The 119,877-nt window shown below is 40.2% G+C and overlaps 4 protein-coding genes across 16 annotated transcripts in view; 1 reads left to right on the plus strand and 3 right to left on the minus strand.

The window, feature by feature from the left end:
* Nucleotides 1–484, minus strand: part of LOC127413746 (balbiani ring protein 3-like) — a 3,071-nt gene extending 2,587 nt beyond the window's left edge. For all 4 annotated transcript variants that reach the window (XR_007892697.1, XM_051651154.1, XM_051651153.1 and 1 more), the window contains exon 1: nt 1–484. This exon is cut by the window's left edge and continues 636 nt beyond it. The gene's annotated coding sequence lies outside the window, so the exon portion shown is untranslated.
* The window catches only part of LOC127413756 (polyribonucleotide nucleotidyltransferase 1, mitochondrial), a 17,680-nt gene extending 10,939 nt beyond the window's left edge, over nt 1–6,741 (minus strand). Inside the window, exons 1-18 of the mRNA XM_051651179.1 lie at nt 6,555–6,741; nt 6,123–6,183; nt 5,967–6,041; nt 5,781–5,886; nt 4,054–4,103; nt 3,913–3,976; nt 3,771–3,818; nt 3,497–3,610; nt 3,229–3,415; nt 2,801–2,852; nt 2,671–2,728; nt 1,716–1,812; nt 1,512–1,614; nt 1,352–1,422; nt 1,186–1,222; nt 1,033–1,099; nt 645–734; nt 508–561 (exon numbers count right to left, since the gene is read on the minus strand). Of these exons, the coding sequence (XP_051507139.1) occupies nt 508–561; nt 645–734; nt 1,033–1,099; nt 1,186–1,222; nt 1,352–1,422; nt 1,512–1,614; nt 1,716–1,812; nt 2,671–2,728; nt 2,801–2,852; nt 3,229–3,415; nt 3,497–3,610; nt 3,771–3,818; nt 3,913–3,976; nt 4,054–4,103; nt 5,781–5,886; nt 5,967–6,041; nt 6,123–6,183; nt 6,555–6,667 (1,447 nt within the window). The 5' untranslated portion in view covers nt 6,668–6,741. The remainder of the gene's footprint in view (nt 1–507; nt 562–644; nt 735–1,032; nt 1,100–1,185; nt 1,223–1,351; nt 1,423–1,511; nt 1,615–1,715; nt 1,813–2,670; nt 2,729–2,800; nt 2,853–3,228; nt 3,416–3,496; nt 3,611–3,770; nt 3,819–3,912; nt 3,977–4,053; nt 4,104–5,780; nt 5,887–5,966; nt 6,042–6,122; nt 6,184–6,554) is intronic.
* Nucleotides 6,742–17,439: 10,698 nt separating this feature from the next.
* On the plus strand, nt 17,440–18,816 carry LOC127413752 (uncharacterized). The gene is made up of 4 exons (XM_051651173.1): nt 17,440–17,571; nt 17,662–17,694; nt 17,839–18,062; nt 18,164–18,816. Exons 1-4 carry the CDS (start codon nt 17,478–17,480, stop codon nt 18,413–18,415), a joined length of 603 nt encoding a protein of 200 aa, XP_051507133.1. The 5' UTR covers nt 17,440–17,477; the 3' UTR covers nt 18,416–18,816.
* An 18,985-nt stretch (nt 18,817–37,801) lies between these two features.
* cfap36 (cilia and flagella associated protein 36) lies at nt 37,802–105,292 on the minus strand. 10 transcript variants are annotated; one of them, XM_051651158.1, is made up of 10 exons: nt 105,026–105,292; nt 102,288–102,352; nt 102,108–102,206; nt 67,259–67,373; nt 61,189–61,276; nt 50,170–50,323; nt 49,943–50,036; nt 39,366–39,475; nt 39,114–39,251; nt 37,802–38,420 (listed from the first exon to the last, which is right to left on the minus strand). In XM_051651158.1, exons 1-10 carry the CDS (start codon nt 105,126–105,128, stop codon nt 38,337–38,339), a joined length of 1,050 nt encoding a protein of 349 aa, XP_051507118.1. In that variant the 5' UTR covers nt 105,129–105,292; the 3' UTR covers nt 37,802–38,336. The 10 variants fall into 10 exon arrangements, with proteins under 10 accessions (XP_051507118.1, XP_051507125.1, XP_051507124.1 ...); XM_051651165.1 differs by lacking the exon at nt 105,026–105,292 and adding an exon at nt 104,545–104,607; XM_051651164.1 differs by lacking the exon at nt 105,026–105,292 and adding an exon at nt 104,465–104,527.
* Between the last annotated feature and the right edge of the window lie 14,585 nt (nt 105,293–119,877).

Below are 119,877 nucleotides of genomic sequence, written 5' to 3' on the forward strand. Positions count from 1 at the left end.
GTGCAGGATGACAGAAACGTTGGCCGGTGTTCAGCAGCTCAAGAGGGGAGATGCCCAACATACTAGATTATTGGATTCGATCAATCAATTCATTTTTCTAATAAAAACATTTGATTCTTAAGAGGTTTCTTCTTATGGTTTTGCATTGTTAATAGATAGCCGCATTGTTTTTTTTTCTCATCATATTTACGTCAACAGAATGTTTTAATAGAAATAGCTTAATTACCAAAAATATTTAACCACAGAATGCCACCATTGACTAATCACATTCAAGGATTAACTTTGGAAAGAGTTGGGACTGGCATACCACTCTTAATATCTCTGGCAGCATGCCATTCCAAACTCATCTGCCATGTATGTTGCCTTTAAAGGAAATAATGGTTTTCCTTTACACTACAAGCACTTTTTGAATAATAGTGAGATATGATTCATACCGGCCTGCATTTATGGATCCCCTTCACAATGTGAGACCTGATAATCATGTCCAATGGTTTTAAAGGTGAATACCTGAATCCATGAGAGCTAAACTGCCACCACACACTGAAGCCATCGATGATGAGCCTGTCACAACAGAACGACACATGTAGAAAACACATCATAGAGAACGAACATGTCAATGAATCACAGTTTCTCATGAGACGTACCGTTAGACTCCAGCACCTCTGATGTCACACGAATGGTGAAGGGGAACTCTTTGGGGATGACCGGTCTCAAAGCTTTCTCTGCCAGTGCTCCTGATATCACACACACACACACACACACACACACTCGTGAGACACACCAATGTGCCAAACATGATGAGCACTGAAGACGACGAGCGGTGGAGGGAGTGTGATGCTCTGGACAATGTTCAGCTGGGAAACTCTGGGTCTGGCCATTTATGCGGACCGCAATTTCACACACGCCAACAGCATATTAGGCAGGTAATCATACATGTCACACATGTTTTTACTCATCACTAATGATTCTAATGATGATTCTGGAATCCTTCGTCATGTTCCACAAACCATTCCTCGATGTATGCACGCTCACCGTGTCCGAGTTCTCGTCTGTTCACTCCTCCCATCTTGCCGATCTCATTGGTCGCATACGGAGGAAACTGATTCACGGAAATAATCATCAGTGAATCATCATCTACTGTTCAGTCTACAGAGTGACTTGTGTCCATGCAAGCCTTTTACTCACCTCATAATGCAGCATGAAGTTCTTGTCTTTGATTCCACTAGAAGAAAACAAACGAATGAATCGCACGTGACTGACGAGCAGCATCAGACAGTGAATGCAGCACAGATCAGAGATCCATTGACTTATTTGAATGATGTCATGACAGTTTAAAGGTTTAATATCTCACCTGAGTGCTGTGGTTATCACATCAGGTTTAATACTGGACTCTAGAGAGTCAAACGTCACCGTACACAGCACCTGCAAACACAACATTCGCTCAGCACATCACAGAAGCACCTCAGGTGTGGATTGAACTTCAAACGGTGTGTTATTTGATGTGTGCTGACCTGCGTCTGACCCCTCTGAAAGAGCGCAGAGCCGTGCAGCGGTTTAAACACGTCCACCTCACACGAGATATTCCTCAAAGACATCAGATCTCTGCCATCACACCTGACATCACAGCAGGAGTTATGAGCAGAACTTCTCTTTAGAATGATAAAGGAATACAATGTATGTGGCATTTCTGCTCTAGAATCACAGATGATTTTTACCGTCTGTATTCGTTAAGAACTAAATTCCTGAAGATGTCTTTAGAGACGCTGTTAAACGCTTCGATCACCTCAAACGACTCGGAGTGAGGAAACTTCTCTGAAAACCACAGACAGTATCAGCGTTACAGAAATTAAACACACATGACTCATAACATCTCAGTTATAACTAGGGATGTACCAATACCATTTTTGTCTCTCCCGATCTGATTCTGAACTCCAAACTCTCAGTATTGGCCGATACCCATCTGATACCAGTGTTGCTTTAGAATCACTTTAGAATATTTATATGAACTTTTCATTCACAGTTATCTACATTTTGGAAAACAATCAACTTAAATATTATTGTAATTTTTAATAAAACAATAATAAAAAAGAATTACATTACGGTATTATTATTAAATATTAGAGTTTTATTATAAAACAGTAAAATATTTCAGTTGTAATTTCTCAACTTTAAAATCCTCTGGCTTTTATTTTGGTGGAACACTCCAGGAAAACCTTTGTTTGTTCACAGGATTTGTAATATGACACATGTTATAAGTGAACCAAACTATCGAGCATCTACGTGTGAGATGTAGTTGGTGTGGAGCGTTCACATAATGCACTCCGCTCTGAGAGATGAAAACAGCAGCATGTCATCATGAGCCCCGTGCTTGCTTTGAACGTTTTGAACAGAGCGCCGCTCTTTCACTCTGAAGCATGCAGACTGTAGATTTGCTTATTAAACATAGCCTTTTTCAATTCACAAAGCTATCAATTCTCTTCAAGAGACTTTAAAAAAAAAGTGCATGAGTCATTTGGTCTACTTTAATGGTGCTTTTGTCATTTTTTTTAGCTTGACAGTATCGAGCATGACTACCAAACGATATTGGATTTGGATATGTCTCCTTAGACTGATACCTGATCCCGGTGTCAGATCAGAGCATCCCTAATTACAACCGTCTCTGTCACACACCTTTGATGAGTTCCTCTGTCTCCAGACGAATTTTATTAATCGCTTCATCTCTGGTAATCTGTAAAACACGTGCAGTTAATATCACTTTATTAGATAAGAAATAACACGACAGTGTGATGTTTACACTCACCTTATCATGTGTGAAGTCTGTAAACACAGCATAAATCTTCTCAGACGCCAATCTGTGCATAATCAATGTCACATGTATTATTTAAAGAACTGATGAGGAACTAATATTATATCTATGACGCTGCACCAGAAACACATTTAACTGGATTTGTAGGCATGAGTGGTGCTTGCCTATGCAAAATGTTCTTTTTTCACTCGTTTTATTGCCAGCCAGGTGAAAGTGGTAACTGTGATCCGTTAGGAGAGTAACAGCACACCTCTCCTCAACAACACGCATGATTCGAGGGATCATTCATGTCTGGAACAGAACCACTTTCACACTGAACACTGTTTGATAATCACTGTTAGAGGTTTAGAACGGACACCACTCAATACACACTAGCTTATTTGAACTCTTGTGAATACATATGAGTGTGATGTAAGTCTCACTCTCTGGTGTGTTCCACCATGTCCGCTGGAGGCGTGAAGAATTTGGCTGGAGTTCGTTTGGTCACTTTGAGCTCTCGGCTCATCTGCTGTATGGCCTGAATGATCTGCTGCGTGTGTTTCACACCTAACTTCACTGCATGACAGAAATCCTGCTGGAGAACGTTCTCCGCTGCAGCTTCCATCATCACTGCACAACAACACAGAAGACCATCGACACAGAAGATCATTCATTCATCATTACAGGTCAGTCTGAGGCGTTGAGACTCACCTACGTGACTGGAGGCGGCGCCTGCAACCACCAGATTGAGCGCGCTGATGTTCATCTGAGAGCGTGTGGGATTGACGATGAACTCTCCGTCTACGAGGCCGATGCGCACCGCACCTGACACACACACACACACAGCATGAGACACACACACACACACACAGCATGAGACACACACACACACACACAGCATGAGACACACACACACACACACACACACACACACACACACACACACACACACACTGATAAACAAACACACTGAAGCATGACTCACCGATGGGTCCGTTCCAGGGGATGTCAGACAGAGCCAGAGCTGCAGACGCTGAGACACATGAATCCACATCATCATCATCATCATCACATATCAAGTCAATCACACTGAGACATATGCAGAGAACACACAGAGCTCTTCATACCTCCATTAATGGCCACAACATCTGGATCATTGACTCCATCAGCGGCCAATATGTTACACAACACCTTCAACAAAAAGACACACCATCAGTCCATCAGCTGTCAATCGACTCAGAGCACTGAACATCATATGGCTGACTCACCTGTGTGTCGTAGAAATATCCGGCGGGGAACAGCGGTCTGATGGAGCGATCTACACAAACACAGACAGTCAGGGCACTGATCAGGGAGTCGGCCATTTCTAGGGCTGTCTCAATCGCAAAATCGCAATGCTCTCTTGCCAGAAACATCGTCATGTCTCTCAAGTCATTAGAGGACGAACACAAGTGTAAATTTATGAAGTCAAGGCACTATTTGCTCTTTAAAAGAGATGCTAATACACAGAGACAAATGTAAGCCAGTTGTACTTTAATTTTCTCTAAAACTGTAAACACTGTGTCTCTGTGGCGCTATAATAAACCCTCTGCTTGTTTGAGTGACCCATCCAGCTCGACACAACAACACTGACTCGACCAATGGCGTGAGTTTGAGGCGGAACTGTCTGTTAGGTTGACCAATGGCAGACGGGGGTGTACTCAGAAAATTTTTTATTTTTGCAATTCCATTCACTAGTGGTGCAAAGATTACACACTTTGGCTTTAATATGCGAGCTCATAATCATGACGCAGGTGATTGAGTCATGAGTGTCTTGATGTTCAGTGGATGAACACTTACTGCTTTTGGAAAAGGTCATGAGGCATCAGTGTATTACTCCTGTTAATTCAGAGTCTGGGGGATGGAGTTTTAACTTCTCTCAAGAGATTATGAGAGAAAGATTTAAACTTGGTATTGGAGGCGGGAGTGTGGGCTAGGATTCTAAAAAATGTCAAGTCTGCATCTAGAGATACAAGGGTGCATCTTTATTCAATTCAAGATTTTACATAGATTTCACTGGACCCCCTCTAGATTGTATAGGCTTGGTCTTAAAGACACACCCACCTGCTGGCAATGCCAATCAGAAGTTGGAGACACAACCCATGTCTTTTGGTGGTGTGTTAAGATCCAAGATTTTTGGTTGAAGGTTCAGAGTTGTTTGTGTGACGTTTTGGGCAATTTTACTTTGCCCCAGACTTTATATTTTGGGCAATGGGGCGGTCATAAATTTGGGGGACAAACATATAAAAATGTGGGTTCTGACCAGTATTATGATTGGCAGACAAATTATTTTAAGGGGTTGGAAATCGGACAGAGCGCCATCATTTCCAGAGTGGTGTGCAGAGATTGGGAGGGTGGCAGCTTTCGAGGATGTGGCAAGCTGGCTGAGGTGGCTGGGGTTTGGGGATTGTTTGTCAGAAAATGGGGTAATTATTTTGCTGTTTTGGGGGACTCTCGGGGAAGGGATGGGGAGAGAGAAGTCTAGTTTAATTATGTATGTTTATTATATATTTAAATGTTTATTTTTTTTGTGTGTGTTTTATTTTATGTGACCACAGGGGTGTTCTTTGGGGGTTAGGGTGGGGTTGGTGATTGGGGAGGGATATTAGTGGGGGTTAAATGTTAAATGTTGATTCAATGTGTATGTGCTGTGTTTTTCTCTGTTATGTATTTTTTAATCATTAAAAAATGTTAATTGAAAAACAATAAAAAATAAAATAAAAACATATTTCATCCCAAAATCAAAAAAGAAATATTATATTAAAGAAAATGAAGCCTATTTTAAGACCAAAGATATTTTTTAGTATTTTAAGATAAATTTTTTAGCAAATTTGACCCCAAAATTCTCATTACTGTAATGCTAAATACCTTATAATTCTAAAAAATGTGCTTTCTTTTGTTTCAGTAAAAGATTATTTCTTGTGCTTTAGATTCCCTCATGAGTGTGTATTCTGACCGATGAGTCTGCTGGTGAGGATCTCTGTGTCTGTGCTGCTCAGCTCTCGTCTCAGGTAGTTTGTGGGGATTCGTCCTGCGGCTGCAGCTTTCTGTCTGTAATCCACCTGATGACATCACAGGAGTCAAACGGAGACACTCACCATAACACATAAACACTGTGATCATCTGTGAAGTGCTCACTCACCACCAGTGGCATGAACTGAGAGGATGATGCTTTAGTTTTACTGACCGCTGTGACCATCACTGACGTGTCACCCAACTGAAAATCACACACAGGTGAACAGATCAGAACACACTCTACACACACTACAGCACAATTATATAGAGAAAGATTGAATACCTTCACCACAGAACAGCCATCAGCGAACCTGGCCAGCTTCCCTGTAGAAATCTCGAGCTTCCTGCGCGCGCGCACACACACACACACACACACACACACACACACACACACACACACACACACACAAAAGAGTAAACTGATGAATGACACACTGCTGACAAATTATTAACAAACATGAGAATATATAGAATTACTTTAGATATCAAGAGCAGAAGTGTTTACCAAACCAGTACTGTTTAATATGATGGAAGTACTGTAAGGAACTGATTTATGTATGGTAATCCCACAGTATGTTTAATAAGGGTCAACTGAAGTGATGAGCTGCTGTTATTCATGTGTTATAGATCATCAGTAGTGGTCTGATGAAGGACAGATAGAGCTGAATGATTAATAATGATTGTTATTGATCATGTGATTGAATGTTAATCTTACCGGTCCCCCAAACTGACAGTCACAGTCCGAATACCGTCACCACTGTGATGAAAGCCTCTGACACCGAACCGAAACCACCGGAACCCGGCTCGCATCCTCATGACGCTAAACATGACACACAAACGCACTTTTATAACACACACACGCAACTCAGTGAGCGGCCATGACAGTGTGTGAACATTACCACAATGATCAACACTCACAGGAAGAGACGCCACCGCTTCATTTCAAAATAAAAGCCGCTACAAACATAATCGAGGGCAAAAGTGCCCGACCGTCCCCTTTTGCAGCCGTTCTGGAAGTGTTTTTCCCATTTATTTCTTCCATGGAGATTTATGGATAAATGGCCCATGAGGGGGCACACTAAGGTCAGTCACTGCAACCCCCGTTACACTCCCTCCCTCCCCACATTATAAATCACTGGAAACAGTATCATTTTTAAATATAACATAATTGGCACCTGTTTGTCAATAAATGTGTATTACTAATAGTTGCATTTATGAGGTAGTGTTCTTGTCTGACATCTTAAGACTCTTTTTTTGCCATCTTGCTTTTGTGCAGGCTCCGGTTGTGGTGCAAGAGGTGCTAGCACAAACACAAACCTGCCCACAACTGCTTCAGCTGAGTTCATTAAAGAGTGAAAACATGTAGCCTATCCTATCTCTAAATGAGGAAATTACTAATAATATTATATTCTGTGTTTAGTGTAAGTGATAGCTAATAAAAAAATAAATAAAATTGTTTGTTTCCTCTAAGAGTGAGTATATTTTTCCATTTGTTAGTTTAAACACAAATAGAACTCAGCAAAAATGTGAAATTGCTCACTTGCTTGAGAAAGCCAACATACTGATATTCTGTTTAAGCTTATTATTATTATTATTATTATTATTATTATTATTATTAGACTCAATTTCTGACTGTATCTCCTTCTGGACCTAGAGCTTTCAAGCTACATCCACCAAACACGGCACAGACTTTCTACCTGTTCTGACTCAGGTTGAATTCCCGTAGCGGACTTCCAAAACAGGCCCAACTTCCCATTGACTTCCATTCAAGATTGAAAACTTTTTCCTGTAATAACTCCTTTAGAGGATTCAAGCTACATCCAAAAAGTTCATCACACACCTTCGGACTGACTTATCATGCTGTGAGATCTATAATCAATATATTGATAAATGTTTTCTTATTACTTTGCTATCATTCCATGCATTGACCTTCTCATGACATTTTCTGTGTATGTTTGCCTGAGATAAGTGAGGTGTGAAAACTTGTGTTTCTGCAAGAGGGGACGAAGTGTGACAAATCGCTGACCTTTGAGTGTGTGTGTGTGTGTGTGTGTGTATGCAAACAGACATATCTCATGACTTGTGTGGTTACACCGTTATGCATTTAGAGGGTATAAAATACAAGAACAGCTATTTTTTTGCAGATCTCTCCTCTTTTGTATATCAACCGGTGCTTGCTTGAGCTCTAGTAAAAGCCACTCTTTGGAGCCCTTCATCCTCTGCCTCTTGTGTCTTCTTCTGGTTTAAGAGAAACATCACTCTGCTCCAACATTCTTGGCATAGTCGGCAGGATAGAAGACGGTGAACTGAGGGAATCTGGGAAAAATTCACACTGAAAGACTACGAAGGTTCTGGAAGCCACAAAGACCCAGGGGTGCTGAGGAACTGGAGTCGCTGAATGGTTTACGACATCTACGGAGCATGCAGTGTGAGAGTTGCTGATAGTGCCATGAGTTTAAAGAAAACAAGCAAAAGATGTTAGTTGATATAACATCTTCCCAGCAAACAGGGGACGTCCCCCAGATGTTGCGAACGTCCACTTAGGTCCGCATTTGGTCTGCTTTGTAACGTTCGCTGGTGGACATTCCGAGGACGTCCGCATTTGGTCCGCTTTGTAACGTTCGCTGGCGGACGTTCCGAGGACGTCCGCATTTGGTCCGTTTGTAACGTTCGCTGGCGGACATTCCGAGGACATCCGCATTTGTTCCGATTTGTAACCTTCGCTGGCGGACATTCCAAGGACGTCCGCATTTGGTTCGCTTTGATACGTTTGCTGGCGGATGTTCCGAGGACGTCTGCATTTGGTCCGCTTTGTAATGTTTGCTGGCGGACGTTCCGAGGAAGTCCGCATTTGGTCCAATTTGTAACCTTCGCTGGCGGACATTCTGAGGATGTCCACATTTGGTCCGCTTTGTTACATTTGCTGGCGTACGTTCTGAGAACGTCTGCATTTGGTCCGCTTTGTAACGTTTGCTAGCGGACGTTTCCAAGGACGTCCGCATTTGGTCCGCTTTGTAACGTTCGCTGGCGGACGTTCCGAGGACATTCCGAACGTTCGCTACAAGTCCAATTTTCATCCGGGCCAGAGTTTGCGACCGTCCCTCATCTGACATTTCCATAACAACACTTGCAAAATCCATTCGCCCATGCGTTCCCTTTTATCATCAGACCTGACACCTTACAACTAAAATATAAACCCATATTAGATTTAACCATAAGGAATGTGGATATTCCTTAAAAACATCCCTTAAATTAACTGTGATAATGGATTTTATGCAGAAACCATGTTTTGTTTTGCAGATTGACATTACTATGGTTTTGGTCTTGTGGTTACTATGGTTTTATTAATAAAAGTAATAGTTACTATGGAACAAATATTATTTTCCTTAATATTGGTTTAGAAACTACTCAATATTCTGTAAACCATGGCCTTTATATTGATCCTTTACATATTATATTACAAAGATCCCACTTAACCTGCTTATATTTGTACTATAATAATTCTATTGTATTTAAAATAAATAAAAGATCTGACACAATGTAATTTTTTCATTAAATAATTTTTCCCACCATTACTATATATGACTTTTAAATATTGTCAATTAAATGTGTGCTTCATAATCTAAATCACAGTGCACATATTCATGCAATAGTGAAAGAATCCACTATTGTGAAGTTATATTTTAACTGATTAAATATAAAGTGCCAATACTGATACATTTATTTAGATTAATATGACATAGTGTGTATAAGTGGTTCTTTTTCATGCAGAGTCTTTGCATGCTCCCATTTATGAAGTAACGTGAAATAAATAATTATCGTCATAGCAAATATCCACACAAGCACATTAAATCAAGGCAAAACAAACTTGAATGTACGACTACAGCCCAAATGGAAAACTCCTAAGACTTTTATTATTGCTAAGGGTTCAAAATGCAAGTAAACAGAAATGCAGAATGACAGTTGCTGAATCAGATGCAAGCAATGACAGCAAATGCAGGAGAGGCCAAACAGGATGGAAACGAGTCCAATGCTGAAATTGCTGGAAAAGAAAATGAAAACGATACAGGTAAGACATACATCCTCATGTAAACTTGGACTGTATCACATTCTACACCCATCATTTATCAGGCTGCAACATAAGGTGATTTTTATATATATATATATATAATAAATATAATTTTCCCCTAAAAATATTTTCAGAATTTTCTGTAAGCCTAAATATTTCTTATTTTCTCAAATAGGATTCTCACCTGTAAAAGGATACAAGCTTGACAAAATGTATACAAATGAGACTATAGATATGGACAAACTACAAACATGTAACCAAATTATGTCACTACAGACACAAACTGTTTGGCATACTTCACAGAAAAGGGTTGAAATGTTTATGACCCGGTTACACACCAAAAATACTGGTGTGAAAGCACCCTTAAAGAACGGGCCGTATGTATAAAGTGTGTCAAAATTCTAAGAATGACATAATTTTACTCTTATTCCTAGACTTAAGAATAAGTGTGATTCATAAAGGTTCCTATGTGTTAAGACTAGGTTTCAGCTCCTAAATTATTTAAGAGAGCTGGAGAGGATCCTAACCTAGTTGGGAGTAACAAGACGGCAGCAGAGAGGTGGAGACCACACACTTTTCAACAAAGAAATAATGTGTTGGAATTATATGATGACAGGGAGTTGATCATTTTTTAACACTAACAATTTTCTTTAAGATAAGCAGCTTTGGTATTTCCTTTATATACAGGTGTGAGTACAATTTATAATGATGTGATTCATCAACTTAATTACTTTTATAGCATCACAGTTTTCATTTGTTTAAACTAGGTCAGCCATATTCTGGTTTTCTAAAGACACCCTTTTTTGGGGGTGTGAGGGGGGGATAATAGCGTTCAAAACAGTGTTACTATGAATGCAAACTTTAATACAGTGAAAAAGACACACTATCAGCATCACATAAATATATATATATATAATAAAATTGGTTTCACCCTTCCCACAAGTTACATGTCTCCTACATTCTTTTGAATGTTCAGTGAATAAAATAAAATATTAGATGCCATGAGTGTACCTTCTACCATCATTTTCACATTTGAATGGCCATGGAATATGAAGCAATATGATAACATGAAATTAAAAATTACATTATATGGCCATGGCATATAATGTGCATTGTTTGTGTATTGTTTCAGGCCAGGACAGCTGACATATTGTCAAGTAACTGTTTGATGCCATACACAACAGCGCTTTGCGTGTCTGGGAGTTGGCTAATGGCTGTCTAATAGTTGCTGCAAGCGTTTTATAAATCAACCAATTGGTGTGGGAGAAGGCAGGAGTTACAGAGAGTGGTTAAAGCAATGCCAGTATGTGCACACATAATAAAGTATTAGACCATAAGCACATCATAATGAAACTAAAGCCAAATCCAACACATTTTTGCAAATTTAGAAATCCCGGCTGGCTGAAAAAGAGGACATGTCCAGGCAAAACTGTGTAAAATAAATGCATGTACTTATTTGTAATATTTTTGCAAATAATGCAAAGCAAATTTTAAAAATACATTTAAATATTAAAATAATTGTTTCAATGTCTTAAGTAAATCATGAATCAGATTCAGAATGAGCTTTATTGCCAAGTATGCTTACACATACAAGGAATTTGTCTTGGTGACAGGAGCTTCCAGTACACAACAATACAAAAACAATACAAAAACAGCAGCAAGACATAGATAATAATAAAAAATAAAAAATTATTATACACATACGTACAGATACACACATACACATGGGTAGTGCAAATCTGTCATGGTGTCATGATAGTGCAAATGGTGTCATGATGCTGTGACTACCCTTGCAGGGTCACTATTGGCTGATTCAAAGGTTGTGGCTGTATGTCATAATGCCTCAAAGCGGCCATATGCGACTTAATGGTACTGAGGTGCGTACTCAGTGCACTACTGGTATCATGTCACACACTGTGCACCTGTGCCTCCAGTTCCATATGGCTTATAAACCTCAGCTCAAGCCTTCCCCAAATATCGATCAAGTTGCCTATTCTTTATTACAATTATTCAAACATTGTAACCAGGAAAATTGACACTGAATGTCCCTACACTGAAAAAGTTATATGTGGTTGAAAAATTATATATTTTGACTCACATGTCAGCATGGTGGCCTGCAATTCTCCATTGTTATGATGGGATTCAGCAACTGTGTCTTCACAAACAGGACATTTCATAGTCAGCCTTAGAGTCTGGAGTAAACAGCAACAAGCCTCCCTTTAATAGGGAACCCATCTATAGAAAACATGCATTTGTTACACTTTGATGAATCGTCAAGCTATACAACACAACTATTTCATAGTTATGTACCCATGTTATCAAATTCTGTCTGTCTAGTATGTAGAAAGGAAACAAGTTGTGTTGTAACAGGACAGATGAAAGCACATCTCGTTGTAATCATGTGTATTATATTATCATTATAGGTCCTGACTGAGAGCAGGAATAAAACACATTTGAATGCAATGGAATGACGTCTCGCGCTTGATACTTCAGCTGACACAATGGCCTTAACGTCTGTTTGTTGAAAACAAACTCCTATTGATTTCGTCTTTTTTCATATAAATTGCGTGTATTTTGTAGTTAATTGTTAGATAAGTTAGTTATTTACTTTATAGGTTAAGTTATAGTTACCAAATATAGTATTTATAATAGTTATAGTGTAGTTTGATAAGTTATATTTACTATAGGTTAAGGTTTGTAGTTTATTCAGTGTACAGTTAGACTGTGTGTGTATATATAAGCTATTTTAAAGTGTTTGTTTATAAGATTAGTTAGTTTATACAAGGTTTGTAGCTATATTTGTGTGTTTGCGTAGTGTAGTTCATTAGGTATCGTAGGTTTAGGTTTGTAGTTCTCGTATTTTAGTGATTTTTAGTTTTTAGTACGTCGCAGGTCCATTACACCACTGTCTCCGTGACAACTGGGCATATTTGTGGCGAGTAAAAGTATGAATATATTAACCTTTCGATATATATATATATATATATATATATATATATATATATATATATATATATATATACACTATATGCATGTCACCACCTATTGTACTGGAGTTTAATCAAAATGGAGTATAGGATTGAATACTGTGGCAAACACACAGAAAAGTAGTAATTTAAGCGGATCATAAATGCAAATAACTTTTGGGCCAAATCACAATAATAATTCACCTCCTGTGTTTGTAGAAATATGTAGTTCATGAACTTATTCTTAAGGTCACAGTTGGGTGTAGCCTGTGCTGCCCGTTGATTCAGCCTGAATTTATGTATAAATACATATCTTTTTGGAATTATCTTTTAACCTTTGTACATTACTACATTCAAATTTAAATTTATTAAATGTATATTTATATTTAAATGAAAAATTCTAACTAGGAAAATTTTACAAATTGTTTACTTAAAAACAAAACCATGTGTTACAAGTCCAGTTTTATATGTTTATGTCACAAAAAATGTCATTTATTACGTTTAATATAAACACAATATTCAAGTAAACATCCAACTTAATCTTTAATAAAAGCAAAAGCACTTGTAACAGTATGGTGGGGGATTGGGAGGTACATCTGAGTAACAGCAATTAAGCAGCTTCTTAATTTATCCTGTTTTAAATAGTATGATGTATATATATTAACTTATGTTTATTTCTGTTTTCTCAGCCTTTATGCTTCTGGCAAATATGTCTCCCAAAAAGGTAAGTTCAGTACCAAATCTAATTATGTTATATGGTTGATACTGGTAGTTTGAGAAAAACAGATTAAATCTGGAAATGTATTGAAAAACTTAATTTATTGAATTATTGGCAGAGACACCAGTACAGTAGCTTGATGACATCCAAAGAGAGTAAGAGGCAGTACAACAAAATCTGGGCTAGAGTGTCAAGGGCACAAAAGAAAGCAGCCAACAAAGAAATGATCAGTTCAGTTGAGATGGCCAGCATTGCTGAAAGTGACAGCCTTAGTCGCAACCAGCACTTTGAGGTGGATAATCTTAACATGTTTTCAGATCCAGCCTTGTCAAGTTCTGAGAGTGAACAAGATATGACACCCACGCTCAGGAAAGAACTTTCAGAATGGGCATTATGTTTCAAGTTAAACATAATGCTTTGGATGCACTCTTAAACATCCTTAAAAGACATGGGCATGCAGAACTCCCCCATACTGCAAGGACACTCTTTGAAAACGAGAACCATTATGAACTTACTACCAAAGATGGTGTTGAGAGAGTACAGTTTAATGTGGCAGATCAGCTCTCAAAACATCTGAGCAAATATCCTGCAGCTGTGACAGACCATCTGCAGTCACTTGACCTCTCCATAAACGTTGATGGGCTGCCATTATTCAAAAGCTCAAACCTATCCCTCTGGCCAGTTCTCTGTTCCATAAACATGTCACCAGAATGCATTTTCCCCCTGTGCATATCCACTGCTGCATCCAAACCCAAAACTCTAAACTTTGTCAATGACACTGTTCAGGAATTGGCAGAACTAATCCAGGATGGTCTGACCTGGGGAGGTAAACACTTAAACATCCAACTAAGATGTGTTACCTGTGTTGCTCCAGCAAAAGCTATGGTCGGATGATATATCCTGAAACAAATAACCTGACCATGAGGACAGATGAATCATTCAGGGAGTGCTGGCAACCTGAACACCATTAAAAGAAGAGCAGATCTCACCCTTCTCTGTCCACCCAATTGACATGATCAAATCATTCCCCATAGATTATATGCACCAGAGCTGTCTTGGGATAATGAAAAAGTTGCTGCTGTTGTGGACAAGAGGTAGAAGAGATTTCCAGATGTCATCAGAAGATGTGACCCGTGTAAGCAAGAGGCTGGTGACACTAAAGAAATCTATTCCTGACTGCTTTGCCAGGAAGCCAAGGGGCTTGCAGGAAATTGAACGTTGGAAAGCAACAGAGTTCAGACAGTTTGCTCTGTACACAGGGAAGATCGTTCTGAAGGGAGTTCTTCAAGATCAGCTGTATGAACACTTCTTGTGTTTCAGCACAGCTCTTTGCATTTTAGTGAGCCCAGATCTTACAAAGGCACAAGGGCCTTATGCAAACCAGCTGCTGAAATATTTTGTGGAGAGAGGACGGGAGCTATATGGGGAGACATTTTTAGTTTACAATGTCCATTCCTTGCTGCACCTTGCAGAAAATGCCCAAAATTTTGGCAGACTTGACAACTGCAGTGCATTCAAGTTTGAAAGCTATCTTCATCAGATGAAGAAACTGGTCCACTCTGGGAAAAATGTTTTAGCACAAGTTGCAAATCATCTGGAGGAAACATCAAAGTCGAAGATAGAAAACAAGGAAAAGTTGATGTCATTCAAGTGCCCAAACAATGTGCTTGTGTTAAGCCCTGAACAATGTTGCGAGGTGGTGTCAGAAGGAGTGGACAGCACAGTGTTATGCAGGGTGTACACAAATTTACAGCCATATCTGACGACACCATGTGATTCCCGTCTGTATGGAACATACAGTACATGACTAACATTAGGCATTCTCAAATGCTTTGTCTAGACAGAAAGTCACCTCAGAGGAGGGCATTCATCGTGGAGAAAAACCATGGGATCAAAATTGTGGTGTCCATACTTCATATTTTCTAGGGTGTGACAAAATGTACATAAATGGAGTAGTTCACCTTAAACTATTCCTTGAAGTATTCCTTTCGCTCCCTGAGTCTCTACCTCCTGAAGCTTTACCTCATGAATCTCTGCCTCATACAGCTTCCTCCCTTCTTCTAGTTACTTGCTCTTCAGCGCCATATGCCCTTTTGAAAACTGGACCATGCATGTAGAAAACAAGGCCAAAAACAACCTAGATGTATCCAGTACAAAAAAAATTTTTTTTTTTTTTGGGAAAACACAGTTTAAGCATGAGGTTAGAGAAAGTAGCCAATGGTTGTCTATTAATAGGTAATTTTGTACAATTCATGTGTGTATTACAAGCTGAACTTACAGATTTATCTGAACTTTGTTGTGCTCCATTTCACTGAGCAAAATGAGGTTGAGGTGGCACCATCCTTGTGGTTAGAGTGGAATGATGGGGTAGGATTTAGTCCATATGTTTTTTATAAAACATAAATGATAAACATTAAACAAGGTCAACTACATACATATAAAAAATTAAACAAACATTATTGTTTCTGTCTGAAAGATATTGTTTTGCTATTGGCCTAATTCAAATGCTGGGAACATGGTCAACAAATGTGCCATTCCAGACAAACAGCTATGGGCAAAATATGCAGTCAGAGTATTTTCTGACACAGGTAAAGTACGCAAAATAATACCAAGGTTCTTTTTAATCTCAACAAATACCGGCAACCATTCCTAAAATATAAATTGTTTATATAATGTATATTAAGCAAAAGTTGTGCTATTTTGAGAACAGACAGTTACAACATGGCAAGATATCAGGCCCAAAAAGCACTGGAAACCTCTCAGGTTGAGGACTCTGATGGAAACTGTGTACGAAAGATCATCCCACCAAGACGATTTAGAGGTATCAGATCTGTGCTGACACTGTAAATAAGGTAAGGTTCTTCACATTGAAAGATGATTGCAGTTTTAACTTTTTTTTCTTGCAGAAGAAGAATTCCAGCCCAGCAAGCCCAGAAGGGCAGAACAGACACAACATTGTAAGCATACATATAAAACAATTGAAGTTAGAATAATCAAGGAAAGCCAAAATGCATGTTGTCTATACATATTTTCCTTAAATGCTCATTTTGTTTTACAGTTCAAGAGGACAGTGAATCAACTCAAGGTGAAATCATTATTATGTCACTGTCATTGCATTCATTGTTAAATATGAGGTTAAACAGTGGGTATAAATGATTCAGAACAGGACCATTTTGCATCTGTTTCTAATGGCTATCAAATATTTATTTCTTGCCCTATTTCTTTTGGCCCTGAAGATGAGATTTCCAGTTTGAGAGCGAAGAAAATAAATAAACGGTCAAGATCAACAGCAATTGCACCTGAGTGTAAGTAGAAAGTTAAAAACTGTTCAACTGTTGAATATTTTATTATAACAAAATGTAAGATGATAATCTAAAAAACACAGAGAAGCCCCTTTCTATGTTGTGCAAAAATGACCTAATTTAGGAAGACCTATACATTTAGAAATGTCAAAAACATTCAAGGTCTCTGTTAATGTGTTTTTTTTTTTTTTTTTTCAGCTGAGGAGCCTGATGTAAGGTCACTATGATTTACTTTCATATGTTTATTCTACTCTGATTTTTCTACTCACTGTTTTTTTCAAAGTTAGACGAGGAGCAATCAAGAAAAAAAGCAAAAAGATCTACTGTGATGTTGCCTGAGGCACCTTACTCTGAGTACATTTAAATGTTTTCAATCATTTAAATAGTTATACTTCCATGGAATTAAAGAAATATTCCAGGTTAAACTCAGTCTACAATATTTGTGGTATAATGGTGATTACTACAAAATGTTATTTCAATTCAGTTCTCCTTTTCTGTAAAAAAAAAAAAAAAACTGAGCAGCTCAAGCATGCACAACTGTTGGACTAATAATGGGTCTTACAGTCTTCAATTTTTGAATCTAATGATTGTTTTTCTTGTTTGTGATGTGTTTACATCTCCTTCAACATCACAACTGCAGCCACATCTGTCAGTTTTTGCCAACAGGCAGAATCAAGGTACACTAAAAAAAATGTTTTAATCTTTTTGATAACTACACACATGGATACAGATATTGATCTAAATAATGTTTTTGTGACTTGTTTTAGGAAGTGTGATTGATCCACAATCTCTTCGAGATGGTAAGTATTTAATTTCATCATAATTATCTTACAGTCAGTTTTATTACTTGTCTCCCAAACAGACTTGTTGACTTATGGCAGTGTTCATTTTTTCATTGCTGTAGTTAGTAATGTCATTAATGTTTCAAAACAAATTCTGGACAGAAATATACAAGTTATTTGAGAGTTTGGAGAGGAGAATCATGCTGAAACTAGACCAAATCCAGGACAACATCACAGCAGCGGTCGGAACAATGCAGCAGTCAATGAGCCAGCCAAGCACCTCTGTCTCTGATCTTACAGAGCTGCTAGAGGAGCCTTGTAAGACTGTGGAGGAATTAGAAGAGCTGTGTAATAAGCTGAAAGATCCTGACTTTCAAAAGAAGATGGTATGTGCCATAACACAAGCAACATTACTAGTCATTGTTAACCTGTAATAATTTAAAAACCATTTACTCTGTGTTTAATTACTGATTGTTTTTGTTTGTAGATTCGTTACCTGTGTCTTCAGAGTGGAGGCAGCTTAGGTGGAATTAGGAGCATGCTGAAAAAAATTGGAGATAGCTCCTTATGGGGATGGTACAGTTACAAAGGGAGAAAGGGAAAACTTAAATTTCAGCACCTCCTAATCAATGATGTCATCATACACAAGTTTAAAAACTTGCCACTAATGACTAATAATGTGTCTGTGTCAATCCCCAAGATCTCAAATTATTTGAAATGTAAAGAGGTTGTAAATTAGAACGTACATTGTAAAAGTTGTTAGTTCTCAGTACATAAATATTCATAGCAGTTAATGGTCTATTTTGAAAACAAGATTAATGTTTGATGCTTTTGGAATAGAACTTTCTACATCTGAGTTCTAGTTTTAATAACTTTGATCTCTGTATTGAATCAAGGTGCCTGCAGTAAGGCATACCCTCACCAAAAATCCCATTTTTTTTTTTTGCAAGACAACATTTTAGACATATCAAATCATAACACTACTGAATGTGTTAATTTCGTTGTTTTAGGTTAGAAGCCAACGGGAAGAATTGCCATCGTAATAACCCCAAAGCTGACAACCAGAGACACACACACACACAACTGCTATAAGCGTGTTTGCCTGACACACACACACACACACACACACACACACACACACACACACACACACACAGAAAGAGCACAGCACCTTTACAATTGTTCAAAATAAAATAAACGTACTTTGTTCCTTACAATTTCTCACGTGTCTTTTTTCTTTGGTTAGCCGAGAAGTAAAATAAAATGATGTTCAAAGGACTTTAAGTGAAAGCCCCAGCTAACAAAAAAGGTCCTCAGAACGTCCCCTAAATGGCCTCTGTGAACGTCATCTAAACGTCCTGAATGGAGGTCCTGTGAACGCCCCCTTGAACGTCCGGAGGACGGCAAGAGGACCCTACACATGGATGTTCGTGGGACGTTCGTAGAGGCTATTTAGGGGACTTTATGAGGACCTTTTTTTGTTAGCTGGGTTGTAAAAATGTAGGTGAAAGGTGGACAGCTCCAGAAATTAAACAAGCATTCAAGAAAAGTCCAAAAGTGATGTAGTCGCATGGCGCCATGCGGGGGTCGGACGTGTAAACAGCGAGCTCTACGCACTTTCCTAAATTTTGTATTATTTTCATGTTATAATCTGGTGAAATTTGATACACCCAGTTACACATTTGCTCTTTGAGGCAAAACATGGCAAAGAAGTCAAAATCCTCGGGCTCTGGAGACATTAAAAGACACTTACGTGATCAGGATGAAAGCCCCGACAGACCTACAGACCGGGGACTCGATTTGGATGGTGCGGCGGGAGAGGTGATCCAGCATCAGTTGCCCAAAATGTCGGTGATGACGACGAAGGTTCTTGCTGACTTGGAGGATCTCTCTGTAATACGTCAATCGATTACGGCGATGGAAATAAAATTCTCTGAGTTAGTTACAAGAGTGACTCATGCTGAGAGACGAATCGATTGTCTGGAATCTTCAGAGAGGGAATTAACCGCTAATCCGCCCGTGACCAATGTTGATTTGGAACATCTCCTTGAAAAGTTTGAAGATCTTGAGAATAGAAGCCACAGGAATAATGTTCGAATTGTTGGAATTCCTGAGCATGAGGAGGGCAGAGATATGGTGAAATTCCTGGATGAGCTCTTCCCGAGTCTGCTCGACATAACAGGCCACAAGCTGGAAATCGAGCGAGCTCACAGAGTCCCAGCTCACAGATTTGCTGAGGGAGACAGGCCCCGATCGATTCTGGCCAGATTTCTGAGATCATCCGATAAAGATCTTGTGTTGAGCCAGGCGAGGAGCAAAGGGAAGCTTTCTTGGAAGAACTATAATATTTTCTTGTTCCCGGACTTTGCGAGTTCGACAAGAGAGAAGCGCGATCGGTTCAAGGAATGTAAGAAACTCTTACATCAGTGAAAGATCACTTTTGCTCTGATGTTTCCAGCCAAACTAAGAATAGAAACGAAGGACGGTCGCAAAGTATTTACATGTCCCAATCAGACAATGTCTTTTATTGAATCAATGGGCGAGTAAACCATTGGGTGTTTCTCATGTGAGTGGGTTGACTCGCTGTACTTACTGTACTCTGGCTTTTGAGGAAGCTGGGCGTCATTTTGGTTTCTTTTTTCTTTTTGCGTTGGCTCCACCGAGCGGCTGGAGTTTGTTTTGTGAATAACACTTTTCCTTAAAGAAACTTTTGTATTGATGAAAGATTACTTTTGCATTAAGTTCCCGGCCAGTTTGAGAGTGGACACTACAGATGACCGCAAAATACCTACATGCTCACACAAAGGATGTCTTTTATAAAGTTCACGGATTGTGCAAGTCATGGTATATACTTTTATGCGGCATCCGAGTGAATTGACTCGACCATCCGGAGAACCGGGATGCCGGTTTTGTTTCTTTTTGTGTTGGTTCCGCCTAGTGGCTGGAGCTTGTTCTATTGAATAACACTCCTTTGGAACAGCTGTGGATTAATCTGTTCGTTCTTCATGTTCATTCTTCCTATTGGCTGGGGTTTATTTTACAAAGTATTTTCTGTTATGTAATTTTGCCTCACAATTTTTGAGGCAAAATTTAGCAATCCAATGGCAAAGTTGTCATGGGGGCTTGTGGGCGTTCATGGACCTTTTGAGATTAGAGGGATTGTCGCCGGTTGGCGCTTTCGTGCGTGGGGTTAATGCGTTTTTCTTTTTTCTGTTTGTTTTGTTCGGGGGGAAGTTCGGGGTTTGATTGTTTCACTAATGGGGAATGTGGTCTGTATAATTTTGTTTTCGACACACAATTTATTTTTTCTACTATATCAAAATGTCAAATGTTAATATGAGTGTACTATCTCTCTCCACATGAAATGTGAATGGGTTGGGGCACCCCATAAAAAGAAGGAAGGTTATTTCTTTTCTTAAACATAAGAAATATGATATAGTGTTTCTTCAATTAATGCATCTTTCCCAGCAGAAAGCTGAAACATTTGGGAAGATATGGGGTGGACATGTTTTTTTTTAGTGCTGGCTCAAGTAAGAGCAAGGGAGTCATTATATTGATTAATAAACATCTACAATTCAAATGTCTCAAACAGACTAAATATAAATTAGGGAGAGTCATTATTGTTTTAGCTGAAATTCAAGGGTAAAGGTTGATTTTGGCTAATATTTATGCACCTAACGCTGATGATCAGGGCTTTTTATAGATCTTGAAGGGATGCTGCAAACCGCTGGCACCCCTCATGATATAATATTGAGAGGAGACTTTAATCTTTTGATTGACTCAGTCCTTGATCACAGTGAAGCAAAAGTGTGTAAACCCCCTAGAGCAACACTGATGCTTCACAGGATGTGTAAAAATCTTGGTCTTACAGATATTTGGAGACTTTTGAACCCATCTGGTAGGGACTATACATTTTTTCATCAGTCTTTAAGATTTATTCTAGAATAGTTTTTTTTTTTTTTTTGATATCCAAATCCCTCATTTCATCTGTTGTTGATTGCTCAATTGGAAATATCTTAGTCTCAGATCATGCCCTGGTGAGTTTAGAGGTGTTGCCATATACAGAGAAAAAAAAATCATATAGTTGGCACCTTAATGTGTCCCTTTTGCAAAATCCTGATTTCCAACAAATGTTAAAGACTGAAATCAATGTTTATATGGAGACCAACTGGTCCTAAGTATCCTCTGTGGGTGTGGCTTGGGAGGCACTTAAGGCGGTTCTGAAGTTACTTTATAGACACCCTGTAGTAGCAGTACAAACGAATGGATTAATTTCAGATTATTTTACTCTGGATAGAGGCACTCAGCAAGGTTGCCCTCTTTCCCCTTTATTGTTCTGTCTTACCCTGGAAACATTAGCAGCCGTGATAAGAAAAGAGGATAATTTTCCAGGGGTGGTTGCGGGAGGTGTGGTGCATACGCTTCTGCTTTACGCAGATTATATTTTATTATTTGTCTCTGAATCTACTAGATCTATGCCTTGCCTCCACAGAATTATTAATTCCTTTTCCAAGTTCTCAGGATACAAAGTCAATTGGTCTAAATCCGAAGCTTTGTCTCTGACAGCCTACTGTCCAGTAACGGCTTTCCAGCCAAGCGCCTTCCAGTGGCCCAAACAGGGCATTAAGTATTTGGGGATTTTATTCCCAGCAAATTTGTCTGATTTATTTAGTGTTAATTTTGACCCTTTAATAAAAAGGTTTTCGAGTGATGTGGGCAGGTGGGCTTCATTACATTTATCGATGATTGGGAAGGTTAATGTTATTAAAATGAATTGTATTCCAAAATTGAACTACCTGCTATAGTCTCTCCCTGTAGATGTCCCCATCTCTTATTTCAAGCAATTTGATAGCATAGCTAAGTCCTTCATTTGGAATGGTAAATGTCCCAGATTGCATTTTAATAAGTTACATAGGCTGATAGACAAAGGTGGGCTAGGCCTACCCAAGATTTTGTTTTATTATTATGCATTTGGTCTAAGGCATTTGGCTCATTGGTCGCTTCCACCTGAAAGAGCCCCTCCCTGGTTTTCTATTGAACAGGAAGTCCTTGCCCCTATTTTGCCACTGCAAAGCCTTTCTATCAAAGTAACCGGAGAAGTTAAATCACACCCCATTATTTCACATTTGCATGTGATTTGGACAAGAGTGGCCAGAGTATTTAATTCGGACATTTATTTAAATGTTGCCTCAAGCATATGGCTGAACCCCAAATTATGTATCATCAAGTCCCCTTTCTGCTGGTCAGAGTGGATTGTGAGGGGGGTTACTACACTCGGTGACCTGTATGAGAGTGGAGTGTTGAGATCTTTTGAGAATTTGGTTCATCATTTTGGGATTCCCAGATCTCAGTTCTATAAGTATTTACAGCTGCGCCACATGCTCTGTACTGTTTTTGGGTGTAGCACACACCCCCCTAAATCGGCAGGTGCTTTGGGAGAGGTGATTGCTGCTTTTGGAAAAGGTCATGAGGCATCAGTGTATTACTCCCTGCTAATTCAGAGTCTGGGGGATGGAGCTTCAACTTCTCTCAAGAGATTATAGGAGAAAGATTTGAATTTGGTATTGGAGGATGGAGTGTGGACTAAGATTCTGAAAAATGTCAAGTCTGTATCTAGAGATGCAAGGGTTTGCCTTATGCAATTAAGATTTTACATAGATTTTATTGGACTCCCTCTAGATTAGATAGGCTTGGTCTTAAAGACACACCCACCTGCTGGCAATGCCATTCAGATGTTGGAGACACTACCCATGTCTTTTGGGGGTGTGTTAAGATCCAGGAGTTTTGGGTGAGGGTTTGGAGTTATTTGTATTATGTTTTGAACATTCAGGTTTTGCTTTGTCGCAGACTCTGTATTTTGAGTGATGGGGCGGTAATGAATATAGGGGATAATCACATTAAAAATTGGGTTCTGACCAGTCTCATGATCAACAGGTAAGTAATTTTAAGGGGTTGGAAGTCAAGTGGAGCACCCTCTTTTTGGAGTGGTGTGTGGAAATGGGGAGGGTAGCTGCATTTGAGGAAGCGGTAAGTAGAAGGCTGGGGTTTAGGGACATATTTGTTAAAAAAATGGGTCAAATATATAGTTGTTTGGGGGGACTCTTGGGGAGGGGATGTGGAGAGTGTAGTTTAGTTTAATCATGTATGCTTATAATTATTTTATTTATTTATTTATTTATTATATATATATATATATATATATATATATATATATATATATATATATATATATATATATTTTTGGGATTGTGTGTGTGTGTTATGTGGGACCACAGGGGTGTTCGTTAGGGGTCAGGGTGGGATTGTATTAGTGGGGTTTAAATGTAAAATGTTGATTCTTTATATATGTGTTGAGTTTTTCACTGTCATGTGCATATGAATCAATAAAAATGTTAATTACAAAAAAAAGACAATTTCATGCTCAAGCTGAAACCTCTGACGAGACTGCAGACCAGGAACTTGGTTTGGACGGTGCGGCGGGAAAAATCCATCGTCAACTGTCCAACATGTCTGTAATGCTGACGAAAGTTGTTGCCAACTTAGAGGATCTTGCTGTAATAAATCGATCGATTACTGTGATGGAAACGAAATTCTCCGAGTTGGTTACAGGATTCTAGGACGTCGTCAAGAGACAGATTAATTATCTGGAGTGATCAGAGAGGGAATTATCTGCTAATCCACTAGCGACCAAGATAGGTTTGGAATGAGTTTTTGGATTTGGAGAACCACAACAGGCGAAATAACGTCCGTATTGTTGGAATTCCTGAGCATGAGGAAGTCAGAGATATGGTAAAATTCCTAGATGAGCTCTTCCCGAGTCTATTCGACATAACAGGCCACAAGCTGGAAATCGAGTGAGCTCACAGAATCCCGGCTCGCAGATCCACTGAGGGAGACAGGCCCCAATCAATTCTGGCCAAATTTCTGAGATCATCCGATAAAGATCTTGTGTTACTTGAGGCAAGGAGCAAAGGAAAGCTTTCTTGGAAGAATCACAACATTTTCTTGTTCCCAGACTTTGCGAATTCAACAAGAGAGAAACGTGATTCATTCAAGGAATGCAAGAAACTCTTACATCAACAGAAGATTGCTTTTGCACTGATGTTCCCGGCCAAGTTGAGAATAGATACTAAGGATGGCTGCAAAATATTTACATGCCCACAACAAGCAATGTCCTTCATAGAGGCAATGGACTGAGTAAGCCATTTGATGCTTCTTATGTGGCCTCCGAGTGAGCTCGTCTCACCGTACATACACTTGGTTGTCCAAGGAAGCTTAGCGCCTTCTTTGTTTCTTTTTGTGCTGGTTCCGCCTAGCGGCTGGAGTTTGTTTTGTGGATTAACACACCTTCGAGACAGTTCTGTGAATGAATCTACATATTCTTTGTGTTTATTCTGCCTATTGGCTGGAATTTGTTTTACAGAGTATTTTCTGTTATGTAATTTTGTCTCACAAAATGTGTATAGAAACACCGGACTTGAACAATCCGACGGCAAAGTTGTCGCGGGGACTCTCGTAGGCGTACATGGACTGTTTGAGTTTAGAGGGATGGACGCCGGTTGGCGCTGTCGTATGTTGGGAGGAGACTTTAATCTTTTGATGGACTCAGTCCTTGATCATAGTGAAGCAAAAGTGTGCAAGCCCCCTAGAGCAACATTGACACTTCTCAGGATGTGTAAAAATCTTGGGCTTGCAGATATTTGGAGACTTCTGAACCCATCTGGTAGGGACTATAATTTTTTTTCATCAATCCATAAGATTTATTCTAGAATAGATTTCATCTGTTGTTGACTGCTCAGTTGGAAACATCTTAGTTTCAGGTCACACCCTGGTGAGTTTAGAGGTGCTGCCACATATGGAGAAAAAGAAATTGGCCCTAGTTGGCACTTTAATGTATCACTTTTGCAAAATCCTGATTTTCAACAAATGTTAAAGGCTGAAATCAGTGTTTATATGGAGACCAAATGGTCCTCAGTATCTTCTGTGGGCGTGGCTTGGGAGGCACTTAAGGCAGTTCTTAGGGGTCGGATCATACAGTATGCCTCATTCATCAAAATATCCAAAGCACGAGAACTCGTGGAGTTGGAAGGGAATATTAAAAGTGCTGAGGCAGAGCTGAAGCGCAGAATGTCGTCTGATGGCCTCAGAGAATTTACCCAATTGAAATACAGATATAATACTATTTTGTCACAGAGGGTGGAGTTTTGGCTATTCAGGGCAAGACAGTCATACTTTGAGTTGGGGGACAAAGCAGGTAAGATTTTGGCTATATATATAAAGCAGAGAGAGTCTCTTTCTATCATTCCCTCAGTGAAATCTGCTGGTGGTGAAATATTTACCTCAGCCATTGATATTAATAATGCTTTTAAAGAATTCTATCTTGATCTTTATAGTTACACGTCTTCATCTACTGATGAAGATATTAGAAACTTTGTGGAACATCTAGATCTCCCTAAACTGATGACTGAGCAAAAAAATTTTCTTGATTCTGAGATAACCTTGGAGGAGCTTGACGAGGTAATTAAGGCATTGCCTTCAGGCAAAGCTCCGGGGCCAGATGGCTTTGCCGCTGAATTTTTTAGATCTTAAGCTAAAGAACTGGCTCCACTTTTGTTAGAAGTTTATACGGAATCATTAAAGAATAGCAAGTTTTCACCAACCATGACACAAGCCTGGATCAGTCTGATTCTTAAAAAGGACAAAGATCCAAGCGAGTGTAAGAGTTACCGTCCAATTTCCCTGATCCAGTTAGACATTAAAATTGTCGGTCGCTGCCATCTCACTTGATGCCGAAAAGGCGTATGATATGGTAGAATGAGATTGTTTTTAAGATTTTGGAAATGTACAGGTTCGGGGGTATGTTTATTGGATGGATTAGGTTACTTTATAGACACCCGGTACGGTATTATTCGTCTCCGACCCTACTAGGTCTATGCCTTGCCTCCACAGATTTATTCATTCCTTTTCTAAGTTAATTTTCTGAGTCAACTGGTCTAAATCCGAAGCTTTGGCTCTGACAGCGTACTGCCCAGTAACGGCTTTTCAGCAGGGCGCTTTCCAGTGGCCCAAACACTATTTGGGCATTCTATTCCCAGCAAATTTTTGTGATTTAGTTAGTTAATTTTGACCCTTAATAAAAATGTTTTCGAGCAATGTGGACAGGTGGGCTTCATTACATTTATCTATGATTGGGAAGGTTAATGCTATTAAAATGAACTGTATTCCAAAATTCAACTACCTGCTACAATCTCTCCCTGTAGATGTCCCCCTCTATTACTTAAAGCAATTTGATAGCATAGCGAAGTCCTTCATCTGGAATGGTAAGCGTCCCAATAAGTTACATAGGCCAGTTGACAAAGGTGGACTAGGCCTACCCAAGATTTTGTTTTATTACTATGGTCTTTGACATTTGGCTCATTGGCCACTTCCACCTGAGAGAGCCCCTCCCTGGTTTTGTATTGAACGGAAAGTTCTTGCCCCTATTTTGCCACTGCAAAGCCTTTCTATCAAACTAACTGGAGAAGTTATGTCACACCCTGTTATCTCGCATGCGGTATGGACAAAAGTGTCCAGAGTGTTTAATTCAGACATTTATTTAAATGTTGCCTCGAGCACATGGCTGAACCCAAAATTACATATTTATAAGTCCCCTTTCTGCTGGTCAGAGTGGATTGTGAGGGGGTTACTACACTTGGTGACCTATATGAGAGTGGAGTGTTGAGATCTTTTGAAAATATGGTTCAACATTTTAGGATTCCCAGATCTCAGTTCTTTAGGTATCTACAGCTGTGCCACCTGCTCTGTACTATTTTTGGGAGTAGCATACACCCCCCTAATTCGGCAGATACTCTGGAAGTGGTGATTAATGCTTTTGGAAATGGTCATGAGGCATCAGTGTATTACTCCCTGTTAATACAGAGTCTGGGGACGGAACTTCAACTTCTCTCAGGAGATTGTGGGAGAAAGATGCAAGGGGTGCGTCTGATGCAATTTAAGATTTTGCATCGATTATATTGGACCCCCTCTAGATTGTATAGGCTTGGTTTAAAAGACACACCCACCTGTTGGCGATACCAGTTGGAGGATGACTTCAAAAATAATGCCATAAATAATTTTTATTTATCAATTAATGTCATACAAAGTCCAGTAAACATAAAAAATCTAAATCAATATTTGGTGTGACCACCTTTGCCTTCAAAACAGCACCAATTCTCCTAGGTATACCTGGATACAGTTTTTCTTGGTTGTTGGCAGATAGGATGTTCCAAGCTTCTTGGAGAATTTGCCACAGTTCTTCTACCTATTTAGGCTGTCTCAATTGCTTCTGTCTCTTCTTGTAATCCCAGACTGACTCAATATTCAGTGGGGGGCTCTGTGGGGACCAGGGGCATTTTTAAGAGTTTGAAGAGACTAGGGGCTTAGCCCAGACACAGACCCACCACACCCCAAGTGCAAAATACAGCTAAATGCATTACTGACAAATTGCATGTTTTGGAAGAACACTTTATTCCGTTTCAGTAACAACTCCTGTATCTACCCTTTTCTGTTAATGCACACCATACTCTTTGTCTTTCATGGTGTCTACATCATATTTTATTAATTGTTGTCTGTCTCTGTGTCTTTCCTTGTGTCTCCATCATATTGTACTATTTGTTGTCTTTCTGGGTCTTTCCTGGTGTCTCCATCATATTGTACTATTTGTTGTCTGTCTGTCTTTCCTGATGTCTCCCTCATATTGTACTCTTTGTTGTCTGTCTCTCTCTTTCCTTGTGTCTCCATCATATTGTACTATTTGTTGTCTGTCTCTGTGTCTTTCCTGGTCTCTTCATCATATTGTACTCTTTCCTGGTGTCTCCATTATATTTCACTCTTGCTGTTTGTCTCTGTCTTGTGTCTGGGTTGCCTCTTTTGGAGGGGGGAGCATCAGACTGTATCTCCTTGATTTGAGTTTGGCAAATCTGTCAATAACCACACCATGCTCTAAGTCAACTACAGCATCTTTTTCAATGGACAGAACTGCCAGGTGATTAAGTCTATGCTGGTCCATAGTGCTCCTTAGCCATGTATGTAGACGTCGGAGGGCACTGAAGGATTGCTCACAGCAGCAACTGCTCACAGGAATGCTTAGTGGCACCTGAAAAACAGGTTTTAAGGTGGGAAACATGTCAGAGTCAAGCAGCCTGTATACACTGAGCATGTCAAGGGTCGCACCTGCCTTCTTTTTCCTAGCTAAGTACTGTTTGGCTACAAGTATTTCCTCTGATCTTAGCTGTAATTTGTAGTGTGTGGCTACATTTGCTATAAACTCTTCAGAGAGGAATGTGGCTGAGCCTGGGTGGCAGGCCTGGATACCTTTCATGAGATTAGCTCCCACACCAGAGAACCGCTGGTCAAGCTCTTTAAACATTCTATCAAGGCAAGGAAAAAACAATTTCCTTTTCAGATTTTCTGCACTACTGAGCTCAGTGCTTTGGCCGCAAGAGGATTCTAAAATATTGTCATCCATCCTCTTCTGTCTGTGTCTTGGACCATCAGATGGCTCCTGGATGTGATTGGCCTCACATATGGTTTTTGCTTTGTTGTACAGGTCTCCAGCCATATTGTCAGTGCCCTTTGCTGCAGGTGTATCATAAACGGCTTCTTTGAACTCAACTGCTTGTGCCAAGTCCACAGTCTCACCTTGAAGATATTTGTGCAATCCAGATGTGGTGGAAAGCATGCTCTGGAACATTAGCAACATATAGACTGCAGGAAACCTGCACAGCTTTGCCCTGAGCCCTATTGCCATTGGTGTTGAAATATTCTCGAGGCACTCTTTGACAGCTGAGAAATTATTCAGCATGGCATCAACAGAACGCAGCTGACATGACCATCGGGTCTTAGAAAGTTGAATGAGCTCACTTTTCTGCAAACCAAGTTGTTTTTGTACATGAATGAACTTACCATGGTTGGCAAGAGACATGCTGAAAAAAAGAGTACACACACTCTAATGTGTCAAAGAAGTCACTGGCTTCTGTGACTGCTTTGCAGGTGTAACATAAAACCAGGTTAAGTGCATAGCAGTGGACATATATTGCTTCTGGGTGATTGGACTCAAGATGGCGCCGAGTATGGCTGCTGCGTTGCGAGCTCCGACACAACATGGCAGTGTTTTGTTTGTTTTGTTCACAATTCTTATGTTTTTTGTCTTGGATGTTGTCTGCATTATTGTCTATGACAAACAAACACTTTTGGACATTGGTTCAGCAATTTCACACCATAAACCGGACTTCAAATTCCTCAATGCCGACCCGCTGTTTACAAACACGCAAGCGGAGCCCTTTGTCTGGGCTGCACGGCCGCGGAAACCCAGGAGGAAAAGGGGAAACAGAGCTGGCGTTCTCATCAGAGTAAGACGCCGCGCAAATCGACCCCCGCTACCCAGTATTCTACTGGCAAATGTCCAGTCTCTGGATAATAAGCTCTGCGAGCTGAAAGCGTGAATCTCTTTCCATTGAGAGACGAGGGACTGCTGCATTATCTGCCTTACAGAAACTTGGATGTCTGTGGAGATTCCAGACTCAGCCATTGAACCCGCGGGGTTCTCCATGCACCGAGCGGACAGAGTGAAAGACCTCTCAGGTAAAAGCAGAGGTGGTGGTGTATGTTTTATGATCAACAAATCCTGGTGTGATCAGAGGAACGTACATTCTATCAAGTCTTTCTACTCTCCTGATCTGGAATTTCTCATGCTTCTGTGTCGACCATTCTGGCTACCGAGGGAATTCACAGTGGTCATTATCACTGCTGTGTACATCCCGCCACAAGCCGACACAGACCGGGCACTCAAGGAACTGTATGGGAGTATAAGTGAGCAAGAAACTTTATTACTTTAATAAAGCCAGTTTCAAATCAGTCGCACCAAAATACCACCAGCACATTAGTTTCAACACACGAGGGGACCGGGTTTTGGACCACTGCTACTCTCCCTTCAGGGATGGCTACAAATCCCTCCCCCGCCCACCATTTGGCAAATCAGACCACTCTTCCATTCTGCTTCTGCCCGCTTACAGGCAGAAACTGAAACAGGAAGCACCCGCCCTCAGAACGATCCAGTGCTGGTCGGACCAATCAGACTCTATGCTACAAGACTGTTTTGATCACACGGACTGGGAGATGTTCCGTTCCGCCTCTGATGACGACATCGAGGTTTACGCTGATAGTGTAATGTGTTTCATCAAAAAGTGCGTGGAGGACGTCGTTCCGACCAGAACAACACGGATCTATCCGAACCAGAAACCATGGATAAATAGCGATGTTCGTGTGGCACTTAATGTGCGGACCTCCGCTTTTAATTCCGGGAATGCGGAGGAGCATAAACAAGCCAGTTATGCCCAGCAAAACTCCAGTACAGGAACAAGATTGAAGGACAGTTTAACACCACCAACTCTAGAAGCATGTGGCAGGGAATTAACATCATCACGGACTTTAAAGGGAATAAAAACTCCGCTATGAACACCGCTGCCTCTCCCGGATGAGCTAAATATTTTTATGCTCATTTTGAGGGAAATAACACCGCCCTCACGGAGAGAGCTCTCATGGCTGAAGCAACAGAGATTTGTTCACTCTCCGTCTCTGTAGCGGATGTAACCCGATCCTTCCAACGGGTGAATATCCGCAAAGCCGCGGGCCCAGACGGCATTCCAGGCCGCGTCATCAGAGCGTGCGCGAACCAGCTGGTTGGTGTTTTCACGGACATTTTCAACCCCCACATGCTTTAAAACGTCCACCATTGTGCCTGTTCCAAAGCAATCAAAAATAACTTGCTTAAATGACTGGCATCCTGTTGCTCTGACCCCCATCATCAGCAAATGCTTTGAGAGACTAATCAGAGATTACATCTGCTCTGTGCTGCCTCTATCTTTTGACCCATTGCAGTTTGCTTACCGCAACAACCGCTCCACTGATGATGCCATTGCATCTACACTACACACTGCTCTCTCCCACCTGGAAAAATGAACACTTATGTGAGAATGCTGTTTGTAGACTACAGCTCAGCATTCAACACCATAGTGCCCTCCAAGCTAGATGAGAAACTCCGGGCTCTGGGCTTCAACAGCTCGCTGTGCAGCTGGATCCTGGACTTCCTGTCAAGCAGACACCAGGTGGTTAGAATAGGCAGCAACATCTCCTCATCACTGACCCTCAACACTGGAGCCCCACAGGGCTGTGTTCTCAGCCCACTCCTGTATTCCCTGTACACACATGACTGTGTGGCAACACATAGCTCCAATGCCATCATTAAGTTTGCTGATGACACGACGGTGGTAGGTCTGATCACTGACAATGATGAAACAGCCTACAGAGAGGAGGTGCACACTCTGACACACTGGTGTCAGGAGCACAACCTCTCCCTCAATGTCAGTAAGACAAAGGAGCTTGTGGTGAACTTCAGAAGAAAAGACAGAGAACACAGTCCCATCACCATCAATGGAGCACCAGTGGAGAGAGTCAGCAGCTTCAAGTTCCTGGGTGTCCACATCACTGAGGAACTCACATGGTCCATCCACACTGAAGTCGTTGTGAAGAAGGCTCATCAGCGCCTCTTCTTCCTGAGATGGCTGAGGAAGTTTGGAATGAACCGCCACATCCTCACACGGTTCTACACCTGCACTGTAGAGAGCAACCTGACTGGCTGCACTCCGCCTGGTATGGCAATAGCACAGCCCACAACCGCAAAGCACTGCAAAGGGTAGTGCGAACTGCCAGACACATCATCGGAGGTGAGCTTCCCTCCCTCCAGGAAATATATACAAGGCGGTGTGTGAAAAAAGCTCGGAGGATCATCAGAGACTCCAGCTACCCGAGCCATGGGCTGTTCTCACTGCTACCATCAGGCAGGCGATATCGCAGCATCAGGATCCGCACCAGCCGACTCCATGATAACTTCTTCCCCCAAGCAATCAGACTTTTGAACTCTTGATCTCCCACGATCAAAATACATCAGCACTGCACTTTATTACTCTCACTCTTATATCTCACACCGGACTGTCATAAATTATATTATATTATATATATTCTCTCTTAACAACTTACTATCAACCGACAGCCTGAATGTCAATACAGTACAATACAGCCTACTGTACATTCTATATATACTACTATATATACTTTATTATTTTTATTGAATAATGTGTATTCTATATTGTGCGTATTGTATACTGTACAGTGTATGTTATTATTTGTATATTGTTGTGTGTAATTATGTGTATATTAGACTTTAAATTGTGTTGTGTTAATTTGATGTTATTGTAAATTGGTATATGTCTCATCACTGTCACGACTGCTATATTGATCGGAACTGCACCCAAGAATTTCACACCATTGCACTTGTGTATATGGCTGTGTGACAATAAATGTGATTTGATTTGATTTGATTTGATTTGGCACAGAAGCGAGCCTGTACGCCACCAACTACACCGCTCATAACTGACGCACCATCATAAGCTTGAGCCACACACTGCAGGTTCTCAAGGCCATTTGACACCAGCATTTGCTCTATTGCTTCAGTAATGGACTCTGCATCAAACCCTCTCAACATGTTGAGTCCTAGAAAACGTTCCTTTAATGTGCCATCAGGTGTAACATACCGCACACACACCGCAAGCTGTTCACTATGCCTATCTCTGGCCTCATCTGCCATTACAGATGCCATTACAAAACATTTGAGCTGCTTTAAATTCTTTAACAATTGTTGCTGTGACCTCTTGGGAGCAGCTTTGGATCATCTCATTTTGAGAGACTGGGGACAAGTAGGTGCTGTTAGAAGGAGCCTTGTAATTTTGGAGGAATGGATCAAATTGTGCAAGGAGGTTCATGATCTTGCGAAAGTTACCCTGGTTGTTACTTGACTCTGTCTCATCGTGGCCACGAAAGGGTACACCCTGTTTCCTTAAAGTGCAGTGACTGCCACTATGTGACGGAGGTACTCTCGCCTCTCCTGAATCTCACTCACATTTGCAGCTTGCATTTTTTCAACAATGTTTCCATGCTCTAGACTAGTCTTATAACACTTCCAAGACATCATTGTGGCTTTGTGGATTGCAGTTTTCTCATGTTCACGGAATGATTCCAGAGCTCTCTTCCAATTTGTGTACCCTAAGCTTATTAATGCATCCTGGTTGTTTCTGCTGTGTCGTCTTCCATAGATTCTACAGGAAAAACAGAATACTGCATTTCTCTCAACCGAGTATTCAAGCCAATCAAAGATTTCAAACCACTTGTGTTGAAAGGCCCTTTTTTGCAATCCAAAATGTTCGAGGGGATATTGAGATAGCTTTACTTGTTTAGGGCCTGTATCCGGGTCTCCTAAATCAGTAATGGTCCGACCAGTTGCCCCTGCCTGCTGCTGCTCTAGGTCTTTAATTGGCCTGCTGTTCTCATCTGCCCTCACTCTTGTCTCATCTGCAAAGTAGCAAAGTAATGATGCAACATGTCAGTAGGTACTATACTTTAGTGTATACTGATAGAATAATTTATTCTGCTGCTTCTTAATTTTATGTGCATGAGCTTGAAAATGACATACCCAAAGTAAAACTCTTCCAGTTCTTGAACCATTTGGTCTACAAACACAAACTTGGGCTCCAAACCCCAAATTGTGTATTAATAAGTCCCCTTTCTGTGGGACAGAGTGGATTGTGAGGGAGGTTAATATGCTCGGTGACCTATATGAGAGTGTTGAGTGTTGAGATCCTTTGAAAATTTGGTTCAACATTTTGGGATTCCCAGATCTCAGTTCTTTAGGTATTTACAGCTGTGCCACATGCTCTGTATTGTTTTTGGGAGTAGTTTACACCCCCCTAAAGTGGCAGATACTCTGTGAGAGGTGATTACTGCTTTTGGAAAAGGTCATGAGGCATCAGTGTATTGCTCTCTGCTAATTCGGAGTCTGGGGGACAGAGCTTTAACTTCTCTCAAGAGATTATGAGAGAAAGATTTAAACTTGGTATTGGAGGAGGGAGTGTGGGCTAGGATTCTACAAAACGTCAAGTCTGCATCTAGAGGTGCAAGGGTGCACCTTATGCAATTCAAGATTTTACATCTATTCTATTGGACACCCTCTAGATTGTATAGGCTTGGTCTTAAAGTCACACCCACCTGCTGGTGATGCCAATCAGAAGATGGAGACACAACCCATGTTTTTTGGTGGTGTGTTAAGATCCAAGAATTTTAGTTGAAGGTTCAGAGTTTTATGTGTGACGTATTGGGCACTCAAATTTAATTTTGCCTCAGACTCTGTATTTTAGGCAGTGGGGCGGTCATCAATATAGGGGATAAACACAAAAAATTGGGTCCTGGCCGGTGTTATGATCAGCAGACAGATTGTTTTAAGGAGATGGAAGTCTGCTGGAGTGCCCTCATTTCAAGAGTGGTGCACGGAGATGGGGGGGGTCGGCTTTCAAGGAAGTGTCATCTAGAAGGCTGGGGAACTTGGATGCATTTGATGGGAAATGGGGCAGCTATCTGGCATTCTTGGAGGGCTCTCGGGGAGGGGCAGTGGAGAGAGAAGTATAGTTTTAAATGTGTGTGATTATTAGATATATATATTTTTTTGGGGGTGTGTACACTCATGTGTGACCACAGGGATGTTTGTTCGGGGTTGGGGATTGGGAGGGGTAATAGTGGGGGTTAAATGTTGATTCTGTGAATATATGTTTTTCTTTTCTTTGTTAACTGTTTGAATCAATAAAAAATGTTAATCAGAAAAAATACTCAGATGTCTTTAGCACTCATGATCATGATCATGGCTGTACTGATTTGATTAAGCATGCCATCCGTACTGGTGATATGGAGCCATTTAGGCAGAGGGCCTAAAGATCCTCGTCACATGTTCGAGCCGAGATAGACAAGCAAGTTCAGCAGCTCCTTTCATAAGATATCATTGAAGAAAGTTGTAGCCTCTGGGCTTATCCTGTTGTCTTAGTTAAAAAGAAAGATGGCAGCTACAGGTTCTGCATTGATTTCAGAAAACTGAATGCAGTCACTTTCAAAGACTCTTACCCTCTACAACGACCATCAGATGTTTTAGACAGCTTGTCTGGCTCCTGTTGGTTCAGTACAATGGATTTGTCAAGTGGGTACTGGCAAGTTGAGCTAGAGCAGAGAAAACAGCATTCAATACATGAATGCTTTATATCAGTTCAAGGTAATACCCATGTTTTTTTGTTTTATTTTTCTTCACAATTTGGCATGTTCAATTCCCAATGCGTTCTAAGTCCTCATGGTGGCACAGTGACTCGCCTCGATCCGGGTGGCGGAGGATGAATCTCAGTTGCCTCCACATCTGAGACAGTCAATCCGCGCATCTTATCACGTGGCTTGTGGAGCACGTTACCACAGAGATCCAGCGCTTGTGGAGGCTCACGCTATTCTCCGCGGCATCCACACACAACTCACCACGCGCCCCACCGAGAGCGAGAACCACATTATAGCAACCACAAGGAGGTTAACCCAACGTGACTCTACCGACCCTAGCAGCCAGGCCAATTGGTTGCTTAGGAAGCCTGACTGGAGTCACTCAGCACGCCCTGGATTCGGACTTGCGACTCCATGTGTGGTAGTGGCATTTTGCATGCAGTTAAGTGTCCTATCTGGGTCATGAGTCAAGTGTCCTATCTGAGTCATGTTGTGTCTAGTCAGGGTCTTCTACCAGATGCAAAGAACCTGGACAAAGTCAGGTCATGGCCAACCCCCAGAACTACCATGGAAGTGAGAGCATTCGTAGGTCTGTGCTCCTACTATAAGAGGTTTGTGAGAAATGTCGCCAGTGTATTTTTATTGTATATGGTTTTCTTATTTTGTGTATACTGTATATATATATTTTTTGTATGCAGTCTTATTTTGTGGACACCGTATATTATTGTGTATATTGTGTTGTGTAACAAGATGTGTAAACTGTGTCATGTGTAAATCAGATGTTTATTGTAATTGTCATACTGCTATGTTGCTTGGAACCGCACCCAATACTTTCACCCACTGTTGCACTTGTGTATATGGTTGACTGACAATAAAGGGATTTGATTTGGTTAATGAATAATTTGCATGGAGGTTCTTATTTTAACTTACACTAGCACTTATGCATTCTCGTAATGGGTATTTATTCAGTGTAATGTGTTTGGACCAATGTATGTTTACAATTTGCAGAGGTTGTTGTTCCAGATGTTATTTGGCATAAAGTACCTTGGTACACAGCACTGTCTTTTATATACTTTGGTGCTATATTTCTTATTTTATTTCTGAATTATCTCATTTAATAATTCATTGCCATTTCATTATTTTGTATTGATCATTTCAGTATTTACAGAGTATTTACAAATGTTTTCCTCTTCATAAGTTTGTTTTATGATCCTTCTGTTACTTTAAGGGTTGGAGACACCTCCTGGGCAAGGAGAAAAGAGAGAAAGAAGGGTTCAGCGCGCAGGTGCGAGAGCAGTATTGGGTGGTGTGAGTAGACAGAGAAAGTGTGTGTGAGTTGTAGGGAATGTAACATGCACAGGTGCTACTGTGATGCTGCTGGGCCGATGTCTCCTCCCGTGACAAATAAAGAAGTGATACCAGCTCTTTGTAACCCGCCTTTATTTATGTGACCCACCCCGATAAAGAACGCTACCCCGAGACCAAAATAAAAGGGTTACAATTAGTATAGGGGCCATGAGGACCTCTGGAGGTGAACTGGTGTAACTGCTGATGTGCATGTCACACATGCACGTTGTTTAGAGGTAATGTTGAAGTCGCATCTAATTTGTTGTATGAACTTTTGGGATGGAATTTAAAATAAATCGTGCTGAATGCATTGCCTGTGATAATCTAGACACAGAAAAACACCAAAAACCTATAGCAATATACAGTACATTCAATGCATACACGTGATGCACAGCATTTGCAAAGCATACTTTCAATTTGAAACCAATTGTTGGAGAAACCTTAACTTTTGGCTAAGGTGGCCTCGATCTTAAATAGCAATTGTTGCATTTATTATTTTAAAGTTCTTGAATTTTAGAGTAGATGTAAAAAAATAAAATAAATAAATCCTACACAAGTGCATTTCTGCACATTTTACATTTGAAAAGAAAAGAATCTGTTTCTGATTACTAAAAAGGATACTTTATTGGATCTTTTCATAAAACATCTGTCCATGCTTCTCTAAATTACATAGTGAAATATGAGCATATGTTTAATAGTATGGAAGTGTACACATTTGCACTGTCCCCATAATGCATAACAAAATATCAGTGAGTAAAGATTTTACTATCATTTTGCAGAAACACAGTGCAGTCACTAACAATAAAATGATCATGCAATAACAAACATTTGATCAAGCATCTCTATTAGAAGTCAATATCACGTTGAACATGTCCAGCAGAAGACCGGTGAGTGTAAATCATTTATAAAGGTGCAATTCATCTGTGCTATAGATATATCTGAATGACAATCAATGTCTCAAAACAGCATCAAATAATGTCAGACCATTATCTAATGTTAGGTTGGTAGAACTAGATTAAAAATCTAAATTAAACGGTATACAAAGCAGTTTATCCATGTTTCTCTTTGCACATTTTAACGCAGTATAACACTTGTCTCAAGCTGTGCAGCTATTACAGTCTTTAATGATGATCTGAGCTTTATTTCTTGATGACCTCCTCTTTGAGTTTCTCTGCCAGATGTTTCCTCTTCTGCAACTTCTTCTTTTCCTCAACAGAGATTTCCTTGGAATATCAACAAAGAAATAATCAGAGGAAAATTCAACTACAGCAGTGAAATCTAACTGAAGTTCTGTGCAGTTTAGTCTACAGTTCCACCTTGACTCTGCACCATTGCATGATATGTTCAAACTGGAAAAGATGGTCATAGATGCTCTGGGTTTGTATTCATAGTAAGATGTGCTGAACATGAACTTCACTGCATGTGTGATTGTGGAGCAGGATGAAAATATAAAACATACAGTGGTTTTTAAATTAAAAATCAGAATCAATGTTTTTAAGGCAAGTCTTATCTTACACATGAAAAGTGTAGAACAAAATAGTGGAGGCCCATAAAATCAAAATCATCAAACATGCCACTGGCCTTTGTTTTAAACAAACAAACAAATCAGCTGAAGACATCTCTTCTGTAAGCACTTAACCAGTTTGCAATAATGGCACTTGCCATTTAATTATTAAAAAAATCCTTTCTTTGTCTGTTTCTTTCTTCAGCGCTAGCTCCAATACTACTCCAGCTACTCTGGGAACTTGGCAATCGGATGCTGCAGATATTGTTGACCTTTGTTTGACAAATAGCTTATGTTCCTCATTTGTAAGTCACATTGGATAAAAGCATCTGCTAAATAACTAAATGTAAATGTATATTGAGAATATCGGATGACAAATGGAGTGAAGTGTGCTGCTGCTGAATGTGTGTACCTGTGTGGTGGGTCTGGGGTCAGGGGTCACTGAAGGTGTTTGTGTGGGGGTCTTTGGTGTCTGATCTTTCTTCAGCGCCTGCAGTTTATCTCTCTGCTGCTTCAGATACTCAGACCGCTGCTGTAAGCCCTCCTCCTTCTATACACACACACACACACACACACAATAATATATATGAATTTATAACACTCAAACATGCGTTGGACACTACAGATCAGATAAATGGACACAGGAAGTGTTTGAGTTTCTCACAGCGATTTGTTTAGGACAGTCAGTGTTTCTTGGGCTCTCTGCTGTCTTCTCATTGGCTGATACAGGTTTATTTGTAGAACCCTTCACAGCGGGTAATGTCTTACCTTTACCTGGACAAATACATATACACACCATATACATACATACATACACAAAACAATGATTCTATCAGCTGCTAACAAACATGCTTTAATGCAGTGTTTCCCAAAATGGAGTACATGAGGTGACGATGGGGGTACGTGCTAAAAAAATTGTGAGATTTATTATTTAAATTTCATCCAAGTCTAAAATAACATTCAAACAGAGTTCATTTATTGCACACTTGCAACAAATAATTTTGTGCACCATCTAGTGTACAAACTCCAAAACGGTCATGTCATAAAGGTCAGATAAACAGCATGCAATGAAAAATCTTTTGCTGTTAAAAAAATGCATTACTCGTGTCATGCAAGTATCGCCCAGCACACTGCTAGGTGACGTAGCTAAGTCATAACTAGTAAAATGTTGACTTCGCTGTTTTACCAGTCTCAAACTTGTAAGTCGTCCATGATTTTAGCCTATTTATTTATTTTAATCGCAGTTTGAAACATAATTTGTATATAAGGTGAGATGCATAGGGACTTTTGATTCTGATGGTAAAAGTTCATAAGTTTTGATGACAGATGTCAGATGTCACTCGCACCGGTGCGGCCAAATAAATTTAAACATCCACACGCAGTAATTTGCACTCGCATTTGTTCGCACCCTAGAGCCCTGTTTTTTCAGCAAACGAGCTCAACCTTGTTGACCATGTCAAATGTGACATAAAAAAGCACCTTGAGCTGACCACGCAATTGTAGAGCTACAGGTACTTTCCCGCAATGCCGTACCTGCAATGATGCGCAATTCCTGACAGTACTGACAGCTATTCTTGTGTACGGCAGCTCTTATGAAGTGCTGGTACTGTGTCCTGTTTCCTCGACACGATGAGGGGGGAGTTTGCAAGTTATGCAGTTATGTCATATCTACCACAACTGTCTCATTAATCGGTAAGCTATTTATTCAACATGAATATGATAACTATAATGTACTAAAGTCCAATTTAGGGTCATCGATTACATTTTTTAATTAAATTAATCACATGGTATGCCGATTAATTATTGGAATTAATCACAATTAAATGGATATATAAATATTTGCTGAAAAAAAAACTAAAATAACAATAATTCAATATATAAAAAAATATAACAATGAATTAATTATAAATTGTTATATTTAAATATATATAATAAACATAATAATTCAGATAAATTAAAAAGACGAGTAAAGCTTTGATAACACAATACAAAAATTACAATACAATATATGATTTATTTCCATATTATTGAACACAGTTCCCAGCAATCCATTTTGCAATTTAATTAGTCTGAGATTTATTATAAGGGCTTGTCTAAGGACGTATCACACTGTACACGTGCATTTTGGAGCATCTCACTTTGGTTGCGTAGCGTCATAAACATCCTATTTTTAGTTTGCTGTGTCAGGTTAAACTTAGAAAAACACATCATGAGATCGCTACTTTCGGATTTACACTCCGTCAAACTGTTTGAACGTGAGAACAAGACTCATCTTGTGCTGTCTGTTGTTGTTGGTAAGTGTGGTTTGTTTTCTGTATAAGATGCGTGTTGTTTAAGGAGTTGCTTTAAAATGCTAGATGTGTTAAATATTTAGATTTTCGAAATATCTCGTGACTTTTATCTATGCATTAGAGAGGGGTACGCAAAAGGATGCTGAATGTTTGGAGGGGTGAGAATCACTGCTTTGACTACATACTCTATACTGTATTAAAGGGATAGTTCACCACAAAGTGACACTTTTGTCATCATTTACTTCTCCTCATGTCATTCCAAATCCAGGGCTCGACAATAAGGTCTGCCCGATAGCCCAAGGCGAGCGCATAATATACTGGGCGCGGCGAGGCACAGTGGCACGAGTGCACAAGGTACAGACACCAAGCGCACTCTTCTAGAACTTTCCTCACTCTGTTCCAAGTGTCTTTGCCGCATCTATTACCAATGTGTTTGAAGCTGCAGGAAAAAAAAACCCCTACTTAATGAATGTCAGAGCGGGATTGAACGAACACAGTAATTGTAATTATCCCCACACATTCCATGTTCACAGTGCAGAAAATTCCCCCATTCTTTCGTTTGAACATATTGGTGAAAATTAGTAATCCACACATACTGTAGGAACACAAGAAATAATTTATTATAATTCTATTGCATAAATCCAAGTAAATCCATGTCCCTCCGTGCTTCTCTCTCATCATCTCTCTTCGTGCAGCGTAGACACTGTTTAACGTGCATGCGCTCTCGCAAAGGGACAGAGCACTAGTCTCGTTTGCACAGTTTAATAAAAAGAGCTTTTTTCTCAAATTCTTTTGCCTTTAGGAATGAAGCGCTGAATGAAATGTAATAAACTTTGTTAAACCCCGGTTATACACGTGGCTGGAAATCTGAGCTGCTCAGTATCCGAAATGGAAGAACAACTATGTTTAAAAACATACTCATTTATTCTTAGCGTTTGATATGAAAAGAAGCAAAATCACTATGGCTATTATTATAATCAGAGCTGTTCAGCTCGAAGAAGACATTTAAAACAGTCTACTTCATCCTCATAACACACCCATTACAAGTCTCATTTCTGGACTGTACTAGTAAAATCCTATGCTTTGTATATATCAGTCAGCTTTGGTCTTGTTTGGGTTGTCTAATTTTGTGTTTATATCCACATTCCTAATTCCTACATTAGGCCTAATATCTACCTACTGTATATTGCAGGGCAAGTAAAATACTGAACCACTGGCCCGACTGGGCCATTAGAAACAATTCTTAGCGTTGAGCCCTGAATCAGAGTTTCTTTCTGAGAAATTCCAAATCCGTGAACATCTGAACAATTGTACTGATTGCTTATTTCAATGCAATTACAATGAATGGGGACCGGAGCTTTAGAGCTTCAAAAAGGATGAAAAGCACCATAAAAGTTTCATAAAAGTATCATAACAGTGGTTCATGTTTTGTGTGAGGAACAGACTGAAATTTAAGTCACTACTCGGTACTCGCTGATAATCTTCCCCTTCAGTGAGCTGTAAACTGCTGTGACCGAATCATTCAGTGAACCAGATCAATCTTATTCATGAACTCTTAACCTTGCACAACCCCGTGTCCACCTGCGAGGACATTGTGTTTTGTCTTCACTATACGTTATGCATAATTCTATTTCGTTTAACTTCAGAACACTCTGAGCTGTCATTAAATGGCTAATCTTTCGAGGAATGGTGTCATGTGACAAAACAACATGGGGCCGATCTCATTGAAGTTTGTCTTTGGGAGAAACACAAGCAAAACTACATCTAGTAAGAAACCATATTAAGTTTTTACATTGAAACATGTTTGTATCAAAAGAGTATCAACTCAAGTTTCATCCGATATTCCATTTTGAAAATTTCAGTGATATATCACTAAATGGCACACTGTTAAACACGATGACATCCGATGTGGACTATGACTATTTTTTCATTAGAAATCTTATATTTACTGTGCATTATCACCATTGATAATCAATAGGTGCATCCAAAAGCTGAAAAATGTTGCTTTCAGAGGCTTTACACAGAGTTAGGATGAAAATAAGGTGCATTTCGAACTGTTCTGGGACCAGTGCAGACAGATAGCGCACTGGAGGTTAAGTCATTCACTAAATAGGGAGCATTGTATAGCTCTCCTATGCAGCTAAGTGCATTCACTCCTAATATCCGACCGAAATTCAGTTTCAGGCTCTAGATTTGCACCATTCCATACCACTCAGAGTAGCTCCGCCTCCAAAACATACGGAAATGTCACGGTGAAAAAGAGAGCGGCTGTGGTTCTTCAACACAGAAAGTTGTACTATTGTTACTGTAGCTTGCTTTTAACCAACAAAAAGATTAAGAAGTTAAGTAAGGTCCCCAGATGTTGCTGTGTTCCTGGTTGTGGAAAAACGGCATCTGTGCATAGCATTCCGAAGGATCCCAACGTTCAGGAATAAGTGTCTTACATTTATTTAAACCAAGTATCTGAATGCATCAATGTGGGACTGGATGTTTGCTCTGCACATTTCTCTATTGATTCTATTAAGAACCAACATGGCTTTGCAAAGAAACTTATACTGTAAGATGTAGCAGTGACAACTATATTGGACATGACAGTAATGCCAGTGAGAAACAAGTGTAATTCTAATGTTTCATCTGACTGTGTTTGTTTGATATGTAATGAATTGTATAGTTAGCTGCTTCTATCACAAAATAAACCATGATCATGACTCCAACACAGAGTGTATTGTACTTATTACAAGATTACTTACCAAAGAAATACATAATTCCTCACAAAATATTGATTATGGGACTTCCGGTGAGCAGCACAATGGAGCAGACGTGTCTGTCTCTCTTCCCCATCAGTTTCATTTATTTCTTTAACTACCCCATCAACTTTTTCCTGGCACACTACAAAGACTAATAAGACGACTTTTGAATAACAGAGAGCCGAGGCGCCCGTTACGCCAAACTAAGTGAACATGGCGGCACTAACAGACCTGTTGGAAGAGCATAGAGCGGCCTTGGCGGCCGAGTTCAAGGCTGCAAATTCAACACTACAAGTAAAACTTGACTGTATGCAAGCCACAGTATCTGATCATGGACAGCGACTTACCACGCTTGAGTCCCATGTGGAGTCGCTAGATGAGCGGGTGGAACGTCTAGAAACCTCTCTCGCAGACTTAACGGAGAGCAACGTGAAGCTTAAAGCCAAGACTGCGGATCTGGAAGCCCAGAGCAGACGGAACAACATAAGGATCATCGGCGTACCCGACTCGATCGAGGATCCGCAGCCAACATAATTTTTCGAGTTGCTTTTTGAAGTTTTTGGTAACCAAGTACTGTCCTCCACCCCCAGAGCTGGATCGGGCACACAGATCCCTCACTGCTAAACCCAAGCCAGGGGAGAGACCAAGAGCAGTTGTGGTCCGTTTTCATCATTACCAATTAAAAGATACAATCATTCGCGAGGCACGTAAAAAACGAGGGAATTACAGTTTCAAGGGAAACCAATCGCCATCTATGAAGATTACAGCCCCGAGGTAATGGAGCAGCGGGCTCGGTATCGTGAAATCATGGCCGAAATGTACAAATAGGGATTCAAACCGGCTCCTTTGTATCCGGCTAGACTTCGTATAACGACCAGAGAAGGGAGCAACAAGTGGTTCACTTTGGCAGAGGAGGGCAAGCAGTATTTGGATTCTCAGCGCGGCAATTCTTAGCAACCTGACATTGACTGACATTTGTGCCATTGGAATTATGAAGCAAGAGATGGTTTATTTCAGCCGAGGAGGGCAAGCGGTAGTAGGATTCTCAGCACGACGTCTCTGAGCAACCCAATGCTGACTGACACCTGTATTACTAGAACTATGTAAGTTGGGAGTGGTTTGATCGTCTTCTCATCATCATATGTGGGTCGCTATTTGACTCTGTTTTGAGTTTGAGTTTTTTGTTTTGAGAATATAAAAACTAGGAAGACTGTAGTTATCGAATACAGATTACGGTTATTTGATCAGCAATGCACTTTCCTGCTGTTTGGTTTAGCAAAGGTCATTTATGCACCTGTTCTGTTTAAACAGGCCCTAGTGTCCTTGAACTGCAATATAAGTTGAACAGTTGTTGTATAGCATATTTGTGACTGAACAAGTTTCATTTGAGGTGCTGTTAAAAATACATTTAGTCATTTAAGGAATTTTAAATTGTATTTATATGCCTTGCAATAATAATTCTAATTCCGATATTCTCGTGGTTGAGGGTTAATGTGTTGTTGGGGAAATATAAGGTTTGCAGTTTAAATAAGAGTAAAAAAGGAAGACAAGGTATCCGGAGAGATATGTAAGTTCTTGGTTGTTAGTTTAAAGGGAGAGCAGGGGTGGGTATAAGGGGTAGCTGATTGTTGTTGGTCTTTTTATGGATCTTGTTTTCTCAGTTTTCTTGTTTCAGTTTTTTTTTTTTTCTCTTCTGTCTTTATCTCTTTTTTTGTATTTGTTCAGGACATTTCATGGATCAGGGTACTGCAATAGTTATACATGATTCAAGTGGCTGGTAGCACAACAAGATCAAATACAAATATTCGTTTTATCTCTTGGAATGTAAAGGGTTTGAATAATATCGTTAAGACCAAAAAAGTTCTCTCACATTTACAGTCCCTCAGAGGAGACATTTTTTTTTTTTTTATTTATAAGAAACTCATCTTCGCACCTTGGATGTTCCTCGCATTAAGTGTACATGGGTTGGTCAGTGTTTTCACTCCAAATTTGCTGTGAAGGCAAGAGGGGCAGCGATTCATATACATAAGAACATTGCTTTTGAACCTGAATCAGTGGTCTCAGATCCAAATGGTCGTTATGTGATTGTGTCCGGGATTTTACAAACAGTCCCAGTTGTTTTAGCATGCATATATGGCCCCAACTGGGATGACTCATTTTTTGTTAATTTTTTTTCTGTACTTCCTAATCTTGATAGTCATCACATAATTATAAGGGGAGATTTTAATTTGGTTCAAAATACAATATTGGATAGGTCTTCTTCAAAACATACCACGTTGTCCAACTCTGCCAGACTTCTAGAGTCCTATACTAAACAGATTGGCCTGTCAGATCCCTGGAGGTCAAGGTTTCCAACTAGTAAAGTCTTCTCTTTCTTTTCACATGTTCACCGTTCATACTCGTGGATCGATTGTTTTTTTGTTTTTATGGATGATAGAATGATGCACTCTGTCAATTCCTGCGACTATCATAGTATAGTCATCTATGATCATGCCCCCACCTCTTTGAATTTAAGGTTTCCACAAGCCAGAACTTATTCTAAACAATGGAGATTTAGTTCACATTTACTTTCTGATAACAAATTCAAAGATTTCCTCACATCTCATATAAATCTATATTTGGAAATAAATGACAATATTTCTATTAGCAGCAACACACTGTGGGAGGCATTCAAAGCCTACATGCGTGGACAAATAATTGCATATGTCTGTCAGTTGAGGAGATTTGAGAACGCCAGGGTGGCAGAAATATCTGACCAATTTCTAAACTGGACCTCCATTATTCTCTGACCCCTTCATCCACAATTTATAAAAAACATCTTCAACTGCATTCAGAGTATAACTTCTAACTCACAAAGTTGAAAAGCAATTGTCAAGTGCTAGGCAACTTTGTTTTTGAATTTGGTGAAAAAGCTGGCAAATCACTTGCATTTCAGTCTCGAACTGTTCGCGCATCAAGACTGATCCTTAAAATTAAATCTTCTAAGGGTGACATAGTTTCCGATCCGGAGGAAATTAATTAAATTTTTTCAAAATACTATTCGGATCTTTGTTCCTCAGAATGTAACTAAAAAATTTGGAATGGCCCAAAGCTCTTTGATCAACTAATATTCCCTTGGGTTAACAATGGCTCCACAAATGATTTGGGCAGGCCTGTATCTACCACAGAAGTACAAGAGGCAATTAATTCACTTCAGAATGGCAAATCTCCTGGCCCTGATGACTTTACCATCGAATTTTATAAGACTTTCTCCTATGTTCTAGCCCCAATTCTACAAAGAGTATATAATGTCTGAGGCATCCATTTCATTGTTGCTTAATATAGATAAAGATCCACTGCTTTGCAGTAGCTACAGGCCAATCGCCTTCAGCTAGCGTTGTCTGCTGTTATTTCCCCTGACCAGACAGTTTTCATTTTTGGGAGACACTCTTTTTATAATACCAGAAGACTTTTTAATACCATCCTTTCCCCAAGCTCTGACACTGCCGAAGTTGTACTGTCCCTCGAAGCTGAGAAGGCATTCGACAGGGTCGAGTGGGAGTATTTGTTTTTTATTTTAAATAAATTTGGTTTCAGCTCCAATTTTATATCATGGATTCGATTATTATACTCTGCTGCTGTAGCATCTGTGCACACCAATGCAACACATTCTGGGGCCTTTCCCCTTCACCGAGGCACACGCCAAGTTTGCCCCCTTTCGCCTCTATTATTTGCCTTGGCTATTGAGGCACTGGCCATTTGGTTGCGAAGTGAGGAAACATTTGAGGGCATTACTCGGTTTGGAACCTCTTATAAACTGTCCCTTTATGCAGACGACCTTCTTTTATATATAGCTAACCCCATTTCATCATTACCGCCAATCCTCAAGATTTTTGAATCATTTGGCAAATTCTCTGGTTACAAATTGAATCTTCAAAAGAGCGAATTGTTCCCTATCAATTTAGACGTTGAGACACTTTCCCAACATCCGGTCCCCTTTAAGTGGGCTCAGGAAGGCTTCAGATATCTAGGCGTATTTATCACTAAGTCAATCACAATCTTTAGAATAAAATGTAATTCATTAATTTATGTTTATAAGGCAGATATAGAGAGGTGGTCCTCTCTTCCAATATCGTTAATTGGCCGTATTAACTTTTTTTAACCCAAATTTTTATTTCTCATTAACAAGTCATTTTTTGTCACTCTAAATCAGACAACTCTTTTTTTTTTTTTTTTTTTTTGTGGGGCGGCACGTGTGCACGGATAAGGCGAAAGGTTCTCGAACTCCCAAAGTCCAATGGGGGCTTCGCTTTACCAAATTTTCAACAGTATTACTGGGCCTGTAATATCAATAAGCTTTTGTATTGGACCAACTCCTCAAGAGTTCCTGAACATCCTGTTTGGGCCCGAATGGAATTGTCATCCTCAAAATTCTCCGTTCATTCGGTGATTTGCTCTCAGCTTCCTATAAATAGTAAAAATGTCTCAGACAGTTTAGTAGTGGCCAATCCTCTTAAAATATGGGTTCAATTTAGGAAGCATTTTGGGTTAATCAGACCGTCGGCTCTGGCTCCTATATTGAACCATTTATCTTTTCTACCATCGTGTTCTGATCCAGTTTTTCATGACTGGCCTTCTAGGGGTCTCAGTACCATCAAGGACCTTTATGATAAAGGAATATTTTTATCCTTTTCAGAATTGTCAGAAAAGTTTGAGCTTCCTAAAATGCATCTTTTTCTCTTCTTTCAGATCAGACATTTTGTACAAAATCAGTTTCACCAGTTTCCTAATCTCCCTCCTGACTCTAAAATGTACACCCTTCTCTCTCTTAGCTCAGACAGAAAAGGGCTAATTTCTGTCATTTATGAATTAATAGATTCATTAAATCCTGACCCCTCTATTTCACTCAAAAGTACCTGGGAGGGGAGAAAAGCAGAGCTGTGGTTTATTTCATTTTTATATATACAAGATGTTGTATCTGCACAAAATGCCAATAAATATATTTTGGAAAATAAAAAATATATATATATTATGTACAAATGTACTTTTATGTTTCCTTTATGTGCTTTTTGGAGCTTCAAAGTTCTGGTCACCATTCACTTGCATTGTATGGACCTACAGAACTGAAATCTTCTAAAAATCTTCAATTGTGTTCAGCAGAAGAGAGAAAGTCATACACATCTGGGATGGCATGAGGGTGAGTAAATGATGAGAGAATTTTCATTTTTGGGTGAACTAGCCCTTTAAGGAACAGGAGTTTTGGACAGTCGAAAATACACCTTTTCATCTCTGCATTATCTGCTTTCAGGCAGATTTGTGTACGTAACTCTTGAAGGGGCGGGGTTAAAACTGACCACCATACATCAGCAGAGCAGAGTCGGTCATTTCACCGGAAGAGCAAGTTATGAAATTTTGATTAAATATGAGGTCAATTTTTTTTTATAAAATAGCAAATATGCATGGATGAATCGTTCTTAATAAGACCAGAAACATTAAGCATTCATAAATAAATAAATAAATTTAAATAAAATAAATAAATAAAAATAAATAGTCAATTTTGATTTCAAGCAGCGATAAGGGGCAGTCACACTAAGCTTTGAGCATGCACATTTTTTTCAGACAAGGCCACAAACCAGGATATGATGTCACGCAGGAGGGATTCTGGTGCAAGTACATAATACATCACAAATAACAAATGATAATATATTAAAAATGTTAAAATATACCGCCTACTCACTTTCCTGCAACAATAAAACACAGCTTTTAAATATGTGTTCTTTGTATTGAGCCAAGAGATCAGGGTGTGACATTTCGATCTTCTATTGGTCACGCGTCCTCTCGTCATATGAATTCACTTTGTGAATAGTGAACAATGTGTTCCACTGAATACTGATTTTGAACGACATGATGAAGAGCAAATAATTTTCATTTTGGGGTGAACTATCCCTATAAAGCATGACATGTACTCTCATTGCATTTATCAAATGGCAACATCAGCAATATGATAAAAGACACCAATGATTAGTACTTGCATAACAAAAAACAATAATGTTTGGTGCATTAATTTAGATTTCAACTGATATCCGGTCACAGGTGTGTGTGTATCTGTATTACAATGGCTTCAAACACGCCTCATCCAAACAAATAAGCTATAATGATCTGTTCTATGTAAGAGGTAGAAACAGCAGATAATAAAAGTGTAGTATGACAGAGTGAGTACAAACCTGATGGTGGTGTGCTCGCAGCAGTTTTAGCTGAATTCTTGAAGGCTGTGGAGTCCTTCAGCTTCTGCTCTTTAGCTCCTGAATTCCCATTCATCTGTGAGAGACACTTAAATCATCATCAGATTTTCAGAAAGAACATTCAGTGATAAACTCCACAAAGACCTTGAGCACAAGTGGATTCATAAATGTTCCTGTTGCCGTTTCTCTGTACTCAGGGTCACACTTACAGTGTTTGTGTGCTGAATCACAGGGTCACAGGTCGTCTGAGCATCACACATGAGTGCTGGAGCGCTCTCAGATACACTGCTGGATGTGGAGACCACTTCCTCTTTCTCCTGTATCCTGTGAGCCATCTCCAGATCATACTCCTCTTTCGATCTCCTGCAGGAGAACACACACACGCACACTGCACATCACAGTCAAATTAAGGACACAACAAAATAAAAACAAAACAAAAAACTCTGTGTGCTCTCATGGAAATAAATCAAGCAATGCGAGAAACAAAACAATATCATTTCCTAATTATTTCAATCAGGGCTGTCAAAGATCATTATTAAATTAAGAAAATAATTAAATATATTACTATTATTGTACACTGTTAAATTTAACAGTTAATGCATTTACTTCTTTTAGTTTTTCTCTATTGCATAGACACTTAGACACAATCAATTCCATTAACCATAACGTCATTTTCCAAAAGAAACACTAATTTCTCCAAACTATAAACACTATTCCTGTATTTCAAACAAGTTGCAAATCTGTTGCAAAACTTAAAAAAAAAATTAAAAACAAATTTTTTTTACACATTGTGAGCATGTAGAAAGCAAAAGCATTCAAAACCCCTCACAAAGTCATCACAACCTGTACTCAACTCTCACTCAATTCTCACCATGTGAACACTATTAACCCAGTAAAGCCTGACATATGAAGGAATTGTCAGACAATTCAAATGTTTTGACATGAAACTGTTTTTAATACCATTAGACAAAATATAAAAAAGGTAGGACATTTGTAATTGAAGTTTTTCTTAGCCCATACATACTACAGTGGTAAATCTTGGCCGTGACAACTTCCTCTTCTTGGTCTATAAATATGGATTGAAATGTAACAGTTCAATTCAGCAAATCAAAATATTTTTTTACCTTTGATATTAACATTTTATTGATTCACAAAACAGGATTGAAGAAACAGAACATACACACACAGAATCAAATTATATCAAATTACAAAAAATAAAAAAGACAAGAGGAAACACTTAAGAATAGATAAAAAAAAAAAAACATCATACACTTAAAACTACAAATCTGGGGGCCTGGGTAGCTCAGCGAGTAAAGACAATGACTACCACCCCTGGAGTTCGTGAGTTCGAATCCCAGGGCGTGCTGAGTGACTCCAGCCAGGTCTCCTAAGCAACCAAATTAGTTGCAAGGGAGTGTAGAGTCACATGGGGTAACCTCCTCGTAGTCGCTATAATGTGGTTCGCTCTCAGTGGGGCACGTGGTGAGTTGTGCGTGGATGCTGTGAAGCCTCCACACGCGCTATGTCTCCGTGGTAACGTGCTCAACAAGCCACGTGATAAGATGCACGGGTTGACGGTCTCAGACATGGAGGCAACTGAGATTCGTCCTCCGCCACCAGGATTGAGGCGAGTCACTACGCCACCACGAGGACTTAGAGTGCACTGGAAATTGGGCATTCCAAATTGGGGAGAAAAAGGGGAGAAAATAAAAAAAAAAAGCTATAAATCTCCCCCCACTGCCCCTCCCCGAGAACCCTCCAAAAAGCCCAAATAGTTGCCCCATTTTTTATTAAACAAATCCATGCTACCTAGCCTTCTATATGACATTCCCTCAAATGCTGCCACCCTGCCCATCTCTGTGTGCCACTCTTGAAACGAGGGCACTCCAGCTGATTTCCATCCCCTAAGAATGATTTGTCTGCCAATCATAAACACCGGCTAGGACCCAAATTTTTATGTATTTATCCCCTATATTAATGACCGCCCCATCGCCTAAAATACAGAGTCTGGGGCAAAATGAAATGTAACCCATTTAAGCCCATCGGCAACTATAGTTGCCGCAGTGTATAGTTGTCATTTTCCTTTTGTAAGTATTTTTCTAGATGTTATCCATGTTTTATATCTCAATGACATGCAAGCAAACAACCAAATAAAGGATTTCAGTCACATGAGGCTGTCAACTTCCTACCCCTATTTCCAGGAAGCATGGCTAAGGCAAACCCTCCCAATAAAAGGTAATGTTTCATGTTACTAAGTATTTTTTGTTAACACACACACACACACACACTATATATATATAAAGGACTCCACCTCGGCATTCAGTGAGTAGATGGCATCGAGGCAGTGAGCCCGGGACTCTGGGATTCACTGCTGAACCCTCTGGAGGTGTCATGGGCCTATCAGCAAAACATCGAGGAAAGAGGGCGCCCACTTGATAACCCAGAAGATGCCATCACTCACTTGACCAAGTTTAGGCAGCATGTCTCACATGTGCAATTAAGGGATAATTATATCAAGTCCTACATAACAGATCATAATACATTTATTTATGAATAAAGATTGATCTGTTGAAAGCAGTTATTTAGAGTTAGATGCCAAATGATCTCCTCCTGTTCAAATTTGATATTGAAGGGGTGCATACAACATATTTGCCCAACGGCAACTATAGTTGCTGCACATTCAAATACAATTTTCAAGAAAAAAAAAAAAACATATATGTTCATATAGGACACTATTAACACGACTATATGCATGAAACCATTCAGAAAAATTTGGGCACAAATGGGTTAAGTTCCCAACCCGTCACACATAAAACGCTGAACCCTCAACCAAAATTCTTGGATCTTAACACACCACCAAAAACATGGGTTGTGTCTCCATCTTCTGATTGGCATCGCCAGCAGGTGGGCGTGTCTTTAAGACCAAGCTTATACAATCTAGAGGGGGTCCAATAGAATCGATGTAAAATCTTTAATTGCATAAGGTGCACCCTTGCATCTCTAGATGTAGACTTGACATTTTTTTAGAATCCTAGCCCACACTCCCTCCTCCAATAGCAAGTTTAAATCTTTCTCCCATAATCTCTTGAGAAGTTGTGTCAGTGTCCCCCAGACTCTGAATTAGCAGGGAGTAATGCACTGATGTCTCATGACCTTTTCCAAAAGCAGTAATCACCTCTCACAGAGTATCTGCCACTTTAGGGGGGTGTATGATACTCCCAAAAATAGTACAAAGTAGGTGGCGCAGCTGTAAAAAGCTAAAGAATTGAGATCTGGGAATCCCAAAATGTTGAACCATATTTTCAAAGGATCTCAACACTCCACTCTCATATAGGTCACCGAGCATATTAATCTCCCTCACAATCCACTATGTCCAACAGAAAGGGGAATTATTAATACATAATTTTGGGTTCAGCCATATGCTCGAAGAAACATTTAAATAAATGTCTGAATTAAACATTCTGGACACTTTTGTCCATACCGCATGCAAATGCGAGATAACGGGGTGTAACTTAACTTCTCTGGTTAGTTTGATAGAAAGGTTTTTCAATGGCGAGATAGGGGCAAGAATTTCTTGTTCAATACAAAACCAAGGAGGGCCTCTCTCAGGTAGAAGCAACCAATGAGTCAAATGTCTGAGACGGAATGCATAATAATAAAACAAAATCTTGGATAGGCCTAGCCCACCTGTCAATCAGCCTATGTAGTTTCCTGAAGTGTAGTCTAGAACGTTTACCATTCCAAATGAAGGACTTCGCTATGCTATCAAATTGCTTGAAATAAGAGAGGTGGACATCTATAGGGAGAGGTAATTATATGTGGCAGGTAATTGAATTTTGGAATACAATTCATTTTAATAACATTAACCTTCCCAATCACAGATAAATGTAATGAAGCCCACCTGTGTGAGACTCCTGACAATTCCCTGGTTGGCCACTAGGGGGAGCAATGAACTTTTGAACTCTCTCCACTCTGTTTGATTAATGATCTAGTTCACCTGTGCCTACTTTTGTCATCTGTATTTAAACCCAGTCTTTTCAGTTGTTATTTACTCAGTCTTCTCTTGAAGTAAGTCAGCCTCAGTTCTTTCCCTGTGCTATATGCCTGTATGTTCTTATACTTTTTTACTTCTGGAACTTTGGAATTTTTCCCTTATTTTGGTGCCTCTCCATGTGGATTATATACTGTTGTTGAAGTTTTGGAATTGCCTTTTTCCCTAAGACTGATTTGTGCCTTTGTATCTCCTGTTGGATTACCTTTTGTGTTCAGTAAAGACAGCCCTGAACTACACACTGTCTCCAGCCTTGTGTCTGCATTTTGGTCCAAAATCAAAAGTGTATCTGATAGCTCAGGGGATAAGACTGTAATCTTTTCATGCTAAAGACCCAGGTTTGAGCCCTGACTTGGGCACCCTTTATAACAACCTGCCCACATGCTCAAAAACATTTTTATTAAAGGGTGAAAATTAAATAACTAAATCAGACAAATTTGCTGGGAATAAAATACCTAAATACTTAATGCCCTGTTTGGGCCACTGGAAGGCGTCCGGCTGGAAAGCCGTTACTGGGCAGTACTCTGTCAGAGCCGAAGCTTCGGATTTAGACCAATTAACTCTGTATCCTGAGAAATTAGAAAAGGAATTAATAATTCTGTGGAGGCAAGGCATAGATCTAGTGGGGTTGGAGAGAAATAATAAAATATCATCTGGCTAAAGCAAAAGCTTATGCGCCACATCTCCCACCACCACCCCTGGAAAATCATCCTCCTTTCTTATTGTGGCTGCTAATGGTTCCAGGGCAAGACAGAACAATAATGGGGAAAGAGGGTAACCCTGCCGGGTGCCCTTATCCAGAGTAAAATAATCTGAAATTAATCCATTTGTTTGTACCGCCGCTACCGGATGTTTATAAAGTAACTTAATCCAATAAACGTATTCCCAAACCCGTACATTCCCAAAATCTTATAAAGATAATCCCATTCAACCATATCAACGCCTTTTCGGCATCAAGTGAGATGGCAGCGACCGGAGTCTGATCATTTGCCACTGACCACATGATATTGATGAAACGCCTAATGATATAATAAGAGCTACGGCCCTGAATAAACCCCACCCTATCTATATGTATAAGAGATGTAATAACTTTACTTAATCGGTTAGCCAAAATTTGACAATATTTTAATGTCTAGCTGGATCAGGGAAATTGGACGGTAACTCTTACACTCGCTTGGATCTTTGTCCTTTTTAAGATTCAGACTGATTTGGGCTTGTGTCATGGTTGGCAGAAGCTTTCCATTCTTTAATGATTCCGTATAAATTTCTAGAAAAAGTGGAGCCAGTTCTGTAGCATAAGATCTAAAAAAAGTGGCAAAGCCATCTGGCCCAGAGCCTTGCCTGTAGGCAAGGCCTTAATTACCTCACCAAGCTCCTCCAAGGTTATCTCAGAATCAAGAGAAATGTTTTGCTCAGCTGACAGTTTACGAAGTTCTAATGGTTCCACAAAGTTTCTTATATCCTCTTCAGTAGACGAAAATGTGGAACTATAAAGATTAAGATAGAATTCTTTAAAAGCATTATTAATATCAGTGGCCGAGGTAAATATTTCACCACTAGTAGATTTCACTGAGGGAATGGTAGAAAAAGACTCTCTCTGTTTTATATAACTAGCCAGAAGCTCCCCTGCTTTGTCCCTCAACTCAAAGTATGACTGTCTTGCCTTGAATAGCCAAAACTCCACCTCCCGTGACAAAATAGTATTATATCTGTATTTCAATCGGGTCAATTTTCTGAGGCCATTAGACGACATTCAGCGCTTCAGCTCTGCCTCGGCACTTTTAATATTCCCTTCCAATTCCACAAGTTCTTGTGCTTTGGATTTCTTGGTGAAAGCAGCATACTGTATTATCTGGCCCCTAAGAACCGCCTTAAGTGCCTCCCAAGCCACGCTCACAGAGGATACTGAGGACCAGTTGGTCTCCATATAAACATTGATTTCAGCCGTTAGCATTTGTTGGAATTCAGGATTTTGCTAGAGGGATACATTAAAGTGCCAACTATATGATTTCCTTTTCTTTATATGTGGCAACACCTCTAAAAACACCAGGGCGTGATCTGAGACTAAAATGTTTCCAATTGAGCAATCAATGACAGATGAAATGAGGGACTTAGATATATAAAAAAAAAATATTCTAGAGTAAATCTTATGGACTGATGAAAACAATTTATAGTCCCTAACAGATGGGTTCAAAAGTCTCCAAATATCTGTAAGACAAAGATTTTTACACATCATGTGAAGCTCTAGGGGGCTTGCACTCTTCTGCTTCGCTATCATCAAGGACTGAGTCTGTCAAAAGTCTCCTCCCAATATTGTATCACGAGGGGTGCCAGCAGCTTGCAACATCCCTTCAAGATCTATAAAAAACCCTGATCATCAACGTTAGGTGTATAAATATTAGCCAAAATAAGACTTTGTCCCTGAATTTCAGCTAAAACATTAATGACTCTTCCTAATTTATCTTTACTCTGTTTGAGACATTTGAATTGTAGACGCTTACTTATCAGTGTAATGACTCCCCTGCTCTTACTAGAGCCAGCACTATAAAAAAAAAATGCCCACCCCATATCTTTCCAAATTTTTCAGCTTCCTGCGGAGAAAGGTGCATTTCTTGAAGAAATACTATATCATATTTCTTACGCTTAAAAAGAGAAATAACTTTCTTATCCACTCATATTAACATTTGACATTTTGACACATAAGAAAAAATAGAAAATAGAAAAAGTGTGTTAAAAATAAGATTATAAAGACCACATTCCAACATTAGTGCAACAATCAAACCCCGATCATCCCCTAGTACCAAAAAAACCCCAAAAAAAACAAAACAAAAAAAACAACGAAAAAGAAAAAATGTGCCCCACACGACAGCGCCAACTGCCGTCCATCCCTCCAAACTTAAACAGTCCATGCATGCCTACGAGAGCCCCCACAACAAACTTGCCATCGGATTGCTCAAGTCTGGTGATTCTATACACATTTTGTGAGACAGAATTATACAGCAAAAGATAATCTATAAAACAAACTCAAGCCAATAGGCAGAATACACACACAGAGCGTGTAGCTTCATCCATAAAACTGACTTGAAGGTGTGTTATTCTACTAAATAAACTCCAGCCACTAGGCGGAACCAGCAAAAAAAGAACGCGCAGAATCTTCAAATAGTCAAACAAATGTTCAGTGAGCCGGTCCACTCGGCTGCAACGTGAGTACAAGCAAATTACTTACTCCAATGACTTTGCCAGAAATACTCCACAAAATAAACTCCAGCCGATAGATGGCACCAGCACAAAAAGAGCGTACAGAATCTTCAAACAGTCAAGCAAATGTTCAGTGAGCTGGTCCATTCTGCTGCAATGTGAGTACCACAAGAAGACTTACTCCATTGACTTTATGAAGGACATCGCTTGCATGCTTAGCATCTATTCTCAATTTGGCCGGGAATATCAGTGCAAAAGCGACCTTCCGTTGACGTAAAAGTTTCTTGCATTCCTTGAATTGATCACGTTTCTCTCGTTGAGTTTGCAAAGTCTGGGAACAAGAAAATGCTGTGGTTCTTCCAAGAAAGCCTTCCTTTACTCCTTGCCTCGCATAAAACAAGATCTTTATTGGATGATCTCATACATTTGTCTAGAATTGATTAGGGCCTGTCTCCTTCCGTGGATCATCGAGCTGGAACCCTGTGAACTTGCTCGATTTCCAGCTTATGGCCTGATATGTCGAGCAGATTTCGAAAGAGCCCGTCCAGGAATTTCAACATGTCCTATCCTTCTTCGCCCTCAGGAATTCCGACGATTCAGACGTTATTCCGCTGGCTACGGTTTTCCATGTCCTCCAACTTCTCCCAGACACACTCCAAATCCACCTTTGTCGCTAGCGGATTAGCAGATAATTCCCACTCCGATGAGTCCAGATAATCGATACGTTTCTCGACATCCCCCACTCCTATGACCACATCAGTAAATTTCGCCTCCATGGCACTGATCGATCTACGTATCACAGCAAGATCCTCCAAGTCAGCAATGACCTTCGTCAGCATTGCTGACATGTTCAGCATCTCTTGCCATATTTCCCGCATCTTTCCAACCAAATCAACTCCCGGGCTCGGGGCCTGCTCAGGGGTGCCAGCTTGAGCACGTCTCCAGAGCCCAAAGATTTTTAATTCTTTGACATATTGTCCTCCTAGAACAGTTATGGAACAGAGTGTATCAAATCTCACCGGTTTATGTCATAAAAGGTATTAAAACTAGCAAAGTGTGCAGAGCTCGCCGTTCACACGTCCGATCCTCGCATACCGTCCAGCAAATACTCATTTTAAAATATCAGTAACCATATAATTATTACTGTTACTTTTACTTTAATTTTTATTTGATCCCCTTTTCTCCCAATTTGGAATGCCCAATTCCTACTACTTAGTAGGTCCTTGTAGTGGCGCTGTTACTCACCTCAATCCGGGTGGCGGAGGACAAGTCTCAGTTGCCTCCGCTTCTAAGACAGTCAATCCGTGCATCTTATCACGTGGCTCACTGTGCTTGACACCGCGGAGACTCACAGCATGGGAGGCTCATGCTACTCTCCGCGATCCATGCACAACTTACCACGCGCCCCATTGAGAGCGAGAACCTCTAATTGTGACCACGAGGAGGTTACCCCATGTGACTCTACCCTCCTTAGCAACCGGGTCAATTTGGTTGCTTAGGAGACCTGGCTGGTGTCACGCAGCACGCCCTGGATTCGAACTCGCAACTCCAGGGGTGGTAGTCAGCATCAATATTCGCTGAGCTACCCAGGCCCCGTTACTTTATTAAAATAAGATGTAATTTATCCAAACATAAGTGTCAATTTTGGCGGATGTGCACCTTGATTTTAAATGGATCGATTTAAACATTGAAACCACTTTTTTCACAAATAACCACTAGATGGTGCCATAAACGTGAAAATTACATACCATAAGTTTTTTGGCTTTTCAGGTTGAACAGAGAGTGAGACAGGAGCCGTCAAATGTTGTCTATCATATTTGATACATACGGTGTTATAGGGTTGGCAAAATTGTTCACACACCAATCAGAATATTGTCCCAGCATGTATAAAAAGGTCAAAATGGTTTCCACTAATTCAGAGAGAGGTCAAGTTAGAGGAAATTGGAGAGGGAAGCAAGAGGAGCAAGGAGTTCGAAGAGGAAGAGGTGGAGGAGAAGTGGGCGAAACATTATTGGCAAATGTGGATGTTTTCCAATCAGCGTGGTGGCAATGTCACAATGTGTGCTGCCAGCAGACAACATGGATTGTTTGTTTCACCCCATCGAGGAGTTCTTCCCAGAATGGCGGTGGAAAGTATATGATAGAAATCCTAACAGCAAGAAAACCTTCTGCAAGCAATAGAGTAGGCTTGTGATGACATTGCTTTAGACTCTTTTCAGGGGTGGATAACGAATACCGGGGGTACTTCCTCCGCTGCCTGGCTAGGGCTAACATTGTATATGATGTTGATGAGGCTCTTTGGCCTGGTCCAGCCCAGTGGCAAGATGCTCAGGAACAATAAATGTGACTTTTTTCCCCCACAGGATACAAACTTTTTTCTTTTCCTCACTGTAACTGTACAAAATAAATAAAATCCTCCATCATAAAAAGAAAAACTTACTGTGCTGTTACTGTACAATCTGTCTAAGCGTTCTTTTATCGGGAACTTTTTAATTTTTGCTATTTTTATGTACTGCTCTAATGTATAATAAATTATTTAATTGACTGTCAGATGATGTTATTGTAGGCCTATTGTTTTTAAAATATCTCAGAGTGTGTAATGAACGTTCACTGTATCTGTGTATTTGATGGTTTTGTGAAGGGAAAGTTTGAATTAGGTCAAAGATAATAACATTTTCAATAGAGCGTTTGATTGTGCCCTAAAAGTTTGTGGTTTCAGAAGTTGAGTATGTAGTTTTGATTTTGTGTTTATAGATTTGACTCCATTTGTGTGTTACAGGTTTCAGGAAATAAGGCAATTGTTCTGTGCAATTTCTGAAGACTGAATATGAGGACAGTGATGTGAATAAGTACACACAAATCCTATAACCAGACTCTCATTCAGTGTGTCAATATAGGTGAATGATGGTAAATAAATGTAATAAATGTAATATTATACAATTAAAATTTCTGACTAAATTCTTATTAGATGAGGTGATTCGGTGTGTTTGAGTTATTTCTCTGTGGGTAATGGGGATTCGGGCACTCCTTGAGGCACTTTCCCCTTCCCGGGGTAAAATCACCATGATGTGCCCTCTTGCGGCTTATTGCTTTAGTGAATGTAAGATGTAATTCTCTCAATCTGATCACTTCTCTCTCCAGGTTTGACTGCAGCTTGTCAGACCTAGTAATACTAACCAAGGAGGGGTGGGGCTTAGCATAGGGTCCATTATCACATTTTTAAATTTTGTAATTAATGCATTCTTGTCAGATTTTACATCTCATATTTATGAAAATAGTGTGTGATCGCTTGAAGTCAAAGATGAATCACAGAGTTTCTAAATTCAGAGTTGGATCCACACATTTGATCTGAGTGACCCGTGACCTCACACTGAGCTCTTAATGGAATTCATTAACACAAGCATCTTAATTAATCCAAACAGAAAGTTCTGGGCTCCAGGGACTGTTGACACTGACCTACACTGATAAATCATATCTGTCATAACAGACTGTCAGGCCGGTTCATGTGTGGAGCGGCAGGGTTGGAAACAACAGTAACATTCATTAATATCATTAGTTCTTTTTATGTGGGACTCTATTAGTGAACTGTTAAGCAGCTTAACTCACAGTGGTCTCATGGCTTTATATACATTTGGCTTACTGTGAACGCAATCAATCCCTTTAGAAGTTCAGCTCACCTCAGTAAGCACAGCATTATCTGGGACATATTTCCATCATATTACTGTTCTCAAGATTTTTCAAATGGATCATTTTAAAAATCTTAAAAATGGCAATATTAAAATGTGTTTACACAAAGTTTACCATTGAATCACAACTTGAATAACATTTTTATTTAATGCATATAATTTCTATTCACTGAAGAAGCGCTGTCAGCAGCAGACTGTGTGTTTATGTGTGATACAGGCACTCTGTCAGGGGACAAGAAACCCCGCTCATTACATTAGCAGCACATATGTGATGTAATTGCAGGTGAAATTACATGAGAACTTCCTGAAGAATCTTCATTTCTTGCTGCTCGAGTTCACTCATCACATCAACACCATCTGTCAGACACTCAGGCAGCCCACCTACAACACAAAACACACACATATTACAACATTACACCAAATTTTACTACACTCCATCTACAGTACGTCCTTACACTTTGAAATATACCCACTGCAGGACTATTAAAGTGTTCATGTTTTTTGGCAACAACTCTCTTCATAGATTACACTGTTCCAGACATTTTCATTTGCTCATTTGTGAAGTTTTGTGAAGCTCTGTCTGAAACTGCACAGCTGAGTGGAAAACAGGGTCAGAAATTAACCAGGGCTCAAGACAAAATGCTCCAGATATGTCAAATGTGGGGCAAAAAAAAATATCACGATACCAAAAAATTAAAAACAGTACGATATCATCTTGTTAATTTCGGTACCATATTAAAGTATGCTGCCATTAGCAAAATGTAATGCAATGTGAGAGTTTTGAGATGAAATCAAAGACCATTTGAAAATAATAATAAAAAAGCCTCTATATGGCCAAGTGTGATCATTAAACAGCAGGAGGATGTCATTTAATGAAATTATATAGTCACATGTGCTTCACGACACAGTATGAATAAGAGGCGCCTCTCTGCCCTGTCATCTCCACACACACAGGCACACGCACAAACACTACAAATGCTTGATTTTCATGCCATCTGCAGAGCCGCAGATCAGTGTGTTGAGTGTATAAACAGCTGTGAACTCTCAAATGAACTCTTTCTCCTTTGCAGCTTGGAGATTTCAACTCGCGAGTCACGGGAAGCTTGATATAACGAATGCTTCACAAAGTTTTCATTAATACTGTAAAGCTCTGTTGTGCATCTTTGTTTTTTTTTAACAAAAATTATATATAAACTCCCTTTTTCAGGACGCTGTATTTTAAAGATAATTTTGTAAAAATCCAAATAACTTTACAGATCTTTATTGTAAAGGGTTTAAACAATGTTTTCCATGCTTGTTCAATGAACCATAAACAATTAATGAACATGCACCTGTGGAACGGTCGTTAAGACACTAACAGCTTACAGACGGTAGGCAATTAAGGTCACAGTTATGAAAACTTGTAACGTTCCGCTTCACTAGCATAGCTACACGAGAAATAAGGGACTTTAACATCTCACAGCAAGAACTGGCAAATCGAGGGGTCACGTGATGCCATGCGAGAAGCAGACGTGTGAGCGACTAACTCTGCGCACTTTGCTAGTTTTTAATTATTTTCATGTTTAATCCGGTGAGATTCGATACACCCAGTTACATATTTGCTCTTTGAGGTAAACATGGCAAAGAAGTCAAAAACCTCAGACTCTGGAGACATTAAAAGACACTTACGTGCTCTAGCTGAAACCTCTGACGGGCCTGCGAGCCAGGGACTTGATTTGACGGGAGAAGATATTCAGCATCAACTGTCCAACATCTCGTGATGCTGACGAAGGTTGTTGCTGACTTGGAGGATCTCGCTGTATTACGTCGATCTATTACGGCAATGGAAACAAAATTCTCTGAGTTGGTCACAAGAGTCGCAGATGTTGAGAAATGAATCGATTATTTGGAGTCGTCAGACAGGGAATTATCCGCCAATCTGCCCGCGTCCAAAACAGACTTGGAAAACATTTTGGAAAAATTGGAAGATCTTGAAAACAGAAATCGAAGGAACGATATACGAATTGTTGGAATTCCTGAGCATGAAGAGGGCAGAGATATGGTGAAATTCCTAGACTCTTCCCGAGTCTGCTCGACATAACAGGCCATAAACTGGAAATCGAGTGAGCTCACATGGCTGGATGACATTGTCTGTCATGTCCCGGGAACGCGAAATCCGACCAGCGTGGTGTTGAACGTTCCTTTCAGGTAAGTAATCCAATACGAAAGAAAACTCCACAAAGAGACAAATAGAGTCCTCTATCCTTCAACTCGAATGCGGCAAACAATAATCCTTAGAACATACGTAGAATCAATATCACTCGTGAATGTAAACACCACTTGTATATATTGTGCACTGGGACTTTGGAAAAGGAATTAATAATTCTGTGGAGGCAAGGCATAGATCTAATGGGATCGGAGACAAATAATAAAATATCATCAGCGTAAAGCAAAAGCTTATGCGCCATACCTCCCATCACCACCACCTTCTTATCGCGGCTGCTAATCGTTCCAGGGCAAGACAGAACAATAATGGGGAAAGAGGGCAACCCTTCCGGGTGCCCCTATCCAGAGTAAAATAATCTGAAATTAATCCATTTGTTGGTACCGCCGCTACCGTGTGTCTATAAAGTAACTTAATCCATCCAATAAAAGTATTCCCGAACCCGTATATTTCCAAAATCTTAAAAAGATAATCCCATCCTACCATATCAAATGCCTTTTCGGCATCAAGTGAGATGGCCGCAACCGGAGTCTGATCATTCACCACTGACCACATAATATTGATGAGACGCCTAATGTTATCAGAAGCCCTGCGGCCCCCGAATAAACCCCACCTGATCTATATGTATAAGAGCCAGAATTTTTGACAATATTTTAACGTCTAGCTGGATCAGGGAAATTGGATGATAACTCTTACACTCGCATGGATCTTTGTCCTTTTTAAGAATTTATTAATTACTCTCTTTTTACCTCGCCAAGCTCCTCTAAGGTTATCTCAGAATCAAGATTATTTTTTTGCCCATTCGTCAATTTAGGGAGTTCTAATGGTTCCACAAAGTTTCTAATGTCTTCATCAGTAGACGAAGACGTGGAACTACAGAGATCAAGATAGAATTCTTTAAAAGCATTATTAATATCAATGGCTGAGGTAAATATTTCACCACCAGCAGATTTCACTGAGGGAATGGTAGAAAAAGACTCTCTCTGCTTTATATATCTAGTCAAAAGTTTTCCTGCCTTGTCCTCCGACTCAAAATATGACTGTCTTGCCCTGAATAACCAAAACTCCACTTTCCGCAACAAAATAGTATTATATCTGTATTTCAATCGTGTCAAATATCTGAGGCCTGCTTCGGCACTTTTAATATTCGCTTCCAACTCCACGAGTTCTCGTGCTTTGGATTTTTTATGAACGAGGCATACTGTATGATCCGATCCCTAAGAACCGCCTTAAGTGCCTCCCAACCCATGCCCACGTCTCCATATAAACACTGATAATTTTTCCTTCTGCCTTTAACATTTGTTGGAATTCAGGATTTTTCAAAGGGATACATTAAAGCGGCAACTATATGATTTCTTTTTCTCCGTATGTGGCAACACCTCTAAACTCACCAGGGCATGATTTGAGACTAAAATGTTTCCAACTGAACAAATCAACAACAGATGAAATGAGGGACTTGGATATAAATAAATAAACTATTCTAGAATAAATCTTATGGACTGATGAAAAAATGTTTAGTCCCTACCAGATGGGTTTAAAAGTCTCCAAATATCTGTAAGACCAAGATTTTTACACATCCTGTGAAGTGTCACTGTTGCTCTAGAGGGCTTGCACACTTTTGCTTCACTATGATCAAGGACTGAGTCCATCAAAAGATTAAAGTCTCCTCCCAATATTATATCATGAGGGGTGCCAGCGGCTTGCAACATCCCTTCATGATCTATAAAAAAATCCCTGATCATCAGCGTTAGGTGCGTAAACATTAGCCAAATTCAACCTTTGCCCCTGAATTTCTGCTAAAACAATAATGACTCTTCCTAATTTATCTTTAATCTGTTTGAGATTGTAGATGCTTACTTATTAATGTAATGACTCCCCTGCTCTTACTTGAGCCAGCACTAAAGAAAACATGTCCACCCCATATCTTCCCAAATTTTTCAGCTTCCTGCGGGGAAAGATGCATTTCTTTTAGAAACACTATATCATATTTCTTACGTTTCAGAAAATAAATAACCTTCCTTCTTTTTATGGGGTGCCCCAACTGATTCACATTCCACATGGAGAGAGACAATCCACTCATATTAACATTTGACAGTTTGACATATTAGAAAAAATAGATTGTGTGTCAAAAATAAAATTATAACGACCACATTCCAACATCAGTGCAACAATCAAACCCTGAACTTTCCCCCGAACAAAAAACACAGAAAAAAGAAAAACGTGCGCATTAATTATAATTATTAATTATAATTTTCTTTATTTATCACACATTATACATTTGCACATATATGGTGAAATTCTTCTTTTTTTTCACATATCCCAGCAAGGCTGGGGTCAGAGTGCAGGGTCAGCTATGATACAGCGCCCCTGGAGCAGATAGGGTCAAGGGCCTTGCTCAAGAGCCCAACAGTGGCATCTTGGCAGTGCTGGGGCTTGAACCCCCGACCTTCTGATCAGTAACCCAGAGCCTTAACTGCTGAGCTACCACTGCCCTCAGTGCATGACAGCGCCAACCAGTGTCCATCCCTCCAAACTCAAACAGTCCACGTACGCCTACGAGAGTCCAAGTTTGCCGTCGGATTGCTCAAATCCGGTGCTTCTATACATATTTTGTGAGACAGAATTACACAACAGAAAATAATCTATAAAACAAACTCCACCCAATAGGAGGCGTAAGCACAAAGAATGTGCAGATTCATCCACAAACTGTCCCGAAGGAGTGCTATCCCACAAAACAAACTCCAGCCGCAAGGTGGAACCAGCACAAAAAGAAACAAAAAAGGCGCTTAGATTCCTCGGACGGTCAAGTAAATGTTCAGTGAGTCAGGCTCACTCGGCTGCATAGAAAGTATCACACAATGACCAACTCACTCCATTGACTTTATGAAGGACATCGCTTACTGTGGGCATGTAAATATTTTGCAGCCATCCTTAGAATCTATTCTCAACTTGCCCGGGAACATCAGTGCAAACGCGACCTTCCGTTGATGTAAGAGTTTCTTGCATTCCTTGAATCGATTATGTTTCTCTCATTGAATTTGCAAAGCCTGGGAACAAGAAAATGTTGTGGTTCTTCCAAGAAAGCCTTCCTTTACTCCTTGCCTCATGTAACACCAGATCTTTATCGGATGATCTCAGAAATTTGGCCAGAATTGATCAGGGCCTGTCTCCCTCAGCGGATCTCTGAGCCAGAACTCTGTGAGCTCGCTCGATTTCCAGTTTATGGCCTGTTATGTCGAGCAGACTCGGGAAGAGCTCGTCTAGGAATTTCACCATATCTCGGCCTTCTTTGTTCTCAAGAATTCCAACAATTCGGACGTTGTTTCACCGGTTACGATTCTCAATTTCTTCCAACTTTTCCCAAACGTGCTCCAAGTCTGTCTTGGTCGCTAGCGGATTAGCAGCTAAGTTCCTCTCTGATGACTCCAGATAATCAGTTTCTCAACATCCGACATTCTTGTAACCATCTCAGTGAATTACGTCTCCATGGCAGTGATCGATTGACGTATTACAGCAAGATCCTCCAAGTCAGCAACGACCTTCTTCAGCATTGCCATCATACTCAACAGTTGACACTGAATCTCTTCCACCGCACCATCCAAATTCAGTCCCCAGTACGGGCCCTGTCAGGGGCTTCAGCTTGAGCACGTAAGTGTCTTTTAATGTCTCCAGAGCCAGAGGATTTTGAATTCTTTGACATATTGTCTGCCTAGAACACTCAAGAATCTGAGTGTATCGAATCTCACCGGTTTATGATATAGAAAGTATTAAAACTAGCAAAGTGCACAGAGCTTGCCGTTCACACGTCCGACCCTCGCATGGCGCAACGCGACGACTCTGTTGAAAAGTATTATATTTTCATTTGATTAAAGCTGTACAGTATGTATTTGATTAAAGGTACCATGGCTGGTATCGTACCGAAGCCAAAATGTTGGTATCGGAGAAACCCTAGTTTAGGCACTGTAGTGGTGTGTTATATTTTAGACAAAAATATGACTTCATAAAGGTAAATTTCACCCCTTAACTAAGCAGTTCATTTCTAAAACTGGTGGAAATAGTTTAATATTTGAAGTAAATACTTTTTCTACACAAAATGCTGATATTTTCATATATTAGTTAAATAAGAGTAATTATGATAAAAGTGGCATGTTGAGGAGTACCGTTTCTCTCTTTAAAAACGTGCAGTGCCTGCAGCTGTAACTCCATGTTCTTCTGTACCATCAGAGAGCGAAACATCTGAAAATCATCTGTCGCAAGAACCGGCTGGAACACAGCCTGGAAAGAAACAAAAACAACAGAACATTTACAGTTAGAGATTGTAGGAACTGCATGATTATGACAAAAATAATAGTTGTTGATTATTACCCCTGACAATATACATTCGTACATTCGTTTTCTCCACTGTATTTTTAATGGATTATTGCATCAATCTCAAACATCTGCTGATTAGGAACCACATCTATCTCAAACCCTCGCTGCTCAAGAACAACCACAACAACAAACAATTGCAGTAAGTCATGGCATCTGCTCATGTTATTGCTTCCTGCATTACATGCCACGTTTACTATAGCTTCTATCATCAGCAGTGAGGGATTTACATGTGATAAATGTGAGAAAATAGTCAAGCTGATGGAGAAGGTTAATGAGTTAGAGACACACATCTGAATGCTAGTGGAGGTCAGTGAGAAAGAGAAGCTGGTAGATACTATTTCAGAAGCAATTAGTACAGCAAGTAACACACTTTGGTTCTGGCTGAAGAGCCCCCGCAGCAGGGCGACTGGGTGACGTCTCTGCAGCATACTCGCTCAGAAAAGCGACACCACTCTCCCATTCCCGTTAGGGTTTTGAATCGATTCTCCCCACTCAGTGATGCACCCACTGAGAATCATGTTTAAAGAGCCCTAATAATTGGTGGTTCTATTGTAAGGAATATGGAAATAGAGACTCCAGACACTATTGTTAAATACATTTCTGGTGCCAGAGCGTCTGACATCAGATCAAATTTACAAGTGATGGCTAATGCTAAATGTAGATTTTCTAAAATTGTTATTCATATTGGCACTAGGGGTGTGACGAGATCTCGCGATATTAAAACGTGACGATATTTCTCATTGAGGTGAAAAGCTGTCTCACAATATCAGCATGATGGAGTGTGAGGGTGAAATTAGCATAGAAGATTCCCCCACCACATTTAAATCGTTTGTGGCAGCATTTTGGGTACCCGGTGGAAACAATAAATGGCGACAGAGTGACAAACAAGACACAAACAATAATTAATAATTAATAATTAATAATTTTCTTTATTTATCACACATTATACATTTGCACATATACAGTGAAATTCTTCTTTTTCACATATCCCAGCTAGGCTGGGGTCAGAGTGCAGGGTCAGCCATGATACGGCGCCCCTGGAGCAGATAGGGTCAAGGGCCATGCTCAAGGGCCCAACAGTGGCATCTTGGCGGTGCTGGGGCCTGAACCCCCGACCTTCTGATCAGTAACCCAGAGCCTTAACCGCTGAGCTACCACTGCCCCTTACAATATGTAAGCACTGTAAGAAAATAGTGCCGTACACCGCAGCTAACACGAGCATTATGCAAAGACACCAACAGAACCACCAAAGCTCTCAACTAAAATCAACCGCGCCTGTGAAGAAAACACTAAAAGGCCAGACAACGCTGACAAATGCCTTTGCATCTCAACTTCCACAGTCAAGTGCTAGAGCCATGGCAATAACGAGAGACATCGGCGTTTTCATTGCAGCTGATATGAGGCCATTTTCCATGGTGGAAAATCTGGGATTTCGGCGACTCCTTCACACATTGGAACCGAAGTACACCATCCCGTCACATGCGCATTTTACTCGCACGGTAGTCCTGAACCTCTACAAAGAGTCCAAGGCCAAGGTTGCACAGACCCTAAAAGAGGCAGAAAGCATCGCCATAACCAACGGTTGGACTTCTAGGGGTATGCAGAGCTATATCACAATTACAGCCCACACAATCAACAGTGACTGGGAAATGGTAAATGTTGTACTGCAGTCTTGCCCACTTTGAGACCCACACAGGGGCAAACATAGCCTTAGATTTACAAGCAGCTGTCACTGACTGGGAGCTTAAAAGGCCGAACCATGGCATCACTATTGTGACTGATAATGCGCGTAATATGGAAGAGGCTTTGCGCGAGGCAGGACTGGAGCCGCACATTAAGTGCTTTGCACACACGATAAACCTTGCTACCCAGGCTGGCCTTGGTGAAGCGCGCGTCACTCATTTGCTCGGGTGGGTGAGACATGTGGCTGCTGTTTTTCATCGGAGTTCAACAGCTACCGTGGTGTTGATGTCCAAACAGAAGCTGCTACAACTGCCATCACACAAGTTAATCATGGACGTTACCACGCGATGGAACAGCACCTTGGATATGCTGGATCGTTACCTGGAGCAGCGCCGTAGCATCAGCTCTCACCAGCCCAGAGATAAGACAAAATGCCCAAAACACACTGGACAGCTGCAATATCATTGATGTCGAAGACCCTGTAAAGCTGCTGAATCCTTTGAAGACAGCCACCACAGTATTATGTGAGGAGAAGAGCCCCACAGTGTCTCTCATTGTGCCACTGAAGAGCATGATTGGACAGAGCATGACACCAAAGATGGCGATTCCACCACCGTGGCCGACACAAAGAGAGCAATCCTCAGTAATATTTCAGGCAGAAACAGCAGGGATGCATACAACTATCTGCTGGAGAGCACAGTGCTGGACCCAAGGTTCCGGACCCTACCGCAGCTAGACCATAACCAGCACGAGGCCGTCTTCCTGAAGGTAAAGGCGGCGGTGAAACAGTTGCAGCAAAATCATGTATAAATCAATTTAAATTGCTTTCCTCCTTTTGAGTGTGTGTGTGTGTGTGTGTGTGTGTGTGTGTGTAACAATGTTTCTACCTATTCAATTTATGTTACCAGTACCAACTGAAAAATGTTTATGGATTCATGCAGTGTGTGTGTTAGAAACATGAGAGCATCAGAGTGAGTGTGTGTTGAGAGGGAGAGGGGGGCTCTTTGCTGCTTATTAAGGTTAACACCAGTGTTTCTGCTGTTCAAAGACCACAGCTGAGGAGAGTGAGGAGAGAGAAGAGGAGGCAGCAGGTGGAGCTCACTATCCCACACATGGAGGAGAGGAGGCTCTGGGAGCTGAGGCAGAAGTGACAAAACCTGCTTCCAAGAAGATGGCACTTGAGGATCTGCTAGGGGACTCTTTCTCTACTGAGCCAGAACAGTCCAACAGAGGGATCGAGAGGGAAATTGAACTCTACAGAAGAGAGGCCTCTGTCCCACTCAGTAGCTGCCCACTGAAGTGGTGGAGAGAAAACTGCTTTCAATATCCTTTGCTGTCTCCACTTGCCAAAGCATACCTTTCCATCCCTGCTGCCTCTGTTCCAAGTGAGCGTGTCTTTTCAATTGCAGGAGACATAGTTACTGCCCAAAGGTCTCAACTGCTGCCAGAAAATGTAGACATGCTTATATTCTTGAAAAAGAACATGACCATATCTTAGGCTGGGCTGTGAAGTTGTAACCATCTCATAGCTCTGTATCATGCTTGAAGAAAAATTTAGTCAGTCTGTTTGCACTTTTAGTGTTGAGAGAGTACTACTTTGATTAAGGTTGCACTTATTGTTTGCACTTAAAAAATAAGACTAAGAAAAACTTAGTGTTATTTATTTTTGTTATACTGTTTTTATTTTTTGTTCAATTTGTGGAAAGGAGTTTAGTTAGAAGGTCACACACAGCTTCAATTAGAAGTTAGAAGCTCATGCATAGTTCATGCACAGTTATAAGGTCTGAAGAGACTCATGTGAAATCATACAGGAGAGAAGCCAGTCAGTTGAGTTTGTGGCAAAACCTTTTGCAGTGCTTGCATATTGTTGTCTTTTACTGCATATGATAATTCATACTCAGAAAGTAGAACTGAAGTGACATTCATTACAAGATGATTAGTTAAAACATTTCAAAATGCAACTGCATTGTTTTGCATTTTGTGACTTTCAGTCGAATAAAAGACAATTTGTCCTGTCATATATTTCGTCATTGAAGATTTCTTAAAAATAGTGTACAAATATCGTCTCTTTCTAATGAACCCAATATAAGTGTATCATCACACCCCTAATCGGCACAAACGATGTCCAGCTTCACCAGTCGGAGATCACTAGAGATAATGTTAAAGAGGTGTGTGAACTTGCAGAAACAATGTCAGACACTGTAAAATGCTCTGGCCCTCTCCCTGCTCATCGTGGTGACGAGGTTTATAGTAGATTAGTGTCACTGAATGGCTGGATGTCTGAGTGGTGTCTGGAGAATAGCATAGGATTTATAGACAATTGGAAGAGTTTTTGGGTAGACCTGACCTGCTAAATGAATCAGAATCAGAATGAGCTTTATTGCCAAGTATGCTTACACATACAAGGAATTTGTCTTGGTGACAGGAGCTTCCAGTACACAACAATACAAAAACAGCAACAAGACCTTTAAAAAAATAATTAAAATTGAATAACAAAATAGATAAATACTGAAAAGAAAAAAGTAAATATAGAATACACAATAGACAATATATATATATATATATATATATACACACATATATCAAATCAAATCACCTTTGGTCACACAACCATATACACAAGTGCAATAGTGTGTGAAATTCTTGGGTGCAGTTCCGAGCAACATAGCAGTCGTGACAGTGATGAGACATATACCAGTCTACAATAAACATCAAATTTACACAACACAATTTAAAATCTAATATACACATAATTACACACAACACAATATACAAATAATAACATACAATGTACATTATACAATACACACAATATAGAATACATATTATACAATAAAAAAAAAAACAGTATATATAGTATATATAAAATGTACAGTAGGTTGTATTGTACTGTATTGACATTCAGGCTGTCGGTTTATAATCTGTTGCCAGTGTGTTGTTAAGAGAATATAATTTATGACAGTCCAGTGTGAGATAAGATAAAAAAGTGCAGTGCTGATGTATATTGATCATGAGAGATCAAGAGTTCAAAAGTCTGATTGCTTGGGGGAAGAAGCTGTCATGAAGTCGGCTGGTGCGGGTCCTGATGGTGCGATACCGCCTGCCTGATGGTAGCAGTGAGAGCAGCCCATGGCTCAGGTGGCTGGAGTCTCTGATGATCCTCCGAGCTTTTTTCACACACCGCCTGGTGTATATGTCCTGGAGGGAGGGAAGCTCACCTCCAACGATGTGTCTGGCAGTTCGCACCACCCTTTGCAGGGCTTTGCGGTTGTGGGCGGTGCTATTGCCGTACCAGGCGGAGATGCAGCCAGTCAGGATGCTCTCTACAGTGCAGGTGTAGAACCGTGTGAGGATGTGGCGGTTCATTCCAAACTTCCTCAGCCGTCTCAGGAAGAAGAGGCGCTGATGAGCCTTCTTCACAACAGCCTCAGTGTGGACGGACCATGTGAGTTCCTCAGTGATGTGGACACCCAGGAACTTGAAGCTGCTGACTCTCTCCACTGGTGCTCCATTGATGGTGATGGGGATGGGGATGTGTTCTCTTTCTCTCCTGAAGTCCACCACAAGCGCCTTTGTCTTACTGACGTTGAGGGAGAGGTTGTGCTCCTGACACCAGCATGTCAGAGTGTGCACCTCCTCTCTGTAGGCCGTTTCATTATTGTCAGTGATCAGACCTACCACCGTCGTATCATCAGCAAACTTAATGATGGCATTGGAGCTGTGTGCTGCCACACAGTCATGTGTGTACAGGGAATACAGGAGTGGGCTAAGAACACAGCCCTGCGGGGCTCCAGTGTTGAGGGTCAGTGATGAGATGTTACTGCCCATTCTAACCACCTGGCGTCTGTTTGACAGGAAGTCCTGGATCCAGCTGCACAGCGAGCTGTTTAAGCCCAGAGCCTAGAGATTCTCATCAAGCTTGGAGGGCACTATGGTGTTGAATGCTGAGCTGTAGTCTACAAACAGCATTCTCACATAAGTGTTCCTTTTTTCCAGGTGGGAGAGAGCAGTGTGTATTGTAGATGCAATGGCATCATCAGTGGAGCGGTTGTTGCGGTAAGCAAACTGCAATGGGTCCAGTGATGGAGGCAGCACAGAGCAGATGTAATCTCTGATTATTCTCTCAAAGGATTTGCTGATGATGGGGGTCAGAGCAACAGGACGCCAGTCATTTAAGCAAGTGATTTTGGATTGCTTTGGTACAGGCACAATGTTGGATGTTTTAAAGAATGTGGGGACTACAGACAAAGAGAGGGAATGGTTGAAAATGTCCGTAAAAACACCAGCCTGTTGGTTCGCGCACGCTCAGATGACGCAGCCCGGAATGCCGTCTGGGCCAGCGGCTTTACGGATATTCAACCATTGGGAGGATCCGGTTACATCCACTACAGAGAGTGAACTAACCTCTGTAGGTTCGGCCGCGAGCGCTCTCTCTGCGAGGACGGTGTTATTTCCCTCGAACCGTGCATAAAAATTATTTAGCTCATCTGGGAGAGAGGCAGCAGTGTTCATGGCGGAGTTTTTATTCCCTTTAAAATCTGTGATGATGTTGGGCCTCATGTATTCTGATAGAAGACAAAGGCAGGCCTAACACAGTCGTAAAACCTAACCGAGGCCCACATACAAAGTCATAAATCTTACTGATAAAAACCGCTGCAAAATCAAACAAAGGGAGTCCAAAACAGACTAAAAATCCCACGAAGCCTTGCTCACTAAAGGATCAAACTCTCAACTCCTATTGGATGAGGCACACGACAGAACGCCCCTCAACCATGACGTCATCAGGAGTAGAAATACCTCTGAGATCCTTCCGGGATTTGCTTTCAGCAACTTTGCTCACCGGGTGTAGATGCAGCTCATCGCTGCTCTCAGGTGTAGTTTCGTGGCACAAGGAAGTAACGTACGACTTGAAACTGTAGCCATACAATCTCCATCTCGCTGGACGAGCTGAGATTACTCTGTGTTCCACTGAACACTCTAACGGATCCGAAGGAGATTGTCGAACAATCCGCATCTTCATCCGTTTGCCTGCAGAAGTGAAGAGAAAAAGATTTCTCTTCCCTCTTCAATCAAGTCGACGTCACTGATTTCTCTGCCAGCCCGCCGAGAATCAGCAGCCGTACCACCCACCAACAGAGCGAGGAAACGGCCCCCCGTCATCACCCGAGCCTCGAGGAACCGAGTCAGAGTTACAGGACGGATGAACACACATTCGTCTGCGTCCCCATACAATTCAAGTAAGAGGTTTAGGTCTGGGCAGAGATAGAATATTATAGTGTGTTATTCTTGTGTATCAAGGTTATTGCTTGTACAGTTTACGGACCAACGAGTCCGCTCATTGCTGCTAATAATACTCAAGGTATTACTGTAATGTACTGTTATCACGAATGAGATCTGCTGCGTTGTAGTCCAATCACATTGGACTGTTGTGTATTTCCGCCATTGCGGGTGAGATCGGCACATTGAGTTTATCCATTAAAGAATCAAAGACCGCGGGACGGTTTACGAGCCGTCCACCGCGTCTGAGTGATAAACTAACAGCTGCTTTCTCTCTCACAATCACGAAACCAGCTTTGGTGCCACCACTTTATTCTCTCTCTCTCGTACTAACAACCACACACACGTCCGCCATTTTGTGTATGTCACACCTTACACACACAGACACACTCTCTCTCTCTCTCTCACACACACCCACACACACTCTCTCACACACACCCACACACACTCTCTCTCTCTCCCTCTCTCTCTCTCTCTCGCACACACACACACCTTCCTCTCGTGTGTTATAGGCTTATTTTGGTTACCATATCTAACCATGTCACTGTTTAGTTTGTAGTTTTAAGTCGAAAGTTTATTGACTGCATTGTATTGATTATTAATTGATATTACTGCATAAATAAACTTTGTTATTTCAAAGAGAAATGTTTTGGTTTGTTTTGCAAACACCTGTGTCAAATGCTGACAGGGGATGTCAGTGCTCGGATTCAAGCCTTCATTGTTTCTTTTTGAAGGTCGATATTCTTCGGATGTCGATTTTCCTAAGAGAACAATCTAATATTGAGACTGTTATACTATCTGGATATTAGTCCGTGATTCCAGGGTGGTGCCCTGGCGATATTAATCCTTATTAATATTCTATTGATTTTTGATAATTGATAATTATCTCTGATGATTGTTGAATTTGAAGGATCAATAAGCTAATGTTAATTTTAATCAATGTTTCATCGATGTTATTAATGAATGATTATCTTTGATAATTGTTGATTTAAAGGATTAAAAAAGCTAACATTGATTCTCATCAATGTTCTATTGATTTTAATAATTAATAATTTGTGGCGCACTACATTTAATGGCGCGCCGTGTGAGGTTTTAATGAGTTAGATTCTATTATTTAATTTAAATATTAATTAATAACTAAAGAAATAATTATTAATTATTTCTGATAGTAACACTGATCTAAACAACCAGTAGAACCTACAATAATATTAATTCCCTGCCACATGCTTCTAGAGTTGGTGGTGTTAAACTGTCCTTCAATCTTGTTCCTGTACTGGCGTTTTGCTGCTCTGATCAAAACAGTCTTGTAGCATAGAGTCTGATTGGTCTCACCAACACTGGATCGTTCTGAGGGTAGGTGCTTCCTGTTTCAGTTTCTGCCTGTAAGTGGGCAGAAGCAGAATGGAAGAGTGGTCCAATTTGCCAAATGGTGGGCGGAGGAGGGATTTGTAGCCATCCCGGAAGGGAGAGTAGCAATGGTCCAAAACCCGGTCCCCTCGTGTGTTAAAACTGATGTGTTGGTGGTAATTTGGTGCAATTGATTTAAAATTGGCTTTGTTAAAGTCCCCGGTCATAATGAATGCGGCCTCAGGGTGCGCGGTTTCCTGCTTGCTTATAATCCCGTACAGTTCCTCGAGTGCCCGGTTTGCGTCGGCTTGTGGCGGGATGTACACAGCTGTGATAATAACCGCTGTGAATTCCCTCGGTAGCCAGAATGGTCGACACAGAAGCATGAGAAATTCCAGATCAGGAGAGCAGAAAGACTTGATAGAATGTACGTTCCTCTGATCACACCAGGATTTGTTGATCATAAAACATACACCACCACCTCTGCTTTTACCTGAGAGGTCTTTCGCTCTGTCCGCTCGGTGCACGGAGAACCCCGCGGGTTTGATGGCTGAGTCTGGAATCTCTGCAGACATCCAAGTTTCTGTAAGGCAGATAATGCAGCAGTCCCTTGTCTCTCGTTGGAAAGAGATCCGAGCTTTCAGCTCGCAGAGCTTGTTGTCCAGAGACTGAACATTTGCCAGTAGAATACTGGGTAGCGGGGGTCAATTTGCACGACGTCTTACTCTGATGAGAATGCCAGCTCGGTTTCCCCCTTTTCCATCTGCGTTTTCGCGGCCGGGCTGCCCAGACAAAAGGCTCCGCGGGCGCGTTTGTAAACAGCGGGTCGGCATTGAGGAATTTGAAGTCCGGTTTACGGTGTGTAATTGCAGAACCAATGTCCAAAAGTGTTTGTCTGTCATAGACAATAAGTCAGACAACATCCAAGACAAAAAACATAAGAACTGTAAACAAAACAAACAAAAAAACTACAATGTTGTCTCGGAGCTTGCAACACAGCAGCCATATTCGGCGCCATCTTGAGTCCATGATATACATACATACATACATATATATATATATATATATATATATATATACACACACACACACATACATATACACATACGTATATGAATATATATACATACATTTACATATACATACACATATACACAAAGGTAATGCAAATCTAAATACAAATCGGTTATGTACAGTGCAAGGGAATGTAATGGCAGAAGAGGTTGGATGTGTTGGATAATATAAAAAGACTAAGCTGTGTATTGCACATTAATTATTGCTCAATGGGGCAATTTAACTGTTCATGAGATGGATAGCCTGGGGGGAAAAGTGTTCCTGTGCCTGACGGTTCTGGTGCTCAGAGCTCTGAAGCGTCGGCCAGAAGGCAACAGTTCAAAAAGGTAGTGTGCAGGGTGAGTGGGGTCCAGAGTGATTTTTCCAGCCTTTTTCCTCACTCTGGAAGTGTATAGTTCTTGAGGGGGGGGCAGAGGGCAACCAATAATCCTCTCAGCAGTCCGAACTGTCCTTTGTAGTCTTCTGATGTCTGATTTCATAGCTGAACCAAACCAGACAGTTATTGAAATGCAGAGGACAGACTCAATGACCGCTGAGTAGAACTGTATCAGCAGCGCCTGTGGTAGGTTGAACTTCCTCAACTGGCAAAGGAAGTTCAACCTCTGCTGGGCCTTTTTCACAATGGAGTCATTGTGGGTTTCCCACTTCAGGTCCTGTGAGATGGTAGTGCCCAGGAACCTGAATGACTCCACTGCTGCCACAGTGCTGTTTAAAATGGTGAGGGGGGGGACAGTGTTGGGGGGGTTCCTCCTAAAGTCCACAATCATTTCCACCATTTTGAGCATGTTCAGCTCAAGGTTATTTTGACTGCACCAGACAGCCAGCTGTTTAACCTCCCTTCTGTATGCAGACTCATTGTCATCTCGAATAAGGCCAATGACAGTGGTGTCGACTGCAAACTTCAGGAGCTTGACAGAGCGGTCCTTGGCGATGCAGTCATTGGTGTAGAGGGAGAAGAGTAGTGGGGAAAGCACACATCCCTGGGGGGCACCAGTGCTGATTGTACAGGTGCTGGAAGTGAATTTCCTGTCTCACAAGCTGCTGCATGTCTGTCAGAAAGCTGGTAATCCACTGACAAATAGATGTGGGAACAGAGAGTTGGTGTAATTTAGTCTGGAGAATAGCTGGGAAAATGGTATTCAAAGCCGAACTGAAGTCCACAAAAAGGATCCTTCCATGTGTCTCTAGTCTGTCCAGATGTTGCAGGATATGATGCAATCCCATGTTGACTGCATCATCCACAGACCTGTTTGCTCGATAAGCAAATTGAAGGGGATCTAGAAAGGGTCCAGTGATGTTCTTCAGGTGGGCCAACACCAGTCTCTCAAATGATTTCATGACCACAGACGTCAGGGCGACAGGTCTGTAGTCATTAAGTCCTGTGATTTTTGGTTTCTTTGGTATGGGGATGATAGTGGAACGTTTGAAGCAGCATGGGACTTCACACTGCTCCAGTGATCTATTGAAAATCAGTGTGAAGATAGGGGCCAGCGGGTTAGCACAGGATCTAAGACACGCGGGTGAAACGCCATCTGGGCCCTGTGCTTTCCTTGTCTTTTTTTTCCCTGGAAGACATGGCACACCTCCTCTTCACAGATCTTAAGTGCAGGTTGAGTAGCAGGAGGGGGAGGAGGTGTTGGTGTTTGTGTGAAGTGAAGGTCAAAGTGGGTGTGGGGTGTGAGATTGAGGCTTTCAAATCTACAGAAGAACACATTCAGGTCATCAGCCAGTTGTTGGTCCACCACAGGGTTGGGGGCAGGAGTCCTGTAATTCATAAGTTGTTTCATGCCACTCCACACCGATGCAGGGTCTTTAGCTGAAAACTTGTTTTTCAGCTTCTCAGAGCATCTTCTTTTAGCCATTCTGATTTCCTTATTCATTGTGTCCCTGGCCTGATTGTACAAGACTTTATCCCCACCTCTGTAAGCATCCTCTTTAGCCTGGCAAAGCTGCCTGAGCTCTGCTGTAAACCATGGTTTGTCGTTGTTGAATGTTAAATAAGTCCTAGTACCTAGTAGGAATGCATATATCCTCACAGAAATTGATATATGAAGTCACAGTATCTGTGAGTTTGTCCAGGTCGGTGGCTGCAGCCTCAAAAACACTCCAATCAGTGCAGTCAAAACAGGCTTGTAGTTCCAGCTCTGCTTCATTGGTCCATCTCTTTACAGTCTTTACTACAGGCTTTGCTGATTTTAGTTTCTGTCTGTAGGTTGGAAAAGATGAACCAGACAGCGATCAGAGAGTCCCAAAGCTGCTCTAGGGACAGAGCGATATGCATCCTATATTGTTGTGTAGCAATGATCCAGTATATTTCTGTCTCTGGTTGGGCATGTAATGTGCTGTTTGTATTTGGGCAGTTCATGTGTGAGGTTTTCTTTGTTAAAATCCCCAAGAATAATAATAACTGAGTCCAGGTATTGTTGTTCAATGTCTGTGATTTGATCAGCCAGCTGTTGCAGCGCGGCACTCACGCACGCGTTTTGCACGATATAAACACTCACCAGAATAAACGAAGAAAACTCTTGCGGCAAGTAGAAAGGCTTACAGTTAATAAAAAGTGCTTCCAAATTAGGACAGCACATCTTCTTTAACGTTGTTGCATCTGTACACCAACTTTCATTGATGTAAAAACATGTTCCACCGCCTCTCGTTTTCCCCGTTAAATCCGCGATCCGCTCTGAACAGCTGGAAGCCTGGTAGATGTAATGCGCTGTCCGGAATGGCTTCACTCAGCCAGGTTTCTGTGAAGCACAAGGCAGCATAGGTAGAAAAGTCCTTGTTTGTACAGGTGAGAAGTAGTTCATCCATTTTGTTAGGAAGAGAGCGGAGATTCGCTAGATGAATGTTTGGCAGCGTTGATCGAAAGCCACGCCAACGGAGCTTGAACAGTGCACCTGCTCATCTCCCTCGCCTAGGTCTCTTGAACAACAAAGCTGCGCCTCTGACTAAAATGTCCAGCAAAGCGTCCGAATATTCAAAAACCGGGAAAGGATTGTCTGGTATATGCTGCCGAATGTTCAGCAGTTCGTCCCTGGTAAAACTGACTGGAAAATGATTACTAAACACAGGACAAACAAACAAAAAAATAACAAAAGCGCACGTTTGCGCATATTTTTCATTTTTCTGTTTGTTTGGTTCTGGGGGATGTTTGGGTTTTGATGGTTGCACTAATGTTGGAATGTGGTCTTTATAATCTTGTTTTTGACACAGATCTATTTTTTCTTATATGTCAACATGTCAAATGTTAATATGAGTGGATTGTCTCTCTCCATGTGGAATGTGAATGGGTTGGGGCACCCCATAAAAAAAAGAAGGTTATTTCTCTTCTTAAGAGTAAGAAATATGATATAGTGTTTCTTCTAGAAATGCACCTTTCTCCGCAGGAAGCTGAAAAATTTTGGAAGATATGGGGTGGGCATTTTCTTTATAGTGCTGGCTCGAGTAAGAGCAGGGGAGTCATTACGCTTATAAGTAAACATCTACAATTCAAATGTCTCAAACAGAGTAAAGATAAAGTAGGAAGAGTTATTATTGTTTTATCTGAAATTCAGGAACAAAGTCTTATTTTGGCTAATATTTTGCACCTAACATTGCTGATCAGGGCTTTTTAATAGATCTTGAAGGGATGTTGCAAGCCTCTGGCACCCCTCATGATATAATATTAAGAGGAGATTTTAATCTAGTGATGGACTCAGTCCTTGATCATAGTGAAGCAGAAGTGTGCAAGCCCCCTAGAGTTACACTGACGCTTCACAGGATGTTATATTTGGAGACTTTTAAATCCATCTGGTAGGGACTATAAATTTTTTTCATCAGTCCAAAAGATTTACTATAGAATCATTTTTTTAATATATATATATATATATATATATATATATATATATATATATATATATATATATATCTCTAAGTCCCTCATTTCATCTGTTGTTGATTGCTCAATTGGAAACATTTTAGCCTCACATCACACCCTGGTGTGTTTAGAGGTGTTGCCACATACAGAGAAAAAGAAATCATATAGTTGCCGCATTAATGTATCCCTTTTGCAAAATCCTGAATTCCAACAAATGCTAAAGGCTGAAATCAATGTCTATATGGAGATCAACTGGTCCTCAGTATCCTCTGTGGACGTGGCTTGGGAGGCACTTAAGGCTGTTCTTAGGGTCCGGATCATACATTATGTCTCATTCACCAAAAAATCCAAAGTACAAGAACTCGTGGAATTGGAAGGGATTATTAAAAGTGCAGAGCTGAAGCGGCGAATGTCATCTAATGGCCTCCCCGACTGAAAACTGCTGGTGGTGAAATATTTACCTCGGCCATTGATATTAATAATGCTTTTAAAGAATTTTATCTTGATCTCTAGTTCCACGTCTTCGTCTACTGATGAAGATATTAGAAACTTTGTGAAACCATTAGAACTTCCTAAACTGACGGCTGAGCAAAAAAATTCTCTTGATTCTGAAATAAACTTAGAGGAGCTTGGCGAGGTAATTAAGGACTTGCCTACAGGCAAGGCTCCGGGGCCAAACGGCTTTGCAGCTGAAGTTTTTAGATCTTATGCTACAGAGCTGCCTAAACTTTTGGTAGAAGTTTGTATGGAATAATTAGAATGGAAACCTTCCGGGTCACGTGACGCCATGCAAGGAGCAGACGTGTGAGCGATGAGCTCTGCGCACTTTGCTGAATTTTCGATTATTTTCATGTTATAATCTGGTGAATTTTGAAATATCCAGTTACACATTTGTCCTTTCTTGCAAAACATGGCAAAGAAGTCAAAATCCTCGGGCTCTGGAGACATTAAAAGACATTTACGTGTTCAGGATGAAAGCCCCAACAGGCCTACAGACCGGGGACTCGATTTAGATGGCGCGGCGGGAGAGGAGATCCAGCGTCAGTTGTCCAACATGTCGGTGATGCTGACGAAGATTCTTGCTGATTTGGAGGATCTCGCTGTAATACGATCGATCGATTACGGCGATGGAAATAAAATTCTCTGAGTTAGGTACAAGAGTGACTGATGTTGAAAAACGAATCGATTTTCTGGAATCTTCAGAGAGAGAATTAACCGCTAATCCACCCATGACCAAAGTTGATTTGAGAATAGAATCCGCAGGAATAATGTTCGAATTGTTGGAATTCCTGAGCATGAGGAGGGCAGAGATATGGTGAAATTCCTAGACGAGCTCTTCCCGAGTCTGCTTGACATAACAGGCCATAAACTGGAAATCGAGTGAGCTCACAGAGTCCCGGGTAGCAGATCCGCAGAAGGAGACAGGCCCTGATCAATTCTGGCCAAATTTCTGAGATCATCTGATAAAGATCTCGTGTTGCGCGAGGTGAGGAGTAAAGGAAATCTTTCTTGGAAAAACCACAAAATTATCTTGTTCCCAGACTTTGCGAATTTAACGAGAGAGAAATGTGATCGATTCAAGGAATGCAAGAATCTCTTACGTCGACAGAGAATCGCTTTTGCAGTGATGTTTCTGGCCAAATTGAGAATAGATACTAAGGATGGCCGCAAAATATTTACATGCCCACAGCAAGCATTGTCTTTCATAGAGACAATGGGGTGAGTAAGCCATTTGGTGTTTCTCATGTGGCCCCCGAGTGAATTTGACTCACTGAATATACTCTTGACTGTCTGAGGAAGCTGGGTGAAATTTTGTTTCTTTTTGTGCTGGTTCTGCCTAGCGGCTGGAGTTTGTTTTGTGGAATAACACTCCTTTGATACAGTTTTGTGAATGAATCTACACGTTCTTTGGGTTTATTCTGCCTATTGACTGGAGTTTGTTCTATAGAATATTTTCTGTTATGTAATTCTGTCCCACAAAATTTGTATAGAAGCACCGTACTTGAGCAATCCGACGGCAAAGTTGTCGTGGGGACTCTCATAGGCGTACATGGACTGTCTGAGTTTAGAGGCATGGACGCTGGTTGGTGCTGTTGTGCGCGGGGTTAATGCGCACGTTTGTATTTTTTCTGTTTGTTTGGTTCAGGGGGAAGTTCGGGGTTTGATTGTTGCACTAATGGGGAATGTGGTCTTGATCATTTTTATTTTTGACACACAATATATTTTTTTTAATATTTCAAAATGTAAAATGTTAATGAGTGGATTGTCTCTCCCCACGTGGAATGTGAATGGGTTGGGGAACCCCATTAAAAGATGGAAGGTTATTTATTTTCTTAAACGTAAGAAATATGATATAGTATTTTTTCAAGATACGCATCTTTCCCCGCAGGAAGCTGAAAAATTTGGGAAGATATGGTGTGGACATGTTTTCTTTAGTGCTGGCTCAAGAAAGGGCATGTGCATGGTTTTTGGAAAAACGCCCATTCAAATACATTGCCATTAGGTGCATACAGTGCGGAAAGTATTCACAGTGCTTCACTTTTTCTGCATTTTGTTACGTTACAGCTTAATTCCAAAATGGATTAAATTCATTATTTTCCTCAAATTTCTACAAACAATACCCCATAATGACAACGTGAAAGAAGTTTGTCTGAAATCTTTGCAAATTTATTAAAAAAAAAAAAAAAAAAAAAAAAAAAAAATCACATGTACATAAGTATTCAAAGCCTTTGCTCAATACTTTGCTGAAGCACCTTTGGCACCAATTACAGCCTCAAGTCTTTTTGTGTATGATGCTACAAGCTTGGCACACATATTTTTGGGCAGTTTCTCCCATTCTTCTTTGCAGGACCTCTCAAGCTCTATCAGGTTGGATGGGGAGCATTGGTGCACAGCCATTTTCAAATCTCTCCAGAGATGTTCAATCGGGTTCCAGTCTGGGCTCTGGCTGGACCACTCAAGGACATTCACAGAGTTGTCCCGTAGCCACTCCTTTGTTATCTTGGCTGTGTGCTTAGGGTCGTTGTCCTGTTGGAAGATGAACCTTCGCCCCAGTCTGAGGTCCAGAGCGCTCTGGAGCAGGTTTTCATCAAGGATGTCTATGTACATTGCTGCATTTATCTTTCCCTAAATCCTGACTTGTCTCCCAGTTCCTGCCACTGAAAAACATCCCCACAGCATGATGCTGCCACCACCATGCTTCACTGTAGGGATGGTATTGGCCAGGTGATGAGCGGTGCCTGGTTTCCTCCAGACATGACGCTTACCATTCAGGCCAGAGAGTTCAATCTTTGTTTCTCATGGTTTGAGAGTCCTTCAGGTGCCTTTTGGCAAACTCCAAGCGGGCTGTCATGTGCCTTTTACTGAGGAGTGGCTTCCATCTGGCCACTCTACCATACAGGCCTGATTGGTGGAGTGCTGCAGAGATGGTTGTTCTTCTGGAAGGTTCTCCTCTCTCCACAGAGAAATGCTGGAGCTCTGTCAGAGTGACCATCGGGTTCTTGGTCACCTCTCTGACTAAGGCCCTTCTCCCCCAATCGCTAAGTTTGGCCAGGCGGCCAGCTCTAGGAAGAGTCCTGGTGGTTCCAAACTTCTTCCATTTACGGATGATGGAGGCCACTGTTCTTATTGGGACCTTCAATGCTGCAGAAATTTTTCTGTACCCTTCCCCAGATCTGTGCCTCGATACAATCCTGTCTTGGAGGTCTGCAGACAATTCCTTGGACTTCATGGCTTGGTTTGTGCTCTGACATGCACTGTTAACTGTGGGACCTTATATAGACAGGTGTGTGCCTTTCCAAATCATGTCCAATCAACTGAATTTACCACAAGTAGACTCCAATCAAGTTGTAGAAACACTTCAAGGATGATCAGTGGAAACAGGATGCACCTGAGCTAAATTTTGAGTGTCATGGCAAAGGCTGTGAATACTTATGTACATGTGATTTTTTATTTTTATTTTTATTTTTTTAATAAATTTGCAAAGATTTCAAATAAACTTCTTTCATGTTGTCATTATGGGGTATTGTTTGTAGAATTTTGAGGGAAATAATTAATTTAATCCATTTTGGAATAAGGCTGTAACATAACAAAATGTGGAAAAAGTGAAGCACTGTGGATACTTTCTGGATGCCCTGTACATGGTGCGATGGATCGTATTGCGATTTTGGATCTCGTTTGCCTAGGGAGTCATTACATTGATAAATAAACATCTACAATTCAAATGTCTCAAACAGGTTAAAGATAAATTAGGAGGAGTCATTATTGTTTTAGCAGAAATTCAGGGGCAAAAGTTGATCTTGGCTTATATTTATGCACCTAACGCTGATGATCAGGGTTTTTTATAGATCTTGAAGGGATGTTGCAAGCCGCTGGCACCCCTCATGATATAATATTGGGAGGAGACTTTAATATTTTGATGGACTCGGTCCTTGATCGTAGTGAAGCAAAAGTGTGCAAGCCCCCTAGAGCAACAGTGACGCTTCACAGGATGTGTAAATATCTTGGTCTTACAGATATTTGGAGACTTTTGAACCCATCTGGTTGGGATTATACGTATTTTTTCATTAGTCCATAAGATTTATTCTAGAATGTATATTTTTTTAAGTCCCTCATTTCATCTGTTGTTGATTGTTCAATTGGAAACATCTTAGTCTCAGATCACGCCCTGCTGAGTTTAGAGATGTTGCCACATATGGAGAAAAAGAAATCATATAGTTGGTGCTTTAATGTATCCCTTTTGCAAAATCCTGATTTCCAACAAATGTTAAAGGCTGAAATCAATGTTTATATGGAGACCAACTGGTCCTCAGTATCCTCTGTGGGTGTGGCTTGGGAGGCACTCAAGGCAGTTCTTAGAGGTCGGATCATACAGTATGCCTCATACATCAAAAAAATCCAAAGCACGAGAACTCGTGGAGTGAAGGGAATATTAATGTGCCGAGGCAGAGCTGAAGCGCCGATTGTCATTTAATGGCCTCAGAGAATTGACCTGATTTAAATACAGATATAATCCTATTTTGTCGCGGAAGGTGGAGTTTTGGCTATTCAGGGCTAGACAGTCATACATGGAGTCGGGGGACAAAGCAGGGAAGTTTTGGCTAGATATATAAAGCAGAGAGAGTCTTTTTCTACCATTCCCTCTGGGTATGGTATACCATTCCTTCTGATGATGTTAAAATATTTACCTCGGCCATTGATATTAATAATGCTTTTAAAGAATTCTATCATGATCTCTATAGTTCCACATCTTCGTCTACTGTTGAGGATATAAAAAATTTTGTGGAACCATTAGAACACCCTAAACTGAAGACGGAACAAAAAAAATTCTCTTGATTCTGAGATAACCTTGGAGGAGCTTGGCGAGGTAATTAAGGCCTTGCCTACAGACAAGGCGCCGGGGCCAGATGGCTTTGCCGCCAAGTTTTTTAGATCTTATGCTACAGAGCTTGCTCCACTTTTGCTAGAAGTTTATACGGAATCATTAAAGAATGGAAAGCTTCCGCCAACCATGACACAAGCCCAGATCAGTCTGATTCTTAAAAAGACAAAGATCCAAGCAAGTGTAAGAGTTACTGTCCAATTTCCCTGATCCAGCTAGATGTTAAAATATTGTCAAAATTCTGGCTAACCGATTAAGTAAAGCTAGTATCTCTTATACATATAGATCAGGTGGGGTTTATTCGGGTTCGTAGTTCTTCTGATAATATTAGGCGTTTCATCAATATCATGTGGTCAGTGGCGAATGATCAGACTCCGGTTGCTGCCATCTCACTTGACGGCGAAAAGGCGTTTGATATGGTAGAATGGAATAATCTTTTTAAGATTTTGGAAATATACGGGTTCGGGAAAACTTTTATTAGATGGATTAAGTTACTTTATAGACACCCGCTAGTGGCGGTACAAATGAATGGATTAATTTCAGATTATTTTACTCTGGATAGGGGCACCCGGCATGGTTGCCCTCGTTCCCCATTATTGTTCTTTCTTGCCCTGGAACCGTTAGCAGCCATAATAAGAAAGGAAGATGAGTTTCAAGGGGTGGTGGTGGGAGGTATGGCGCATAAGCATTTGCTTTACACAGATGATATTTTGTTATTGGTCTCCAACCCTACTAGATCTATGCATTGCCTACACAGAATTATTAATTCCTTTTCTAAATTCTCAGGATACAGAGTCAATTGGTCTAAATCCTAAGTTTTGGCTCAGACAGTACTGCCCAGTAACGGCTTTCCAGCCGGGTGCCTTCCAGTGGCCAAAACAGGGCATTAAGTATTTGGGTATTTTATTCCCAGCAAATTTGAATGATTTAGTTAAAATTAATTTTGACCCTTTAATAAAAAGGTTTTTGAGTGATGTGGGCAGGTGGGCTTCATTACATTTGTCTATGATTGGGAAGGTTAATGTTATTAAAATGAATTGTATTCCAAAATTCAACTACCTGCTACAATCTCTCCCTATAGATGTCCCCCTCTCTTATTTCAAGCAATTTGACAGCATAGCGAAGTCCTTCATTTGGAATGGTAAATGTCCCAGATTACATTTCATTAAGTTGCATAGGTCGATTGACAAAGGTGGGCTAGGCCTACCCAAGATTTTGTTTTATTATTATGCATTAGGTCTGACATATGGTACATTGGTCGCTTCCACCTGAGAGAGCCCCTCCCTGGTTTTGTATTGAACAGGAAGTTCTTGCCCCTATTTCGCCATTGTGAAGCCTTTCTAATCAAACTAACCGGAGACGTTAAGTTACACCCCGTTATCTCGCATTTGCACGCGGTATGGACAAAAGTGTCCAGAGTGTTTCATTTGGACATTTATTTAAATGTTGCTTTAAGCATATGTCTGAACCCAAAGTTATGTATTCATAATTCCCCTTTCTGCTGGACAGAGTGGATTGTGAGGGAGGTTAATACACTCAGTGACCTATATGGGAGTGGAGTGTTGAGATCCTTTGAAAATATGGTTCAGCATTTTGGGATTCCCAGGTCTCAATTCTTCAGGTATTTACAGCTGTGCCACCTGCTCTGTACTATTTTGGGAGTAGCATACACCCCCCTAGAGTGGCAGATACTCTGGGAGTGGTGATTACTGCTTTAGGAAAAGGTCATGAGGCATCAGTGTATTACTCCCTGTTAATTCAGAGTCTGGGGGATGGCCCTTTAACTTCTATCAAGAGATTATGGGAGAAAGATTTAAACTTGGTATTGGAGGAGAGAATGCGGGCTAGGATTCTAAAAAATGTCAAGTCTACATCTAGAGATGCAAGGGTGCACCTTATGCAATTTAAGATTTTACGTCGATTCTATTGGACCCCCTCTAGATTGTATAGGCTTGGTCTTAAAGACACACCCACCTGCTGGCGATGCCAATCAGAAGATGGGGACACAACCCATGTTTTTTGGTGGTGTGTTAAGATCCAAGAATTTTGGTTGAGGGTTCAGAGTTTTATGTGTGACGTATTGGGCACTCAAATTTAATTTTGCCCCAGACTCTGTATTTTAGGCAATGGGGCGGTCATTAATATAGGGGATAAATGTATAAAAAATTGGGTCATAGCCAGTGTTATGGTCGGCAGACAGATCATTCTTAGGGGATGGAAGTCGGCTGGAGCGCCCTAATTTCAAGAGTGGTGCACAGAGATGGACAGGGTAGAGGCATTCGAGGAAATGTCATGTAGATGGCTAGGCAACTTAGATTCATTTAATAAAAAATGCGGCAGCTATTTGGCCTTTTTGGAGGACTCTCGGGGAGGGGCAGTGAAGAGATAAGTGTAGTTTTAAATATATGTGATTATTATTATTTTTTATATATTTTTTTCTTTTGTATGTGTATGCTCAAGTGTGACCACAGGGATATTTGTTGAGGGTCAGGGTGGGGTTGGGGATTGTGTGGGGGAAAGGGAATAATGGGGGTTAAATGTTGATTCTGTGAATATATGTTTTGCTTTTGTGTCAATTGTGTGAATCAATAAAAAGTATTAATCAGAAAAAGCCACAACATGCATGTTAGATCCAATACCAACTAAGCTCTTAAAAGAGGTATTCACAGTAATCTCAGAACCTATTAACTCCTCGCTATCCTGAGGACATGTCCCAAGAAACTTTAAAATGGCAGTTATCAAACCGCTTATTAAGAAGCCACAGCTAGATCCTGGCGAATTGGCTAATTACAGACCGATTTCAAATCTATAATTTATGTCGAAAATACTAGAGGTAAAGGTAGTGACCTCCCAACTGTGTTCATTTCTACAGAGAAATGGAATATATGAAGAATGTCAGTCAGGATTTAGGCACTATCACAGTACTGAGACTGCACATATCAGAGTTACAAACGACTTGCTCTTATCATCTGATCGCGGCTGCATTTCTCTTCTAGTGCTTTTAGATCTTAGTGTTGCCTTCGACACGACAGATCACGACATTCTCTTGAGTAGGCTGGAGAATTATGTTGGCATTAGTGGACTTGCATTAGCATGGTTTAGGTCCTATTTATCAGACCACTACCACTTTGTATGTGTAAACAAGGAATTGTCAAATCAAACAAAAGTATGGAGTGCCACAGGGATCAGTTTTAGGACCTCTGCTTTTCTCCTTATACATGCTTCCCCTGGGAGATATTATCAGGAATCATGGAATAAGTTTCCACTGTTATGCCAACGATACCCAACTTTATATTTCTTCTAAACCCAACAAAAATTCACAATTCTCCAAATTAGCATAGTGTATCAATGAAATCAAAGATTGGATGGCCGGGGGGGTCTGGGTAGCTCAGCGAGTAAAGACGCTGACTACCACCCCAGGAATCGCAAGTTCGAATCCAGGGCGTGCTGAGTGATTCCAGCCAGGTCTCCTAAGCAACCAAATTGGCCCGGTTGCTAGGGAGGGTAGAGTCACATAGGGTAACCTCCTCGTGGTTGCTATAATGCGGTTCTCGCTCTCGGTGAGGCGCGTGGTGAGTTGTGTGTGGATATCGTGAAGCCTCCACGTGCTACGTCTTAATTCACGTTTAATTCATGCGTTCATGACCTCAAGACTAAATTATTGTAATGCATTACTAGGAGGATGTCCAGCAAGTTCAATAAATAAACTTCTATTGGTTCAAAATGCAGCTGCCAGAGTGCTGACTAGAACAAAGAAATATGATCGTATTAGCCCAATTTTATCGTTACATTGGCTACCTGTTAAATTTCATATTAATTTAAAAATTCTGTTAACTACATACAAAGCTTTGAATTGTCTAGCTCCACAGTACTTAAGTGACCTTCTGACACGCTATATTCCGTCATGTTCATTACGATCACAAAATTCTGGCTTGTAAATAATTCCAAGAATATCAAAATCCGCAAAAGGACGTAGATCCTTTTCATACTTGGCTCCTAAACTATGGAATAGTCTTCCTAACACTGTTCGGGATGCAGACACACACACTCAGTTTAAGTCTAGACTAAAGACTCATCTATTTAGCCAGGCATACTCCTAATCTATCCTTCAACTCACAATTAGGCTGCTTTAGTTAGGTCTGCCGGAACCAGAAACATCCATCATGATCTATAACTCTGCCTAAAATTGAATAGCATCTATGCTAATATTATTCTATTTGTTTCCATGTCTCTCATATCCCGATGTTACCAGAGCCAGCCAGATTCAGCTCCGTTCCTGCTTGGTGTCGGACTCCACTGCTACGTGTTGCTGAGAGATGATGACAAACTACAGCCAGTGCTAGCCAGATAAAAGTTTAAATAAATCATTCTCTCTACTATTCTTCTGACATTTATTAACCCTAACCCATCATTTCAGTCTTTTGACTTCAGAGGATGAACTGATGCCAACGCCAACTGTAAGACATTGGATAATTCATATGCCACTGCCTGAACCTTGGATTTAGGATGGACCCCACCAAAATGACCTGCAGGTTGAACTGCGACGCACCTCATTAATCTCTGTCTGCATCACCTTTGCCTATTGATGGAAAACCCTCTTGAAATGGAATACACAGACTGTCATTTAATGCCAACAAAAGCCTTCATCAGCCAACTAACAAAGGACAATGCATCAATGTGAATTTCTGCAGTTAATCCAGGATGGACTTCTTAAAAGTTCATAAAAAAAGGGACCTTAAAACACTGGACCTAATGCTTACTTAATTTACAAATTTAAAACCATGACTTGCACTGCACACAAATAACTAATATTGGTATTATATTAGCCAAATACATTTAAACTCAATTTTTCACAATTCCCAACATTTAATCATAAAAAACATTCCCTGCCTTATGTCAGTTAGGATCACTACTTTAAGAATGTGAAATGTCGGGGGGGCCTGGGAAGCTCAGCGAGTAAAGATGCCGACTACCACCCCTGGAGTCTCAAGATGACTCAAGTGACTCAAGATGGCGCCGAGAACGGCTGCTGCATTGCGAGCTCCGACACAACATTGTAGTTTTTTGTTTGTTTTGTTTACAATTCTTATGTTTTTTGTCTTGGATGTTGTCTGCCTTATTGTCTATGACAGACAAACACTTGTGGACATTGGTTCTGCAATTACACACCGTAAACCGGACTTCAAATTCCTCATTGCCGACTCGCTGTTTACAAACACGCCAGCGGAGCCCTTTGTCTGGGCAACCCGGCCGCGGAAACGCAGAAGGAAAAGGGTAAACAGAGCCGGCATTCTCATCAGAGTAAGACATTGTGCAAACCGCTACCCAGTATTCTACTGGCAAATGTTCAGTCTCTGGACAACAAGCTCTGCGAGCTGAGAGCGCGGATCTCTTTCCAACGAGAGACGAGGGACTGCTGCATTATCTGCCTAACAGAAACTTGGATGTCTGCGGAGATTCCAGACTCAGCCATCGAACCCGCGAGGTTCTCCATGCACTGAGCGGACAGAGCGAAAGACCTCTCAGGTAAAAGCAGAGGTGGTGGTGTATGTTTTATGATCAACAAATCCTGGTGTGATCAGAGGAATGTACATTCCATCAAGTCTTTCTGCTCTCCTGATCTGGAATTTCTCATGCTTCTGTGTCGACCATTCTGGCTACCAAGGGAATTCACAGCGGTCATTATCACAGCTGTGCACATCCCGCCACAAGCTGACACAGACCGGGCACTCAAAGAACTGTATGGGATTATAAGCAAGCAGGAAACCGCGCACCCTGAGGCCATGTTCATTGTGACCGGGGACTTTAACAAAGCCAATCTCAAATCAATCGCACCAAAATACCACCAACACATCAGTTTTAACACACGAGGGGACCGGGTTTTGGACCACTGCTACTCTCCCTTCAGGGATGGCTACAAATCCCTCCCCTGCCAACCATTTGGCAAATCGGACCACTCTTCCGTTCTGCTTCTGCTCGCTTATAGGCAGAAACTGAAACAGGAAGCACCCACCCTCAGAACGATCAAGTGCTGGTCAGACCAATCAGATTCCACACTACAAGACTGTTTTGATCTCGCGGACTGGGAGATGTTCTGGTCCGCCTCTGATGACGACATCGAGCTTTACGCCCAACCTTTCCCTCTCTTTTTCTGTAGTCCCACATGCTTTAAAACTTCCACCATTGTGCCTGTACCAAAGCAATCCAAAATCAATTGCTTAAATGACTGGTGTCCTGTTGCTCTGACCCCCCATCATCAGCAAATGCTTTAAGAGACTAATCAGAGATTACATCTGCTCTGTGCTGCCTCCATCACTGGACCCACTGCAGTTTGCTTACCGCAACAACTGCTCCACTGATGACGCCATTGCATCTACAATACACACTGCTCTCTCCCACCTGGAAAAAAGGAACACTTATGCGAGAATCCTGTTTGTAGACTACAGCTCAGCATTTAACACCATAGTGCCCTCCAAGCTTGATGAGAAACTCCGGGCTCTGGGCTTAAACAGCTTGCTGTGCAGCTAGATCCTGGACTTCCTGTCAAGGAGACGCCAGGTGGTTAGAATGGGCAGTAACATCTCATCACTGACCCTCAACACTGGAGCCCCACAGGGCTGTGTTCTCAGCCCACTCCTGTTCTCCCTGTACACACATGACTGTGTGGCAACACACAGCTCCAATGCCATCATCAAGTTTGCTGATGATACGACGGAGAACACAGCCCCATCACCATCAATGGAGCACCAGTGGAGAGAGTCAGCAGCTTCAAGTTCCTGGGTGTCCACATCGAGGAACTCACATGGTCTGTCCACACTGAGGCCGTTGTGAAGAAGGCTCATCAGCGCCTCTTCTTCCTGAGATGGCCGAGGAAGTTTGGAATGAACCGCCACATCCTCACATGGTTCTACACCAGCACTGTAGAGAGCATCCTGACTGGCTGCATCTCCGCCTGGTACGGCAATAGCACCGCCCACAACCGCAAAGCCCTGCAAAGGGTGGTGCAAACTGCCAGACACATCATCGGAGGTGAGCTTCCCTCCCTCCAGGACATATATACCAGGCGGTGTGTGAAAAAGCTTGAAGGATAATCAGAGACTCCAGCCACCCGAGCCTTGGGCTGCTCTCACTGCTACCATCAGGCAGGCGGTATCGCAGCATCAGGACCCGCCCCAGCCGACTTCATGACAGCTTCTTCCCCCAAGCAATCAGACTTTTGAACTCTTGATCTCTCTCGATCAATATACATCAGCACCGCACTTTATTAATCTTATTATCTCACACTGGACTGTCATAATTATATCTCTCTTAACAACACACTGGCAACTGACTATCAACCGACAGCATGAATGTCAATACAGTACAATACAACCTACTGTACATTCTATATATATAATATTTTTTATTGTAAAATGTATATTCTATATTGTGTGTATTGTATAAAGTACTTTGTATGTTATTATTTGTATATTGTGTTGTGTGTAATTATGTGTATATTAGATTTTAAATTGTGTTGCCTAAATCTGAAGTTTATTATAAATTGGTATATGTCTCATCACTGTCACAACTGCTATGTTGCTCAGAACTGCACCCAAGAATTTCACACACCATTGCACTTGCATACATGGTTGTGTGACAATAAAAGTGATTTGATTTTTGAGTCGCAAGTTCGAATCCAGGGCGTGCTGAGTGACTCCAGCCAGGTCTCCTAAGCAACCAAATTGGCCCGGTTGCTAGGGAGGGTAGAGTCACATGGGGTAACCTCCTCGTGGTCACCATAATGTGGTTCACTCTCAGTGGGACGCTTGGTGAGTTGAGCGTGGATGCCACAGGGAATAGTGTGAAGCCTCCACACACGCTATGTCTGTGCGGTAACGCGCTCAACAAGCCACGTGATAAGTTGCGTAGATTGACGGTCTCAGATGTGGAGGCAACTGAGATTCAGCCTCTGCCACCCGGATTGAGGCGAGTCACAACGCCACCACGAGGATTTAGAGCATATTGGGAATAGGGCATTCCAAATTGGGGAGATTTTTTTTTTTTTTAGAAATGTCAGAATAATAGAGAGAATGATTTATTTCAACTTTTATTTCTTTCATCACATTCCCAGTCAGTCAGAAGTTTACATACAATTTGTTAGTATCTGGTAGCATTGCCTTTAAAACTTCTCACAATAAGTTGCTGGAATTTTGGCCCATTCCTCCAGACAGAAGTGGTGTAACTGAGTCAGGTTTGTAGGCCTCCTTGCTCGCACACGCTTTTTCAGTTCTGCCCACAAATTTTCTATCAGTTTGAGGTCAGGGCTTTGTGATGGCCACTCCAATACCCTGACTTTGTTATCCTTAAGCCATTTTACCACAACTTTGGAGGTATGTTTGGGGTCATTGTCCATTTGGAAGACCCATTTGCGACCAAGCTTTAACTTCCTGGCTGATGTCTTGAGATGTTGCTTCAATATATCCACATAATTATCCTTACTCATGATGCCATCTATTTTGTGAAGTGCACCTGTCCCTCCTGCAGCAAAGCATCCCCACAACATGATTGTGTAATTGTATAAAGGCTTGACATCATTTTCTGGAATTTTCCAAGCTGATTACAGGCACAGTTAACATGTTTAGTATGTAAACTTCTGACCCACTGGAATTGTGATTTAGTCAATTAAAAATCAGAAGTAAACAATCTGTCTGTATACAATTCTTGGAAAATGTATTGTGTCATGCACAAAGTAGATGTCCTAAACGACTTTCTAAAACTATAGTTTGCTAATATTTAATCTGTGGAGTGGTTAATGACTTCAACCTAAGTGTATGCAAACTTCTGACATCAACTGTAAGTGCTATTTGTTTTAATGAATAGAATTTACATTAGAAAAACTTTTTTTAATTTTTTTATGAGGCATCTGTATTTCAAATTATTTTTGTATGCTACACATCCAAAACAGGCTGAGAAATGTTTCTTGGATGACATTACAATGCCTAAACTGATCAATTCACACTGGCCCACTTAGCAACATGAAAAACAGAAATGTTTTACAATTTTGAATAACTTATACACAGAAAGTGAGCAACCAACAGATCTGTGTTTGGTAAAAATGCTCAACCACTGCACAAAACACACTGTAAATAGAAAATCAAGTAGATTTAAATGAAATGGTAACAGTTGACACTTTTCATGATTAATTGATAAAAAAATTTGTCTAAATTATGTATGGTTCCCTGAATAAGGGATAAGAAGCTGCATCAGTAGCTGTAGCTGACACTATGGGAAATCCATCAGGAGTGTTGATTACTAAAGCCTGTATAGCATTTCAATTTCAGATGGTGCTTAAGCTCCGCCCTCCTATGCACATCTCACAACACATCTAAGATTTTCTGCTGAAGAGAACGCAACCCTTGCAGCAAGAAAATAATAGTATGGACTTGTGTCTCTGCAGAAACCAAATGGGCGTTTCCTAATCAGTGGGCGTTTCCAAAGCGGTATGGCAGTTTTTCAACTGTTTTTAATAATTTATCTACTTCATTGAGATTCCCTACTTTCATTGGATAGTTAAAAAAAAAACATCCATCCCAGTTTGAAAACAGCCACAGATTGGGAAATGCCCATTATTGTTCCACAGAGACCTCTACTTCTCTCGCTCTCTTATTCAGGGAACCAGGGTTATATACATAACCCAAACATTCCCTTTCATTATAGCCAATTACTTTTTTATGCTCTGACATAATACAAAAGGTCCAAGCTGTTCACATACAAAACCTGTTGAAAGTCTAAGAAACAATTCACTGAAGCAAACACCGGAAGCAATGCCATCTGGCAATACCATCAAACAGTGGAGCCACAAACATCTCTAGTACCACAGAAAGATCCCACACACATGCACTGGGTGAGATGGAATAAATTTACCCTTCATAAACCTGGCCACCATTAAATGTTTACCAATAAACAATCCATTCACCCAAGCATGACATGCATATACTGACACAACATAAACTTTTATGGGTGGATGTGGTCAGAATTGAGTACAAACGCTTTCCTCAAGGAAGTGCAAAATACAGTGCAGAGAGCAGCCAACTGGGTCCTGATTGCTCAAAAATGCAATAGTGATAATTAGAAAAGGCACAATTCTAGAGAGGAACACTGAAACAGGTTGCGTCTTGGGCAACACAACATCCACTAGACCGTGAACACCCAGGCCTGACTATATCAGACAAATAGTTAGTTGTGCAGGGGAAATACACATCCAATACATGGCATGCCAGTTACGTTAACATTTGCAGGAGAACATTTAACCCCACTGAACCCCCTGTGCCCATCTGCTCAAACAGAGGCATTTTTCCATGGCTGAAGACCGATGAGTGCATTCAGCCCAGCCAGGTGGAACTTGTAGCTGGGCCTGGGCCACATTTGCAGAGCCACTCACAGGAGGTGCCGGAGAAACTGTCGGCTACCTTTGCCACGTGCTATGAATTGACGACACTTTGGCACACCAATAACCACAACTCACACAGAATTATCTACTGTGGCCCGCAATGGAACTCCCTGTGCCTCGTTGCTCAAGGCGAGACATGTTCAGGGGTTCGCTCGGGGGTGCAGAGCATGCGGTACCGGGTACACTATGGGCAGCTGAGGGCCCAAAAGTTGCCTTTGCCTCGCTGGCTACTGCCACAAGGAAGAGTGTGCTTGCTTTTGGGAAGGCCGATCTGCCTCAAGACAACACATCTCTAAAAAGAGTCTGGGTCTGGTTCATGCATGTCCCAGGCCCATTTGGTATGCCTGCAAGATCATATACCACCTGCAGCCATAGCCGTAGCCATTAGTCTTTATAGTCTGAAGTCTAGGTCTGTGATGTTTCTGCAGCATTACACACAAAACGACACCTATATCTCTAATGTTGTCCAAAATTCCAATTATGATAAAGACACACTGATATACTGCAACATTCTTTTTGCCAAGACATTGCACAACAACAACAAAAAAAATCTTCTAAAGCAGGGATAGCAAACCCTGCTCCGGGAGAGCTACTGTAACTTCCTGCAGAGGTCAGCTCCAACTCTGCTCCAACACACCTGCCTGTACTGTAATTTTCAAGAAATCCTGAAGACCTTGATAAGCTGGTTCAAGCGTGTTGATTAGGTTTGGATCTAAACTCTGCAGGAAGGTAGCTCTCTAAGAGCAGAGTGGGTTACCCCAGTCATAAGTATCAATACAATATCACAAGAAATGGCATTGCGATATATTTGTATTGGCATGGCCCGAAAGCATAACAATTTCAGAATGTGAATTTGAGAACGTCTTAATATTTGGTATGTCTCTCTTTTGCTGTAATGACAGCATGCACTCGAGCTAGCTTTAACAAAACCTGATGATCTATGTTATGCCAGCATAATTTGAGAACATTACACCTTGCATCTTATGTTCCTCAATGAAAATAAGAAAATCTGACCATCTGCCACTGGCTGCACAATGACAGTCATTTTAATACCACCTGTGCAGCCCTCCAAAGAATTACTTTTGATTTTACATTTTCTCTCTCCCATTTCCCACTTTCATTTGAAATTAAAATTACTTGCACAAAAATTTGGATTGAACAGGACATGAGTAATGTGTGTGCTTTTATGATTCTTTTATGGTACTTTTTGGACAGTAATTATTAGACGCATTATTCATTTGTTGTTTTGAAACAATCAACATGAATATTCTGTAAATTATTTAATTTTGTGTTCCAGGGTAAAAAGACAGTCGATTTGGAACACAAGAGGGTGAGCAAATGATGACAGAATTTTCTTTTTTCCTTTTTTTTTTTGGCTGAACCATTTCTTTAGGACATTTAAAAGCATTCAAAATGAAAGACAACAGCAAAAACGACAGGTGCCTGTGGTAGCTCAATGCTTGCACAGTGACATTCAAGGAAGTCTTGCATTTCACTCCAGCTGATGGATTAAACATAGAAAATGTCAAGCATACCATGGACAAATTTAGTTTTAAGCAAAGTAACAATTCTTTTAAAATTCTACAGTACACTTTACTGTATTATAGTGCTATAATGGATTTTTTTTAGGAAATGGCATTGTTTATCCACCTCACATGAGGGGTACACCATTTCTAAAACATTTTCAAACAGCCATATTTTATAATTGCAAAGGAGGGATTGAAGTACCAGGGACTAAAAACAAAGTGATTTTCCATTTCAGTTCATTCTGAGCAAAAACTGTATTTTTTCATTCTGGTTCAGAAGTTCCACAGCCTCCTTTCCAAAAGGTTACCAGTTAGAACAAAATAAAAGAATGGTTAATAACGTTATTTTTAAAATGACAGTACTCTGAGCTATAAGGTGTGGGTGAAATACCAATTGCAGTGTTGCCAAATCTCCCAAGAGAAACAAGCAACCTGTTCTGGAAAAACAAGCCCAAAATAAGCCTCTTTCCTCACCAAAATAAGCCAAAATAAGGAATTAATGTTTTCCTGTTTGGTGGATTTATCGGCATAGAAATTAAAACAAGCAGTTAATTAACAGATAAGAATAATTTTATTTACAGATCTGCTTCTCAGTCAAAACCCAGCAGCATTAAATCTGTATTAATGCATCATATCTAACAATAATTCAATGAAGACTTGGAAAAAATTGAGAAATGTACTTTTTACCTCTAATAATGTTTTCCTTGTATCTGGATTAACTGTGCATGTATATGTAGTATTTATACATAATTCTACAGGTCTTCATTCACAGAATGCTACATCCACAATGGGCAATTAGGCAAAGAAATGTATGATGCAGCAGTTTCCTTTAGCATCAAAGCACATTTTTCAACATGAAGTGATGTAGTTCCAAACATTTACTGTGATAAACATTTTGGCCTTTAGTTTCATGAATAAATTATTGGATCAAAAATTATCCGGTTATAACCAGTTATCAGCATTTAAAGATAATGTTTTTACTCTGGAACAATTGAAAATCATGATGAGGAATTATCTGAAAAATAATATGCACACTTTGTCATAGCATATCATGTCTTTAATGTTTTAGAGGTTAAGTTTATATCACTCAAACAATCTATGCTGAAATGAGTTGATACTTTCAGTACAAAGCTAACTTTTATTGAGGTTAAGTAACAAATGGTCTCACTTCTTTATTTTAAATGCCCATAATGCTTAAATTACAGACATCACCTTTAGGGACACTTCATATTAAATCATAAGTACACCACCGGTGTCAAAATTTTAGGGTTACTTGCTCATTCTTTCTTATTTTTTTCTTCACATTTTAGAATAATAGTAAAGTCATCAAAACTATGGAATAACATAAATGGAACTATGGGAATTATGTTGTGACTAAACAAAATCCAAAATAAATCAAAACTGTGTTATATTTTAGCATCTTCAAAGTAGTCACCCTTTGCCTAGAATTTGCAGACATGTACTCTTGACATTTTCTCAACCAACTTCTTGAGGTATCACCCTGGGATGCTTTTTAAACAGTATTGAAGGAGTTCCCATCTATGTTGGGCACTTATTGGCTGCTTTTCTTTATTATTATTATTTTTTTTTAGTTTTGTACTTAAATTAATATGTTGGCACAATAATATTTTTGTCTATAAAACTAATTACAAACATTTAAGCATATGCCTTCAGGTTTTTAAAGGGATAGTTCACCCAAAAATTTAAATTCTCTCATCATTGTGTATGACTTTCTGTCTTCACCAGAACACATTTGAAGAAAAATTGAAAAATATCTTAACTCAGAAGGTCCTTAAAATGCAAGTGGACGGAGATTTCTCTTTTGAAGCTCCAAATATCAGAGACAGTCAGCATAAACGTCATCCATACGACAACAGCTGTTAAATGAATGTCTTCTAAAGCATCACGATCGCTTTTGGTGCAAAAAAAAGATGAATATTTAAGTACTTTTTAACTATAATCTAACGCTTCCAGTAAGCTTCACGAGAGGATGGAGTTCAAGCGGTCTCTCATGTGACGTATTTGCGTTGTCATGATACAGACGTAATCTCACGTTCTCTTCTCGGTTGAGACATCCAGGATAAGCACACAAACGCACCGTTGCAAGTAAAGAAACCGATAAATACATATCTAAACCAAGACCAACCAAGCTTCTGTACAGCGTTCCTCCTCACTTGTGAACAGCGCTGCTCTTCCGGCTGTGTCGCACGTGCGTCAGTTCTTGCATGTTTCAAATGCCAACGCGTTTACGTCACACACATACCACTTGTTACCGGAAGTGATGATATAGAGTTAAACAAAGCTGTTGTCGTACGGATGACATTTATGCTGACTGTCTGTGATTTTTGGGGCTTCAAAAGAGAAATCTCCATTCACTTGCATTTTTCTTCAAATGTGTTCTGCTGAAGAAAGTAAGCCAAACACACCTAGGATATCATGTGCCTGACTTAATAATGAGAGAATTTTCATTTTTGGGCGAACTATCCCTATAAGATAATCAGAAACATTTCAGTCAAGTGACCCCAAACTTTTGAATGGCAATATATGTCAATGAAAGAATGAAACGTTCAGCTATCGTTCTTTACCATGATGATTTAGATAGATCACTGACTATTGCTTTGATCTGTGACTTGTTTCAAGCTACTGCATTTATAGCCAACATTTGGTAAGGGGCCATTTTGACAAACTTTGCCATTTGAATTGTAATATGATAAACATCATCTAATATTGCTGCTCTACTATGCGTGTTCCGCTTACTCCTGCCAGAGCGCCACTTGCTCGCACAGCGCTGTTTGAAGTGGTGAATAACCCTAACCCTTGTAAGGCCATTTCATGATCTCAGTCTTATTTCAATCTATCATGCAGCCTTGATGGATATCATACAGATGACAGTATCGAGCATGACTAACACACAGTATCGGATTTGGTTCTGTTGCCTGATCAGTCTAAAAACATCAGTATCAGAGCCAATACCGATCCAGGTATCGGATCAGTGCATCCCTAGAAATAACGTGCACTAACAATCAATGGTTTTGACACAACTATTCAATGTTAATACTATTTTACACATTTTAGAACAATAATCAAACCTATGTAACACAAATGGACCTTAAATGTATTTATTTTATTGGTGACATAGAAACAGTGCAGAATCTGAAATATATCTTCTTAATTTTACACATATTTCTTCTTCATTTGGTTTTCTTTTATCAAAACACAGTTAATTTACAGGTTGAAAAATGAAAAATAACATTTCAAAATTTCATTGTGGTCTTACACTTTTGGACACCACTTTACATATATATATATTTGTATATATAGGACGCTGACTTTGCTGTATCAGTGCTGGGTTTCTAGGTCTGTGCGCATTAAAGACTGTCTGCAGTCCTGGTAAATCTTCCATCTGAACTGGCCTGTCCTCTGTCTCACTAACCCAGTTAACTAATCTCTGTCAACTGTGTCACACTGACTCTGACTCTCTCAACTCAGAAACTGTAACGATTTTCTCTGTCGTTCAGTCCAAAATCTGAATGTTTATTTGAGTAGGTCATGGATTGATATTAAACTAGAAAGACAGGCGATGAGTGTTTTGATGTGTCAGTGGTTATGATGATTGACGAGTAGATTAAACTGTAGATTGTGACGTCCTGCTGTGTGTGCAGATTAACATAACATGATCAGTTGGCTTTTAACGAGCCTGATATCTGATCAGTGTAAACATGAACGAGATCTGTGTTCCGAAACACACAGTAATATCTGATGCATGCAAAAACAAAACCAACGCAAGACGATCCACACAAAAATACCTGCATGAGTCGTGAGATATCTGCTCTAATTCTACTGTCAACTGAGCCAATGAACGGCACAATAATCTAAGAGCAAGAGTGTCTAAACCGCGCTAAACCCATCAGTAATCCAGCAGTGATGTTCACACACTCCCAGAGACACGACTGCATGATTTCATGACATATCAGCACAGGAAGACTGTAAATATGTTCCTATGTTTCAACCATTCCTGTGGATCTGGATTGTTCAGGGTCAGACACACATGAGCACAAGGTCTTACCTGTAAACTTTTAGTCTTTGTCGAAGACGAGCAGGCGTGCACAAACTGCTGTTCACTAATGCCCACCTCCTGCATGTGGTTCTCCAGTAACTGCTCCACCTCAACATTCAAAACAACTGTTAGAAAACAACGCCCTTGTTCAAATGAATTCAATTAAAACTGAATACTTTCAGATCTCACCAGCTGTTTGTATTGTTGATGAATCTCAGTGTAGGTCAGTTTATTCTCATCTTCATCATCAAACACTGAAACCACATTAAACATTCATATATAAATGATCTTTAACTTGAGCATTTATAAACTTTAAACATTTTAAAACATTACAACACTTCCAGCGTTGCAAATCTGTTATTCAATCGGTCATAATCACTTAAGCTTTTAAATGGAAATAAATGTAAATGTATTATACCGTGAGTAAATGAACATTTACAGAGCTGAAATATACACTAAACTCCTGCATTATAACAGTTAGCCTGTTGCTATTATTACATTAATGATGGTTTTGTTTATACCTGAGCAGTTGTTGTCCATGAAGCGGGTGAGTGGGATGATAGTATTAATGTAATGTTGTTATATTGTGTAGTTTGTGTACCTGAGCAGTTGTTGTCCATGAAGCGGGTGAGTGGGATGATAGTATTAATGTAATGTTGTTATATTGTGTAGTTTGTGTACCTGAGCAGTTGTTGTCCATGAAGCGTGTGAGTGGGATGATAGTATTAATGTAATGTTGTTATATTGTGTAGTTTGTGTACCTGAGCAGTTGTTGTCCATGAAGCGTGTGAGTGGGATGATAGTATTAATGTAATGTTGTTATATTGTGTAGTTTGTGTACCTGAGCAGTTGTTGTCCATGAAGCGGGTGAGTGGGATGACAGTATTAATGTAATGTTGTTATATTGTGTAGTTTGTGTACCTGAACAGTTTGTCCTCCATGAAGCGTGTGAGTGGGATGATAGTATTAATATAATGTTGTTATATTGTGTAGTTTGTGTACCTGAGCAGTTGTTGTCCATGAAGCGGGTGAGTGGGATGATAGTATTAATGTAATGTTGTTATATTGTGTAGTTTGTGTACCTGAGCAGTTGTTGTCCATGAAGCGGGTGAGTGGGATGATAGTATTAATATAATGTTGTTATATTGTGTAGTTTGTGTACCTGAGCAGTTGTCGTCCATGAAGCGGGTGAGTGGGATGATAGTATTAATGTAATGTTGTTATACTGTGTAGTTTGTGTACCTGAACAGTTTGTCCTCCATGAAGCGTGTGAGTGGGATGATAGTATTAATATAATGTTGTTATATTGTGTAGTTTGTGTACCTGAGCAGTTGTCGTCCATGAAGCGTGTGAGTGGGATGATAGTATTAATATAATGTTGTTATATTGTGTAGTTTGTGTACCTGAGCAGTTGTTGTCCATGAAGCGGGTGAGTGGGATGATAGTATTAATATAATGTTGTTATATTGTGTAGTTTGTGTACCTGAGCAGTTGTCGTCCATGAAGCGTGTGAGTGGGATGATAGTATTAATATAATGTTGTTATATTGTGTAGTTTGTGTACCTGAGCAGTTGTTGTCCATGAAGCGGGTGAGTGGGATGACAGTATTAATGTAATGTTGTTATATTGTGTAGTTTGTGTACCTGAACAGTTTGTCCTCCATGAAGCGTGTGAGTGGGATGATAGTATTAATATAATGTTGTTATATTGTGTAGTTTGTGTACCTGAGCAGTTGTCGTCCATGAAGCGTGTGAGTGGGATGATAGTATTAATATAATGTTGTTATATTGTGTAGTTTGTGTACCTGAGCAGTTGTCGTCCATGAAGCGGGTGAGTGGGATGATAGTATTAATGTAATGTTGTTATATTGTGTAGTTTGTGTACCTGAACAGTTGTCGTCCATGAAGCGTGTGAGTGGGATGATAGTATTAATATAATGTTGTTATATTGTGTAGTTTGTGTACCTGAACAGTTTGTCCTCCATGAAGCGTGTGAGTGGGATGATAGTATTAATATAATGTTGTTATATTGTGTAGTTTGTGTACCTGAGCAGTTGTCGTCCATGAAGCGGGTGAGTGGGATGATAGTATTAATGTAATGTTGTTATATTGTGTAGTTTGTGTACCTGAACAGTTTGTCCTCCATGAAGCGGGTGAGTGGGATGATAGTATTAATATAATTTTGTTATATTGTGTAGTTTGTGTACCTGAGCAGTTGTTGTCCATGAAGCGTGTGAGTGGGATGATAGTATTAATGTAATGTTGTTATATTGTGTAGTTTGTGTACCTGAGCAGTTGTTGTCCATGAAGCGTGTGAGTGGGATGATAGTATTAATATAATGTTGTTATATTGTGTAGTTTGTGTACCTGAGCAGTTGTTGTCCATGAAGCGGGTGAGTGGGATGATAGTATTAATGTAATGTTGTTATATTGTGTAGTTTGTGTACCTGAGCAGTTGTTGTCCATGAAGCGGGTGAGTGGGATGATAGTATTAATGTAATGTTGTTATATTGTGTAGTTTGTGTACCTGAGCAGTTGTTGTCCATGAAGCGGGTGAGTGGGATGATAGTATTAATATAATGTTGTTATATTGTGTAGTTTGTGTACCTTTGCAGTTGTCGTCCATGAAGCGGGTGAGTGGGATGATAGTATTAATGTAATGTTGTTATACTGTGTAGTTTGTGTACCTGAACAGTTTGTCCTCCATGAAGCGTGTGAGTGGGATGATAGTATTAATATAATGTTGTTATATTGTGTAGTTTGTGTACCTGAGCAGTTGTCGTCCATGAAGCGTGTGAGTGGGATGATAGTATTAATATAATGTTGTTATATTGTGTAGTTTGTGTACCTGAGCAGTTGTCGTCCATGAAGCGTGTGAGTGGGATGACAGTATTAATATAATGTTGTTATATTGTGTAGTTTGTGTACCTGAGCAGTTGTTGTCCATGAAGTGTGTGAGTGGGATGATCCAGTCTGGGCTGCTCAGATATCCCGCGATGCTCTCGAGCACCCACTCGCTGTCATCCGCCATCACGAGCCGATAATCTCACACAGATGTCACATTACTGACAGAATCATTCATTACTGTACGTATGATTTCAGCACGCCAGAGATAACGGTGTATTAATAACAAACGCGATCGGGAATCTGGCGCCACCCCGGATGTGTGCGACATAATCTGCTGCCATAGCGTCCGATGACGTCACGGCCGATGTCAGAACCCTCGGGCACGCGCATCTTGGAGAGCGTGCGCAACAAATAAAATATAATTAAAAAATATTTAGCAGGTAGAAGTATGAAATCTAAAGGTCTGCTCTCTGAGTGCGATTTTTTGCTTCAAAGTTCAAAGTTCACCAAGAGTGCTGTGAATTTTCCAATAATTATCTAATATGTTTAATTCAATTATTTCTAGCAAGTCAGTCATCTGTCATCCGTCTTTGGAACGCTCTCGGGAGGTTATTTCCAGTCATGCCAGTGCAGCTCCTATCTACTTGAATAGAGGAAGACCAAAATCTCCTAAACAGTTGGTCAAGATTACAATCGAAGTACATATTTCAGATCAGCAATAAAATCTGACAATTCTGGTATCTTTAATTGTGCCTCTTTACCTCATATTACGCAAAAAAAAAAAAAAAAAAAAAAAAGCTATTTTCCCGGCTTGCACAGCTAATGTGCATGCGCGTTCTAGAGTTCATTGACAGGTGATGTGTGTGTATCTAAAAGGTGATTGGCTCTTTTAACTGTAAGACTTTCTTTCTACATATGTCTCCCATTCATTTCAATAGAAGTGGCCCATCTCTGCTAAATAATCTCTGGTTTAACTCTTCTGGAATGGCAGTAGCGGAATGTAGCCTATACACCTTTTTCCTGGGGGTCTTACTGGAGAAAGGAATGTGGGTGGGACTTCCGCCGGAAGTTGTTCTATAGCATTCCCTAGCTCTGGCTGCAGTCATTTTAGGCGCTGTTTACAGCTGGTAATAAGACGCGTTTCGGATGATCTGATGGTCAGCACTAAATATGGTTGTAAACGGGGTGTAAAATGTTTTATGATTGGATCACAAAAACACATACAGAGGTAGTCAAAAAACACATTGCATCTGAGGTTTAAAACGCCATCCTGATGCATCCCTGATGGCAGCGAAGCACCACCTCTCACCAGTCAATCACCCACTGAACAAAAGTTTAAACTTACGTGCGGATTTAAAAGAAAATGACCGTCCCGTCGGACAACTTGAAAAAGCGATTACATACCCAAGGATGAGAACTTCACGGCTCTTCCTCTGCGTGTCTGTCTGATATCAGCATGCAGGGTGACAAGATGACAAGCACACACATCTGAAGCTGAACTAACACAGGTTCTCCACTAAAAACAACAGATCATTTTGCTCGATATGTTGCATTTGTGCTAAGATTAAATCTCAACTGCATCTGGGAGAAACAGCGCACCGGTTTTGTTTGCGCTTTGTCTTTATGACTATTTTGCAGTTTATTATCGTTCAGTAACACACTGGTATAGTGACTGATGTATGTCCATATGAAATCATACACACTCTCCTCAAAATCCCAACACCGCAATGAAAGAATGAATGGATGTACATCGTAACAACAGCTGTATTTACTTGACAATGGAAGTAACGCCCATATTTCTCGCTAAGCATAACGGGACGTAGGAAAAAAGTGGATATGATAATAATGTCACCTGCTGTTAATAATAATGACACTGTCCATGAATTAGGGTACAATTTGGTGCCATAATTTTTTTAATCAATAAAGGCATTAATCCGAGGCATTTTCTGAGCATATGGGGCCCAAAGTGAAATCCTGCTTTGATGCTCACCCCAAATGGGGATTTTGGTCTGTCTCACTTCAGACATCTTCACCTTTATGAGATAGAAAGAACAGTGGCATTATATTGAGATACTATGTTGAACTGATATTCAATTTAGCCTATTGTAGAACTTTTTTAATAATTTATTTGGGGAGACTTGCATGGCACCATGCAAGAGTCGGATGTGTGAATGACCAGCTCTGCGCACTTTGCTAGTTTTTAATTCTTTTAATGTTATAAACCAGTGAGATTCGATACACCCTGCTACATAACTGTTCTAAGAAGTCAACATGTCAAAGAATTAAAAATCTTCAGGCTCTGGAGATATTAAAAGACACTTACATGCTCAAGCTGATACCGCAGGGGGTGGGGGACTCAATTTGAATGGTGCAGTGGGAGAAATCCAACGGCAACTGTCCAGCATGTCTGTAATGCTGGCGAAGGTTGTAGCGGACCTGGAGGATTTTGCGTTAATACGTCGACCGATTACGGCAATGGAGGCAAAATTCTCTGAATTCGTTACAAGAATCGGGGACGTCGAGAAACGGATCGATTATCTGGAGTCATCAGAGAGGGAATTAGCTGCTAATCCACTAGTGTCCAAAGCAGATTTGCAGCGCATTTGGGAAAAGCTGGAAGACCTTGAGAATCATAATCGGCGAAACCATGTCCATGTGAAATTCCTAGAGGAGCTCTTCCCGAGTCTGCTCGACATAACAGGCCATGAGATGGAAATCGAGCGAGCTCACAGAGTGCCGGCTCAGAGATCCGCTGAGGGAGACAGGCCCTTATCAATTCTGGCCAAATTTCTGAGATCATCCGTTAAAGATCTCGTGTTACACGAGGCAAGGAGCAAAGGAAAGCTTGTAAAACCACAGCATTATCTTGTTCCCAGACTTTGCGAATTCGACGAGAGAAACGTGATCGATTCAAGGAATGCAAGAAACTCTTACATCAATGGAAGATCGCTTTTGCACTGATGTTTCCAACCAAACTGAGAATAGATAATAAGGATGGCCGCAAAATATTTACATGCCCACAGCAAGCATTGTCTTTCATAGAGACAATGGGGTGAGTAAGCCATTTGGTGTATCTCACATTGCCCCCAAGTGAGCTTGACTCGCTGAACATACACTTGACTGTCTGAGGAAAATGGGCACCATTTGGTTCTTTTTGTGTTGGTTCCACCTAGCAGCTGGAGTTTGTTTTGTGTAGTAACACTCCTTCAAGAATCTCTTGCATCGACGGAGGATCGCGTTCGCACTGATGTTTCCGGCCAAATTGAGAATAGATACTAAGGATGGCTGCAAAATATTTACATGCTCACAACAAGCGATGTCTTTCATAAAATCAATGGACTAAGGAAGTCATGGTGTGTTTCTCACGTTGTCCTCAAGTGAGCTTGTCTCGCTGAACATACACTTGACTGTCCGAGGAAACTGGGGGCCTTTCTTGTTTCTTTTTGTGCTGGTTCCTCCTATTGGCTGGAGTTTGTTTTGTGGAGTATTTTTTGCAGGACATTGGAAGGATTAGGTCATCTGCTGCATTCATGAACAGCCAGCTCACTGAACATTTGTTTGACTGTCTGAGGAAACTGAATGTTTTTTTTTTTTTTGTTATTTTTTTTGTGTGTGCTGGTTCTGCTAGAGGCTGGATTTTTTTTTTTTTGTGGAGGAACACACCTTCGATACAGTTTTGTGAATGAATCTACACGTTCTTTGTGTTTATTCTGCCTATTGGCTGGAGTTTGATTTATTGATTATATTCTGTTATGTAATTCTGTCTCACAAAATTTGTATAGAAGCACCGGACTTGAGCAATCTGATGGCAAAGTTGTCGCGGGGGCTCTCGTAGGCGTACATGCGCTGTTGTGCGCAGAGTTAAAGCGCACGTTTTTCTTTTTTATGTTTTTTTTTTTTGTTTGTTTTTTTGTTTTTTGTTCTGGGGGAAGTTCGGGGTTTGATTGTTGCACTAATGGGGAAAGTGGTCTTTATAATTTTATTTTTGACACACAATCTATTTTCTCTAACATGTCAAAATGTCAAATATTAATATGAGTGGATTATCTGTCTCCACGTGGAATGTGAATGGTTTGGGGCACCTCATAAAAAGAAGGAAGGTTATTTATTTTCTTAAATGTAAGAAATATGATTGTGGTAGCGGGGGCATGGTCAAGCATCTCTCCGGAGAGAGAGAAAGCGGTAAGGGCACTTACACCTGAGCTAAATTATGTCTAACACCTATCTCTAATTTCAGTAAGCACGGGGAGAGCGGCATAAAAGAGCCACACCGCCAGTAGACGCGGTGAGAGAGAGACTGGTGCAAGAAAGGCCACGACACTGCATTCTGTTGTATTATTAGTGTATTGAACTGGAAGTGTTTGAGTAAATGTTTGCCTGTAAAACCGACGAGTGTGGAACTGTAAGCGTCAGAGTGCATGATTAAAACTCCAACCTGAACCAGGAAATCTGCTTCTCGCCTCCTCCTTTCCACTAAGTAGTGTTACAATGATATAGTGTTTCTTCAAGAAACACATCTCACAAATTTGGGAAGATATTGGGTGGGCATGTTTTCTTTAGTGCTGGCTCGAGTAAGAGCAAGGGAGTCATTACATTGATAACTAAACATCTACAATTCAAATGCCTCAGACAGAGAAAAGAGAAATTAGGAAGAGTCATTACAGTTTTAGCAAAAATTCAGGGGCAAAGGTTGATTTTGGCTAATATTTACGCACCTAACGCTGATGATCAGGGCTTTTTTATAGATCTTGAAGGGATGTTGCAAGCCGCTGACACCCCTCATGATATAATATTCGAAGGAGACTTTAATCTATTGATGGATTCAGTCCTTGATCATAGTGAAGAAAAAGTGTGCAAGCCCCCTAGAGCAACATTGACGCTTCACAGTATAGGTGCATCTCAATAAATTAGAATGTCGTGGAAAAGTTCATTTATTTCAGTAATTCAACTCAAATTGTGAAACTCGTGTATTAAATAAATTCAATGCACACAGACTGAAGTAGTTTAAGTCTTTGGTTCTTTTAATTGTGATGATTTTGGCTCACATTTAACAAAAACCCACCAATTCACTATCTCAACAAATTAGAATATATCATAAAACCAATAAAAAAAATTAAAAAAAACATTTTTAATGAATTGTTGGCCTTCTGGAAAGTATGTTCATTTACTGTATATGTACTCAATACTTGGTAGGGGCTCCTTTTGCTTTAATTACTGCCTCAATTCGGCGTGGCATCGAGGTGATCAGTTTGTGGCACTGCTGAGGTGGTATGGAAGCCCAGGTTTCTTTGACAGTGGCCTTCAGCTCATCTGCATTTTTTGGTCTCTTGTTTCTCATTTGGGGTTCAGGTCTGGTGAGTTTGCTGGCCAGTCAAGCACACCAAGACCATGGTCATTTAACCAACTTTTGGTGCTTTTGGCAGTGTGGGCAGGTGCCAAATCCTGATGGAAAATGAAATCAGCATCTTTAAAAAGCTGGTCAGCAGAAGGAAGCATGAAGTGCTCAAATTTCTTGGTAAACGGGTGCAGTGACTTTGGTCCATTGTGTTTTTTGAAAACCAACACCAGCAGATGACATTGCACCCCAAATCATCACAGACTGTGGAAACTTAACACTGGACTTCAAGCAACTTGGGCTATGAGCTTTTCCACCCTTCCTCCAGACTCTAGGACCTTGGTTTCCAAATGAAATACAAAACTTGCTCTCATCTGAAAAGAGGACTTTGGACCACTGGGCAACAGTCCAGTTCTTCTTCTCCTTAGCCTAGGTAAGACGCCTCTGATGATGTCTATGGTTCAGGAGTGGCTTAACAAGAGGAATACAACAATTGTAGCCAAGTTCCTTGACACATCTATGTGTGGTGGCTCTTGATGCCTTGACCCCAGCCTCAGTCCATTCCTTGTGAAGTTCACCCAAATTCTTGAATCAATTTTGCTTGACAATCCTCATAAGCCTGCTGTTCTCTCAGTTGTTTGTGCATCTTTTTCTTCCACACTTTTTCCTTCCACTCAACTTTCTGTTAACATGCTTGGATACAGCACTCTGTGAACAGCCAGCTTCTTTGGCAATGAATGTTTGTGGCTTACCCTCCTTGTGAAGGGTGTCAATGATTGTCTTCTGGACAACTGTCAGATCAGCAGTCTTCCCCATGATTGTGTAGCCTAGTGAACCAAACTGAGAGACCATTTTGAAGGCTCAGGAAACCTTTGCAGGTGTTTTGAGTTGATTAGCTGATTGGCATGTCACCATATTCTAATTTTTTGAGATAGTGAATTGGTGGGTTTTTGTTAAATGTGAGCCAAAATCATCACAATTAAAAGAACCAAAGACTTAAACTACTTCAGTCTGTGTGCATTGAATTTATTTAATACACGAGTTTCACAATTTGAGTTGAATTACTGAAATAAATTAACTTTTCCACGACATTCTAATTTATTGAGATGCACCTGTATGTGTAAAAATCTTGGTCTTACAGATATTTGGAGACTTTTGAACCCATCTGGTAGGGACTATACATTTTTTTCATCAGTCTGTAAGATTTATTCTAGAATCGATTTTTTTTTTGGTATCCAAGTCCCTCAGTTCATCTGTTGTTGATTGCTCAATTGGAAACATCTTAGTTTCAGATCACGCCCTGGTGTTGCCACATAAGGAGAAAAATAAATAATATAGCTGGCGCATTAATGTATCCCTTTCGCAAAACCTGATTTCTAACAAATGTTAAAGGCTGAAATCAATGTCTATATGGAGACCAACTGGTCCTCAGTATCCTCTGTGGGCGTGGCTTGGGAGGCACTTAAGGCAGTTCTTAGGGGTCAGATCATACAGTATGCCTCATTCATCAAAAAATCCAAAGCACGAGAACTCGTGGAGTTGGAAGGGAATATTAAAAGTGCCTAGGCAGAGCTGAAGTGCTGAATGTCGTCTGATGGCCTCAGGGAATTGACCTGATTCAAATACAGATATAATACTATTTTGTTGTGGAAGGTGGAGTTTTGGTTATTCAGGGCAAGACAGTCATACTTTGAGTCAGGGGACAAAGCAGGGAAGCTTTTGGTTAGATATATAAAGCAGAGAGAATATTTTTTCTACCATTCCCTCAGTGAAATCTGCTGGTGGTGAAATTTTTACCTCGGCCATTGATATTAATAATGCTTTTAAAGAATTCTATCTTGATCTCTATAGTTCCATGTCTTCGTTTACTGATGTGGATATTAGAACATTTGTGGAACTATTAGAACTTCCTAAATTGACGACTGAGCAAAAAAATTCTCTTGATCCTGAGATAACCTTGGAGGAGCTTGGCGAGGTAATTAAGGCCTTGCCTACAGGCAAGGCTCTGGGGCCAGATGGCTTTGCCGCTGAATCTTATGCTACAGAATTGGCTCCACATTTGTTAGAAGTTTATACAGAATCATTAAAGAATGGAAAGCTTCCACCAACCACGACACAAGCCCGGATCAGTCTGATTCTTAAAAAAGACAAACATCCAAGTGAGTGTAAGAGTTATCGTCCAATTTCCCTGATCCAGCTAGATATTAAAATATTGTCAAAAATTTTGGCTAACCGATTAAGTTATGACGTCTCTTATACATATAGATCAGGCGGGGTTTATTCGGGGCCGCAGCTCTTCTGATAACATTAGGTGTTTCATCAATATCATGTGGTCAGTGGCGAATGATCAGACTCCGGTCGCTGCCATCTCACTTGACACCGAAAAGGCCAAAAACTTTAGACCAAGTTCACTTGGTCTAAATCTGAAGCTTTGGCTCTGACAGCGTACTGCCCACTTACAGCTATCCAGCTGGGCGCCTTCCAGTGGCCCAAACAGGGCATTAAGTATTTGGGCATTTTATTCCCAGCAAATTTGTCTGATTTAGTTAGAGTTAATTTTGATCCCTTAATAAAAAGGTTTTCAAGCGATGTGGGCAGGTGGGCTTCATTAAATTTATCTATGATTGGGAAGGTTAATGTTATTAAAATGAATTGTATTCCAAAATTTAACCACCTGTTACAATCTCTCCCTATAGATGTCCCCCTCTCTTATTTCAAGCAATTTGATAACATAGCGAAGACCTTCATTTGGAATGGTAAGCGTCCTAGATTACATTTTAATAAGTTACATAGACCGATTGACAAAGGTGGGCTAGGCGTACCCAAGATTTTGTTTTATTATTATGCATTCGGTCTCAGACATTTGGCTCATTGGTCACTTCCACCTGAGAGAGCCCCTCCCTGGTTTTGTATTGAACAGGAAGTTCTTGCCCCTATTTCGCCATTGCAAAGCCTTTCTATCAAACCAATCGGAGACGTTACACCCCGTTATCTCGCATTTGCACTCGGTATGGACAAAAGTGTCCAGAGTGTTTAATTTAGACATTTATTTTAATGTTGCCTCAAGCATATGGCTGAACCCAAAATTATGTATTGATAAGTCCCCTTTCTGCTGGTCAGAGTGGATTGTGAGGGGGGTTACTACACTCGGAGACCTATATGAGAGTGGAGTGTTGAGATCATTTGAAAATTTGTTTCAACATTTTGGGTTTCCCAGATCTCAGTTCTATAGGTATTTACAGCTGTGCCACCTGCTCTGTATTGTTTTTGGGAGTAGCATACACCCCCCTAAAGTGGCAGATACTCTGGGAGAGGTGATTGCTGCTTTTGGAAAAGGTCATGAGGCATCAGTGTATTACACCCTGTTAATTCAGAGTCTGGGGGATGGAGCTCTAACTTCTATCAAGAGATTATAGGAGAAAGATTTAAAATTGGTATTGGAGGAGGGAGTGTGGGCTAGGATTCTAAAAAATGTCAAGTCTGCATCTAGAGATGCAAGGGTTCACCTTATGCAATTTAAGATTTTACATAGATTCTATTGGACCCACTCTAGATTGTATAGGCTTGGTCTTAAAGATACACCCACCTGCTCGTGATACCAATCAGAGGATGGAGACACAATTTATTTATGTTTTGTTTTTCTGTGTTTTATTAAAAATGTTAATCGCAAAAAAATTAAAATATATATATATATATAATACCACAATATAAAAAAAACAAATACCACAATATTTAGATGTGTCCCACATTGTGCACACAGTTCTGTTGCCACGTGATTTTATCTCATATAAAAAAATGGAACTGGATAAAATTGTGACATCACTTGGAACCTTTCTACAGAATGGTGTTACAAGTAAATACTCTCATTCTATTTTCTCAATTTTTCACAAATTGTGGTGTTGACTGCATTCCTCAAGCTCAACAAGTCTACTACTACTACTTCCACCTTTATTGCCCCCCTTCAGGGAAATTTGTTCTGCAGCAGTGAAGTGCACCACATACATAAACCTCAATAAATACATTAAAACATATAATAAAAGAGATCATAATAGCAGCCTGGAATCAATCTGGAACTACCTTTTACTATTTAAGTTAAGCAACGAGATAGCACATTAAATATACAACCACCCTGAAGACAGCATCTAAAATGCACCATGGAGTGGATATGTCAGATATAATGTAGTTTGCTTTTTTAAGCACCTGCTGTCATGCATAAACATTCTGGTTTCTGATTCAGATTCTGGCTGAACCCAAATGCAGTACTTTAATAATGGTCAAAATCTACAAACTTAGAGATTCTTCAATGTATGTAAACAAAAGAGATTATCATCAACAATAAGAAAAATACATAATACTTGCCATAGATGAGATAGTTGAACATGAAGGGTATAAATAAAGGTACAAATGATGGTTAACACAAAACAGCTGAAGACAGTGATGAGGGAAGACAGGTGAGGATGATAACGGTGCATTTTGAGAAATGTAGTGGAGGTGATTTCAAAATAAGAGTCTCTAGAAGACGGGGGAAACACAGAATAGTTTGTGACACCTGCATAATGAATAGATCTGACAGCCCAGACAATTTAACTCCTATAATTTTAATACAATTGTTTATTACCCTCACAAGTGCATTCTTTTGTTTAACTTTTAAGGAGGCAAACCAGAAGATTAATGAAAATGTTAAACAAGATTCAAAATAAGCCCTATAAAAACAGTCATCAATGTCCTGTCAGTATGAAATTTAGCTAATTTCCTCAAACAAGAGAGTCATTGCTGACTTATTTTGCACAGTCTGTCTGACTGAAACCTGGATTAAAACAGATAAATATATTAGTTTAAATGAGTCTATTCCCTCAGGTTATTGTTATAAACATGAGCCTTGTCTGAAAGTTTGAGGAGGAGGTGTTGCTACAATTTACAGTGATATTTTCAGTGTTACTCAAACATCTGGATATAAGTTTAATTCTTTTGAACTGATAATGCTTAATGTGACATCGTCAGATATAAATAAAAAACTTTGACGTCTTTTGTTCTTGCTACAGTATATAGACCACTAGGGCCATAGAATTTCTTTGAGAATTTGCTGATTTTCTGTCAGATCTAGTGGTTGCTGTGGATAGGGCTTTAATCTTTGGTGACTTCAACATCCACATAGATAATGAAAATGATACACTGAGATTAGCATTTATCGATATTCTCAACTCTGTTGGGGTTAGACAAAATGTGACAGGTCCAACCCATCACCAAAATCATACACTAGATCTAGTTTTGTCATATGGAATTAATGTTGATAATACAGAAATTCTGCCGCAGAGCAATGATATCTCAGAATATTATCTCGTCTCTTGTATGCTGCGCTTAGCAAAGGTAACTCAATCTACGCAATATTATCGTTCAGGTAGAACTATTCTTTCAAGTACTAAAGATAGCTTCACTAATAATCTTCCAGAACTGTCTCACATACTCAGTAAGCTAAAAAGTCTAGAAGAATTTTATGTAATAACAGAAAATATAAATACAGTCTTCTCAAATTTATAGAAAATAACCACAACAATTCTAGGTGTTTATTTAGTATTGTGGCTAAACTGGTTAGGAATAAATCATTGACTGAACCAGATATTCCATCGCAGCATAGTAGTAATGACTTTATGAATTTTTTTACTGATAAAATCGAAATCATGAGAAACAAAATTGGAATTATTCATCCGTCTGCCACAGCACCCCAGAACACTTAAATTATTCTCTATGAGCAACTTCAATCCTTCACTGTTATAGGTCAGGGAGAGCTAACAAAAAAGATCAAAACATCAAAATCAACAACATGTATGTCAGATCCAGTACCGACTAAACTCCTAAAAGAGGTATTTCCTGCAATCTCAGAACCTCTTCTTAATATTATTAACTCATTATCCTTAGGGCATTTCCCAATAAACTTTAAAATGGCAGTTATCAAACCACTTATCAAGAAACCACAGCTTCATCCAAGAGAATTGGCTAATTATAGACTGATTTCAAATCTCCCATTTATGTCGAAAATACTAGAAAAGGTACTGTGCTCCCAACTATGTTAATTTTTACAGAGAAATGGTACATATGAAGAATTTCAGTCAGGATTCAGGCCCCATTATAGTACAGAGACTGCACTTATCAGAGTTACAAATGACTTGCTCTGATCATCTGATCGCAGCTGCATTTCTCTTCTAGTGCTTTTAGATCTTAGTGCTGCCTACGACACGATAGATCACGACATTCTCTTAAATAGGTTCAAAAAACAAAATCCGGTATGCTCCGAAGTTGTTCCAAAAATATAAAGGTGCTCTTCAATGAGGAAATAATAGTCTAAAAAGGAAAATCAAGGCACACTTCCAGATCAAAAATACAGTAAAAGCCTTTATTGTCAATGGCTGTAACAATAGTTAAAACAATGGAAAAAAAGAGGGCTGCAAACCTACGCGTATCGGCAAAAATGCCTTATTCAGGGTGCAGCCTACAACACACAAAAATGACTTAAGAAGGGACTCTCACTTCATTATTGCTAAATTGGGCACACCTGCTCAGAAGAAATCACAAACACACATCATTTAGTGTCAGAAATCCACTAGGTGGAGTATATCTAGGTACTTATATCATAGTAAATGATGTCACAATAAGTAAATGATGTCACAAGCCTCCATCTAAAGCTTTGGTACCATTGCAAAAATCCTGAGGACACCTTTGGAAGTAGGATGAACTCAACTGGTTTTAGTCCTAAATCCTATTTTTTGCCCACAGTATCCAATCCCATTCTTACAGCATTTACTAGAAAAGTAGATTTTGATATGGAACATCTGTTTTCTACAGCTAATAAAAAAGTAAACAATAATCTATCTGGATCACAAAAACAAGTTTTGGATGTACTGGCTAAAAATGACTCTATCGTTACAAAACCAGCAGACAAAGTTGGCGCTGTTGTAGTAATGGACAAAGAAAAATATATTGAGGAAGCTTCAACAACTCAATAATGAACATTACTACCAAAAACTACCTTCTAATCCATTGAACCATATGGTATGGATAAAAGTGTCCAGAATGTCCGAGTGGAAAGGTTTAATTTTATATAATTTGATTCCGCATTTTCTGTTATGTTTATTTAATTTGTTGAATGGAATCAATAAAAATTGTTAATAATAAAAAAAAAGTGTTTCATTCAGTGATCCTGCACAATTGAATTAGAAACTGACAAATATTGATTAGAATTGCATACGATTCCTACATTACAGTTTTGCACCTAAAGAACCCAATACTAAGATGTTCTTTCTTTTTCCTTTTGTCTTAACATGTACAATAATTAAGGATGTAACTGAAGATGTTAGTTATCTGCTCAGTGTAGTAAACTCTGATTAGTTGTACATCTTCTAATGCACTTTCACTGTTCTCTCATTGTCTGTTATTAGTATCAATCTCACACACATTCTTGAACGTTCAATCTCACTTTCTGTTGTTTAGTGTCTGTACTGTACATGCTGTATGTGAATGAGCTTTAAACTGCAGCAGAGCGAGTGTACATGCGTCATCAATAAAACAATGCAGAAGCAGCGCAGACGCAACATGACACCAACAGTGCCAAACCCACCAGAAAAACACTGCAACACTCGACATCAGCACCTCTGACTGTATGAATGCTTCATCTCATACTGTTTTCTCTGTATATTATAATACAGGGCAAACATACATATGTTAGGACTCATTGCACACTTTATCTGTCTGATATTGCCTCGGGTATCATGGGTAATGATCTGCCCACTCAGCATAGTGACTTGACACATTCTAGTTTTGGCATGAAACCATCCGTTCAACTCGACTCACGTACACAAGCTTCAGAAAACACAAACAACCCAAATCTCGCTGAATGCTCTGGTTCTCTGTGTGTTCAGTATGCACTTGTGTGTACTTAACATGCTTGCTTTATTATCACACACATTTGAGTTCAGAAGAAAGGAAATGCACATCATCTTTGAGGTTGGATTGAGTAACTGTGTTTATGTTGCTCTACATGTTGCATTGAATGAATGGATTCAGTCACAGTGTGCTGTTGGGAACAGGTGTTTTCAGACTTTTTCATGCCAATTACTCCCAAATATGATGATCCCTTTGCAAGGGACCCCCTTCCTAAAATAGAAATAGGAAGCTCTTTTTTAAGTACAGTATAAAGAATCATTTATACTGTGTGAGGAAAATAGCGATGTAATGAAGATAACATGTTTACAAAATTAAATCATTTGCTTTCGTAGTGTCATTGCCAAACAAGAAAATCATGTAGCTTGGATCAATTTGAAGGCCAGTAAATGGTAAAGTAGTAAACTTGAGTGAGTAACTTAGATTATAATCATAAACTAAAACTAAATGTAAATAATAATTATAATAATTGTAAACTGAAATAACATAATCGAAGAAAAAAATGAAACTAAACTAAAATACATTTTCATGGCTCTGAAACTAACAACAACAAAAAGCGAAATAATAATTAGTGTTTGTTTTGTATGCTTTTAAACCCGCCATTATTATTAATAATGCAGCTAGATGGTGATAATATCAATGCATTAGTAATGTTCCCTCACTCCTGATCATGCTCCAGCACAGATGAATACAACACATACTGTACATATAGCCGCATTTACCGTGAGGTGCGAGCAATATTGGTGAATGCGAATATGCCGCTGCGTGCACAAACGGTTAAATGTGCTTCAGCGTCAATGCCCGACACCTGAATGATTAACATAAATAGCCGCTAATGTCCAACGTGAATGCAAACAGGTGCAAAAAATCAGGTATGTGTCAAATGATCTGTGCTCAAGACATTGCAGTGTAAACACACTAATGCAGTCTAATAGATAACTGTCTATTATGTTGTTAATATTAATCCAACAACAATATTGAAAAAAAAGCCACTAAGAAATAGATCAATATTTAAGTCCTTTTTTAATATCAATCTCCACCTTTGACCAGCCCCGACCAGTAGGAGGCTGAATTTGAAAGTAAAGTCACTTCAGTTAAAGTGTAGATTTACAGTAAAAAGCACTTAAAGGTGAAGTATGTCATTTCTGCGCTACTAGTGGCACCAAACAGAATTACAAAAATAAAGTATGTTTTCAAACAACCTTTGCCAACACCCCTCAGACTCATCACGCCCTTTCGCACTCTCTGATTCCCTATGAACAAATAGGCCATACTAAATAAAAGATGATAAACGTTTAACGTTGTAATAAACAAGGCCACTATAACATAAACACACCGGACAGAAAGTATTGCAGAGGAATCGGCTTGTCCGATAACATTGCCAGTGTTACGGTTCAACTGGTTTTCATGTTAATGGTGGAGTAAGCAATTCCTGAGAAAGACTGTTGAACTCAACAGCCAAACAAACACATCCCTCCCTTCAGAGCTCCACCCCCAAAATTAATGCACGCCCATTGCCAATGGTGTGTGATCACAACAGTGTTGTGTGGATCGGTCTGATCCACTTTGTTTATATTCCCATTTAGAGAGCCAGGGCTGTGTACAAACATCTGATTACAGAAACGTTCTGTGTACTGAAAAGACAGCTAGCGGACCATGAAGA

This window comes from Myxocyprinus asiaticus, chromosome 23 (genome assembly GCF_019703515.2).
Source record: "Myxocyprinus asiaticus isolate MX2 ecotype Aquarium Trade chromosome 23, UBuf_Myxa_2, whole genome shotgun sequence".
Lineage (NCBI taxonomy): Eukaryota > Metazoa > Chordata > Actinopteri > Cypriniformes > Catostomidae > Myxocyprinus > Myxocyprinus asiaticus.

Bases quoted from the DNA above. Each gene is read 5' to 3' on its own strand.
- cfap36 (XM_051651158.1), bottom strand. From the start codon at position 105,128: ATGGCGGATGACAGCGAGTGGGTGCTCGAGAGCATCGCGGGATATCTG. The intron at 67,374-102,107 runs GTAAGACCTTGT...GTTTCTTTCCAG, and splicing joins CAAAGACTAAAAGTTTACAG to GCTGTGTTCCAGCCGGTTCT. The intron at 50,037-50,169 runs GTAAGTGTGACC...TGTCTCTCACAG, and splicing joins TGATTCAGCACACAAACACT to ATGAATGGGAATTCAGGAGC.
- LOC127413752 (XM_051651173.1), top strand. From the start codon at position 17,478: ATGATTGTTTTTCTTGTTTGTGATGTGTTTACATCTCCTTCAACATCA. The intron at 17,572-17,661 runs GTACACTAAAAA...GACTTGTTTTAG, and splicing joins TGCCAACAGGCAGAATCAAG to GAAGTGTGATTGATCCACAA. The intron at 18,063-18,163 runs GTATGTGCCATA...TTTTGTTTGTAG, and splicing joins CTGACTTTCAAAAGAAGATG to ATTCGTTACCTGTGTCTTCA.